The sequence below is a fragment of the Engystomops pustulosus genome, chromosome 4 (assembly GCF_040894005.1).
Source record: "Engystomops pustulosus chromosome 4, aEngPut4.maternal, whole genome shotgun sequence".
Lineage (NCBI taxonomy): Eukaryota > Metazoa > Chordata > Amphibia > Anura > Leptodactylidae > Engystomops > Engystomops pustulosus.
The window spans coordinates 141,404,496-141,526,391 of record NC_092414.1 but is presented as its reverse complement, the minus strand read 5'-3'; the positions used below and the strand labels follow the sequence as shown (position 1 = coordinate 141,526,391).

Here is a 121,896-nt window from a genome sequence, read left to right as displayed (position 1 = left end):
TCAGCTTACTGGACTCACAGTGGGTAATGGGCAGCACACAGATCAGGGCCGGCAATCCAGCTGCAACGCTACATGCTTCAGAGGAGAGGGGACAAGGCGGGTCACTTCCTTACACCACTCCCATGCTCCCCGTATCATACAGAGAGATTATTCAATGACTCCCTGTCTGCCAGACAAACTGTATAGGCAACATTGTAACAGTTCTTACAGTAATAGGATTTACTACATTAATTAATATTTAATATAGTAAATCCGGAGAACTGCTCTGTTACCTGAATGAAATATGTGCCAGGTATAGCGAAATGGTGAGGGGAGGGAAGGAGCATTGATATAAAGTTGCTCCTATTGTATGGCAAAGTATAAGATAAATGTATACGTTACCATTTAAAACTAAGTGGCTGCTCAATTAGCATGCAAGGTGGTTCCTACAGTAGCCAGCAGCCTATTCCTTTACACTACCAAGCCTACAATCATTGTGTAGCTTATTTCTCATAGAGTACTGGCCACAATGATAAGAAAACCAGGAGGAACCCAAAGTTCAAGGAGATGCTGTGACTGGAAGTGTTCTCCTCACCTAGCAAGATACGTATAAACACTTCACACTTGCATGGGGAGTTCTGGTACAGTCCTTTAAGGAAAGCATAACAGAAAGGTACCACAGATGGTCTTCTACTGCCCACAGATTTCAATATACAGAAAGTTACCTTCCATAACAGTTCTGTTATTTGCAGTGGAGAAAAAATAGATGCTGCTAGTACGCTATTTTAATGGCCATTAAAGAAAATCAACCAATTAAAAAACAACAAATAAAAAACCTCTTCATCTTGATCCTGGCTCTAGTCTTGACACACTGAATAACCTAGAAAAAAAACTTATAATTAGCAGCGTGGAGCGCAGGGACAAGATCTCCTAATGTGCCCGTAATGTGATAACTATGCAACCTCACACTTCCCTCACCTATGCTGGGAGCATGGGAGAGGGAGGTGAAGTCACACGAGAGGCATGAGTTAAGGGGGTTTATAATTAGCAACCAGGGGGGGCCAACATCTTGTCTGCACGATCCGTGCTGCTAATTCTAACTTTCTTTTCTAAGTGATTCCGGCGTGTCAAGAGTAGCAACGGACAGTGCCGGGATCAAGATGAAGAGGAGCTGAGGTGAGTTTTTTGTTTTTGAGTGGTTGATTTCCTTTAATAAAAGGAGCATGTACAAGAACCCTGGCTAGTTAAATAGAAGTCTATGAAGGTTGGCTGTGTCGAGGAACATACAAGACCAAGAAAATCAATTTGATTGAATAAAAAAGTGTATTGAAATCCAATACCAAATAATAATCATGATGTTATAAAAAAAAGTCACAATAAAAAGATACATTCTAACCACTACAGAGAAAGCAATAAAAAAAAATAACGAATTTTCTGTACAGAAAAGACTGGGTGTAGTGGAGGATAGGACAATATACAGAAGGATGTGTGGGGATGGTAAATTTCATTTACAACACAAGGAAGTCACACAAGATGAAAAATAGTTTGATATGTGAAAGTGCTGAAAACAGCTTTGTAAAAAGAAGGCTTCTTCTTCCCTCTTCTTGTAGCCACTAATATGTATGACACAGGGCTTCTCCATGCTATCACATGAGGAAACTGTTCCGTCTTTTCAGCTCACAATTGCTGCACAAATCCGGATCTCCCACGTAGCTGCAGCAGTCCAATACAGTTATCTCATTAGGTAACAAGCCTTAGAAATGGAAAGAGATGTGGAAAACATCTAGCCAAAATTTAGGAATGGTGGGGGGAGTAACACTGTTTTAAGTCTCACAGAGGCTGGAGGGGGAGTTGCTGCCAACTGATGTGCTTTGCAGCCTAGAAACACTGCACAAAAAACAACCGTCCTTTTGCATTCCTGCTGGCCACAACGTGGGGCGTAACACTGAGCCACAGCAACAGGGTGATGACCCATCAGCGGTAAAAAGAACAAAAGCAATGGCAATACATAATATTCCTCCATGGACTACATAAAATTTCTCTTTTGTTTCATATAAACCCCCCAAAAATCTTATAAATCAGAGGAAATAAGGTACAGAACACGTGGCCTCAGCCCTTGGTGGTTGCCACATCAGAAACAGTCTGGGCTACCCACTTGCTTCTTGTCTGTACATTTGGGTGTGGCACAAAAGCCCCAGAAGGGCTGAACTGCCTTTGTCCATACAGTGTAAAGGTTGCCTCTGTGGTGGGGATGTGTTCTTTCATGCTGTGGTTATGGCATTCAGATCCTTCATCAGGCCTTCAAGGTGTGCCATCTCTTTGCTTAACTCGTCTGGTTCATAGCTCTAAAATAAAATAAAGCCTTGAGTTAAAAATTTGTTTTTGCTTCACTGTAAACCATCTGGATCTACAAGGATCAAACTTTTGTAATTTACACCCATCCCATAATTGATGGTATATTTCACAGTGAGGAAAAAAAGTATTTAGTTATCCACCAATTGTGTCCTTTTTGTTTTTGCATTTTTCACTCCCCATCTATACCTTTTTTATTTTTCTATGTAAAGAGCTGTGTTAGGGCTTGTTTTCTGCGTAAAAAATTACACTTCATAGTGACTGTATTTTATATTCCATGTCATGTACTGGTAAGCGGGAAAAAATCCAAATGCCGTGAAATCAGTGAAAAACCGCATTTGCACCATTTTCTTGTTGGCTTGGATTTTAAGGCTTCCAGTGTGCGCCCCAAATAACATGTTTTCTTTATTCTTTGGGTCGGAGTGATCATGGGGATACCAAATCTATATAGGTTTTATAATGTTTTCATACATTTACAAAAATTAAAAACTGTACAAAAAAAATGCATTCATTTTGCCATCTTCTGGCACTTATAACCATTTCATACTTCAGTGTACTGAGCTGTATGTGGTGTCATTTTTTCCGACTTTTGATGATGTTTGCAATGCTACCATTTTAAAGGGCTGTACAGCCCTTTTAATCACTTTATATAGAATTTTTAATATTTTTCAAAATGGCGAAAAAGTGGCATTTTTTTACTTTGGGCGCTATTTACTGCTATTTAATAAAACGTTATAATATTGTGATAGATCAGAAATTTTGAGATGCAGCAATACCTATATCAGTTCTAGGGAAAGGGGGAATTTGAATTTTTAGGGGTTTTTTTTCAAATTTTTTTATTTACTATTTTTCAAACCAGGTAGGGTATTTTAACCCTAGGTTGTCTGATTGATCCTACCATATAATGCCATACTAGAGTATGGCAAGTATATGGGGATTTTATACATCATACATTAAAATGTGCAAATCGCACATTGTAAAACATTATGCAAAAAGACACAGCCTCGGGGTCTTTGTGTGACCCAAGGCTGTCATAGCAACGGATTACCACTCCCCGATTGCAGGTGTTACCAGTAAGTGGCTATGGAGGGGGCTCAGCCCGTTAGCCCTCTCCAAGCACCCGCAGCAGGCGCGTGTTCTACAGATACATCATGCAGCGGTAAGGGGTTTAAGAATTTATTTGCAAGTTGGTGGTAAATAAGTATTTGGTCAATAACAGTTAACCTCAATAGTCTGTGATATACCCTTTGTCAGTCAAACGTTTTCTGTAAGTCTTCACAAGGTTGGCACACACTGTTGCTGGTATGTTGGCCCATTCCTCCATCCAGATCTCCTCCAGACCAGTGATGTTTTGGGGCTGTCGCTGAGTAACACAGACTTTCAACTCCCTCTAAAGGTTTTCTATGGGGTTAAGATCTGGAGACTGGCTAGGCCACTCCAGGACCTTGAAATGATTCTAACACAGACTCTCCTTTATTGACCTGGTGGTCGGTGGGATTTTGTAATGCTGAAAGACCCAGTCACGTTCTTCAATGTCTTTGCTGATGGAAGGAAGTTTGCTCTCAAATTCTCACGATGCATCTCACAAATTATTCTTTCATGTACACAAATCAGTTGGCCCCTTTGCAGAGAAACAGCCCTAAAAGCATCATGCTGCCCCCCCCCCCCCCCCACCATGGTTCACAGTAGGTCTGGTGTTCTCTGGATGAAACTCAGCGTTTTATCTCCTGCAGAAATGACGATTTGTGTTTCTACCAAACAGTTCTACTTTGGTTTCAACTGAACATATAACATTCTCCCAATACTCTTCTGGAACATCCAAACACTCTCTAGCAAAATTCAGATGGGCCCGGATATGTACTGGCATATGCAGAGGGGCAAGTCTGGCACTGCCAGAAGTCCCTGGCAGTGTAGTGTGTTACTGGCTTTTGTTACTTTGGTCCTAGCTTTCTGCAGGTCATTCACTAGGTCCTGTGTGGTCCTTGTGATCATTTTGACCCCAGGGGGGTAAGATCTTGCACGGAGCCCCTGAACAAGGGAGATTATTTGTGGTCTTGTAGGTCTTCAATTTTCTAATTATTGCTCCCACAGGTGATTTCTTTACACCAAGCTGCTGCCTATTGCAGATTTAGTCTTCCCATCCTGAACCTTTTGTTTCTGTTGTCCTTTGACAGCTCCTTTGTCTTCACCATAGAGGAGTTTGGAGTGTGACTGTTTGAGGTTGTGGAAAGGTGCCTCTTATACAGGAGCCATTACTACAGGTAATGGTGGAGGACACATGAGACTCTTAAAGAAAGAACTTACAGGTCAGTGAGAGCCAAAAGTCTTGCTTGTTTCTGAGTGACCAAATACTTATTTTCCACCATGATTTGCAAATAAATGCTTTAAAAATCAGACATTTTATGGATTTGTTTTCACATTTTGTCTCTCATTATGTCAATTACAGGCCCCTCATCTTTCATAACTTTATTGGTGGCTGATTAAATGCTTTTTTTCCCCACTGTATGTCTAACCCCTCTTTATGGCTTTTTAGTGGCTGTCAATTTTCTCTGTATGGTTGTCCACTGTAAGTACATTTAACACATAATCACAGCTTATTTTTATTATTTATCTATTTACAAAAGAAAAAAACATGTGCATATCCCCTTATGAGGTTAAGAATGCATGTATGATGTGTGAAAGTGCAGTTGTGTGCCTGTGCCCTAAACCCACATATAGAAATGCGCTAGTAAAAGCAGTAACCAACCAAACCATTTGTACCATCTGGTACAAAATTGAGTCTATTTAACTAGAAGATTGTGTAGAGGGAATACACGTACACATTCTGAGCCCTCAAGCATCCTGCTGGTCTCTAGTGGTTCAGGGGCACTGGGCACCGTAACTGGAAGTGGAGGACGAACTCTTCCCAGGGTCCCAAGAGATGCAGTTTTAACGGAGAGTGCAGAGGGAGCTGAGAAAACAAATATATTAAACCAATCACACAAAACTTAAGAATTATTAGATTTCCATTTATTCATATTATTATTAACCAGTATAATTTACCTTGCTGTGCCAAAAGAGGTGAGCTTGGCAAAGGTTCATAGGCAGAGCCAGGGGCTGGTGCTGGAACAGCCGGCACCGCAAAGCTCTTCAAGGGATGAGATGGTCTTATATGTGCGGTAGGAATCCCAGGACCAGAATCCTCATCCATGGAACCAGGGAGAAAACTTGCTCCTGGGGGATCTGGGTCTTCAGGTCCAGTCTGTGATGATGATGATGCAGCTACTACTGTATCACAGCTAGGAGTATGACGAACAGATTCTATACAGACATAAGAGATGCATTACTCAACCAATATAAAAATTTTTATCATAACAACTAAAATGTTAAGACATTTATATTTAAATATTTTTATAATTGTTAAGTATTAATAACAGAAAGTTTTAAAAGAACACTTTAACCATTAGTATCCTCAGGAAGGATATGATATATCCATGCTATTAGTGCCTCTTATGTTAAATCATGCCCACTTGCTTATAAAAAATACCCTCCACATCATGTGCACATGAATAAAAAGTCATTTTTGCCACAGATTTCAAAATTGCATCAAAACATGTGGTTCTTGGAGATCCAAAGGTAGGTTCCTACTAAAACCCTAACCCCTAAACTATATTTCCCTAAAACTATAACACTTCCTGATCTAAACTTTAACTAATACGCTAAATTTTGCCACAGGTTACTGGGGCATGGAGTAGCCTATCTGGGCTGTGGGAACAAAGGTTACTCAACCCCCCACCAGCCTCTGCTGTCCACACATCCTTCCATGTCCTCGGGTGTGCTCTTTCTCCCAACTGGCTTCTTCGTGCTCTGCGCATGCACAATAGCCCCTTCAGTGCTCTGACCGCCGGCACTGAGCAGGAGCTATCACTCAAGAGTAGAGCTTGAAAATGCCAACGTGTGAAGGACCAATATCAGTCCCCATAGAAGCCTATGGCACCCTGCCGCAGTACGGTGAGCACGTGTGACACGTACCGTACCACCACACGAAAAAAAATAAAGCATGCTTTATTTTTTTTTCCCCTGTTTACGGCTTGGAGTTAGCACACATTCTTGTGAAAGTAGTAAGAAAAAAAAAAGGGAAATATGGTTAAAATCTTTAAAAAAAAAATTAAAAATTAAAGGGAATGTGTAATAAGAGTATTTGCTATTTATTTGTTTTCTGTCATTTCTTACAGGTCTGGTTTTGTTATCTGTTGCACATCCTGATGTGCTTTACAAATGCGTTTACAAACTTTTGTTATCGGTTAATAAAGATTATACTGTGATTTGGACCAATTCCCACATCTCTGCTGTGTAAAGACTAAGTTTTATCAATCTACTTAACCTTAAGAAATGTGTCACAATGCAATTTAGGTGTTTTTTTTTTAAACTTTTTATAATACCACTACTATGGGGGTGTGGTCTGTAAAACGCCAATGGGGAAGATTTATCAATCTGTCTATGCCAGAATACTGGATAAATTTCTGACTGAAATGCCGTTTGCCACATTTATTGAGGGTTTTAGACCATTTTCAGTTTTCAGACTCGTATGAAAAGGGGGTGTGGCCTAGCCCGAGAGCCAGAAAATTCAGTCTGCAAGCAAATTTCTGACATAAACTAAACCAACTAATTAATAGCTGTTCTAAATTCCAACTCCACAGTTCTGAACAGCATGATTAATCTGGTGCAGAATAAGACTGTGGGTCAGACTCTGCACTGGTGACTGCACCAACACTTTATCAAATCTCCCCCAAAAAATTAAGTCGCTGTGTCACAATTTTCTACAGTAACTAGGCTAACAGATGGTGCAAAGTACAACTCGACATTCTCAAACTATGCCACATTTATCCTCAAGTATCGGACACAATGAAAAGAGATCATACTCTTCACTAGTCTAATATGCCACACTTTGATAAATCTCCCCAATTGTTATGTGGTCACATTGAATTTATTCTTCCCCCGTTTTCATTCTATTTTATCTTCTCACCTGCAGCCTGAGGAGCACCACCCAGCACGTGCAGCATGAACCCAGGTACAGAACGGAAATGAGAATTATCGATGGAATGGATGGGATGGGCACTGACAACCGCTGAAACAAAGACAGAATGGTAAATGCTTGCAAAACGCAGTGAAAGAGCGAGATGGACAAGTTAAAGTGATGCATAGAAACTAGTGATAAAAAATTAACAGGGCTAAGTGGATAAATGAGAAACAAATAAGAGTTATAAGAAATAATGAAACCAAATAGTGAATGGAAGGGTTTGCAAATGGCTGAATTTAAGAGATGATTATGATGGAACTCATTCAGCACCAGATACACATTAAAATAACACAACTTTGGCCCAGGTTCAGATCTCTTAAAAGTTTCAGAAGCCAAACACTTGGTGAATGGAAGGCTTGCAGTTGGTAAAGGTTCCCAGCACAGCAACGCATCATAATAATTGAAGCATGAAGGAAGTGGATATGGGAACTGATTGAAAATGGTAGGTTTTGGTAAGCCATCAGTATTTACCTACCATTATGCTCCCCAATAGCAGAAGATGCACAATAGAAGCTTAACATAGAAAGTTTTACCAAATTAAACCATGAATTCAATGTCCTTGAGAAACAGTTCCTAGTAGCTCTAGATCTGTATAAACTGAACATCTACAGATGTTGATGCGGTGTTAGCATCGCGTACTGAACTGCTAAAACATTTTCAAGTACTCACGTTGTGGGGGTTGAGAGTCAAACGGCATCATTATTTTAGGTCTCATTCCTCGACGTCCAGCAAGTGAAGACACAGAATCCTCAGATTCTAGGCCTATAAAGAGATGCCATTAATTAGAAAAAAAGCATTTAAAGAACATTCTAGTTTTTACTTAAAAAGGAATCTGTCAGTAGTCTACACTATATAAAGCTGCAGATAGTGTTAGGTAAAAGCCCTGGAGATCTCTAGATCTATACCTTTTGTGTGTATTGTCAGGAGCAATAGGACTGTGAAAATTCCCTTTATTTACCAGGATTGTAGGTGGATTGGACCTCTTCATTGTATAGCTGCATAGCCCCTCCACCCTTTTGTAGCACCTTCTGATTGGAAACTATAAGCCTTTTTGCACATGTTTGGCTGGAGAGGTGGAGGGGCAAGTGTTTCGGAAAGCAGAAGGTGCAAGTTTGATGCAAGTTAGTTGCATCACTCTCTTTTGGGTTTCAGGCCTAAAGGGGCCTTAGCATAACTGGAACATGTCCCAAATTGAACTAAAAGGGCAACATATTCTGGCATATTTTTTATTGTAAACAAAGCCAATTAATAGGAGGCACAACTTACAACAAAACGGTCTTTTAAACTAAGCCAGATTTATCTTCAGCTTAAGACCCTTTGTTAAATCTGTTGTAGTATATGACTTTCTAACTTTAAAACATTTTTGATACAACTGCCCCAGCATCACTCTTTTGTAGCTAAATTGTTATCACCTCGGTATGAATTGCTGTGCTGGTGAATGCTTCCTTCTGTGGTGCTGTCTCCAGGAGTGAGATCTTGTGGTGAGCGAGGCAGGGTGCTGTCTGTTAGCATTGGGTTAGTCTCTGGAGATTTATCAACTGGTTTCAACTCCAGTCTCTCATGATGGATCCAGAGATCAGGAGGCTTTACATCCTTGGAGTTACCCTTGTACTTATGGGACCCATTAACGGATTTACATGCAGCTCTTTTCCTTAAAATTAAAGGTAATAGGAATAGATAAAAGATTTAAGAAACTATATTTTCAACAAATGTGAGAAATAAGCATCTCTGAGAAGATAAAAAATGATTCAATGACTGAAAATGGAGATATTTAGAAACCAGTGTAGGAAACGACATAAGATAACTCACTTTTTATGATGGGAGCTGGAGCGACGAGAGCAGATTGCTGCAATGACTACAGCCACCAAGACTGTAATAACTCCAAGAGATACAATAATTGTGAGCAGCGTGTTCTGATCCAGGGAGGTGGGACTGCCATGAGGACTATTACTGCCTGCAAAAGTTCCAGATTAGAAGTAAACAATGACTTATTTGTACAGATTGGTATTTAATTTCAGGTTGGTAAAACAGAAAACAACAGACTCATACCTCCAGGTGGGGGGCCATTTACTCCCATATCTGGTGTGCGGCTTCCTTTTCCAGTTACACCTGATGCTGAAAGAAAGACCTCTATAAGATAAATCTGAACGGTGATGCATCAAGGAAGACATTGATATATTGCCGCGTTATGACATTAGTAGGTGGTCTGTGGAAATGTGTATGTGGGCGGGGGGAGGGAGGGAGGATGAGTTACACTGTAATGATCTTAAGAATTCACGGGACAAAGCAACAGGGGTCTTCAAATAAGGGTTTATATTTATGACAATAATATTATACAACAAAGATAAGAAACGATGTTCTAGTTCCTAAGTCACAAGTTATTACCTTGATTGTTAGGCATGTAGGGTGTGGATTCTGCCATAGGAAGGCATTAATAGAAACAAGTTGGAATTGTAAGAATAGGTTAACAAGACATTTCTGGATAGTATACAAAAATAATCTTCAAATATCTAATGTATGGTAAGCATGGTAAGATTTTTTTATATAGAATTTCAACAATGATATTCAGTTAAAGTGTGTCTGATGTAACATGACCTTGTTAAACACTACCTCACTGGCCGCAAGCCTTGTAACATTTATTAGCATTATTTACTTACCCCAATTAATAGTGGTGTGAACTTGACCTTGTTTTAAACTTAGCCCGAAATCAATTCTCTATAGGAAAACTTAAAATACTTTGCAAAAAGCTTTGCTCACCTTTTGGAGTGCGAAATGCAACAGCCTCAGACATGGGGCCCATTCCTTTTGAGTTTCGAGCCTGGATCTTAAAGTAGTAAGGGGTGTCCAGCGTCAGTTCTTGTATTTGGTGTGTCAATCGATTTCCAACAACTGGCTCTATCACCCAGTCATGAAGCTCTGCTTGAACATCCGTGCTGTAATATATAATGTAACCTGCAGGGAGCATAACAGAAATCAGGTGGTGGTCCGCATGATTTCTGAATGTTTTAGATAAACTTACAATACTTTGCTAAAAAATTGCTCTTCCCAAATAAAAGCAGAAATGTTTAGCCTGAAAAAGACAACGACACCTCACCTGTAATTTTACCATTGGCTTCAGATGGTGGCTGCCAGTTGACAATTATGGTACGTGGTTTCCCTTCTTTGCTTACCACAGTCACATCCTTAGGAGGAGAAGATGGCACTGGAAGAAAATTGGAAGATAAAGATGATCTTGTGCTCAAGGCTCAAAATAAGAAAAAGAACCCTAAGGACTGATGACGTACCCGACTCAAAAGTAGTGCCATGAGCGGTCATGCTCCATGTACTTGACCGTCGGCCTTTAGTTACCATAACAGAAAATTCATAAAGTGTATTTGGCTTTAAACCAGTGACCAGGTAACCTAGTGTGGTACTGTTAGCCATCTAAGAGAAAGTTGGAAAAAAAAGAACATTTCAAGTAAACTTTACAATTTACAACGTGTATTTGTAGCATAGAATAATTCACAGTGACCAAATACTCACCTTGTATTTTGTATTTGCAGGAATATTAGTTTTCCACCTTGCTGTGTAGTATCTGGCATCTGTGATTTTCTGGTTCTTAGGCAGGGAGTTGTCAGCCCAGGTAAGGCGCACTGTGTCGCTGCTGAGGATAGCAGCTTGGACCCCCACAGGGGGCAACATAGGGGTAGGCTCTGGAACTGGGGTGTATGGGGCATGAACAACATAAACATCAACTTCAGAAGTGTCTAGGTCGCAAAAATGTAGCAAAAAAATTTTTGCCAAGCACAGCGTAGTAAAATAAAGATGAATAAAGCAATATAATAAATAAATGCAAGCAAATGTAGGAAAAACAAGCAAATGAAAAAAAATGGTATGAACAAATTAAGATTCAGCGAAAACACAAAGTAAGATATATAAAAACAGATGTAAAAGGAGGAAATATCAAGGAAGGAGAAAAATAGAGAAGATATTGTTAGTATAAGAAATACAATCTTCATCAACATTAGACAAAAAAGGCAACATGGATCAAATCTGCTAATGTTAATATTATAGACAGAGCGACCAACAATGACAATTTATGAAATGGTGTTACCTGTGTGCTGGCGGGTGACAGCGCTTTCATATAAAGGTATTCCTTCTCCCACATTGTTAAAGGCCTTTAGAGAGATTACATAATGTGAGCTGGGCTCTGCACAAATAAAAAAGGGCAGGAGTAAGTCAGATTATAAACATTTAAAGGTAAAAATGATCCATAATTACAACTGCTGTGGAATTCCACGTACTGTGGGAAGTAATTGTGCAGATTTAGCAGGCCATGTATAACAAATATTAGAATATTAACATAGACACAGTGCCTGGATCTATGAGAAAGTGTCACTGGCTTATCATGCTTCATTTTGATGGTAGATGAATTCCAATAAATTCTAACCACAAAGCTGTCCACAACCTGTCTACACCATTTATCTATATCTACCTAATATCAGCCAATACCATCACACACTTAATCTCTGATCTTCACAAGGCCTTTTACTTCACTCTATTACCAAGCGCTCTTCTCACAAACATCTCCAGGACTTCTCCTGTGCATCCCCCCATACTCTAAATGCTGTACCAAAATGTGTCAGACTGTCCCCCAACTTCCAAACGTAACCTTAAAAAACCCTATCTGTTTAACAGTGCCTAAAAAGCACAATAAACTGCACTGCTATGCTCCCTTATCTTGTGTCCATCTACCTTCCCATAAAAACCACTTCCAGGTCACTGTGGTTTTGGGTATTTTGTACTTGCATTTGTTCTCATCTTAATGTAATGTACATGACCATAATATAATATAAATATTAATACTTTTACAAATTGGTGGCATGATCCTTTAAAATAACAGTCATAGGCAGTGATCCATTAAAGCTGATTGCATTTAGAGAGGACTGGAGAATCTACCAACACTTTAAGATTCTATTAATTACATAGTCTGTTTGTATAGAAATAAGTAAATGTTATATTTAACATTAAACATATTTAAAGCGTAACTGTAAAGTATATTAAGTTTTTTCTATAGCTTCAATAGCTGAAAACTAACATTTTTGCAATAAACATTCATTACTTTATTGCAGGTGTTGCTCTGCTAATCCTCTTTCCCTCACTCTCAACCTTCTGCTAAGCATTTTGGTTGCCAAGGACAGTACGTGGAGAGAGGAGGTGGGGCTTTGGAGTGAGCTCCTCCTCTGCTCAATGATTACAGGAAGCAGCTCCCTCATGTCTGTTCTTTGTACATTCTGCTCTTATGCCCACCTCCTCCCCTGCTCAGTTTAATCATCTAGTGTGCACAAAATATCATCCATAAATCTGCTTTTCAAACTGCTTCCATCCAGAGGCTAAACTAGGAATGAGTGGGCCCTATAGCAAAGTTTTGATGGGGGCTCCCTCACCCCACAGGTCCTAAGCAGTAGTAGTAGTAGATGAAAGCTACTGCTGTGCTGGAATGCTAGCAATAATGAGAGAAGAGCTCAGCATTATGGGAAGGGAGGGAGGCTGCTCAGGCCTCAGTGCCCTTAGCTGATGTCACAACCAGGAAGTGCCTGCCCACTTCATCAGAAAATAATCTTACAAAAAGCCATGATAAATATACTTGGATGGATCTTGGACTAGGAAGAAGGTATCGTTGGATATGTTGTCAAAGGCCCTCTCCAGCTGTGCTAAAACTATTTTTGACCAGGTAACTTTGGAGTTACACTTTAAAAGGGGTTTTCCCACTAAAGAAAATTCTATTATTTCTATCCCCTAGCGATGTTAACACAATTAAGATGATTTTAACCCCTTACTTTACATTGTTACTCCGTTTTATTGCCGTTTTAGCTCCTAAGTCTCCCTCGGCTGCTCAGTGCAAAATCCCAGGGTGTAGGCGGGGCCTCTCTAAGCAGACTCCTTATGACTTATCTAGTTTTGTGGTGTGACAATGTGGTTAGCTTATCAGGGTACATGTGTATATGCACTTTCATATGGCTTCTGACATTGTACTGACACATAGAAAGAGAGATGAGACAGATCAGAGATGCATGAGATGATTACACAGAGGCTGATAGACCATAACACTGTCACACTGTGAGCTCTGCTACGTCTCACAGACATGTGCTGGCCTCTCCCTTCAACCGGATCACCTATCTCCTTGTAGCTTGTAGTTTGCAGTCTCTCTCTCTGCTCGCCATGTGTAGGATGTGAATCAGTGAGTTTCTCTGAGCTCAGGGCAGGGGGCGTGGCTGCAGCCACACAGCATAGACAGACAGAAATCTCATCTGCATGGTCTAATCCAAGAAGGCGGTCTGACCCCAAGTCAAAAGTTACTGGGTCGTGTCTAGGGGCAACTGAAATTGTGTACACCAGGACTGATAGAGACAGGTTGGAATTATAGCTGTGAAATTCTTTATTTTTGTTAATAACAGTAAATTAGAGAATGTGTTATTTTGTTATTCTGCAAATAAGTGAAATGTAGACGCTTAGGGTGCTGTGCACACTGAGGCCATTAGAGGGCAGTGTTGTGATATTAAATGATATGTACAGAAACTACAATAGAGTTAATTACAAAAAAAATTCCTGTTAATATATATATATATATTATAAAACACACATAATAATGAGAGCGACAGGAAACCACCAAATGTATATGGAGCCTTGGTGGAAGCTTTTGGGAACAGAGGCATCAATTGTCTTACCATTTTGTTCCTGGTATATAAGCCAAATATGAGGGTATCCCAATTACCTCAACTGTTGAACCGGATATGTATGGGAACCATAAAATGTACGTTAAATGTTAATGTAGGACAAGTAAAAAAGTACTTACCCAAGTTTTCAATGGTGTAGTAACGCTGCTTATGGTCAACACGAACTGTCTGTGCATGTGGGCTCCCAAGACCATAACCAATGGCATATCCGCGGACAACTACTTGGTGCTGATTTTCTGGGGGTGTCCAGCTTACAACAATACTTGTCACTAATGGACGCACGTGAAGAGAACTTGGCACATCAGGAACACGGGATTCTGTATAAACAATTTTAAAATATGAGAACAAGCTCAAAACAATAGGAATAGCCACACACATATCGAAAGTAGCACAAAGGAAATAAAGTGAAAAAGCACAGCAAGATCCTAGCTGGAAAACACTATGAAACTGGTGACTGTTCGTGAAAGGGGTAAAAGTTGGCTGTATGTCAATAACCTGTCTCTATATTATATGACTGTATATATGTATTATCTGCACATACCCAGTGCAGAAAGGACATTTATAAACCTTTTGACAGTGAGCAACTTGAAAGGCATAGAGCTCCTGAACCCTGTTCCGCTACAGATGCAGAGGATGCATGTACTTCTGCAATTCTGCAAACTGTAAACTAATTCTTTCCTGCAGCTCCTTCTACATTCTGCCTTCACCTGACGGGCTGGAGGGGGGCACATTTCAAATGCCTATATTTCCTGCACCACTAGCAACTAGAAACAAGATCTAGTTGTCATATTAAACAGTAAAATCTCCCCTTTAATATGATATAAGAAATTGTGTATGTATGCTTATATGGAGATATCCACTCCAAAAATTTAGATCTTTATATACTGTTTTCTATACTCGACTGTAATTAAGGGTGGATATCACCGGTTCTGTAAAGCATCCATATACAATATTTATATCATATTAAAAGGGTTCTTTTAATAAAAAAAGTCTTTCTGTTTAATATGATACCAGAATTATGTTTTTAGGTGCCATAGTGCAGGAGATATAGGCGTTCGAAATTTCCCCCCCTCCAGCCGGTCAGCTAAAGGCAGAATATAGAAACAGCTGCAGGAAAGACTTAGTATACAGTTTGCTGAATGCAAAAAGTACATGCAGCCTCTGCATTTGTAGCTGAACTTGGGGAAAAGGTGATGGAATGATGCTGTACATATTTAGAGCATATTTTGGTAAACATTTATTCAGTTTTACTACTTGTGAAAAGAAAAATTTTAATTTTTCCAATTTGTAGTCATTTATCGGCTTTAACTGTATAAAGAAAAAATAACAGAAGTAATAAAACTATTCTATCAAGTCTCACAAGTCATGGGAAAAAAAAAGTAAAAATTGTTTTCGTATGTAAAGCTTTTCCAAAGATATAGTGATAGAAAAAAGTTCATAACAGAACAGCAAATATTGACCATTCAGGAATCAATAACCCTCAGTCACGAAGAGGTTAAGGTTATTTTAGGATGAGGGCGAGACAACAGCTTCCCAAACGTCCATTACAAAAGTGAAGAAATATAAAACATTTTTATTTTAGAAGCATCAAGACCTTACCATCAAGATCATTTTCAAAAGTCTCTGCAGATAACCAGTCAGTAGCTGGTCCACTCCCATTCACAGTCATGGCCACAACTCGGAAGCTATATTCAGTGTCGCGGTCAAGCCCTAGAGAGAAATGTGTCATTAAAGACCAGAAATAAAACAAAAAATGCTCATATATGCTAATAGATGTGCCACTTACCACTGACAAGCTGTGACAGCTGGGTATCAATTAGGATCTCATTTGTTTCAATCTTTCTTGCAGTCTTGCGGTACCGCAGTTTATACCCTACAATCTGACCGTTCTGGCTTCCTGCAGGAGGAGGTTGCCACTGTATCAAAATACTCTGTAAAGGTAAAGTGACACACATATGTATAAATAAATAAATATAAATATATTATTTATATATATAAAATATCAATTTATCTCTCTTTATAGGGCAGAACAAACACTTATTAATATATAAAATATATACTATATTTAAGTAAAGTGATCAGTTCTCATCAACTTTACTCTAGTGGCTATGCTGTTCTAAAGCAATAGGCATAATAGTACAGCAGGTGACAAATGGCTTCCCTTCAACAGGCAATATCACTTATAGTACCTACTTGTACTGGGTACGCTTCTAAATATTAGCCCTCGCAATCCTATACCAGGTGTTTGAATATATAATCATAAATCTGGAGTCTTTACCACAAGGGGACACTGACTGAACTAGTATAATTCAACTATTATTTCTGATACAAGCTAAAACATGGGCAAGACCTTAAAGCATACAGTAGAGAAGCAGCATTTTTACAGGAAAAATACAAAAACACAGCAGGAAAAGTGAGGATTATTCAGACAGGAATAGCAAGACACTGCATGACACAGTATCTAAGGAATTAGAGAGTCAAAGCTCATGACAAAGCTTATTAAATATACTGTACCTGTGAACTGCGCACCTCCAGGGTTAGGTTTTGTGGTGCAGCACTAGGCACTGTAATGAGAAAAAAAAACATTCATTAAAAATGAAGGTGCTGTAATGTCAATTCTAAGAATCTGTTGTCCAAATCACAAACTGGAAACATACCATCTGAAAGGGTCCTGGCTATAACGTCCTGTGTTGATACTCCGGGCCCATGTTTATTAATTGCTACTACTCGGAACGTATACTCTGTGTATTTCTTCAGCCCATTGACTGTATAAGAAAGCCCTGCCACATCCAAATCCTGCAAATAGAATACAGAATGATAAAGAGGGTACAACTAATAAAACATTTAAAAATAAAGCATACAAATGGAGGCATAAAAGGCAACGAAACCTATAAATATTTAGATTTTTTGAGTTTTATGATTTCTATTTCCAAATCTTTTTTCAAAGATAAACAAACACTCTAGAGTATGGCACAAGAGAGTAACAGGAAACAGGAATTTAAGGATATACCGTATATACTCGAGTATAAGCCGACCCGAGTATAAGCCGAGACCCCTAATTTTACCACCAAAAACTGGGAAAACTACTGACTCGAGTATTAAGCCGAGGGTGGGAAATGCATTGGTCAAACCCCCCAAGTAGTATACAGCCTGGCAGCCCCCAGTAGTATACAGCCTGGCAGCCCCCAGTAGTATACAGCCTGCCAGCCCCCAGTAGTATACAGCCTGCCAGCCCCCAGTAGTATACAGCCTGCCAGCCCCCATGTAGTATACAGCCTGCCAGCCCCCATGTAGTATACAGCCTGCCAGCCCCCATGTAGTATACAGCCTGCCAGCCCCCATGTAGTATACAGCCTGCCAGCCCCCATGTAGTATACAGCCTGCCAGCCCCCATGTAGTATACAGCAGCCCCCATGTAGTATACAGCAGCCCCTAGTAGTATACAGCAGCCCACAGTAGTATACAGCAGCCCACAGTAGTATACAGAAGCCCACAGTAGTATACAGAAGCCCCTAGTAGTATACAGCCAGTCTGCCCCCACGGCCCTTAACAAAATAAACTTATATACTCACCCTCCGATGTCAGCGCGGCTCCCCGATGTCGGCGCGACTTACCGATGTCCTCGATGTCAGCGCGTCCCGTCTTCTTTCTTCTCCGCGGCTCCTCTTCTCTCTTCCGGCATGGACGCGGCCATCTCTTCTTCTAGCAGGCGCATTCTATGACGCGGCCGCTGCTGACGTCATAGTATGCGCGGCCACTAAGAAGACATGGCCGCGTCCATGACGGAAGATAGAAGAAAGAAGAAGAGCCGCGGAGAAGAAAGAAGACGGGCCGCGCTGACATTGGGGACATCGGTAAGTCGCGCCGACATCGGGGAGCCGCGCTGACATCGGAGGGTGAGTATTTAAGTTTATTTTTTTTTAAGTGGGTAATTTTTTTTTTGTTATAGACTCGTGTATAAGCCGAGGGGACGTTTTTCAGCACATTTTTTGTGATGAAAAACTCGGCTTATACACGAGTATATACGGTACTTAAAGAGATTTAAGGCCTCTAGGGCAGTGATGGTGAACCTTTTAGAGGAGGCATATATCTTTATATTGTACAAAACAATATTGTGAATATTTATAAATATACTTAGAGTTGAGTTAGAGTTGGTTAATTTGTAGTTTTGCTTACCTGCTCATTGCCTGCTCCTTTCTCCATATAGTAAAGTTTATAGTTTTGAATTTCTCCATTTCCAGAAAGTGGCGTTTCCCAGCTGACACCAACAGAAGTAGGGGACATAGCAATAGCTCTAAGATTGGGGGCTGGACCAGGAACTTGAACTGAAAAACAATTATAAGAATAAGTATTTAGATGTTATTTGCTTCCCTTAGCAGAAAAATGCTGCTGACATAGACTATATTATTATTATAATAAACAATTAAAAATTAAGTCAGTTGATTTTCTCCAAGCGAAGAAGACACAGGACAGAAGATGACTGCTGGTCACATGTCCACATCACATGTCCTCCAGCTGCCAGGGCAGGTCATGTGATCATCACTAGGTTTGGCTGTGGTTGGCTGGTTGCAGTGCATCCAGTATGGCCAGTGTCTTGGTGAAACATCATCTCAGTGAGGTAATGTGCAGTGAAGGCAAAAGAGCAGGGCAGTCTGTTAGATCATTCTGTGATCTTTTTGTGACTTATGACATTGAGTTTTGTTATATTCATGTATTTATAGTATTATGTTTTTTTGTATCAGACAGTCATATACCGGGAACACTCCTTTAACCTTAAAACGACTACAAAACTTTCTTACCCTCAGGTTGCGTCTCCACCTTGAGAGGGGGTGAACTTTCACCTGCTCCATAATTATTATGAGCTACAACACGGAAGTAATAAACCGTTTCTGGTAGCAGGTTCTGGATGGTGACCTGTAATTCTCCTCGTCGGCTGGTGTTCTCTACGCGCTCCCTTAATAACAAAATATAGAAAAGGAAAACATCATAAACCTAGTAATACAATAAAATAATCGGCTGTAATAATAATTTAAAACAATTAACCAAGCTTTCTTAGTGTCTTCCTACAGCACTGCCATACTATGCACTTCTGTGAGTGTTGGAGTGTATTTACAGTACACAGTTAAAACATAAGGAAACCTGTAGATGGTTTCAATATATTGTATTACATTACATCTATATTACACGTGAATGTCTATATGCTGTAAATTCAATCAAAATCAAACAATCCATATTTATAAAGACAACTTATATTTTAAGATGGAATTGAATAAGGCATCATCTACAGAATATGTTAGTTTTAAAACTAAAAGACTCACCTGTTTAGTCCTTCTTTGCTGTAATATACTTGGTAGGTAAGATTTTCTCCATGAGCATCGGCAGGCACACGCCACGTCAGCTTGATGAAGCGCGTCGACACCAAAGAGGCCACAACATCCCGCGGGGATGAAGGAAGGGGACCTCCTGGTGTGGCAGCTACATGGTGAGCAGTGGCACGGGTCAGTGAGGGGGCAGGAGAGGTTGGGATGGTAACACCTTGACATGGTTGAATTGGGAACGGGAGGGGAAGAGGACAAGCACGGGCACACAGACACAGCGAAAAACAAGAACAGAAAATAAACAAAACAAACCAAGCACAGCCTCCATGCAGACATGGGCTACATGCCAATCAGAAGGACAAGGTAACCTAGAAGGAGTCAAACTGCCTTTCTTTTAGGCTGTAATAATAACTTTGACCCCCCCCCCCTCAGACTTTATACAATGTCACTTCTGGCAGGCACTGGAGCCCACAAACATGCAAAATGCAAATGTATCCCACTAACTATCCAAGAGGCCAGCAATGCGCAGCCACACTGCAGGGTTCTTGATGTCAATGGGTTAACTTGCTTTACAGTACACTTTAAAATGATACAGCCCTGAAAATTCCAAAAAATACTTCAATAAGGCCAATAATCATGTTCATTATAGCAGAAATTCCCGGCTGCAAAAAGTGTGTAACGAACTCTACATTTTTCCTTTAGTTCCAATACACATAAGTTAAAATTTTTATTTGTTAAAAGCAGGTAGGGCTGTATCATTGGCATTCACATAACAATACATGCAAAATATAAGAACTTTAATATGTAGAATAAAAAATCTGAAGGTGGTGTACAGCAAGGCATACTTGTTGATATTTATGATGAGCAACCTTCCTAAACAACCTATATATTTTCTTTGGATTAATAAATTGTTGTGACACAGTATCATAACCTCAATGTCAGAAAGCCATAGGGTTCTTTCCATGACACACAAAGCTGCAGGCTACATGACGCATGAAGTAGAGGATGCTATGCAGGGGGCATTGGAAAAAACAGTCAGGAAGAGACTAGGTGGGCGACATCATAAATAAGGGTCAATAAAACAATATCCTGCAGGTGGGACTACAAGGGAAGGGCCGTTCTCAAACTAAAGAACAAAAGGTCAAATCGTTTATAAAAGCTAAACTGTTCATTCCGTTTATAAAGTATGCCAACAGCACACCCTCCATTATTAACCATGGAAATACTGTGATAAAAGGAACCACCAATAATATGTGACTAGGAAGGATGCAGGACAATGAAAAGGGACACTTATTGCACATCTTACCGGGTTCTACGATAATAAGCTGAGCTGCTGCCTGCACATTGCCAACCTCATTCTCTGCTATGCACTGATAAAATCCTTCATCTGAGCGCACAAGACCAAGAACCTGAAGATTATGATCGTCCTGAACAAGGGAGAAGAGTAGTGCACCTTTACCCAAGAGCATGATACATTTTTAGTTCTATTAAAACATTCCACATTTCTCCACCAGTCACTTTTAGTTCTCCAAAATCAGGCTGAAACCCTTCAATACATTACAAAGCAGATGAGCTTTAAAAAGTGGGGGATTTATCAAATCTGACAGAAGATTATTGACAATCTAGCCCACTAAGATACAGGAGTACATTGAGTATCAGGGAGAACTAAACGTTACATAAAATTTGTATTGAAATAATACCCAGACTACAATTGCACTTGTCTGATCACCTTTCCCCTTACCACTATTTTGAAGTAGTCACTTGGGATGACCACATCTCCATTCTTCACCCATTTGACCGTTGGAGTGGGTCTTCCTTTCACTTCACACTCAAATACAATATCCATGGATTCATGAGCATGTGTGTTAGATGGCTTGACATAAAACACAGGAGGCACTGCAAGAAGAAAATTGGTACATTACAGTAGTACAAAAGTCTTGTAAATAAGAGGATTGAGCTCTATACAGGCTTAAAATTTAAAGCACTTATCCTTTAAAGAATTTTTTAAATAGAGGCAATAGTAAACTTTGTAATATATTTTATTGAGTAAAGCAGCGTCTCTCTGCCTTTTTCCTGCTTTTTTTCTCCTGTAGTGTCTGTGTATCTGAAAGCCTTCAGTTCACCTCAAACTGAGTTAAATGAACATGTGCTTTATTAATGTAAATCAGGAACACTTCCTCATTTATATGTTATTAACGGCCCCCTCCTACTAAAATAAAACTTTTAAATTATGCCAATGAGCCTGAGGGGCTCTGGTGAGATATTCCAGAGCCCCCAAGTGACGTCTTTTCACTAATTGTTACAATAAGCAAAACCTGTCTCCCCTCCCCTTAACTTACTGCTTCTGCTAGATTACACAGGCAGAGGGAGGAGAGAGAGCGCAGGGGGAGGGTGAAAAATGTTCTGCTCATTGTAACAGCCTGTGACGCTGCAGCGCCGATGCTAGATTTTCATTAAAGTAAACCTCTCAGGCACATCTAGACCCCCAAACCATAAGTCCTACCTCATTTACTCTAGTGACCTGCTCTACGTGATTATTTTGAAATGAGTCAATGACTCCTGTGAAATATAAAATTAAGCCCCCACTATGCATTGTAATTCTGTGAACTGAGTCTGATGGGTGTTTCTGAGCTGAGTCAGGATGCAACACCCCCTTCCCCTCTGTTCTCTGATAAACACTCCCCCTGTCCGCCCCCTGCACACACCCACTGCGAAGTTGCTGCACAGAAAGGGGTATGAATGATGTGCGCAGGGGACGTGTTTAGGAGACGTGCAGAGTGTATGTTTACAAGCGGAAAGAGGAGGAAGGGTTGTTGCAGCCAGACTCTTCTCAGGAACACCCAGCTGACTTAATTAACAAGATTACAATGCAGAGTTGGGGTAGGGGGTCATTTGATAACTCACAGGAGCCACTGACTCATTATTGATTTATAAAATTTTGTTGAAATTTTAGTTATGCTAGTAAGGAACAGATAAAAATGGAACTATATAACTGCAGAAGCCAGGAGTCCAAATTTTCAGCAAATTCCACAGGAAGCATAATTTCAGTAAATACAGCCAATGAATGAAGCCATTATCATTATTCAATAGTATCATATATGCCAAACAGTGGAAGGTGTGGAGACTTAATATCCATACTAGATAATAAAACTACAGGGGCAATACTGGATAAGGTGGAGCTGACTTTTAAATGTAGCTCAAAGTAAAAAGGTTAAATGATTCAGAACATTGATTTCAATAAAACACAGGATGAACACTATTCAAATACACACCACCCAGTTAGATGTGATAAAGGTTTCAGAGAATGGTTGTACAGTAGTACACCATAGGGGACATCCTCACGATATACTATTTAACAAAAATCTCTGTTGGAAATGGAAGGGAGTGACCCAATTTATTTCTAACTGCCCCTCTAATCACCTGGAAGGAAGTGGGACATGCCCTTTGGGAGCACAGAATCACATCCCTCTCCAGAAAGTTGACAACAATAAATGAGCATCCGTATAGAAAGCAGGAAAAGCAACGGAATGATTTAATTGGTATAACAAAGAATACATGGACATAACAGAAGAGATCCCCAAAATCGCCTACAAAAAACAACTTTTTGTTGCCCATGGCAACCTATCACAGCACAGCTTTTATTTGTTCATGTGCTCATTAAAATGAAAAATACACTATGACACTTCCCAGTTAGCTCAGTTATTGTGAGCCAAAACCAGGCGAGGTAACACACAGAACACAGACAACTCTACCGAGATAATGCATAATGGGAAGACTGGATGGCTGGTTATGTGTAAATTTAATAAAGTTAATAAACTTGTGTTCCCTCCATTGAAAAAAGGTTTCTTACATTTTAACATTAACACCCACCATCAAAAAAAAAAAAAGTTGAATTAGTAGTTTTCTTAGTAGTAGCCTATAAGTAAGGAAAAATAAAAAGCCAAGATTATAGGTAGCATACCAAAGAAAACAATCAAAAATTGAATTCCAAATCGTGTTTGCTCAACTGGTGGTAACAGGTCACCACTACAACCAGTGACTATCCTTTGGTCTGCATTCTTTCCTCATACCATTATATGAATGCTGATTCCAGAGACTGTCAGGAGCCTGGAAAGCGACTGAGCAGCATTACTTTTTCACCAGTTTGAACAAATATTCCAGACTTTAGTGATAAAATGCAAAAAATTTCCCAGTACAGCCATTTGTATACCTTGCACAAAGAGTTCAGCCTGGGCATGGATTGTTTGGTTCCCATTGTCTGCAGTACATGTATAGATCCCAGCATTTTCCTCTGTGACACCGCTGATCTGCAGGCTGCCTCCCGCCAACAATGCCAATCTGTCTGAACTGTAAATGGTAAGCACAGTCAATGGACACGTAAAGTCAAGCCATCTAAGTACGCATTGTATTTAACAATGACAGCTACATGATAGAGGTGATCTTAGTGATATTGATCTTCCTATATTACCAAAGCTAAAAACAGAATGAGGCTTTGTGTAAAAGAATCTATCACCCTACAGGGTAGGAATCTTCCTTTCATAGTGGCAATTCCATTCAGCATATACTAAAAAAATAATATAGAAACGTTACACTGAAAAAAGGAATCAAAGAAGTCCGGACTTTTTTTTAATGCAAAGAGCATAACATAAAACGTCTTTTCTTTGAACAAAATACACGCCTTTTAGTCATCCACTTACCATTAAACATGAAGAGGGATTCTAAATACAGCAATGATGATAAACGCAGATATAGAAAACACTCACCAATTAGAATATTCACATAAAGAATCTACTGATCAGCTTTGAAAGGCAGCGTTATCAAAGTTAGAGATTTTTATGTAGCTACTGATTTTAACTACTGCAGTCTGAGTCTTGTAACTCAATAGTCATAATGGTTTTCAAGTTGACTGCAAATTATTAAAATAGAATAACGAACATACATCTCCACAAGGTCCACATGTTCCAAAAATCCATCTTAATGATGCATGTATTAGCTAGATCATTGCTGTGGCCATTGAGTGTTATGTTAAAAAAAGAATATAGGTCTGATCCCAAGGCTAGCTTACATTTTGCTATAAGGTTGTTTAAATGAACAAATCATATAAAATACTAATAAATAGTGACCAGTATTTTATATATATTTATAACTAAACTAAAACCTTATATACACACAAAGAATGTAGAAATGTATTCCAAAGATTACCTCCCAAAAATGATTTCTTCTTGGTTTTGGCTCCAAGTCACACTGGGGCTGGGGTATCCAGACACAACACAGGGAAAAACTGCCGTTTGCCCCACGATGCTTGTCAAAGTGAAAGGTGGACGTAGAAATATTAAAGGGCGATTCTCTCCAGACTCTGAGGGAAATATGAGTTTATAGATCGTTATAGAAAAATACACAAGAGACAAAAGTGGGAGAGTAAAATTTATCATTTATGTGAGGTCTTAAAGTATCATCACATCAACATTTTTCAGTATTTTAAATTATTAGAGACCACATTTGTTTAGACTGAGCTCTGCTAAGCCCATTGCCAAGGTTTGTGTCATATATCAATATCACACAGGAGACTATATTAAAATGGAGTAGAATTGCCACTTTGGCAACAAAAGTTGGCAATACAATGCACATCCTTTGGAATGATACAATCAGATTGAGTAAAAGTACCTCTACATATAAAGCAAAACCAGTATATCTATTCCAGAAGGAACAGACTCCTTCTGGAATAGATATATTGGTTTGGCTTAATCCTACATCATGTTTTTAGACTTCTTGTAGGTCATACTTGGTGTTAAGGGTGCTGCCTTTCAAGGTAGCAAAAGGAGGTATTATTGTCCATTAACCTCCCTGGAAAACGTATTTGCATACTTCCCAGAGATACATTCAGACAGCAATATACCTCTTAGCGACTAGACTGAGTTTGGGTCAATATGTCCAAGCAAAATCCATTACTTCAGACATAGCAGAACGAGGGTTTTTATTTTTTTGCGGGTCTTTTTTTGGAATACGCAGAAGTTATTGAATAAATTTTACTTTAGAACCTCTTGGGTAAAAGTCCCAACCCTACTTTATTCTTCAAATGTTGGGTTGTTATGTTGAAGTTGTATGATGTGATAGCCAAAAAATTTTCTTGTGAGAGTTCCGGGTATTGGCAAAGACTAGCGTTGTAACCAGTCATTTCTAATATTTAGTGGTCCTTGCAGAATTGCCAAATCTATCCTTTTTTACCTGCTATTATTTTGACCTCCACCTCTTCACTGTACTTTAATGCTGCTCCACTGCCCACACCACAGCGATACAGGCCGGCATCACTCTCGTTAGCATTACTTATAACAAAGCTTCCATTTGATAGTATAGAGATTCTGTCGTCCAACTCTCTCAATGAACGGTTTTGCTCCCAGTGAACAAATTGAACAAGTTCGGGACTGACATCACAGCTTAATACAAAACTATCTCCCACATATACTAAAGAGGCTTCTGGCTGGCTGGCAAATCTGGGAAGACCTGGAAAAAAAAAAGAAAGAAAATAGTAATGATCAAGCAATGAATAAAATAAATTCGCCACACTGGAAAAGATTGGGAACAGTATACATTTATTCATAAAATAGGAAGAATTCTCCAAAGCCATTAAATAGACATTTCCATTAGTCTGTTAATATTTTGCCTAATGTAAATCAAAACAACCATTGCTACAGAGATGAGAGGCATGGATCAGGAAAGCATTCAGAGATGTAGGAGACAAAGAAATATTGTGCAAGCGTAATGGAAAATATAAGATCTTATGGGCTATGAGCAGAATGCATATTTAGAGCCATATCAGGGCCCACCAGCCTGTCAGTGCAATAGAAACATCAATGGTATGACTGCTAATTCCCAGCATAGTACAGTGCTCTGGTTGTCTCCTGCCCTACAGCTAGAAAAACAGTCACGCAGGTAGCGAAATGGAAACTCTGTCAGACAACCACTCATAACCGATTTCCACGGTAGGCTATGATTTCTCAATATTAGGTGTAACATACAGCACATAAAATAAGTATTGAATATGTCACCAATTTTCTAAGTAAATATATTTCTAAAGGTCTATTGACCATACATTCTCACCAGAAATCACACTCGCAAAGAAATCAAGCCATAATTAAATAGTGTGAAGAAATGACATAAGGAAAAGAGTACTAAACATGTAGTTGAGCAAACTCTTTCACTCCTGTCCAAAATCCTGCAAGGAGCACCTGGCCATAGCTGGTTTATGTTAAAAATTATGTTCAGACCATTTCTGTATTATGGCCCTATCAGTTGTCACTGGAGCCTTCGGTAGTAACCAAAGCCCTTTGTAGGTTTAAAAACAATAAAGGTGCCCCTATTTTGATCACGGAAAGATATCCCATCTAAGGTCATGTACAGACATCATGTGATGCAATAATAAAATGGAGTTCAAAATAACCTCATGTATGATAGAAAGCCATATAACAAGGCCAAATTAGGATCAGTTTTTGCAGACAAACAATTAATTTCATTGCTCATTCACAGAATTCTTGTTCCCATATAAAAATATTTTCATAGGATATATTAAAGGAGTTGTTCACTTTAACCCTCTAAGGACGCAGGGTTTTTTCGCTCATTTCTCGCTCTCCACCTTCAAAAATCCATAACGTTTTCAGTTTTCTGTGTACAGAGCTGTGTGAGGGCTAATTTTCTGCGTAACAAATTTTACTTCTCGGCGACAATTATTATTCCATGTAGTGTACTGAAAAGCTGGAGATAAATTCTAAATAAGATGAAATTGGCAAAAAAAAAAAAAAAAGCATTTTGCGTCACTTTCTCGTGGGCACAGTTATTAGGACTTTCACTGTGCCCTCCAAAGAGCACCTCTGCTTTATTCTATGGTTCGGTATGATTAGGATGATACCAAATATACAGGCAGTCCCCGGGTTACGTACCGGGGTTCTGCAGGTTTGTTCTTAAGTTGAGTTTGTATGCAAGTCGGAACTGTATACTTTATAATTGTAACCCAAGCCAATTTTTTTTTGCTCTCTGTGACAATTGGATTTTAAAAATGTTGGCTTGTCATAAGAACCAGGATTAACAATAAAGCTTCATTACAGATAACTGTGATAACTGTTAGGGCTGTTTATTGTATCCTAGGGCTAAAGTACAGTAAATTACTAACATCCAGAGTCCATTTGTAACTAGGGGTCGTCTGTAAGTCAGGTGCTCTTAAGTAGGGGCCTGTCTGTATATAGGTTTTATTGTGTTTTAACACATTTTAAAAAAATTAAACAAATGTGTACGGGAAAAAAAAATGTTGCCATCTTCTGACTGGCTCATTGTAACGAAACTGAAGAATCCATGTAGCCTCCGGTCAGATGAAGACCCAAGGCTGTCATGACATCATGTGGAGCGACAATCAGAACAAAGATGTTGAGCAGTGGCATCGGCAGGGTTAATACCCACTTTGGGTCCTAGCACCGACCGCAGGCATCAGTGGTGGGTGTTTGCCGCATTATGCAGCAAACTCCACTTCTGTATTATTATGCAGCAAGCCTCTAAGCCCTCTTCATACAGTCAAGAGTTAAACACATTACAACAAATAATTAAAATTGAACGTGTGAAGAAAGGCATTTCATTTTACAATATACTTTCTGTATCAATGCCTCACGGTTTTCTAGTTGCCTGCTTGCTGTATTTCTATAGAAAGCTTCATTGTTTACTTCCTGTAGATAAACACCAGTCAAAGGTCATGTGATATCACACAGGAGTATGGCTCGTTACCATCACACAGCTCTGATTACACCGTGTTATAATGAGCTGTGCACCTGTGTGACATCGAATGACCATGGACCAATGTTTATCTACAGGAAGTAAACGATGAAGCTTGCTGAATGACAGCAAGAAGCAGAGATCTTGGACCTGTGAAGAATTGATACAGGAAGTAAATTTTTCATAAATTAAAAAATATCAATTATTTTCTTGAATGTGCTCAATGTGGACAACCCTTTTAAGAGCATTTTAAGCAAGTACCTTAGAGCACCAAAACATGTGGAATAACACTGAAGGAAAATAGAATATGATGCATAAATCATGGTTATGTTGTAGAAAGCCAGAGAAAGGATGATAAAGCTGAAAGAAGTCTGTGACAGATTTAGACAGAGAGGCCGTACTGGGTGTGAATGTGTAGTCTCTTCACTGACTTGCAGCCATAACCCTTCACCTTGCACAGCCCATACAATACAATTAGTGACACCAACACATCTTGTCAAAGATCAATGTTCTGTTCATTAAGAGCCTGTAGGCAATGCACCCCCAGCCTCCCCCGCCTGCCTCTCAGCTCCCAATGAATCACTCAGCGGCAGTGCCACATTCTTCTATCGATCGCACCGCAGTGTGGATAATCCTGCGCCACGCGATAAAGGAACACGAATAAGCCTTAACTACAACTTCATTTAATGTATAAAAACTAGCTCTTGATAAAATGAATAGTGTCTTTCATGTAAAACAACCAGGGGCCACAAAGTACTTGGAGGTCTGAAGTGATTCTAGGCTTAAAAAGAAAAAAAAATGTATTTGCATAGATCTTACTATTCTGACATTTTACCTTATTTTAGGATTTAGAATGTGCAATTATGGGACATACCAGTATGTGTACATCATAGATGCAAGCGCACAATGATATACATAAATATAAACACATTTCACCAGAAATACCCACAGAGATTGCATGCTAAATGCACAATTCTCCCTCAATATTTTTTTTCTTAAAGAACATCTACCACCAGGATTAAGGTTTGTAAACCAAGCACACTTACATGCGGGTGTGTGCCCCCTCTGTCAGGATTTGCTCTTCTTTAAGCTTCTTAAGCCCTTTTTTTTTAATGAATAAAAGGTTTTCAAAATTATGCAAATGAGACCGAGGGGCTCCAGGCTCAATAGATGATGGAAAGGACCATGGAAAGGTCCTATGAAGTTAAAGGACATCTATCACCAGATCAATGATTGTAGACCAAGCACACCGACATACCGATTTGTGGATCTGCTCTTCTTTTAGCTTCTTATTCTTCGTATTTTTTTTGAAGGCTTTTAAAATTATGCAAATGACCCTGAGGGGCTCCAGGCTGCATAGGAGCCCCACTGGTTCATTAGCATGAACATTTAAAGAAATTTTTTCGTAAAAACATGGGCATAAAAAGCTAAAAGAAGAGCAGATCCTTCCGAGAGGGGGTGCACACCAATATGTCTGTATGGTTGGTTTACAATCCTTAATCTGGTGATAGATGTCCTTTAAAGGGAATGTGCCATGTATTTACAGTTCGTTTCATATATATAGAAAATAAATATTTTTTTTGTTTTAAAATGCCGTGGATCCAAGAACTCCCAAAGCGGTAGCCATATTGGAGACACAAACTTCTTTGTATTTCCTGTATAGTGAAGCAGGCTGTGATTGCTTTATGTCAGCTGCAATAAATGGGAGGCAATTGAAAGATAAATGTAATAGATTATTACAGTCTCCAGGAAGTGATGGAGTACAGCCAACTTTCCCCTGGAGACTAGCGAGATGCATACAGTGCCTTATCTAGCAGTCAACAGAGTGGTCATTATATACCACTTCCTCCTGCTGATTCTCTACCAGTCTACACAGTAAAGCTGATAGCATCTCCTGTTTTCTGCAGCTCTATTGTGCAAGTTTCATTAGCCACGGTATAAGGAAAAGGAATTGAAAAATTATTTTTTAATTATACATTCCATTAGACAAGCGTGACACACTTTGTTAAATTACCCATTCAATAACCATCTTTTTTAGTTTTCTGTTAAATATTAATCGAGTGTGGATACTGTACTTTTTGACATTGAAAAGACAAAAAGTACCCTTAGGACTTGTAGGAAAACTATGGTCAGGAATCCACTTAGTAGATTCTGATTGGTAGACACCCATATCTAACTCATCCCTAATTAACCTTTTATTATTTTCTAAAACTCAACCTGTTTTAATACTTTATTTTATATTATATGCTAAGTAACTGCAGATACTATTGGGGCATGGAGTAGCCTCTAAGCTTAGGGCAAAAACTACCCCACACCCAAAGGAGCCTCTACAGAGCCACCCCCCTTGCATGTGCATACCGTGGAAGCTCCTAGAACAGTGATGGCTAACCTATGGCACTGGTGCCAGAGGTGGCACTCAGAGCCCTTTCTGTGGGCACTCAGGCCATCACCAGAGATGACCCCAGGTATCTTCCTGCAGTCCCATACAGCCCAGGACTTGCTGTGCACAGAGCTATTTTAAAGTGACAGCTCGACCTAGGACTATTTTCTGCTTTATTGGTGTCCTCAGGGTGCTGGTATCAATGAAAACTGTGACAGAGAAGCGAGTATAAATCAATAATTAAATTTCTGTGTTGGCACTTTGCGATAAATAAGTGGGTCTTTGTTGTAGTTTGGGCACTCGGTCTCTAAAAGGTTTGCCATCACTGTCCTAGAACATCCCCGGTAAGTGGAGAGCTCTGCACATGTGCAGAAGCTCCTGGTCCCCTGCCTGGAGCCGCTACATCTGTGGGCTGTGCTGCCACGTTCACAGGAAGCATGTTTGCGCATGCCCTAGTAACCTCTGAAACTAAATAGGAAGTTTAAAATAAAAGCATTAAAACACAAAGATTAGGTTTTAGAAATTAATAAAAGGTGATTAGGGAAGAGATAGTAGATTTATGGATTCTACCATCAGGATCTAAGTAGATTTTTGGCAGTAGATTTTCTTTAACTATTGTAATGATTTAATGTATATCAATGACCAAATAGTTTTTTTGTGGTGTACTTTTCTCCCTCCTCAACACCATGAGATATACTAAAATTGTCATGTGATTGTAATAGGTGGTAACTTTCTGGTAATGCCATTTGTCTATTTAACCCCGCTAGCCATTAGAGCAAGTTATACTACGATTAAGAATCACTCTTATTCTAAATGCTTCAGTTTCCTGTTCAGGGCGTCATGATATATTTTTAACAATGTTTAGAATTCAAGTGTGTTTTTAACCATCGTTTTTCTATGGACTTGGACACTTGCAGTATTTCACTTATACTTTTATATCCAAAAATTTTTTGGTGCACCTTTAAACAGAGCGTGCAACACAATTCTGTTGAGTTCCAGTAATAAATGCGGGGCACAGTGCGACTTTGCACCGGAATACCCAGTTAGGTGGAGAATTTTATGGCTAGTCAAGCACAGTGCAGCCATCACAAAAAAATGGTGCAGACACTTTATAAATACACATAAAAGCCATTTGCACATTCTTTTAATTTTTAGTGCAAAGTCAGTCAAAAAACTGGTGCAAACGTGGCCCATTATTTCAACATCAGTGTAAAATGTGTAGATGGCGAACTCTTCACATGTACATATCATATTATATAACATACAGCACTTACCTGCAACAGAAAGCCGAGCAGTACGGCTGACAATACTGCCTAAACTATCCACTGTTGCCACACATTGATAGAAACCCTCGTCTGGCTTGTTGTGCTTTGAATGTACCACACTGGTGATAAACAAAGATCCATCTGGAAGTAGTCTCCGTCGATCATCAGACACTAAATTAAGAAAAGTCCCATCTTTTTTCCATTCAATTTTTGCTGCTGGCTCTGAATAAGCGGAACAGTTTAAAACAGCGGGAGTTCCACGTAGTGTTACAGTGTCTGCTGGTTCTGTCAGGAAGTAGAAGGGGGTAAATGTCCTGAAAGCTGAGCCTGCAAATGATAAAAAAAAAAAAAATTATGAATTACCAATTGCATATTAAAAAGAAAACCACCCTGTAAACAAAAATAGTGCAGTGCTGGTTTCCTGCAACGCCATATGTGGCCACCATTGGCTGTCCAGAGTCAACAAGCATGATATCTAAAAGTATAGTAATATACTACACAACTATATAGTAGTACTATATAGTTCTATACTTCAAGCAAACCGTTTTTGTGGTACTCTCCAGCAGTGCTCCACCATGCTCTTCCCAATGGGCATAAACAAGAAGAAAAAATTTGAAACCCCAGGTACTTTTATTGTTGCATTAAATTAAAAAGCATAATTCATGTATGAGATTATCATTTGTGTGGGGCCTCTCCGAAGCCAGGAAAATCATAAATTCTTCAAGCAAGCATCACATATTCCCAATACCACCTTTTATCCTAGAAAAATTCCCAATCCATCTTAAAAATGTTTAATGACGTTTATATTGATGGCCTATGCATCTCAAGAATAAGCCACCAATATTAAGTGGTGATCCTTGTTGTGAATGATCAGTTCACAGAAGGAATTGAGGTGGGATTGTATAAGGCACAGCTTTGTGAACTTTGCAGGAGAGTATGGCAGCTCTCTACAATTCAGCTACATGGGAGAGGGCTGTGATGAACAAGTGTCTACAAAACACAAAAAATTTCTAATACCAATAATTTTAAATGGTCACTTAAATTTTCAACAAACTATGCACAAGTCAATAGTAGAAGTAAAGAATACCAAAATTTGTTCATATTTTAGCTAATTCAGCAGTTTCTTGCACTGGGAATTATTAGTCAAAACTAGGAGTGGTTGACCATGCAGAATAAGTGAATGTCTTTTCATCAAAACCATCTCTTGGCTCATTATCAGTTTGGAAAAAAAAAATGATAGATACAACTGAGGTGTGAATTACCTTCTCTGATATGCCCCTTCCTTCATAATAAAATTACATTCACTCAGAAGCTTATTCAGGTTTCAGAATACAGGCGGTCCATGGGTTATATACAAGATAGATTCTTTAGGTTTGTTCTTAAGTTGAATTTGTATGCAAGTCGGAACAGTATATATTTACTCAAATTCAAGGATATATTTTTATTTAGCTTTACTGCAAAGAGCTCCATGTGTAGTTGAATGGACCTTGCATGAGCAGAATGTGAGAAAGGCTGATGTTGCTTTTGGTATTCTGAACATCTGTTCAGTAGAGGAGGGGGAAGAGATAACACTTAACAAACAGTGCAATCAATGGCAAAGACAGAGGATGGTACAGCGGCACAGTGCCAACTCACCTCTCCCCACCGTGAAAATCAGCTAACTCAGCAGTTCTTCCATAACAAGTCTCTGTAAGGGCAGGCAGACCGTGTCCTTCCTCACCCTCTTTCCCTCAACATTTCCTTTAACCAGCATGACAGTGGTTAGATAGATCTGGGAGAAGAGCAGTCTCACTACAACATGTCACATAATCAATTCTTATTAAATAAGACAAGCGACAGCAACTTCTCAGAAACTGCTTATTTAGACAGAACAATAATCATTCAATCATATCACACAGTTATAGCGAAGGCATCACAAAATCCATAACTTACAATCATGAAGTTTTATCTCTTTAACAGAAACACTATTAAATTACTGAAGCTATTTCAGGGGGCCAAGAATAAGGCAAAATTCAGCTAAAGACTCTTAAGTCATGTGAAAATTCATACTGCAAAATTCACACATGATCACACTTGTGTTTTAATTTCCCAACAAAACCACGTAGAGCAGAAATCTACACAACGCAAGTAATAACCGTACACAGAAAAGCGCACGCAGCGCACATGCAAGAACAATAACAATCACCTTTAATGTGCACTTTTATTCATCAGAATCCTAGGCAGAACAGTAAGTCTTTACACTATTCAGCCAAAATTTTTCAGAGAGAACATTCTACTATAAAAGGGACTAAATCTGAAAAACTCAAATGGTAGTTTTGGAGGAAACCCAATTTCTCACCTATCCATCTAGATGGTTGATGAATCTCTGAGCAATAGAAAGGGTGTCCAGAACACCCGGACCTCCTTATCTCTTAACGCATGAATAAGCAATAATCAGTCAGGCAATGCAATATTAAAAGTGGTTTGAAGTGCTGTACTCCGCACTCAGTCCCATATACCCTGAACGGAGTGGCAGATGCTTTAAGCTCCTTTTCACTACAATTGTAAAGTGCTGGTTATCGGTGGAGAACCCACTGAAATTTAATAAATTATTTTGATAGGTGATACGTTTCTTACCCCATTCATTGTCCTACAGTTTATAGATATTTGTCTCTTTGCCCAAATCTTCCACCATTAATAATAATTATTCCTTTATTTATATAGCGCACACAGATAACACAGCGCTGCACAGATCTTGCCAAATCAGTCCCTGTCCCCATGGGGCTCACAATCTATCCAACCTACCAGTATGTTTTGGAGTGTGGTAGGAAACCAGAGGACCCAGAGGAAACCCATGCAAACTCTATGCAGATGTTGATCCTGGGACTTGAACCGAGGTCCCTAGCTCTGCAAGGCTGTAATGCTAACCAATACGCCACCCTGCTGCCCTCGTTTCTAAAAATATGGAAGAAAGCACCACTGGCAATACAAGATAAAGAAGCACTGAAGACAATACAAGGTGAAAGTCTTAAATCCAATTACTGTATCATAGCTTGAATAACTGCAATAGTGTAACCTATAAACAAATCACTTCCTGTACTGTATTCCTAGCACATAACCATCCAGTAGAGAGGTCACCTTCAAACAGCATTCAAGCAAAAGGTTTCCCATAATAACATGCTTACATATTTACAGAAGATATCATCACACCTTTTAGAAAGAAATACTTCAAGCATTTCATTGCAGTGCATAATAGCCAGGTTTTCATAGCTCTGTGACTGCGTGATAATGACTAAATGAAGGAGGAGGGCCACTGGGAATCCAAGAGGAAACCATGTCTTTGTGTAAGCGTGGGGAAAACAGAGAAAAAGTATACAGCTATATTATATCTATATCTATCCAAACTCCAAGGAAGGAAGCAGCACTCCAAGATAAATAGTGAATGTTTATTCCAGCAGTGGTAAGAGCTACGTTTCGGCTGACTCTATGCAGCCATTCTCAAGAATTCTTGAGAATGGCTGCATAGAGTCAGCCGAAACGTAGCTCTTACCACTGCTGGAATAAACATTCACTATTTATCTTGGAGTGCTGCTTCCTTCCTTGGAGTTTGTATGCATATGGAATCCTGAGTCAGTTCCTTGAAGCCTGCACCCACAATGGATTGAATCCGGTTATCCACAGTGCTGCTCCTTCTACCTATTTATATATCTATCTATCGATATACACAGCAATAAAGATGATGCAGAATCATAAAATATTAAACACAGGAGGGTAACATGCATTACCCATTCAATGGAGTGTTATGTATGTACCATACAACAGTGTATGTCAAGGGAGCAATTAAGCACAACCATGCTCCCCTCCCCCCCTCCAACAAAAAATATATATGTACATTTTTTCATCTATAATCCTAAAAGAACCTATAAATAGTAAAGGTTGATAGCTGCAGAGTATAACTACAGCACAAAACAAATCTGGGTATTGAATAGAAGGCTGTTAAAGCTAACAGTGTCCAAATTCTGTCATTGGAGAAAGCAGACTATCACAGAGTGCTGAAGGCTATTCCGACTATTCTGCTGATCAGACTGGAAAGAACAACTGCAGGGAATTGGAATTCCCAGGGCCTCTTCCTTATTAGCAGGATTTCTCCATCTAGTAAAAGTAGTGAATAAGATACTTGGTACATAAAATAGAGTTGATATAAATTCAATCACCTGATATAATATTACAGCATATTTAGCAGCTCCCAAAACTAGAAAGGGTCATATCACAAATGTAAAATAACAAACCGTGCAAAAAGCACACAACGACCTAGGAAGTGTAAGAAGTATAATTGATAGGTAAATTTGATCAAGCTTTACAAAAGCCATATATTCACTGGAGCCAACTGGTTTCTGGATTGAATATGTAGTGTATGCAGAGGCAGAATACACCTTATTTCAAGATCAAAAGTAAAAACCAAGCATACAGTCAATAAGAAAATGAAACCTCAGCATATTAAAAGGGACGAGCAAATAAATGTATTGCTAAGGCCCAGCAGGACTGCTTGATTCCCAGTGATGAATGGTGCTTCTTCACCCTGTAGAATGTGTCAGCTTCCCCCCATCCATCAGAGAGCTGTTGCATACCCCCAAAGCATAATAACAGCCCCCCTGTTACCAGCTACACGCCACAAATCACACCCCCCTCTTCAGACATGTGTATAATAGAAGGGGGAGGGAAGGAGTCCCATGCCACATGTTTCCATGGATACCCAAGGCTCAGCAAGTTGCATTTCTAAGGATCTGCCTGCGAATTGTGGGTATGTAGAGAGCAGCACGGAGGGGGAGGGCAGCCTGCACATGGAATCAAGAGGGTCTCCACTCACACAAATAGTCCCATCAGAAGTTATATGTGGGATAATAGTAGCGGGACACTTTCCATCATGGTGATCATTTTTCATATTCTTGTGAAGAACCTATAATGCTTTACACATACCTAGCTTTCCAAACCAATAACTAGCAATACCAAAGTGTCCACATTGAAACTATCCTTCAAATTGGTGCTTTTTATGGTACATACAAAAGAATACTAAAAACAGACACGTCATGTTTTGTCATTTCTGCTGTGGCAGGGGGCGATAAATGCGGCCGACAGATGAAAGTTGTTTTCCAGTCTTAAAAGGCTTGTCCAGGTTTTTAAAAATTAAATAAATAAAAATGTTTTAAAAATTAAAAATGTGTTTACAGAGGCCGGCAGTGCTGTCCTAGCCACAGCTGTGCGACTGCTACAGCATTGGTTTCAGTCTGCAGCAGGCTCGTGGTTTTGTTTGGGAGGATATTATGCATTTAAATGAAACTTACAAACTAAGGCTACATTCACACGATGTATGCCAGCCGTACTGTAGTATGGTGGGCATACATCGGCGCTGGGGAGAGGAGCAGAGGATGAGCGCCGCACGTGTGCTGCAGCGTACCGCTCCCGTGCAGCGCTGTGAGGCCATTGAAATGTATGGGAGACGTATATACGCCGTATATACGTCACTCAAATGTTCGTGTGAATGTAGCCTAAAATGGTCTAGGAATGAAATCCTATAGGGCCAGCAGACTTCTAAGTGCTATACTTTTTAATTGACCAGCACCCTCAGCCATTATTCACTGTTGACTATAGTTTTTGAGGATCCATGAAAACTAGATTTCAAACTGATGCAAATTACCTGGGAAAAAACTGAAAAAAAAAACCATACATTTTTCACAACTAAGATTCGGCACCTTCATTGTCAGGTAGCATAAGGCCGTATTCATGCATCAGCACATGATTATGTAGATATTCAGGTACATCTAAAATTCACGGACGAGACAGTAAACAGTCTGACCGACTGTGTCGGTCTAATAAACCAAAATAGGGCATGCTTTTTTTACAAACCCACAGTCTGACCATGAGTATGCATCCATGATATGTGGATTTGTGAATATGGTTTCAGGAGTGTTGGCCTTTAATTCCCTATTTAACAGAGTTTCCCAGAAAAAGCAGAGGCGTGGACAATTTGTAAATTTGTCTCTATTACACATTACGACATTTATTCCGAAACTGTACTATGGGACATGAGATGGGACATTCATCTTGTAACTACACATTTTCTATGGGCACTGGATTTCCAAAAACACACTGCAAGAGCGGCTGATCCAGACGCATCAAAAGTTTACCAGAAAAATATAGTAGCGAAGCAGCACTCCTTAAAAAGGTATTTCTTTATTCCACCATAATAAAAAAGCAACTTAGCGCACTCTCTATGAAGAGGGCAAAACGTTGCTTTTTTATTATGGTGGAATAAAGAAATACCTTTTTAAGGAGTGCTGCTTCACTACTATATTTTTCTGTGATAAGAAGAGAGATATTCTAAGACAGACTGTAGGAAGAAGACTAAAGACATTTTCTGTAAAGGGGTAGAGACCTATAAAACTAAACTCCACATGAACTATTTTGCTAGCATTGGGCAGACACATGACACATACAGCTCATCCATGACCTCTCTCAATATACTAGGGTATTTTACAAGTCTCTAGAATCTGGCAGTCCCATTTCCATAAGACTCGAGTGCCACATCCTACCCCCCCCCCCCCCACATACATTTAGCTGATTTATAGCAAGCAAAATACAAGTCCTTCAGGCATTACTAAGAAGTATACAGAGAAAAGGATATGTTGCGTAGCTTAAGGACTAAAATGGTGACTTTGCACTTAATGAACCAACAGTTCACCAAGAGAAAAGGACAATAAATTTTTACAACACTGGCTGATCATTGAGGATAAATGTCATGACCTACAGAGTCTTTTGGCTTCTTTTTTTTTCCCAAAACAATGTGTGAAGATACCCCCAGCCCCACAACCCCTGCGGTGTAGACGTATATATATCTGTCCATCAACCCTTTAACTCGCTATTAAGAAAAGAGTCTCATCCTGTCTCACACGGAGGAGACTATCCATGGAAATTCATTGGAGAATTGGCGCCAGGAGTTACTCCCAAGTCCTCTATAATACAAGGAGAGAACAAAAGGAAATTGGAATCCCTTAAGGCAACTGTCCCCAGTGACAGGATAGCAACATTCAATAACCATATTCACTGCAGACAAACCATAGGGAGGCAAGAGAAAAATTTAAGACTTGATGGACCTTCCTATAGGATCTGTTGTAAGCAAAGTCAAGTAAAACTACCGTATATACTCGAGTATAAGCCGAGGCCCCTAATTTTACCACAAAAACCTGGTAAAACCTATATTCTTTTTACTCGAGTATAAGCCGAGTTTGGGGTTTCAGCACATTTTTTTGTGCTAAAAAAACTAGGCTTATACTCGAGTATATAATCTCATTGACCATATGTTATAAAAGGTGAATAAAACCTAGGGACACAATTTAATACTTGCTAATCAAAATGTTTACACTTGGCAATATTAAAATATATTTTGTGGAGTTACACTGTAGTTTAAAGATATTGCAAAGTCTTTATCAATAAAGGAACTGGAGTTATTACATTTAAAATGGCTAAGAAAGGAAAAGTTAATAGGGTTAAAAATTTATTTTTTTGTTGACAAACTTGTTTTAAACACACTTGTGTTTGTGTGGAGAATTCCATATAGATTGCACATACTCAATCCACAATGGCAGGCGCTGAGTTTTCTATGGGTATTTTCTTATACATTAGGTGGATGAATGTAGATAAAAGCAATACACAGATGCACTCACTTGCCTTATTATTCCTGTACATCACTGATGTATCACTGAATACAGGGAATACCTTAGGTATGTCCACATGCAGTGAGTGTACAGTTACTCCATAGTGGCTCCAGAAAGAATGTGCTACTTAAGGACACTCAACTTACAGACAACCCCTAGTTAAAGACAGACCCCTCTGCCCACTGTGACCTCTGGTGAAGGTCTCTGGATGCTTTACTATAGTCCCAGACTGCAATGATCACCTGTAAGGTGTCTTTAATGAAGCTTTAGTGATAATTCTTGGTCCAATTACAGCAAAAAAAAAATTTGAAACTACAATTGCCACTACAATTTTTTGTCTGGATCTATAATAAAATATACAGTTTCAACTTACATACAAATTCGACTTATGAACAAACCTATGGAACCTATCTTGTATGTAACCTGGGGACTTCATGTAGTTATTGAAGATAAGAGGCAGTAATAAAAAAAAAATTCTACTGATCTTCTTACACCATTAGTTTGCAGATTACTGATGTAACAGTTTATTCATAAAGTGACATCTCTCCAGTGACCCACCTCTTTGTTCTTTAAAGGGGGGGGTCCTCTGATTTTCCGGTTTCACCATTTTATCTTCATCACATATATGTCTAGCGTTTCCATTTAGACTGTAGGAGGACAAGACAATGGAGCTTTCTAACAGCTCATTGATTGTTATATATTGTTTGAGGAGAAATGGAGCTGCAGCCATTGGAGTTCTTGAAAAAAGGACCACAAACATTTTTTGACTGTAAACATTTCTTTCTACTAAATTTATGGATTTTTTGGGAATTATTTCCTTTTTTTTTCCTGCGATAGTATTACATACAAAGAAGCAAATGTTCTATGTAATCCTACAATAAGACTTTGATCATCAGCATTGCATGACCCAGGTTAAACAGGGTAAACGTATGAATCTGAACTTATTACGAAAATAGTAAAAATAACAGACTCACAAATTTTCAAGAGCGACGCAAGACTGAAACTAAGTGTATGTGCATTTGGAGGAGGAGGGGGGGGGGGGAGATCAAGATGCTGTTTGTTTAGCTAAATCTTTCCTTTCTGCCTTTTCCATGGCAACCTAAGCTATTACAGAAAGAGGACATTACTCAAACTGATGAACAAGGCTCCATCCAGCGACAATAAAAACAGTGCATGTATGTGTAGAAGGCTTTTACCAACCAAAGGCCTTAAAATATCATTTTCATTTGCTGATTTTATCAGCACCATAAAAAGAACAATGCACCATTAAGAGGGTGCAGAAAAGCCAAGTGGAACATCTGACTTCAAAAAATATTTTTAATAAATGTGTCATTACAGAAACAAACAAAAAAAATGTAAAGCACAAAAATTAAAAAACAAACAAGGATACTTTCCTTCATTTTTTCCCCAAAGGGTAAAACTATAGGATAAGGCAAATATAGCACTAGCACCTCAGCTGAACCCAATAAACCTCCCTATATAGTCAATGGAGTTCTTCAGGTACCCCACAGTTGTGTGAGCATCTGGCACTGCACAGTTGTCTATCTACCATAATCGCAAACAATGGAGACCAAACCAATACAGTACTAAGAAAATCAGCAGACATGACATGATGAGGGTACGCAAAGTGCATAAGAAACTTGCCTTAGTTTTTTGTTCTATAGTGCAGCACTTTTGAAACTGCAAAACCTTATAGGCTAAAACTTGTAAGCGCCACAACTGCTCTCCCAGGTCTACTAGATGGCATATGACAAACATTTCCATACAAACCCCTTAAAATTAGAATTTTGAATGGCCACAAATAGCAAAAAATACAAGTGACCATTTTTGCTTCTTGTGAAAGAAACAAGTCGTTCTGGTCTAGAGATTACTGTCAGACGTCCTGCGGTTAGAGAACATTTTAGGCCAAGCTCCACACTATTCTGCTTAGCATCTTTCTTCTCCCATATGCCACCAGATTAGAGAAGATCTCTGCAGTTCTCCAAGTGATAATTAAAGATGTACTAATTAAGTATGTATTAATTAGAGAATTCAAACAAGTCTGACCTGTTACCAAATGTGGCTGTGTGAAGACCATATGGCTTCTGAACTAGTTTCTGGCTGTGTTACTGCATTAATAAGATGGGTGAAAGTTGGGGCTAATCATGTAAAAATATTATGACAGTACAATACTTAGCCCTTTATTGTATCTTAAAGACTAAAGGAGTGTTTGGTATTGCAGCTTTATTGTCACTAGTGACTCGTCAGTGATTAAATACACATAGACTTATCTCTATTTTTAAAAATGTACAGAAAGAACATGAATGAATCCTTTTAACTTCAAATTTGTGGTTCTATTCATTTTATATTGGCCAAAACGCTAGCCATTTAAAAATGGGTAATCTGGCACTAAAATATCCATGACCTAAAGTGGGGATAAGCCACCACCATCAGGTCTGTAGGGCAAGGCCCAATCTAAATGGGGTTGTGCTGCCAAGAAGTCATTTAACAATAAAATGTATCATATTCGGGCTTTGCTGTACTCCTTACTTCATAAAATCCCATATCCACGTGTAAGCAACATTGGGAATAGTAGAAACCTGGACAGGTCAATCATCAGCAGAACATTTTACTTCAGACAGAAAGCACATTAGGATCTTCCACACACTGTGTAAAGAACACTGGCAGCACCTCTCTTAATCTCTAAACAGGTTAAGGCAAGTACATGGTGTAGGTAACCAAAGTAGCCTTCAATAAATATATTCGCAAATGGAGCTTAAAACCACATGGCTGAAAAATAAAAACCAGGAGTCCAAAATCCAAAGGCTAAACTTGTGACATTACTTCATTCCTTTTCATTTTTGGAGATTCGAGTCTCTCCCTTCCACCTCCTTCTATTATTTTCCAATTTGTAATATTTGTTATTTTAAATGTTGTTGTTTTTTTTTGTTCAAAATGAGGCGGAGACTTGTGTTTTTCAGGACTTCTGGTTTATGCTTGTTTTACTTTGCTTATGCCCCTGCGTGGGGACTCTAGGTGTCAATTGTGACTCTATTGTGCCAATCTACTTTATTTCCTCAATTAAAACCTATGGAAACCAAAATCTTAAACCTGTTTTAAGGATTTACAAGTTCCGTTTACCAAATGAAGACCTGATCTCATTGTTCATCATAGAAAGATACATGTGAATAGACTAAAATATTATAATGTTAAAATATAGCAAAAAGCCATGTAGGAAAACTCTCAAGAGCAAGGAGACCAAAACTTCAAGAAATTGGCTAAATAGGGTCAAACTTTTTTTTTTCTCATGAAAACTAATAGAGAGAAAAAAAAAAAAAAATCAAAGTGGGCCCTGGCGTCTACAGTAATTTGTTCACCCTGGGATACAATTTATGAAGCCCACATTCCTTCTGACAAATGTTTATTAAATTGCTCCTGAAAGGCCAGATGCAGTGTGTGCAAATATTGAAAGAATAATAATAATCAATGAAACAAAGTACAAGTGCACAGAAAAACAGTGCATGGCGTCCATTACAAAACCCTTAATACAGATGGGATTCATTTTTTGTAAAATGTGGAGATCAAAAGAACAGTGGTAGGTGAAAAGCGACAAGACACTCACTGAGGAGGTTCTCACCCTTCCCCCATAGACATTCAGCTGTCACTCTGCCACTACAGAATTACGCCGGTAATTACACTACTGAACTCTTGTCTCCATTAAGGCGGCAAACAGACCATAGCTAATTAATAAAATCAACAAAAACACTTGTTACAGGATGCATTATTATTTCCCTATTTGGCTCCTTCCTGACAGTAGAAGAGTTAATTATCTTCTTCTCTGACTCTTCCATATACACAACCTCAGCAGCCCTAGGGAAAAAAAACACCTCTATACTCCACTATGATGGCCATTTCTATGTGTTATAGCCATTTGTGAACCAGATACATCCATTTATTATTAAACATACAGGAAAAAAGTTTAAAAAAAACTTAAATCCAGCTCAACCACCTAGATGTTTCATGAGTGTCACAGTGCGATAACATATGTCCACAGGATTTGCAGTTTGCTTGTCACAAGCCATAGTTACTGGAAATCTGTGCTGGGACAGATGCCTCCGCCAGGCAGGGTATGTGCTGCCTGGCAGTAATGCGGTATACATTACAGAGCAGTGACCTCTTCTGACATCTACAGTTCAAATAACACACGATTCAGAAATAGGAATTCTATCCCAGGAAGGGCGGCCCTACAGGTCACACACCCATCTGTCCTATTTAACATTACTGGAAGGGGAGTCAATCTTTACAAAAAGTAAGGACTAAATGATCATAAAATAGGAGATCATTTACTGAGCAGAATCTAGCAAAGCTAGATGGTCATGGTCATATTAGAACCATCACAACTTCACAGATCTTTGATAAACGCACACATATACAGGCAGTCCCCGGGTTACATACAAGATAGGGACTGTAGGTTTGTTCTTAAGTTGAATTTGTATGTAAGTCGAAACTGTATATTTTATCATTGTAGTTCCCGACAATTTTTTTTTTTGCCCCAGTGACAATTGGAGTTTCAAATTTTTTTGCTGTAATAGGACCAAGAATTATCAATAAAGCTTCATTGCAGACAATTTTAAGCTGATTATTGCAGTCTGGGACTATTTTAAAGCATCCAGAGAGCTTCACCAGAGGTCACAGTGGGCAGAGGGGTCTGTCTGTAACTATGGGTTGTCTGTAAGTCGGGTGTCCTTAAGTAGGGGACCGTCTGTATATGTATTTGAGTGACTATGGTTATTGTACACAAACTGCATGTATTTTACTGAACTGTCCTGATTCTAAAATAGATAAATTAAAATTTTCCAAACATGATAAAACAGAGAATTGCTGTGCAGCACTCAGTGTGAATACAGCAGATTTCTGCGGATACACAGATAGAAATCATCACAATCTACTGTTGCAGAACCGTAGATGGCATTTAAACTAATCTCATCCACATGCTGCTGGCTAAATCTCACAGCGCAAAGTGACCTGTGGCATGTCATTTATAGATTTCGCAGTGCAGAAGGTTAAAAGCAGATTTTTTAAAAAACAGCCTTCGTTGTCACCCTGGCCAGCATACCATGTGCCACATGTACTAAGAGTCTCTAGCCTAGTAAATATGACATGGCGCTTCCCGCTCTCTACTGATTTCTGCCAGGTTTGACTTTTTTAGACTATATGCTTTCTGCCAGGCCAAACTTGCTCATCTGTGGCGGTCTCAGTGATGGGATCCGCAGAAATCACGAGAACATGGGTCTAAATGGGGTCCAATGAACCCCAGTCGGTCCCCCACAGCGCTCGTCAATCCCAGACGGCTCCATATGAATGGGGAAGTCCGACCATCCTGTGGATAGGGGTCTAACTTGTTTAATGGGAAAAGCCCTTTAAAAAGCAATTTTAAAGTCTGTATTTTTCAGGCAGACACTTTAGTAACTTAGGCAGACTGGGGCATTCACGCCCCTGCACGTTATCCTCCATACTACATCACACCTAGCAGCGCCTTCCGCCAAGAACAAAAGAAAAAGATCACACTGTTTTTAAAGACTTTAATGTTTTTAGTGGACAGGGCTTAGAACAGTGGTGGTGAACCTATGGCACGGGTGCCGGAGGTGGCACTCAGAGCTCTCTTTCTGGGCACCCAGGCCACCGCCAAAGAAGACTGAAGGTATCTACTTGTACTCCCTGGCAGCCCAGGACTTGTCACGCTCAATGCTTTTATTAAGGTGTTGACAGATCAGAATTATCATTGTAGATCCTCCTGGATAAAAAATTATTCCTGTTTTTGGGACCTTGAATTAGTCCTCCTTCTATCTACTGTATTGGTGTCCTCAGAACACTGATACGATTAAAAGTTACAACAGAGCAGGGAACAATAAGTTAGGTAATAAGTTACCATATTGGCACTTTGTGATAAATAGGTCGTTTTGGGTTGTAGTTTGGGCACTTGGTCTCTAAAAGGTTTGCCATCACTGGCTTAGAACATCTCTCCCATGGTGTTTGAATTGCATTTAAAAACAAACAATTCAGAGCACAGCAGGGAGGAGGTACCCATGAACACAGATGTGTTTAGTCCTAGACACTTGTATTTGGGAATTAGCAACACATGTTTCGGAGGGTAAAGGGGTTGGCAACTTATATTTACCCTTTTAAAGTTTTATATAAGAAGCTATTAGGATCACCCATGTTATAATTGCCCTGTTAAAATTTTCTGGGAACTATGGCTTATTACGATCTCCCAAATCCTGCTGGCTTTCAGCAGAAAGAGGGTGCTTTTCAGTGTTGACTGTAAAGTACAATATATGTGGACACATCCACATCAAGTCCAGAGTCTTGCTGTCCATGGGGTCACATGACCCACAATACCTAGTGGTGAAAAAGAAACTTTAATGTATAAGTGATATATATATATATAGATATAATATGGGTGACCTTATAAGGTTGTATACTTACCCTGTTGAAGTTTTGTATAAATGGCCATCTCCTTAACAATGCAAAAGAAGTGTTGCTAGTTCCCGAATGCAAGCGTTTAGGCCTAAACACATTTGGATTCGGGGGCTACTCTTCCCCAATGCATTTGAATTGCATTTTAAAAATGCAAACTGAATGGTTGCTGTGTAGGATGAAGAAAGAAAAGTTACATGGCTGGTTACAAATAAAATAGGAGGCGCAAAATACTTCAGCCTTTTAGACATGGTGGTTATGATGGTGGTGTATACAGTATACATACAAAAAAAAAACATGTCCCCTTATTTTAGGAACATGGTTAGGTCACATTTTACAAAACATTATTGGCTTGATTTCACTTGGATTTACACTGGAACCGCAATGCAATATCAGATCAAATTGTCAGATATTACAACAAACCTATAAAGTACTAAGCCCTTTAATACCCACCAAAGGGATTAGCTAATCGACTCAAGACATAGCACTGAGATTAGCAGATTGGGAAATTACTAATGTGCTTATGTAAAGCTTCTACATTGAAAAAAAAACACATATAAAGGATATTTATATGTATTAATTAAAACACTTTCACATAATTACAAAGTTATTTTGCATTTTTTGCTCAGCTTCTTTTGGTTCGCATATGGGGACCCATGCCGGAATCAACCTAACCAGCCATTATTTCTCTCATTTTTTGCTTGCTCCACTTCAAATTTCCTCAGTTAAATCTTTGCAAAGGGATGATTACACTGTGGGAGACCTCATAAAAGACATGCAAGGCTGTACTGGAACAGCAAGCTCAGAATCCCTCTCTTTGCTATGAGCAGAGGGGATTGATTTGCATAAGAGGGCATGATATCAACTGTTTGTCCTGTAATTAGACTCTAACGGCGAGAGACGCAGCCAGCAGACAAGACAAGTCCTAGGAGACTTCGATGTCCTAGAGGCTCACAAATGTATGAAAGGTTCCTGAGCCCTTCATAAGCTGCACATGAGATCTTTTAATTAGGAAACATCGTCCTTCACAGCTCCGATACACAATGCTTACGACGGATTGCAGATGATCCCCCATCAACTAGCATGCTATCTTCTCACCTGCTTTAGACTATCAGAACCTGTCCGACCATCATCCCTTTACAGTTTCCACTTAGCCCGGTTGCTATGGCATTTCATAACATTGCCAAAACAAATTATGTATGATCAATTTCTCGCAAAGGTCACAGTCATTATTTACATTGGAAGTGTTCTATAATAGACAGGAAAAGTAAAAAAATATTTGAAACATCTTAAACCCCACATTTTTCAAAATTAAAAAGGAACAAACACAAGGAAAAATGCCCAACTGCAGTATATTATTATTTCTTATGCTCAGACCTTTACTTTTATATAGCAAAAAGTCCCTTTCACTGCTACTGCCGTAATGGGGACCAATATCCGGCAGCAGAAATCAGTCCCCATTGACGCCTATAAGGAACAAGAGTTCTATGTAGTACTGAATTGTCAGGTTTGCACTGGAGCTCAGGCAGTCAGACCACACATGGGACAGTGTAAACCACAACCATGTGAATAAACCCACAGATATACACTGGAGATCAAAATTAGGGAACAATGTTTGATCACCATTTTATCTTATTGACACTTGATTTTTTAGTAAGTGGGTACTCCATTCCAATAGAACAGTGTTTTACAAAATTACCAAAGTATATCATAACAAAAAAACCCGTAATTTTGCAAACAAGTTGATGATTATAATTAGAGAACAGCAATGACTGTTGTAACCTTCAGAAAATGTACGCGCCTTTACTTTGAATGACTTCAGCATATCTGTAGCCAGAGGATATCACTAGTCTCTCACACTACTCTGGTGGGATTTTGGTCAACTGCTCTTCCAGTCTCTTCCACAGTTCTGTGACGGTTGTGGGTGTCTTGGCCATAACTTTTTCACCATTGGGTTTAGGGCAGGACTCTGGGCTGGCCATTTCATTGTTAAAATGTTTTCCGAATCAAGGAACTGCTTTACCCATTTACACACGTTTTTGAAGAAGGTTCTGATACACACTTGGATTCACTTTGCCATGTAGCTGTAAAGGAGGTCCAACTCCTGCTGCTGAAAACATTGCCCAAAGTATGACACTTCCGCAATCTCCTTTCAATGACTTCTTTAAACATTTTGGGTTCAGCCTTTCCCTGAAATAAGGTTACCCATGAGACCCAAATAATTTAACCCCTTCCCGACGCGCGCCGTACTAGTACGGCGCGCGCCGGGTCCCGGTGCATGGAGAGGGCTCGCGGGCCGAGCCCTCTCCATAGCCGGTAAGTCTTTGCTGCATATTGCAGCAAAGGCTTACCGGTAACACCCGCGATCGGTGCTAGCACCGATCGCGGGTGCTTTCACCGCGATCGCCTCCGGCAATGCTGCCGGAGGCTTCAAAAAGATGGCGCCGCATGGGCGCCGCCATCTTGGCGCGGATCTCCGCTCCCCGATGACGTCACGGGGAGCGGTGATCCGTTGCCATGACAGCATCGGGCCTCACGAAGGCCCGAAGCTGTCTCGTTTTAACCTATTCATTACAATGTGCTATCAGCACATTGTAATGAATGAGGAGTAAAATCCCCATATACTGCCATATTGCAGTATGGCAGTATATGGTAGGATCGATCAGACAACCTAGGGTTAAAGTACCCTAGGGAGTCTGAAAAATAGTTAAAGTAAAAGTAAAAAAAAGTTAAAAAAAGAAAAATTATATTAAAAAAACCTAAAAATTCAAATCACCCCCCTTTCCCTAGAACTGATATTAATATTAATAAACAGTAAAAATCCTAAACACATTAGGTATCACCGCGTCCGAAAATGTCCGATCTATCAAAATATTATAACGGTTTTTCACTGCGTTTAACCCCGTAACGGAAAATAGCGTCCAAAGTCAAAAATGACATTTTTTTGCCATTTTGGAAAATATAAAAAAATTAATAAAAAGTGATCAAAAGGTCGTACAGTCCTAACAATGATAGCAATGAAAACGCCATCAAAAGTCGCAAAAAATGACACCACCCACAGCTTCGTACACCAAAGTATGAAAAAGTTATTAGCGCCAGAAGATGGCAAAATCAAAAAAAAAATTTTGTACAGGAGGTTTTAATTTTTTTAAATGTATGAAAACATTATAAAACCTGTACAAATGTGGTATCCCTGTGATCGTAGCACCCCAAAGAATAAAGTAGACATGTCATTTGGGACGCAGAGTGAAAGCTGTGAAATCCAAGCCCACAAGAATACGTCGCAAATGTGTTTTTTCACCATTTTCACAGCATTTGGAATTTTTTTCCCGCTTCCCAGTACGCGCCATGGAATATTAAATACCGTCACTACGAAGTGCAATTTGTTACGCAGAAAATAAGCCATAACAGAGCTCTTTATGTGGAAAAATAAAAAAGTTATAGATTTTTGAAGGTGGGGTGTGAAAAATGGAAGTGAAAAAACTAAAAAAGGCCAAGTCGTTAAGGGGTTAAACATGCTTCTATCACCAAAATACTGTGGACCACTTCTTCTGTCCACATAACATGCTCCTGAGTAAAGGGAAGTCTATTTTTTTTAGCAATTCTGCTTGATCGTGACACTGTATGACAAGACAGATCCTTGTTCAGCGCCAAAATGAAACACAATTCCAGCTGCATAGTGGAAATGATAGCACATGGAGATTCTCTGCATTATCCTGTACTCTCTTGCATTTTGTCTTTCGATGAAAACCAGCCTTCCTGGGGGACTTTTGACCTCCTATGTTCATTGGACTGGATACTATCCATTGACACACTGGTTGTGTGCATGAGCACTATGCTTTTCATAAAAAAGCTCCAGGAATTGTTCATATCATTGCGCACCTTTGGGGTGAGCATTGGTTATTACTGTATGTAAACTGCATACATAGTACCAAAAGCAAGCAATACTTGCAAAAGCAAGCAATCAAATACTTGCTTTGATTTATAACAGATACTGTACTAGTTTCAGCAGTTTATATCTGTACATGAACACAACAATCCTTTGTAACAGTTTTTTTAACCTCAAGTAGGATAATCTACTGTCATCAACAATAACCTAATGTGTTTTTTTTATGGGCTCCATACAACAGACCCATGTTCCCCATGATCCTAGGTTGTCCACTAAAAACGCCAATGACAATAGAAAAGACTGCAGCAAACTCGGGCAGGAATAGGACCTGCTCTGGAAACCACAGCCATGTGTATGATCCCACAGAAATACAACTCTAATAACCTAAACATCTCCTTGATGACAAACACCACAATGGAAAACAGGTGGGTTTCATTATAGTCAACAGGGGCCCGTGACAGATCTAACACTGGCATCATTTTAGTAGTTCTGATCCTATGATGGAACGCAGATGTGAATATAACCTAAACACTTTTTCGCTCGGAATCTGCATAAACTGCATCCGCTGCTACCTGCCCATAAATAAATTGCGACGCATTTGTATCACACGTACCACTCAAATGTCCAGATTGCTATGGTTACATTTACTAGACCCATCAGATGTAGACTATTTACGATTGTCTGCCTATTTTATGGTGGGATGTGGTTCCTGACATCACTGTACTAAACAAATAACCTTCAGCTGGAGAAGGGGAGGCAAAGACATTTAGCATGACAACTGGTAGAGGGAAAGAGGCCTAGCGAAGAGAGATGGAGAGTGAAGGAGGGGGAAGGGAAGAGCAGAAGTGATGAATAATTCACAGCAGGAATCTGCTCCATGTCTGCGTCCATGCTTGTGGAAGTGATATTTATGAAGTCCCCATGGATGCTTCTGGAGAAGTTAAAGATGGGAGTATAAGAAGGACAGGCAGTAGAAAGATGCAGATACTATGAATCTTCATAGCAGCCAGCAGTGAGCTGCAGAGTACAGTGTGCAACTTTCTGAGCTTCAGAAAAGCAGAATGATAATGATCACACAACCCAGAGCACAATTATGTGATTCTATAATTATACGTGTTCCTTGTATGTGAGTAATTACTGCTTCTAATCAATAGAATTAATTTACCGTGTGTTTCTTGGTCTCTGCTTGAAGCTGTAAACAGTGAATACAATGGATATATACATTTAGATACTGAAAGATAGAAAGACTGTTTTGTATACTGCTACATGGCACTAGACTATATTCTAAATAAAACACAATTTGTGTCCTCTTTAGTCACTTAAGAAACAAGTAAATCTTTTCAATATGTTGCTATGTAATATAAGATATTAAGATGTAATGTAATATTTTGCATACATAGATGCCACAGGCGTCAGTATATTCTTCTGTATGGCCATCCAAAAAAAAAAAAATGTAGGCCAGAAAGTCGCCTTTTTTTAAATGTACTGCAGTGTATAGACATCTCTCTTTTCTTAATCATATATGCCAATCCTAGACACCAATAAAAGAGTGGTAACATATTAAAATCAAAAGAAAGGGAGCTTTTTACTAGTAAAATACTATTATCTTTACATATACAAAAGCAATTTTTTCTAAATGTAAGATACATTGATAAATGCGGGATTCATTAGAAATCAAGCCTAGTACAGTATATACTATGTAAAACCTTGTATGAAATCAGAGGCACATGGATGGTACAATAAAAATCTCATTCAGAGTCCTTCGAGTCTATTCACATAGTGTGGTTGTGCCTTTGCATAAATCGGCAGCAGTAACTCAAACACTAAATATGCCAAAACAGATTGTTAATACATGGTCTGATATTAAAGTAGGAATTCAGGAGATCTAGGTGCTAACTCCTTGTGTTAAACCAGATTTGTGCACCTAAGTCCATAAGAACGCATAGTATAGTATACAACTTTACAAATCTGGACATGTAGAAATATACAGTGTGAAGAGGTTTTAGGCACAATTTGATAAATAACTGCAGTTTTCCTGCTGTTGTTCTCCAAAGTAAACAAATAAATCCAATAAATGTCAGAGCAAAAAAAAAAAAAAAAAGGACAAAACCAAAATTACATCATTTACTGGTAGAACATTTTACAAGAGAAACATAAGGAGAGGGGCAGAATGAGAAGTCATCTATCCCAAGATGCAAAACCGTTAAAAACATAAGTCATAAAAAGCTCATAAAAGATGGAAAGATCGGATTTATAAGAGCAAACCAGCACATGGTACAGGTTAGGTGTCTCTCCGGATACTGGACCCTGCAGCAACCCTATAGCCATTACACCACATCCCCTATGACCTTCTGTGCATTACAAACCACAGCACACTTCATTTTCTGAGATATGACGACAGCGCTCTGACAACCATGTCTACTAAATGGGAAAAGGTCAGAGCCCTACTAACAAGTAATTAAACACAATTTATAACCATTTCATGAGCAGTTAATTAAGAGCAAGTAATTCCTCCAAATTTGACATAGTTTCAATAAGTAGCCCATCATTTACATGGATTAGGGTGGAACCAGTTAGCTTAATTTCTAGGAGGAGCAACACAGTGTATTCCTGTGTGGTCTGCAGATCACCTTATTGCTATACAATTATATCAAAAAGACTTGCTTAACCACACAATGACAACAACAACAAACTCATTGCTAAAAATGCCTTTGTGTCTCAACAACTAATCGTAGAGTCATCCGGTCTGATTTCTAAATGGAAATGCGAAGGAAAGAGGCACTTGAGCACATGCAGCGAGATCCTCCTGTGAAGGAGAAAGACATCTTTATTTTACACTGTATTTTCTATGCCAGTTACACTAAATCAAGCCATCAACTGTCCTGGCTGTAAGCAGAGCATGTACCGCTCCCAGCTGTTCTGAGTAGAGGGTGCTCACACAAACGTGACAAAAATACTCACACCAGTTTCATATGTAACCTGTAATGGTAACAATTTTTTATTATATAAGCTGAGCGATAAATCAACCACCAGCTATTTCAGTCATCTGTTCTGTAAAAGTATAAAATATATTTTTCCACATTCGTTCAGTTATATGTAGTTATTAATCCAAGAGTTTAGGCCCCAGGAGCACAACCGTAATTGTTGCCCCGATCTAGCCACCGTGACCTGGCCGTGCCCGCTCAGCTTTTATGGAGAGGGCGGGGATGATGGAGTGCTGACCACCCCCTTCTGCACCAAGAAAGGTCCTACATCTGGGTTCTGTCCCGGATAAACACACAGTCATGTGCATAAGGCCAGGGAGATAGTATAAATTATAGCATAGCTGCCGATGATAATCACATTTTCTTTTTCTCCAAGGATAGATCATCTTAAAAAATGTTTGGGATTGCAAAGTTTCTTTTAAGGGCCCGCAGAGGTGATCACCTATCCTGCAGATGGAGGATAGGGTCTGACTACTAGGATCCCTAAAGATAATGGAAATTGAACCGACAAAATTAGTACCTTAGTCCTCACACTACCATAATTGTGGCCGTGATCTGGGAGCACAAATTGAGGCCAGATCAGGGCCACAGTAGAGGTCAATGGACTTCCAGGATGGTTATGATTTACATCTCCTAGAAATTAATATGCCTGGTCGTTTGTTTCCTTTCAGCAACTGGAAGATGTAAGTATGCATGCTCAGTTAGCTGCCAACTCTCTAATGTTTGTTCACCCAAAGCATAAAACTGATAACACAAGCCAAATATAATGAAGGCAATGCCAGTTGTCAACTTCAATAAATTTGGCCCCCTATGTTTCCAGTATTGTCTTCATAATTGGAATCTTTCTATATTAAATTTAATTAAAAGAACATAAATACTGCTCTTTCAACAGTATAAGAACTATTATTATTACATATAAACTGTGCTATGGGCAGAAACCACATGACAGAAGGAAGATGCCAGCAGCCAACAATAGTATTCTTTATAAAGACGTTGCAGCAAGGTGCATTCTGTTCATTCCCCTACCCTATGGCATATCCTTTGACTGTTCTAAAGCAGTGTTCCAATCACAAGAAAATTAATACAATTTCCCCCTACAGACATTTTCTTGCAGATTTCTGTCTTGCCAAGTGTGGACGAGGTATGGTCGGTAGCCAAAGATTAGTCTCCACCCAGCACTTTATTCATTAGAGTAATGTCAATAATTGGGATATACTGTATATCGCAAACTATGCAGTACATAGACAAATAGATAAGATCATGGGAAAAATCCCAGTAAACATTTAAGTTAACAAACTACATTTATATATTTCTGGGTAGAAACGCCTCTGAGCAAAAATGTTGGCTTCTAACTTATTGGTTTTTGTGACAAACACACTGAGACAAGTAATACAAGTCCGTTGGCGACTAAGCTGTTAAATCATCTCCAAATATTGGCAAGTGAATCTCCCAAAAATTTCCTGCTGGTTAAAATAATTAGTTGATGTCTTGTGGGACCTGCGGATTAGGAAACCTATTGGAAATCAGTTCAGTGCGAGCATCAAAATCATTCACATAAACATTTTAGTAGTATTTTCATTGTGTCTCTGGGAAATGATTGCACAGACGTTCTTTATAGATAAAGGGAATGGTAAAGCCCAGTTGTCAATGTATTTATACAAATCAGACATTAAATTAAAAAGAAGTAAATGCATTAGATAAGAAAGGTAGCTGTGGTAAATATTTCCCATGAAATAACAGTTCTGGAGGTAAGACCTCATACACACACACCTGTGCAGGACCAATAGCAGTCCCCATTGATGCCTACGATACCCGGTCTCTGCATGGTGAACACACATTGTCTCACCGTGCTGTGACCATGCAGTGCTCACTACCCCTCTCTCCTGCATGATGTCGGGCTGTAGCCTATGTTTGTGCGCAAGGAGCCTAATTCTCAACAATCCTGGGGCTTCAATTAGAGGTGCAGAACGATGAAAAAAAACCCCACAAAAGTAAATGAAAGTCCCTACTGTGTGCAATAACAGACAAGAACTTAGCTTGAGGATCCCACTGACTATTTTACAGTAGGAAAAACCCTGCATGCAGAACTTTATCATCAGAGTTATTATTTAGGAGATCCCGCAATGGGTAACCTAAAAAGGTCAGTATGGTCCTTAACATCCAACTAAGGTAAGCTGCCAGGTATTGCCTTTTGTAAGTACTACCAAACTATGCATAACAGTTCCTACCCTACAAATTTCACTACATATCCAGAATATTTTGATAATGTCCATGTTCCTACAGAACTGACATTCAACAGAATATATTTGCATATTTTCACTGAAGAATATTAAAGCAGTAGCAAAATGGATTGGATTTTCAGAAATCTGATCCAGATACGAAAGAATATAAACAAAACTAAAAAGCAGAAACTGATCCGAGGTGATGCATTTACAATCTAAAAATCTAAAATCACAACTATTTGGTGCTTTTTTGCTTCCACACAACATTAACTGAAGGTCTTCACATCATTATGTTATTTGCAGTACTATTAAAGTGCTGTATAGTCCGAGCTTCCTAAAATAAATGCCTATTTTAGACATAAGGTTCAGTTACGGATAAGACAACAAGACGCTCTCAGAGGATGAAGATGCTGACAGCTGATACATGCTAATTCTAAAGCTCTTGGGTGCCTTTCACCTCTTCATGATTTCGAGCACCAGAACAGACAACGCTGTTGCGCTGTTGATAATCATACATATCTCGTGCAATAATCTAATTGCATGAAAACAGTAGGAGAGGAAAATCATTCCTACTTCGAACACAAGGCCATTAATGCCTGGGCCCGAAAAAAATGGCTTCTGGCTCCTCAAAAATGATATGTGCGTGAAATCCTGGCCACAGCTCCCAACAAGCAGGATCCCCAAGCAGACGCTCAGCCGTGACTTTCACTGACCCTTCAATGCTCCCTGCTATGCACGTGCTGCAAAACTCATTTCGCACAGATTGGAGAAGCACACGATAAAGCTTATATTTTATTTATTGCATTATATGTTCCGTGCAGCTAAGCCGATTTAAACGCTGACCTGAAATGAGATGAACTAATCCTGAAGCCAACAAAGGCGGCTACAAACGCAGCTTGTTTCACATCTTTTTAGGAAATGATGCTAATTCTGCAAGATACAGTCACTGCTTCCACAGCTCATTTTGCTGGTTAATCATATAACGCTCTCATACTGGCAAAAAAACAAAACAAAAACAATAAATGAAGTAAAATAAGTATTGTATTTACTGCTACATTTACAATCATCTCAGAGCTGCACTGAAATCCTATCAACATCCAGAGGGATAAAATAAAATCTCGTCTATCCGGTAGTATCAAAATAAACATCAATATTTACTTCCAAAATTTAACAGTTTTGACCGATATTTTCCCTATAGCAGTGATGGCAAACCTTTTAGAGGCCGAGTGCCCAAACTACAACCAGGACCCGCTTATTTATCGCAAAGTGCCAACACAGAAATTTAATTTGTGATTTATACTCCCTTCTCTGTCACAGTTTTCATTGATACCAGCACCTGAGGAAACCAATAAAGCAGAAAATAGTCAGGTAGTGCTGTCACTTTAAAATAGCTCTGTGCACAGCAAGTCCTGGGATGTCTGGGACTGCAGGAAGATACCTGGAGTCATCTCTGGTGATGGCCTGAGTGCCCACAGAAAGGGCTCCGAGTGCCACCTCTGGCACCAGTGCCATAGGTTAGCCATCACTGCCCTATAGTATGAAATTCAGGGGTTGTTCATAACACTAAAAAGACACTGAAACCTCTACAGAAGACCACCCGTTTTCAGAAGACCGCTTTCACTACTGGGGAAACACTGGGGTGTATACAATTTTTTTTGTTACCGCTTTCATCTCTAGTCTTCCCACCGTCAAAACACGCACATGTGCAGATCTGAGCCTAGGGAAGACCTGAGCATGTCCCGGCCCGCTGCTCCACCAAGTCTCCTGTGAGCCGATGTCACAGGAGACTGTTTGGAAACACATGCACTGAAAGGAACACGCCCAAGATGAATGGAAACAGGAAGCCGCGCTTGCGCACTGGGATTTAATCATCACTTGCATCAAGCACGCAAGTGTGAGAATTAGGGGTGGGGGAGTGGTGGAGCTGGGAGCAAAGAAGTGAGGGGAGTGGATGGACGGTACTCTCATGAATACACTGGACCACTCAGGCAAACTTGACTTCCATTGGACCCCTTAGTGTACTGTGGGTCACAGGATTAAAGTACAATGCATGAAGCTAGGGATATTAAATTCATAGGCTAGGGAGAGGATTTACAAGTGATGTTTAGTTAGGTCTCTTAAAGAGCCTAACACTGTACATGTAAAATATTCCAGTTTGATTTTGTAAAAGTAAAAAAGCCATATCCTCCAAAATTTGCAAAGGCAGGAAAATTCTTTCAGGAACAAAAGTGTACCTTTCACCTGATAGGATTTAGACTTGTGTTTGACAAAGAATATGGAAAGAAATTGAAACCTTGGAAAGAACCTTGCAAAATGACAGCTATGACACGTGCACAGAAATGTACTATACTCTGTATGGTGCCACAGTAGGGAAGAATACCGGCACAATAGGGCTTCTTACATTGTACTACTCCACTTGTTCCTTCATAGATTGACATTGAATTAGCAAATAAATAAATAATTCTAAAAAAAAGTGGCACACAAAAACAGTATACAAATTTTCAAAATTGCCCAGGCAAAAACCCAATACAGATATTGAAGATGAAGACGATGCTTTTGCACCATGTCGTCTTGTATCTGAATAAGGACTAAACTGTATTTCAATAATTGTTCATAAATGTGTTTTGTGGGTGGTGGGAAAAAAACCTTTATAGACTTGGCGCTTAATTCTAGAGAGGAGTGTATTCATTTTGAAATATGTGTACATTTACGATGGATTACATTACCCCATCCCTGGCTCAACCTTTAAAGCAGATTACAGCAATTCTAATCTGTCTTTGAATACAGTTTAATGGCTTATCCAGTAAATGGGCTAAGAATTCTCAGGATTTAATGTCCACATGATATTTAATTGCCGGTTAATTAGAGCACACGGGTAGATGAGAAAACACATAAATCTGTTATGAAATCGCCCCTCTTTGGCGCAACAAGCAGTGAATGTCTAGATTAAATCTGTCTAGGAAAGTTAGCACTAATAAAAGAGTATTCATTACCAATTACAACCTTCTAAAGCAGCAAATCAAACATGCAAGCAGTAGATTTTGTTGCAGAAATTTCTGTGAAATGTAAGGAATAATCAGTTTGGCTCACCTGGATGGGGATGTTTTCAATAGATTACCATAATCCGATTCAGATTAATGGAACTGTATACAACTGCAGAAATTTCCGTGACAAAATCTGCAGTGTTGGAGGGTATCCTTAAAATTGATTAGAAAATTTGCATTTGGGTGACTTGGACAAACAGTGTTTGGTCATCCACTTGGCAAAAGAGGTTCAAGGTGGATAAATGTAAAGTTATACAAGTATGGCTATTAAACCACAACATAAGTCCTTGGGGGAGTAAATCTTGGTTTGGCCTCGCCTGGAATATGCTGTGCAGTTCTGGACACGGGTCCATAAAAAAGGATGCCGTGGAGCAGGAAAAATTATAATGAGTATGGAGGGTCTCCGTTATGAGGAAAGATCAAAACAACATTGACAACATTTAGTTAGTCTCAAAAAGCCTCAAAAAGAGATGAATAAGGGGGGACATGATTAATTTATATAAATATATGAATGGTCTATACAAAAAAATATGGTGGAAAGTTGTTCCAGATTAAATCAAATCAAAAGACGAGGGGGCACTGTCTCCGTCTGGAGAAAACAAAGTGTAATGGGAACTGTCAATCTGTGGAATAGCCTGCCTCAGGCGCTGGTCACAGCAGTAACATCAGAGCTTCAAGAAGGGCTAGATGGCTTTTTACATCTAAATAACATTGATGGTTATGTTATATAGAATTGCTTCCTCTAAAACCCTTCCCTTCCTTGGTTGAACTTGATGGCCATGTGTCTTTTTTTCAACCGTAGAAACTATGATATATGAAATATGTTGTGGTGTAATCACATCTGAGGTTCAACAAAGTGACCAAGGAACCCTATGTAAAGGTGTTAAATTTATGTATATTCATAGTCGTAAAGCAATTACAAGAATGCTAACCATAATGGAAGGTTATAATAACCTCAAGTTCTTGCTTTGTAACATAGCACTTCATAGGGAGTTTTCTCTCCCTCTTCAGACCAAGATAAACTGTAAAATCTGTCTGGCATGAACTAGAGATTTCCCAATATCAGATTTCACAGTGGTCATCAGAAAAAGTAAAAGAAAACAGGTAAGAGTCACATGAAAGGAGGTAAAGAGTGGGGGAAGCAACTTTTGCATTGGACATGTTGAATTCCATACTTCAAAAAGCAGAAAGATGGTGGAATCTGAACTAATCCCATCACTATAACTCACCGATTCTGATGCCTTTAACCTACAATGTTTACACTACCCGTGTCCTCTGAATTAAGCAGTCAACTCCATAAAAATAAAATGTAATCCCCAAATGCAATAATCTATGAAGTAAAAATCCACCGCAAAATAACCAAAACTGCTTAACATGAGCTACCTGGTCTTAAAAGTGTACGATATGTTCATTCTTGTTTTCTCACATGCAATAGATTGATCATATACTGTATATGTGCTGAAAAAACTCACCTTGGCTTATACACGAGTCAAGTAAAAAACTTAATACTCACCCTCTGGTGTCCAGAAGATCGGGACCCGCGCCAACGATCCGGACACCGGAGGGTGAGTATTACGTTTTTTATTTTTTTTGGCAGGGGGCTGGCTGTATACTACATGGGGGCTGGCTGGCTGTATACTACATGGGGGCTGGCTGGCTGTATACTACATGGGGGCTGGCTGTATACTACATGGGGGCTGGCTGGCTGTATACTACATGGGGGCTGGCTGGCTGTATACTACATGGGGGCTGGCTGGCTGTATACTACACTCTCAGCTTATAATCGAGTCAATAGGTTTACCCAGTTTTTGTTGGTAAAATTAGGGGTCTCGGCTTATACTCAGGTCGACTTATACTCGAGTATATACGGCAGTTCAGGGAATAAAAACTTGATATGCCTGGACAACCTCTATCAAAATAACTTGGTGGTATTCCAGTGGCAGGGCACCGAATGTACCCCCAAATAAACGGAGTAGCTGGTTGCACATGTGCCTGCTATACTATTCATCTGCTACTTCAAACAGTGCCATAGACCGTTAATGCAGTGCAGTGCACATGTCTCACCTGGCATACCATTAATCTAGGGCAATATGGAACACTTTTCTATGATTAGTTGGAGTCCCACCACTAGTACTCCCATTGGTTAGAAAAGGAGAATTCCCCTTAAATGTGCGCAGTTGAACGTTGAGGAATCCTAAGTGTAAATCAGCAATTCAGGTATTTTGTTTATGAACCATTTAGTAAATGAGACTAGTAAAACATATTAAAAAAAAGAAAGAAAAAAAGTTTATACATATTTTATTTTAATTTTTTTTTTCAAAAACCCGAAAACATGTTGTACTTTAATTAAAAAATAAAACGCGACTAACCTTCAACAATGACAGGAAGGTTCCCTGTGAAACCACTTCACTCTTATCTGCATATACCGAAAAAGCCACTGCTCACACACAGGAACCACATAATTTACAATGACTTCCTGTTCATCCAATATTGCTTCCTCTCAGGAAAACCACAATGTGATGGCTAGAAAACTACATACCACGATAACTAGAGACAAGACAAACTAAAATAGCTACAAAGGGAAAGAAAATTTACATTTCATATTTCTCCCAATGTTCAAGTTAAAAATGTACAGATTAACCAAAAGGATTCAAGATTCAATTCTAGCTTTTGCATACTATACTAAGGATATGTGTGGTTGGGAATAGAATGCTAAAAAAAAAAAAAAAAAAATAGGGAAATATGAATAATATTCATATAGTCAATATTCTCCGTTAGGAACTTCATGGGGTAACGTTAAGGCACATGGAAAACTATATATATTTTGCAGACCCAAACTGCTGTTTTTTTTTACATGTGTCTATAAGGCCTTATACAACCGTTATTGTAAAATATACAGAGGCCTTGTTCTAGGTGGAGCCTGTCACGGAGTCTATTGATAAAACAAGCAACATGTTTGATATTTTGGGGGTAATAGCTTTTGTTTATGTAGTGAGAACTTAAAATCAATTGTTATTTGCGGTTATATATTTTACTAATTTTTCTGCACTACATAAAATTTAAGATAAACATACCAGCAAATTAGACTTTCCATAGCCAGGACCAGAACAACAACAAGAATAAAACTGAGAACACCACAAACTGTGGGATTAAGTTACAATGATTGATGCCATCTTCCTTCAGAAAAAGCATTAGCAATTTACTGACTTGAAAAGAGAAGAGAAAAATATGATTTATTTAGTCATCCCCAAATGTGCTTGTAGGTGTTATCTTCCTAAGGTCAAAAGTGAATGACTACAATACCATGATGCTGAAACCAGATACAATTGCCAAGATATATGAATGTCTCCTGCTAGCACAGGTCAAACACTAGACTTTCATGTCCCTCAAGATTATGTTACAAACATAGGGCCAGGGCAGAGGGCTGCACTAATCCTCCACCACAATTAAAATATAATCATTCGCTAAAGAGTAGATTTAAAATGGACGCATGGAAAGAGGATCCACAACCAAACCGAAAAAAAAAAGAAGAAAAAGCAGATAACATGCGTTTCAAACTGACTGATAAAATAGCCACACCCAACGATATTTTGGTCAGCATTTTCAAGTGAAAACAACAAACTTGTTCAAAACACAAAATGGCTTATTACCAGTTGGGGCATGTTCCTACAAAGTCTGGCGCTGCCATCTTTTACTCAGGCTAACCCTAAATGACTGATCATTTCTAGGCGTGCTCATTCCTAATAACTGGCTCTGCAACTCACAGATCATCTGGAAGCTGATCACATCTTTAATGCATGTTAACCAAGAGAACACTGTGCCAACTATGATGAAAATTGCATTTATAAAATTGTACACACAATTTTTCACATAAGGCCCTTTAACCCAACCCTGATATACTTGTTTGATGACTATTACTGTCAATTTATTCATGAGATTATGTACAAATACAACCAAAAAATTATGAAAATTATAGACGCAAGGGTACAAGTGTAAACAAAATAAAGTAAACATTAGCAGTCATTTAAGAAATACTGTACTTTGTAGTTACTAGAGGAAAAATACCTAAAACAGATGTAAGAAAAAAAAAAACCACTAAAAAAAAGTGACATTTTAGTTGCAATGGTGACTTGGCTACTAGAAACTGTCCACTCTTGGCCACAAAAGAAAAACATTAAATATCTGGAGATATGTTATTATTCTGTAATTAGGACCCAAAATAAAAGAGAAAATGTGCAATAATGTATAGTGACGACTCCAATACATGAAGCATAACTGGCATTTCCTCTTTTAAAGAAATTACTAACATTCCATTTCTTATGAAGCCATTGTGAATAAAAGGAAAGTGCAATGATGGTATGCACTGTTTAAATCGGATGTAATTTCACACCCACCTTCTAGCATTCTCTTTGTCAACCTGTACGCGGGCAAAAATAACAATTATATTGCTCTCTAATTGTTTAGCACTTTCAAGGATAGAGACTTCTAAGCAGTCAATGTGTAAAGCTTTCAGTACTGTACATGGTTCAATATGTTTTCCAAATCCATATTTTTTACTACTGGAATTCTGGTTGTTAAATTGGTATTCCTTAAACACCCAGCTATACATCTCTGTAGGGTAAAGCTGAACATAAAAATTACAATGAAAAACTTACACCTTGTTATATGTAATGACTGCCTGCTACGCCGTGTAAATACTTCTAGTATTTGTGGTGCTGTAGATTGGTATGTCCCAATGCATAATGGCTTGGCAGGCAGCAGCTGCACAGTTGGGCTGTGGGTAAATCACTCTGTGGGTGCAGTGTTATGGTGAAGAAGAACTAGATTAAATACAATAGAGTAGGCAGTGGCTTATGCAAATATCCATTTTATTTTTTTTAATTCATTTTAGCTATTGACCAATATATAATCTTTCTATGAACACTCTATATTTATCTGTAACGTTGGCATACTCCTTGTCATATGGATGAGTTATGATTGTGTGAAAATGTATTAGTTAACTTGAGCCACACAATATGAATAGTCATATGATACCCAAGCTCCTAAGAAACCATCTAGGTTGCACATGACAAATGATCAGCCATGGATTGTGGGGTGATAAGTCAGGAAAATCACACAACCTTGTCAGAAAGTAGAGTAGTTTTATTTACAGTGCTACCAAGAGGGCTAATAACACAACATTTCCAAGTATGTATTTCCAAGTACATTACTCTGTACAGCACACGCAGAGAGGGACTGCATCTTATTCTCTGCAATGTGAAGTCTCATGCGACCTTGGACAAACCAATATAGTTGCAGTATTAGATTTATCTTCAAAGATACTATGAAGCCAGCATTTTAGCCTTCCAGCACAGTCTCATGGAACATTTCTGCAGAGGTTTTTCTTATTATTCAATAGTGTGAATAAGTAATTTTTAAGATTTACATTAGCAATATAATAAACAGACATTAAATACACACGTCTCCCGATTCATAGCTGGTATTCTAGACAGTACAAACAATTAAGGCACGCTGCAAATACCCAACTGCAGAATAATCAGCATGGTAACAGTTGCAGCAAAGTTTGAGTAGACTAGTCATAAGCAGATCTAGCTGGGAGAATGTTTAGTTCCTTCTATATAATTCAGTTTCTTTGAGACTATATTGGAATGACCAGAGTGTAGAGGAAGAGACTCTTCATGATTTGGTGTTGCTGTATCATTATGATGCACGGTTTCCCTTCTTTTTCACAAATCGGCAAAGCTAAATTGTGGGGAGTTCCATCCTCTGCACTGTAGTCGGTCTTCGATATTTAGCTAGCATACAGTCAATTTTTCATGGACTGACCAGTGGCTGTAATCTCTTAAACCCGCAAAGGGCAACCCCCTACAGTGATGGGTTCTCTGGCAGCTGATCTGGTTTCTACAAAGAAACTTCAGCTCTGCCATCTGAAAGGAGTGATGGGTCCAATATAGGCTGCACAGGCAGTTTTCCACTGGGCTCTGTGTTGTATGGATTGCCAAAGATAACAGTAGATCTAGGAGCTTCAAACCAACATCTTGTGTGTAGATGAACACTGCAAAAGTTGCTGCTCATTATCAAGTTAATGCAGTGACTGGCCACACCAAGCCGTACAAAGACCAGGGACAGCGAGACCGACATGTAATACGCCAATCTTAATCCATAGCATCAGAACGATATGAAAAAAAAAACAAAAAACAACATAACATTACCTGTGTATTTTAGTTCCCCTTAGGATCTATACAGCTAATAACATCCAAGTAAGTAGTAATTATGGCATGTTCATATTAAGTATTTATGTATAGCAACTTCAGGTATGAGCTTCTATGCATTTCAGAGACATCAAGAAGTTTTATGTTCTGATATTACTCAATGTATTCCTCAGACCTGAAGTAAATTGAACAGGACTGGCACGGTGGCAATGAAAAAGTTAAGCTTGTCTGAGCAGAGTCCTGACTTTACACACCTCTAAAGCCTATCCATGCAGCACAATAGCTAGGCCTCTGCTTTGTGTGGCCACCTAAATGATACCATATGGGGCCTCCAGTCTCTAGGAGAGTTTTCTTTGGAAGCCTAAATGAAGACATTTGTGTTCCCTTCCCCACCCCCTCTCCTCTCGTCTCCCTGGACTAAAGTACACACAGCTCACACAAGCTACCTTGTGCTTTCCCCCTTTCTGTTTACGCCTTTCCAGAGCTTTGAAACGGGTCCTTTATGTCCCCACAGTGGAAAAACACTCAGAGCCACAGCTTCTCTCACAATGTACGCAGCCAATTAAACAGGAAAGCAATACCTGCTTCAAAGTTTGGCTCCCTAAGTGGCACATTCCAGCAGACGGGACGGGGGCCAGAGAAATATCAGCTTACGTTGAGGTAGCAAGAAACCAGGTTTTATTTTATTTCGCTCCTCTCTTTTTGTGGCCATATTTAATTACATAAAAGCAAAAGGTCAAATGAATAAAACCATATTTCTGAACAGGAACATGAACAGGAAACGCCAAACCTACACACAAGGAAACTTGAGGGAAAAAAAAAAAAAAAAAAAAAAAAAAAAAAAAAAGAAGAAGGTATCCACAATTATATTAAGGAAGCAGTCTCAGAAAAAATATTACAGCTTCCTCCATTTCTATTTATTTAACAGAGCAATTTAAATCAGCAATTCTCATTGGCAGTACTCAACTGTAGTGCATAGGATTGCACTCTTGAAAAGAAGTTAACTTTCGTTCAGTAGCCATCACTCCTAACTTCCTCATGCAACTGCATGCTCTGCTGAGCCAATCATGCATGTGTTATAAATGGAGAGCGTCGTGCTCAGACAAATCTGGTAGCAGCTTATCTGCAAGTAACAAATATGATTGGGCAGGTTATTTCCAATAAGTTCAATGCTTATCTCCTGCTGTAAGGACCTGAGGCTCCACAGGCAAAAGGGGATTGTCGAGCCAACCAAATCTATTGCGAATGAGGCGCCTTAAAATATACCGTCAAAATCAAGCATGATAAACCAGGGGCACTTACTCATAGATCTTGGCACTGTGACTGTGGCAATCTTCTTATATTTGTTATCCATGGTCGTCCTTCTAAAATCAACTTTTATAATGATTGTAATAAGCCCAAAGATTCATTTGCATATTTTTAAAAGCTTTTTCTTCTACAAAATGCAGATGTTCTACAACATAGTAAAAGAAGATCACAGCAGATGGGGGCGGGACGGGGTGGTGAATAGCAAGTATTTACCATAAGGTAATCTGCTTTAATACATGTAAGGCATGATAAAACGACACTATTGATTTGGACCAAGCGCTATCCATTGTTTCCAGCAACAGTACATGGTTTCAATGGAATCACACACAGCCATGATTGTCAAAGCCCTGTGAGTGAACCAACTTCCCAAAACACAAAACTGTGAACATGTCCTAGTACTTTCGGCGTTTTGTGAGCTCGAGTAATCTTTTCTACTGTGATCAGTGCATGAGCAGACCTCACACACCAATTTCTGTAGCATATTGATCCCATGTCCCTTAGTGTTTCTTGTATGTTCATAGAAAACCATTAGGCTGTATGCCGGCCATATTTCCTGATCCAAAACACAGTGCATGGAGAATGGCTACAGGGTAGCAGTCCTGGAGGGAGGCAGTGACCCACATCATCAAACAGCACCAAGATGTTGTAAATTCTGCTGCTTTTGTTTGCATAAATTGTTGTACTGATACATGAATACTACCCAAATGTATGGAAATGCCAAGCTGCTGCAAGTGGACTTTAATAAATTGAGATACTGAATGTAACTTTTTGTGAGCATCTTCAGTAAGAAATTTGGATTCCTGCTTATTCATGAGATTTACAGCTTTATTAAATATCAAAGTTAAATGTAAGTAAATGTGTCAGACTGTCCCCAAAATTCCAAACGTGACCTAAAAACCCCACCTGTTCAGGATTGCCTACAACACACAATAACTGCAGTGTTCTACAGTAGTTTGAGGTCTGGAACAAGGGATTGGATAGCCCAGAGGGGCCACTGGCCAGGCACACTCCCACAATAGCCAAAAAGTCAGTGCTCTACTCCGTATTGCATCCTTAACAAAATGCCGATGAACAGTGTCATCACCTCCTTTTGGGTCAGAAATGGAAGATCTCTCAGATTTTTGCTCCTCTCTCCGCGACAACCAATAATGGATCATTTCCGTCTCAAAATCAAATTAAAATAATGTCACATTTAAAAATCCTTTACTCAATGGTTGGATATTAAAGTATTTACACTATAAACCTTTTGGGCACAAACGTGCATTCTTGGGTCACTAGAAGTCCGGTTGTACACTGATAATTAAAAAGACTGCCTGAGCTGCAAACTCTAGCAAGAATGAAACCAGATCCAAAACTTGTGGCTCAAGGAATTGGCTCACAAGCAGGGGTGTGGAAACCATGGCTGTGTGCAAGAGCCCACAGAAATACATTTGTCCCTGTGCTATCCATTGAATCAACAGATAACAAAAGAACAAATTTGCATAAGGCCTAAGGTTCCATAATCTTTCTAGGAGACTAAACCTTACCAATGGCTACATTCACACAACTGTATGAAAATGGTATGAAATACCCTTGCCATTGCTCTTTTTTTTTTTTTTTACGGGTTACATACGCAACTTTCATTTCAATGGACAATACGTCAAATCATTTGCCGTTGTTTACACCGCATTGTACCCTATACGAGACGTTTAAAAATATAGAGCATGTCCTATTTTCTCCCGTCTTTCAGTTCCGTATGCCCTTTGAAGTTTATGGGGACCTATAAGTATGGGTTAAATACATGCTGCATATGGATGAAAAACGTCACGTATATATATGGTCTTGTACACCACGGAATTACGGGACTTGAGAAACCACACGTTTGTGTGAATGCAGCCTGAGTATGATGAAAGCAGATTCCCGACCATTGTGTTTGAAAATCTTCGAAGACTTGCAAAATGCAGGAATACAACAATAACATTTTACAGCAATGTCAGCAAACTGCTATATTAACAGGGCAATACTGTTGCACTCAGATATTCTGTGATGTGTTTAGCGCAAGTCTACTGTTATTGGTTTTGAACATAAATAATATTATATTAATAACAATTATTAAGAGATTATAAAATAGTAAATATATGGGACTTGGGCGAAGTAAAGAAAACCTACTATGATGATTCTTCGATCAGAAGTAATAATAATAATTTCTTTATTTATATAGCGCACACAGATTACGAAGCACTACACAGAGCTTGAAGTAGATGTGATGGTAGATTCCTCCTGCCTGGGCCCTAAATCGGTAATGTAATAATCCTGGAACCTAACCTAACTTGTTAAAAATTTTGTTTTAGTAATACGTAAATTAGCTGCAGAGGCTACTGGGGCGTGGAGTAGCCTGGTCAGGCACTGGGAGATAATGCTAGTACACGCCCCAGTAGCCTCTGCGGTTAATTTACATATTGTCAAAAATAAAGGGTTTTTTTTTAATAATGTAGGTTCCAGGATTATTAACTGAAAGACTATGGCAGAGGCAAGCAGAAGGAATCTTCCATCAGTTCCTCTTCTTCTCAGCCGAATATTGTATTTAGGTCACAAAACAGTTTTCTTCTCACACTAAAATTATATAAAGGCATGTATTCCAACATCCTCTGCAGGACGCCTATTAGATCTCCCAGTTCATTTATTAATTAAAAAAAAAAACATAATTTACAATACTTTTCTTCCTTACACTTTCCTGCACAGCGCTGAGTAGAAGAAGACTGTGAAAGTGCCTGTACCTGATCCAGGGATATCTAATGTGTCCTGTAGTGTCGCAGCTCAAACCAATCACAATTACGGGAGCCTCGTAGATCCGTTTATTGGCATAAGAAGTGCTCATCTGATGCCACTAATTGTGTACAGTACATGACTGGCTTAAAGGGGTATTCTCGTCTGGGCACTCACATTCAGTTTCACTAATCTTCCATATATAAACATTTAAATTGGATGTTATTAAAAAAAATGTTCCTGTGTGAAGATAATTTCTCATAAATGTAGTCATGTTGTCCCGTAGAAACCAGATAGCTTCCTCGGATACAACCACGTCAAACTCTGGCAGCAGTGGCCAGACATGCGCTATTGAGTCCTGCCTGACCTCACGGATTCAATGATCATTACCACAGGACGACTGTATGACCTGCAGTAACTCCCAGACGTTTCATATACAAAACCTTTTTGTTTATTTGTGCAATCTCTCAGGCAGAGGTGGCCGTATCCGTGGAAGCTATCTCGTTTCTAAGGGACAAAATGACTACATTTATGAGAAATTATCTTCACACAGGAACATTTTTTTTAATAACATCTAATTGAAGAAATGTTTATATATGGCATATTTATCAAACTGAATGTGAATGCCCAGACGAGAATACCCCTTTAAGCAGTTTTAAGTTGCTTAAGTTGGGCATAGAACCTGACTGCTGCAGCCCATAACTGGTACACAAGTTCTGCTCAACTTATATGTTATTTCAGTATTATGTAACACATCAGAGTGTAACTTAGTCCTAGGAGCAGCAATGTCACCATCCATAATCAACAGAACACTGAAGCAATGGGGAGGATAAAATTAACAGAAGGCTCCAGACCTGGAAGCACTACTTCAGGACAAAGGCTTTTTATTTTAAATACATATGCAGATACATCACAACATGTTTTGTCTTGGGACAGAAGCCTTCATCCAGATGGGGAGGAAAAGATCACCCCCCTGAGGAGTGCCTGCCTATTATACTCATACATATTTCCATATTATATCTATCATATTTGCACAATGTATAACTAGCAGTATATTTTGGTACCTATTCACATCTATATATTTGCTTATCCGGATTTGTACTACGTAGCTACAAAAGAAATACTTATTTCCATTATCTTATTTTATCTACTTTATTTATAGCCACATCCAGTTTTATGGGGAGAAATTTGTACGTACCCCATATAGTTTGGGACATTTAAATAGAGCAATTGTTAATAACCCATTTCTGCATAACGTATACTTCCCATCGGTACATCTTCTGTCTTGGAACTTTGTTTACTAGTAGATGTGGGGTCTTGTTAACACTTCAAAAAAACTTCTGCCCCATTTTATGTGTTGATATATTTTATAGCTATGATTTACTAGCAGGGAAAACGTACACAGATGGCTTTTTTACGCTTTAAGTTAGTTGACTGTGGAATGTTACACCTTCATTGTACCTTAGTTCGGGGCATTTTTAAATGTTTTAACAATTGCTCTATTTTTGAATAAAGTATAAAGCCTATATGCACATCTTCTGTCTTAGAACATTGGTTGCTATAAAATATAGCATTTTTGTGAATTTGAATGCAGCTTAAAAAAAAACCTCATCAGTGCAGATACATACTATACGTCTTTCAGTTGTTCTGCTGATGCACAAGATGCTGGAGCTTCATGCTGAATTTCTGATTAGTTGCGACAAAAAAGCCGCTTGAAAATTTTGTTTACACGAGTAGCAATTACCCAGCTTTAAAGAGATGCTGATACCCTAGTGAGATCAATAGCAGAGCCTCTATGGCTTTTTGCCATTATTGATCAGTCACGCCTGTTACTTAGAAAAACCTATGTGTAACAGCTGCTTCTCCATAGGAATTTCTGATAGTTATGCAGACCAAAGCAACACTACTGCACATAAAATAAATAAAACTGCTTTAATAGAAAATCATGGATGCAATTTGATGTAGTAGAAATGGAATTTGCATTTTTCCCTTTGTTCAATCAATCCCTTGCAATATCAAATTATGGCGTGCCTATGAGAGAATGCAGAGGAAAATGACTACAGTATCCAGCATCTTATGTATATGACCAACATCATACTGAAGGATTAAATAAGGGACAAAATATATAACAAGAACATGTGTTCCTGAACTTAAAAGAAAAATAATGAAAATAAAGCCCCGATAAACCATTAAGATAAATTAATCTAAATGGATCTCTCACCCACACTAGGAAAAGTATTATCATTCTTGCCATTGGATTAAGAGCTCAAGTTCTAAATCTATCAAGCTAGTGTAGTAAGATCATTATAGCTCAATGTTCACATAGGAATACATATCAGAAATATGACTCATTAAGATACAGATATTAAAATCATGTCATTGTATCCCTATTGATAGGAAAGGCCATCTCAAAGATTGCCTCAGCATCATACAGATCTGTAAGTGACAAACAAGTCATTTACTAAACTTGCTGACTCTGGGTAACCCAGAAGAATACCTTGGGTCTCCATAATGCATGACAGGGAAAGCAACGTCAGCATAAAAATATGTTTAAAAAATAGCTAGAAAACTAAATGACTACTAAAGTCAAATACTGTTTTCTGGAATTACTAGTAAATACAGTGTTTTTTTGGTTTTCCTGCCAACTGTTTAAAAGAATCCTATGGTTACATTACAGTAAGTCTGTAAACGTTTATCATTGCTTCTAGTTAGTTTCTGGAGCAGAGACACTGAAATAATCGGAATTCCTTACACACAACAAGAAATTGTGATTATTTTGCGGCTATGCCACCTCAGCGCCATGTTCTTGCCCTGTGCTTTCAATCACCTGCAACAGTAACAGGGGTGTGTGGACTTTATCATACATATGATTAACCACCCCCATAGGTTTCTATTCACTGGAGGTAGGCGAAAAAAATGTTATGTAAACATCAAGCCCCTTTCAGGTTAATTCTGCAAATCTAAGTCCCAGAAGTGTATTCAACTAAATCTACTGGATGTCAGAGCAGACCAATTTTTATCATTTCTGTTCTCTCTTTTCTTAGGATGACAATATTCTCAATAATAACTAATAATTAAAATGTAAGAAAAAAAAATGTGAAAATATGGGCTTTTTCGCCATTAAATTTTTTTAACAACGACTTATGACAATTGTATAAATCTTAACCAAAATGTTATAAATCTTAATTTAGATTAAAAAAAACCTTATTTAGATTGGTTTCTGTTGTAGTGTCTTGCTGGTAAACATGCAGGAGAATTCCTCCAGCCTGTTCACACAAGGGAAAGGTTATATCAATCTTTCACAGATATATTCCAACAAGAATACAGCTGAAACCTTTATGTGATCTTTTTTTAGTAAAGATCCACCTCATTTTAAAAAGAAATAGACAGCTTAGCAAAAGGGGAGGTGAAAAGCCGAGACAGGAATCTTATTAGCAGCAGAACTTGTGTTTATATACCATGGCCTCAGGGAGAGGAAGTTCCAGAATTCCTATGGAGAGCTGACTCCACTTTGTTTACATACACAAGAAACAAGCTCTGGTTCGAGTGCAAAGGCCAACCTATGCTATCCCAGGGCATTTCATCTGCACTGACAAATAACAAATGCAGGCAGTCCCCAGGTTACGTACAAGATCGGTTCCTTGGGTTTGTTCTTAAGTTGAATTTGTATGCAAGTCGGAACTGTATATTTTATAATTGTAGCTCCAGAAAAAAAAAATTTTAGTCATAGTGACAGTCGAATTTTTTAAAACTTTTTTGCTGTAATGGGAACAAGTATTATCAATAAAACTTTATTACAGACACATTACAGCTGATCACTGCATCCTGGGACTAAAGTAACATTCAGAGAGCTTCACCAGAGGTCACAGTGGGCAGAGAGGTCCGTCTGTAACTAGGGGTCGTCTGTAAGTTGGGTTTTCTTAAGTTGGGGCCCACCTGTAATAGTGAGACACATCAATGATGTCATATATTACACAGTCTTAAAACTAACTGCATTATACATATAAAATGCATAGCCATGTCCTTGTGATTACCGATTACGGATACGGATTCATCATTGGTACAGATTCACCGGATCAAGGTTTGGTAGGACCGCTTATGCACAATAATAGCTGCAGGTAAATAGCCTGCCGATCAATCAAAAAGTAAGCAAATGCATCTCACCGCTTTAAAAACAAGAAGAAGGATCACTGATGGTGCTTCGTGGCTGCAGCAGAATTGTCTGCAGATAACCCACAGTGATTTACATTATCAGTACTGGATAGGATTTAAGCAAATCCCAACATGCTGCAATAAAACCCACACCAGAAAATTAAAAGTTTTCTTACCAAATTCCTGCCATTGTACCAAATGATATCACAGCCTCACTTCCCTCTAAATTTTAGCTTTACTTATGCACGCTATGAAAACATCTTCAAGGACACTTATCAAATTACCCAAGTGCAGACATTGGCAATATAGTCCTTGGATCATCAGAATCTAACCACAAGCCCTGTCTTTTAAACCAGGGACACAGTATACTTCTGTCCATTTTCTGCCTCCATCTTTGCTCTCTGTGCAGATTATTTCAGGGTTTGTGCTGACGAAATGAGATATTTTCCACTTTAGACCATCACTTACTTGCTCTTTACTTTTTGTCCTACTATTCTTCGTTTGGCAACCAGGACAGAGAGTTTTTAATCTAATGCAGTAAACTTTTTTGGATGTGCTTGTAAACGTACAGAATTTAATAGAGGACTCTCCTTATGTTTAAAGGTCAAGGCAGAGTTTTGAAGACTTGAAGATTTTAACTTGCAACGTAAAAAAAATAACCAAAACAATATCTACCATAGTCTACATTCCTTTTTTTTACTCGATGAGCTGGTGCAGACGAAAGTTGGGTTGAGCCCTTGACTCCGTGCCAACATTGGCCTCTTCATACTTCGTTATTTTGCTTGTGTTGGAACCACAAAACGGAAAGAAAAAAAAATATGAGCACACTGGGCATATTGCCTAAATGTAACTCAACACAAGGTGGAATTGAAAGCAAAAGTGTGTTAAACTCTACAAGGATATTATCAGAAATACACGCAGGTAGAAAACAGGCAACTTCTGTATTTGACTAGAGCTATAGTATGGCTGCTCTCTCTCCATGTGCATCTCTATCCAAGAAAAGCAAAGGCGGCCTGATGGCGACAGATTTCCTATGTTATGCATGGCGGTTGCTTTCCGCTAGTACTGTAGAGGTTAATGATTTCAGCTTTTTATACTCAGGAATTAAGAGGCTGGGGGTGGGGAGCTGCTTATTTTGGATTGGTGAGTCTACAGTACGCAATTATCAGGTTCCAGGCTGTTACTAGAACATTATCGGCTTGCAGAAGACATGATAGAATGAAGATTGCAACTGAATTCTCTTATAATTAAAAAGGTGTGCCAGACATTCACATGCCGAAGATAATGAACAGCTGCTTTTTTTGTTCTTTATTTCACTTTAGGGTTTTCTTCCCCTTTATGAAAATCTATGTAATCTAATTAGGCTTCTTCCCAGGTTTGGGTTAAATGCATTTTATCTGTAATTTAGACACAGCCGCTGGTGGGAAAAATATCATATTCAAGAGATGCTGGATTGATGAAAGGTCAACATCTCTCCATTTCTGGAGAATTTAATTCGTGTAATGGAACCTGTGGAGCAATGAAGGGTAAATGAATTATATACTATAATTACTCTTTTTGCTGCTATGGATTTGTATCCAATCAATCACACAATACGACAATTGAAACCTTATTTTATAGTTTGCTGAATTCCTCTCATCTAAGACAGAGGCATCAAGTGCATAGGATGGTTACTGGCACTACAATTTCCTGCAGATTTGTTATAAGCCTTAACCAACTTAGAAAGGGAGACTCCTGTAGGTTTTTTTGTGCAGATTATTAACGTGATACAGTGGCATAGGCATATGCATGCAAATTCTTTATCGAAATTCTTTCAGATCACAAGTGGGGAATAAAAAAGGGGTAAAGAGGACACAACCTTTTGGCATATGCTATACTATTAAGGTTTGAAATACCCTCTTCTCCCAGTATAGTACAGAAGAGCATAGTTTGACCTGCTATCCTTTCACCTGGACTATATAAAGACATACAAGGCGGTGTTGAAGGCTTGTGAGATTATTCCCAATGCGCTGCACCTTCAGAGCATACAAATGAGATGTGAACAGAGCCTAATTCACACAATACTTCAATGACACATTTATACCTAGTAAGCAAATAATATAAATTTCTTACCAATTTCCACAGCTATAATCAGGGCCGGCTCCAGGTTTTAGTGGGCCCCTGGGCGACAGAGCCTTAGTGGGCCCCACCGTGGGCCGCCTTCCAGTGGCCACACTGCCCCCCTTCCACCTGCGGACACACTGACCCCCTTCACCCCCCTGCGGACACACTGAACCCCTTCACCCCCCTGCGGACACACTGAACCCCCCCCCCCTCCCTCCGGACACACTGAACCCCACCCCCCTCCCTCCGGACACACTGAACCCCACCCCCCTCCGGACACACTGAAGCCCCCCACCCCCCTCCGGACACACTGAAGCCCCCCACCCCCCTCCGGACACACTGAAGCCCCCCACCCCCCTCCGGACACACTGAAGCCCCCCACCCCCCTCCGGACACACTGAAGCCCCCCACCCCCCTCCGGACACACTGAAGCCCCCCACCCCCCTCCGGACACACTGAAACCCCCCACCCCCCTCCGGACACACTGAAACCCCCCACCCCCCTCTGGACACACTGAAACCCCCCCCCCCTCTGGACACACTGAACCCCCTCCCCCTCTGGACACACTGAGCCCCCTCCGGACACACTGAGCCCCCCCCTGCTGACACACTGACGCACTCCATCCTCTCCCTCCCTCCTCTCCCTGATGACACACTGAACCGCCCCCCTCCGGGAAAGAAAAAAGGAATTTACCTTTCCTGGTTCTCCCGGAGCAGCTCCTGCAGCTATCTTCGGCCTGGGCCTCCCGTACGCGTAGGCTATGAAGCCGGCACACGTGATCCGATGACGTCATCATGTGCGCCGGCTTCAGAGCCGTCGCATACCCTGCGGAGCGCCGCATCGTGGGAACCGGGACAGGTGAGTTTTAGATTCTGCCTCTATGCTGCGCTCCCGACCAGCGCAGCATAGAGGCAGAAACGCGATCGATCCGGATGGTGATCAATTGCACCAGTGTCTTATAGCGATACTGGTACAATTGATCCAGGGGCCCGAGTGGGCCCCTCCAGTACCCCGGCACTTACCAAGTTGGCCGGGTGCTGGCGCCAGGCCTGGCTATAATTATTCCTACTAAACACTAAGCAAAATGGTCAGTTTCCAAGGAACGGTCTAAAATAAAGCAAACAAAGTCTGCAAAAGTAACGATACATGGTTTAATGTTAAGGAAAAAAAGTGTTTCTATGCTCAGGTATCACAGATCACCTGCAGATCTTTTAGCCGGCACATAAACTCCTTGTCACCAGCACATCCATGTAAAGATTGGGCCGAGCTTCTCCTTGTTTCGTCTGGTTTGCATTTTGACAGAACGTGCAGCTGTATGGTCGAGATCTGCTTTGGCCTGTATAATAGGACCTCATGATGGATACTTTCTCCAATAAAATCTTGATAACTGACCCTTTCTATTTATAATCACAATCTACCGGAGCCTCACATGGAGACCTCTTGCTTACCAGGCAGGCACATAATATTTAATTTGTAGACTTACGAAAATATTCCTTTCCTGCTGCTAGAAAGGAATGTATTTTGTTTCTGAAGCCTTTATGGCAGACTATAAATCAGCTTTACTGCATCGCTGCTTAGTGGCAGAAACTTCTAAGGATCATTTAATGCTGTACATGTGAGATGTGGAAATTTATTGTGGAATGAGGTTTCTGTGAAGGCACTAAGGACTTTATCAGCTTCCCTCCCTGTAGCCTTTATGTATCAGTTACATTCTTGGAATACAATGATTGGAATATTGTGCTGTCAATGGACAAATAAGTAAAGGACTGATTTCAGTGGAGATGCATTTGTGCAATAACCTGAAACAAGAAATGGGTCCCATTTGCATGAAGGCAGAACATTCTACCCATCACTATCGGTATTATATGTCACCTAATAATTCTTAACTATAGTAGGCAGGAATTCAAACTGGTGAGCTGTGATCCATCTATGATCCTTACTCAGTCTCCAAGGAGTTACAAGGTTGTGTCTTTATCGACAACTAATATGGGATTGTGTAGGACACTTCATAAAATTTCCAGACACAACTTCCCCATTTCCAAATCGTGAAAAAAAATGTTGCCATCCAAATGTACTTCTGGTGTCTTCAGAGGTGTATCCATGTCTGCTGATGCACAAATATAAACTTTTTATATCTCGCTTCTATACAAGATGTCAATCACTGAGTGTAGGGGCAGAGCTGGGTACTGATGAGCATCATAGTGCACAAGCAGACATGTATGAAAAGTGCAGACAGTAGACCAGTGCAGAGTCAGACTCCATGGTCTTATGTCTAGCGTATAATATTTTCTATTGCAAAGGGAGGCTGCCGTGTCTCACCGCACTATGAATCAGCCGTTAAATTTGAATGGACATTGGCCACAAACAAACCCACATATTGTATGCTACAGTGTTTTCAACAAATTATCCCCCCTTTGATTTCTGTGCAATATCAAATCGCAAACACATGGAGGTACAAAACAGCTCACAATACATATATTCACCCATATAGTTGAATTCAGAGCACTACATAGTTTCATTATAAATACATAGTCATACTTGTAATTGTAACCATGTTGGGTCCTTCCTCTTTGCTCTACAGGTAAAATGTAGTAACCTCACCTTTTTTGTGCAAAAAAACAATAGAATTCAGTGCACTGAATGGGATTGCTAGTTTTCATACCTTTTTTGGTCATTTAAATATGAGTCTTTGGATAATTTCCATACAGTGTTTGTTACCAAATTGCCTTAAAGGACAACGCACAACACTGTAATGTTTCCTAGGTCTGTTCTAGACACAGATGTGTTATTTTGTGTTTACATACATTACAATGCCAGCTCCAGCTGTACAGTATTAATGGTCAACGTTACTACATCCTCAGTACGAGGATGCCTAGGAAACTAGGCAATGTCTGAATGAAGATGCCCAAAGCTACCCAACTACATGACTCACAAAAAAAAAAAATCTTAACAGAAATGCAACAGTTAACAAAATTAATTAACTAAAGCACAATGGTAGTAAAGCCATTTGAGCAGACAATGTAATTAAACAAAATGTCAAGCCATCTATGGGGAAGTTATAAACACAGCTGTCAGCGACGAAAAATGTTCAGCAGCAAAGCACAATCACTCAAAACTTAGAAAACATACTGGGTCTTAAAGTTTAGGAACCGTTATAGAAAGGTTAACGTTCACAAAAGACATTTAAAACATAATAATGCTGCGTGTTATAACTCAATAAAACCTCTATGATTTTTGATGTTTGCAGCGTAATAATGTCCAAGCAGAAAGATGTACAGTTAAGCTAAGTGCACACTATACTAAATGAGGATCGTGAGCTAAATGCAAAAACTGCAGCTACTGGTAGTAGGGCGGTCACGCCGAAAATTATAGAGCAGCTTATTCCTGCTCTGATTTGCAGTGCAGCCGCTCCATTCCTTTGGAGATGGGTGGGATGAGCTGCAATGAAAGCGCCCGCAAACTTTCCCGGTCTGTGGTCTGTTTGTGCACGCGGATGTGTGCTTGTAGCCTTATGCCGTGGCACAACCTTGTAATTTCCACATGTGCAGTGTAGCAATAACACAGTAATGAAACCGTAATACACTGCACATACCCAGGGAGCAGAAGAAAACTGCTCATGGCCAAGCTGGTAAGGATGCAGATGGCAATCAAGCTTGGTAAAGGAAATTGTGCTGCATAACCCTAACCAGAATACTATTTATTGATAATTAGCATCAAACACAGAACATGACAAAAGTTGAATTTTGCTACTTGACTTCTGCAGGCATTTTTATAAACACTTACAACTGGGTTCTTAGGCACTGAAACTTTGGAACCTGGAATTGTGAAAACACTAAAATAGACCCACGTCCAGATGAATTGGTAATATCTCAAATCGCCTTGTGTAAGTACCACTAAGACTAGAGAAAAAATATATATATATTTAGCTCTCCTGCACACAGACATTGTTTATCTATGTCAGCAATCTGTGGCTGTTATGGCCGTATTTGTTGGCTGCGTGTAATCCGTATTTAACGCGTGGAATCGGCCATAAAGCCTAGTTGAGCTCATTAGTCTAGTACAACCACTTTAATAAAGATATAACCAATAACAAATGTATGTTATTGGTTAATTTATTTGTAATACAGTCATACAACTCTGGAGCTTTTCCCAGCATCACCATGGTGTGAACAAAGCACAACAAAGGATTTCTTCTCAGGTATCACGTGAGTTGCAACATCTTAAGGCTCCTTGCAAACAAACATTGCTTTTGTTGTTAATTCAATGCCAAGTACGTGAACAAATTCATTTATATGGGTCTTGGTTTTTATAGACTGCTAAACTGCAAAGCTCAGAATAAATCCTACTCCTGTCCATGTGTGTGGCTTGGACAGTCTTTATTGTGGTCATCAGGGTCTGTGTGGATTTCACATGTTGAGGACACAAGGCCTGCAAACAACAGACCAAATCTCCATTGTTTGCAGCCGGAGAAATGCATTTGTGTGCAGGTAGACTAGGGCTCGCAAAAATCCACACATATGCTGCAGAAAACCGCATCCATAGGAATGGAACTGACTTAAAGTTGTAGAAATTAACTCCAAGGTTAGTTCACCCCAAGGATTTTTGGAAAAAATTCTTATAAGGTTTATAATTTTATTATGCAAATACCGTAATTCTGCAGTCTGAAAATACAACAGACAAGTTAACCGTTAATCTTTTGTGTGTAAGTACGTATAAGTTATGCGTGCAGTATCATACTTAATCAGCAGTGTTGGCACTGTCTGACACCCTCACAAAGCAGGAGGAATGAAGGTGAGAAATACAGGCAAAGGAACATTACAGAGTTGACAAGTCATTTACAGACACAAAAAAAACCCACACATATATATATATTTATTAAATTAATATAAATAATACACACAATAATAATACACACAATTCTGCTTTGCTGTTGTGCTGGTTACAAGTCAAGAGAGTCAGCATCAAGCGAGGGGAAAAATAAAGCAAAGTGAAAGATGGAAAAGTTTGTAGATAGAAAAAAAATGACTTCCCACAAAAATGTCACCCTTCCAAATTGGAGCAAATATGTGCCAAAGAAATATTAAATAAGTATTATGCATAATAGATATTTTGACAAAGTATTTGATTCCTCGGGCTGCCTGCATAATTGTATATTAAATATAATTTAGAAAGATATGTAAATATGGTCACTGGGGGGTACATTATTGATTTGCCTGCCAGCCTAGTCAGCATCCAACGTAAGCAAGATCATTGAATTACATGCAAACGGAGAGAATTGCAGCAGCGGGGGAAGGGAGGAGCACAAACTGTAGTACACAAGGAAGCTTTGGCTACATTGAAGACTTTGCTGATGTAATACAGGCATAGATGAAATTGCACAAAAATATTTCATATTTTTTTTATGAACAACAAATTTCAGATGCACAACACAAATGAGGCCTTATTCACACAAGTGTCTGCGTTCTCCACAGACAGGATCCTCCTCATATACTATGTACTTAACATGCCTCTACTATTAACTGATAGATTGTCAGCTTTACTGCTTGCATCAGGGTTACTCAGTCAGTAGTAATAATGGTGCAATAAACAGCTGCTTACATATCCAGAAATCGTAAACATGCAAAAACGCATGCGTTTTCAGTGCATTTAAAAACGCACCAAGATTGCACCAAGTGAAAGCGCCCAAAAGGGCACTAACTGAATAAACCATGTAAAACTTGAATTCAAGATGCACATTAGTTTCTTTGACAAACTAAGGAAAAATTAGGAAGCGCTTACCAATACCTTTCATGCATACACATGGAATCCAGCCAGGTTCGAAGAGGACTTTAGACCGTTATGTTAGGAAGTATGCAAATAAGTTTTCCTGGATGAGAGAATACCTTACCCCCTTGGCATCATGCACAACTTTCAGGAATCCTAATGACATGATACGAAATTAAACCCAAACCAGCATATCTATTCCAGAAGGAAGAGATTCCCAAATAGTGCCATTTTGATACCTTACACATATACACATGGAGTCCAGCCACGTTTAAGGGTGACTATATACAAAAATTTTGAGAACTATGCAGATAAGTTTTGCAGGATGGGATAAGGATAGTACACACTATACTGAGGAGAAGCAACCACGTCAAAAGAGCACCGTCTATAGTTGGGAATTTGTTCCTTCTGAGATAGATATACTGGTTTGGCTTTAATCCAGCATCATGTCATTAGGTGCCCTGAAAGTCATACTTACTGTTAAGGGGGCTGCCTTACAACTTACCAAAAGAGGCACTGATTACCTTGTTCTGTCCTGGAAAATGTATTCCCCAAACGGCGACCTTAATTGGCAAAGACCCAATAAGTAGAACTCTTACTTCCTGACCATACAGTAATTTTAGGTATAGTCAATAGTAGGTTGATGGCTCCATGACATATCGCTAATAAAAAATAAATAAATAAACCAAGAAGCAATGGTCAACACACTGAAGCACACTCAGGCCATTTTTATGCTGTATATATTCTGGAACTACCATTTGAACCGTTGAAAGCCTTAAGTTAGGCGCTGGACTTTCCTCCCATTTTACTTACAATTGTTTCTTGGTTTTGTTTTCTGTAATGTCATTTCATGGTTAAAACAAGCCACCAACCTATAATTTCTGACTATACTTAAAATTACTGTACAAAGTAATAGCAACACCTGATCAAATAGTAACTTAACATTCAAACCTTTATATTTATGGAAATGACTGCTCAAGTTTCAAGGACTTTTGGACACAAGTTTCATAACTTAAAGTCTCCCTAATTCCGCTATGGAGGTAAAGAAGCCAGACACTGTGTCTATTTAAACATGGATTACAAGCTCATGGTGATTGGAGCGACAATGAAGAAGACATTCCTAAGAAGCACCGATGAAGGACGAACTGTCACGCACATTTTGGGAACAGTCGAAGCAACAGACATTTTACATAAAGCCAGAAAAAAAAAAAATGCTTGACTGACATCGCTTTGAAGACAAAATTGTAAACTTGAGTGAAACACCCATTGTAATTAAGACCTTCAAAGCGAAGTCTGTAAATGGATCACTTACAGTACAGAAAGCCGCTCTGGTGGGACTGGATTCTATACCTAGACAAGGTATGACTGTGGGCTGATACATAGCACACACACAGGTCCATGAGCCTGTTAAATGGTTAGAGTTGTGTTGAATTGTTTAGCTGTTCACATCCATTGACCGTTCTACATGCAATTAAAAGAAGTTCAATCTAGGCATATAGGCCACAGTACTCGTGAATAGTCAATATACAAATGACTGCAGCCAGGTGTTTACTCAGTTGTAAAAATAGTCCAATTTTGTAGATCTGCAGAATTGTCAAATGACATCACTAGCTTGTCACAACCCCTTTAAGGGTCAAATGATTGTATTATTATTGTACTGATGGACAATTACGGACATCACACATCTGAAGGTTTGGCCAACAAACTAATTTTAAGTTTCCATTCAGATCTGCATTGTGCAGCATAGCATACAGTGCAGCATCATTGCACAAAGTATACAGACCCATTTTAGGTTCCGGCAAGTTCAGCAAAAGTGTGAACTTTATTTCAGATAACAAAACTAAAATCAGTGACAGAGACTCCTAACAGAGGCTTTGACAAGTTAGCAATTCCATAACAAGTCAACTCTGCTGAATGTACACATAGCCTTACTCTATTGGCATTCACATACAAGTGGAGTAGATTCATTGGGCATTAATTGGAGGCGAAACATTTATTTTAGATTAAAGAAGACTACAATCAAAATGAAACATGATAAACCATGGACACTTACTGATAGATCGAGGCACTGTGGTAACCTTCTTATATTTGTTACCCGTGGCTTCCTTCTAAAATCAGCTTCTATACTTATGCTGAGGAGTCTGAAGGACTCTGGGGGCGTTACCAGAGCACCTTCACACTGTAGCTACACAGGCTGTTACAATGAGCAGCTCATTGTAACAGCCTGTCTGCCAACACCCCTCCAGAGCCCTTCAGTGTCATTAGCATAACTTTAAACATTTATTTTAGCAGGAAGGCGGCTATGGATAACAAATATAAGATTACCACAGTCAGGATGCCTGGATCTATGATGGATTTTGATGGTAGATTTGCTTTAACCCCCTTACCGACGAGTGGTGTATAAGTATATCACACATCGGCTGCAGGTTGCAGCAAACACCCAATGGTAACACCCCCAATCAGTGCAAGCTGTTAACACTCTAGTAAAAAGCTTCCTGCGGCAGTAAGAAGACACCATATTGGTTTAGGTCGCCCAATAATCTGTCTCCATGACAGCCCCTGGTCTGTAAGACCAGAGACTGTTTTATGAAAATAAATTTTCAGTCGAATCTCTATATACTGCCATAGTGTAGTATGGCAGTATATGGTAGTATCAGGCAGTATATGTTTAGGGGGTCTGAAAAATAGTAAAAAGAAAAAAAACAGTAATAATCATAAAAATGTTAGGCATTACCATGTCCTAAAATATTGACAGATCCGAAATCAAAATATCATAACAGTTATTGGTGGTTTTTAATCCTGTAACAGAAAATAGTGCCCAAATGTTTGAAACACCACTTTTTCACCATTTTTGCAGCATGTAAAAACTCTTTGAAGTACAGAACTGGATTTACATCCTACAGTCTGCTCTTAGTAACTTTGGGCAAATCTATCTTTATCAGTGTACTTCCAAGCAATAAAAATATGCAAAGCTTCTGGAATTCTAAAGGATATAGCAAAATAATATTACATTTTTATTAAGACAAAATCTGAAAAAAATTACAGAACCTGCAAAACCTCTGCTACAATAGCAAAGTACATTGGTTGTACCTCTGTTCACATGGACACCCATTTGTCTGCCATTTAGGCTAATATGCTAACCACAGAATGCCATTTTGAGAAACACATACTTCAGCAAATTACTGATATTGTTATCACCTGCATTGTCCCAATAATTAATCTCATGAGAAGTGACTAATTAATAAGATCTGGCAACTTTATTGTAAATTAAAGCTCTATTTATTAGTTTAGAATAGCTGTTCAAGCAGTTCCTATGTTATGTACAAGATTCTTAGAGGAAAAATAGTTAATGGATAAACCAGGGACACTTAATTATCGATGGTAATCTTCTTGTATGCGTTATCCATGGCCTCCTTCCTTCTAAAATCTTCTCTTAAATTTATGCTAATGAGCCTGGGGGGGGGGGGGTTTAAAGTGATCATTGTACCCTGGTTCAGTAAGTTAGCAGCATCTAGATAACGTTACCTCTGTGTCACAATGGGCACAGAGGTTGGCACTACCGGTATTCAAATGGAGGTCTTCATGTGCTTAACATATAGAGTTTGCAGAGAGATCAAGGGTAACAGAGATTCACGCATAATAAAGGTTTCTATTTTTTTAATAAATGTCCAAGGACTACATTATGGATTTACTGCTCCGAACAGCTACATTGGTCCTGAATGTCCTAACATTGTGCGCAGATCATCCATCATAGCTCATTTTTGTGGCTATTAGTACGGACACAAGCCAAAAGTTAGAACAAGATTGACATATGCCACATAAAACACTACATATCTTTTGTAGACACATACAAAACTTTCACCTGGAAATCTATAACCACGGATCTACCTGGGGCGTGGAGTAGCCGAAGTTAAGGCTACACGACGCGGCTACTCCACACCCCAGTAGCCTCTTTGATCTTCCTACCTGCATATGTTCGGTGCGCAGCTTCTCATAGCTGCAAAGCCAGAGTTCTGCGCATGCGCAGTAGCTCCGTCTTCAGAGCAGTGACCACACAGCCGCGGGCCTGCATTTTGCGCATGTGCGGCATGTCAGCTTCGCAGACGAGGGTGCACAGCTCCTCGTAGCTTTGTGCCAAAGATATGCCGGTAGGAAGATGAAAGAAGCTACTGTGGCGTGGAGTAGCCGTGCCATGTAGCCTCAGCTCCGGCTACTCCACGCCCCAGTAGCATCTTTAGAAAGTTAGCATATTAGGGCAATAAAAGTTAGAAAAAGATACAGTTGGATGTGAGGATTAGCCCTTAGAAGGGCTATCCTCACGTACAATAGAGGCACCTCCAACCAGATCTACCTTAATAGGTAGATCCGTGGTGGTAGGTTTCCTTTAAGTTCATTGTCCCATTCCCACACGCAGTTTTCTCATCCCTTGGGCCAGGCAATTTAAATGTAGTAACAACGACATATGTGAGCTATTCAAACAATAGGAAATAATTCAGACAGGAAATTTGTGCGGCAGGTATCATTCAGATGTACATGACAGCTATAGAGACTTCTGCAAATCAATACATACCCTTAGAGTTTATAATAAGCAGACCACAATCGTGATACAGCCGAAATGAAAGAGAAAAAAAAGTTTTATTTTATCTGAGTTATATGAAAATGCAATAAACATGGAATATGTTCTATTCTAAGTAAGGAAAATTGTATGCTTGGAATTTTATGTTCTCATTTAAAATTTAAACAAAGTATCATTTAATGAGGTCTTTAAGCAAATAGTTGGAAGCCCGTATCATTACCAGACCACACTTAGAATTGTGTCCATCCAAACAAAAATAGAACAAGTTCTAAAAAAAAGTAGTGTGAAAAAGCCCATTGAAAGGAATTGGTCAGTAAGGCATTTGCGAAAAACAATCAATCACTGAAGCCAGGAAGAGAAAACCAGTCTGTAAGTGTCCATAAGCCAAATCATTTATGTGAAAAAATAACGCCAGTGTGAAACCATCCTAACAATGCAGAAACAAACCGGTCAAGATAGCAATAAGCTAAAGCTTTAGTCAACTACATATAACTGAATACTTAAAAATTGAATCACAATAACTCTGCTACACCGGATGGAAGAGCTTACTGCCGCCAAACAAAATACCAGTACCGATAACACGACCCTCTGGGGCCCTTGGCTCACCTTTAGGCAATCGTCAGAGTTCAATACCTTTTCGTAATAGTGCACACTCACCCTTTCCTTTACATCTAATCAGCTCTAGATGACGACTAATTTTACCCTGTATCCCCCCCTCCTGTCTTTCTGAGTTTGTATTACCTTCCCCCTCAATGTTAGTAATATTGTTATCTACAAAACTTTTTATATGAGACGTTGATAACTATCACTCCTACAAATATATGACCTATCATTGACTTCATTAAGATGATGATGTCCAAGTAAACTGATTGTTAATGAGGTTTATGCTTTAATACATGCTTTATCGTTTAAAGTGTATTTAAGTATGGCTTTATACTGTGCGGACCTGCGTGTCCTATAATTCCAAAAATACCATTTCGTGCAATGTCAATGCCACAATTGTTTAATAAAGAATGATACAAAAATTGAATCACACTGACCAGTAAATGGTCAACCGAACTGCACACACCGAATGATCACTTTATTAGAGACACCTACCCTTTCATACCTGGAATTTAACTATGAGGCCTAGTTTTGCACCATAACATAAAACGCGCATGTAAATTGATCAATATAAGGGCAAATTAAATTAAATGAAAATTGGCAAAGTCAATCAATCTAAGCAACTGCACAAGCAGCATGATCAATAGTACCAGCAGAGACAACAGGATTTTAATAATTGCCAACCTCATGGCAGAGATCTGCAGTACATGCGTAAAATTATACGATTTAAGGAAACTATTAGACAAGAAGTTCAATAATTATTCTAATGTCACATGCAGAGAGCTGTTTTTGGACGTGTGCTTGCCATTTTTGCAACTAGCTCACGTCCCCATTTATTTCTATGGGCTCAAACACACAGCCATTGTTACCATAGCTCTGTGTGGGAGTCCACACCACAAAACTCATATTCCTGCATGAGTTTATGGCTCTGAAGTCTCTTCTCATTTCATTGGTGCAAGATCAGACCTCACATGCCCTACGAACAACAGATCGCACATCGCAATACACAGTTAAGTCCAGTCAATCGAAGACAAAGATGGTGCATTAGCTCACCATTTCAACAAAGATTGGCCATTACAGCAGGGACCAATTTTCAAAGGTATTTGAAAATCCATGGTTTTTAAGGGGAAAAAAATTAAAACAAGACATCATTGTGCAGAAATAGCCGAATAAGGATCACTGAGCCATTGAAAAACATCTCCTGGACAGTCAAAGAGGGTTGAACGCACCTCTAAATGTGGCCATTTAGTTTATTTCCCCGTTATTGGATATTGCAAATTTTTCAAATTAGACAATGTAACAAAACCAGGAACATATCAAGTTAGATCATAGCTTATCCTTCCTTTAGATTCCTATATAAGAAGCTTATATAGTCATCCCTTCATTGAAAAAACAAATACTTGGTTGGAATCTGCTACACAACCAAGGTTTACAGTCCAGAAGACGGTCACAAGCTAGTATATCTGACATTTCCAGGATTGATCATTAAATATCCACATCTATTTGGCCAACATCAGCGCCTATAAAATGTGTCATTGCAAGCTGGTAAGGACAGGGTTCAGCTCCTTCACATTAAATTAATTACGGTACCCACTTCAATTGAGATTATACCACTCAGAGCAGTTTACCGTTCTTAAGCGCTTGACTATTTATTTATTAAGGCTCCTTCATTCTTCCTGCAATTCCATCACTAACTCAATGAGCTAGAGAACAAAGCTTTAGTTAAATGGCAGCCTCTAGGGAACTGTGTGTGTGTGCCTGAGAGGGTGAATGCTTATTTCCTATACATTTATAAAATACACAACACAACAATCAATCACATTAAATGCACATAGGACACCTTCACACTAAGAACCATATGCAGTATCCGGGGTTCACCACTTTTCCAAACAACATCGATTTTACTAGAAAATAAGTGTGTTTGGTTAAAATGCTAAAAAAAAAAATTGTTGTAAAACAAAATATAATTTATACACAGTATTTGTAAAGCTTGCAGAAAAACTGCAAACATATGATCACACATTGATAAACAGGAAAATCTGCATATATTAACATTCAGATGTTCATGTGCAGTTAAAGGGGTTTTCCAAACATAATTTATCATTCAAAAATCATTTCTCATAATCATCCCACAAGAACGCCCACAAGAATGGGGTCCCATGTTTCATTGTAATCTCAAAGTAAAACGGGTTTACTGTAGCAGTTTTTCAGCATTGGGACAGGTACTAATGGAAATACATGGTTTCAGACATTGTATAAGAAATAGATTAAGGCACATAGTTAAAGGGCATGTGCTGCATTTATACATAACCTACGAATCAAAAGATCAATTGGGCAGCAAGATTATGAAGAACTGCAAGAAATGCATCAAGAGCATTAACATTGTTTCAGAGAAGTGTCCCAAGACTCAATTTAGTTCTATCCACAACTAGACAACCATGTGTTAAACTTTCCTACCTAATCAACCAATTACTACATGTAAATGGCTTAAAGAAAGGATTCACTAAAGAATGGTTTAATTACCATTCATGGGCTGGTTTTATTAGGAATGTTACTTAAAGGGCTCAATTTACATGTGATCCTTCTATCTGCTAGAAGCTTAGCAGAGATTAATGATAACACAAGCCGGAGTGTCCAATCATGGTATAAAAAGGTCACATCAGAATTCATTAGCCTTCCTCAACATTTACCAATTATACTGTTAATACCATCCAGTGTATGGCTATCATTCACATGGCAATGTCAGAGAGACACAATATCAAAATGTATCATTACACTGGTGATACCTTATATTAGCCAATGATGATGAGGTATCTTATATATGCACAAAAAGATTCTGAAGCGAATCACTGCAAGAGTCCAGATAAGCAGCTGCTAGATTACTCTCTCTTTCTATCCTGAAGGGAAACCAAAAACCACATGGATCCAAGGTAGAAATCAGTATCCTTGGTATGGTAATAGAATGGCACCAATCAATTTTGGCACAAAATTACTACAAAAAAAACTACATTTATTATGTAGCAATAACAAGAATTCTAGCCCCTATACCAGTGACGGCGAACCATTTAAATCCCAAGTGCCCATCCACAACCAAAAACCAACTTATTTATTACAGAGTACCAAAACTGCAACTTAAAAAGTAACTACAGTCATGGCCATAAGTTTTGAGAATGATACAAATGGTAAGTTTTACAAAGTCTACCGCATCAGGTTTTAGAATGGCAATTTACATATACTCCAAATGTTATAAACAGTGAACAGCTTAACAGCAATTAATTGCAAAGTCAATATTTGCTTAGAAAATGAACTTATTCCCCCAAAACACATTTCAACTTCATTGCAGGCCTACCTTAAAGGGAGCAGCTAACATCGTTTCAGTGATTGCTCCAGTAACACAGGTGTGGGTGTTGATGAGGACAGGGCTGGAGATCAATCTGTCATGATTAAGTAAGAATCACACCACTAGACACTTTAAAAGGAGGCTGGTGCTTGGCATCATTGTTTCTCTTCTGTTAACCATGGTCATCTCTAAAGAAACATGTGCAGCCATCATTGCACTGCACAAAACTGGCCCAACAGGGAAGAGTATCGAAGCTGGAAACATTTCACCTCAGTCAACATCATTAAGGAATTCAAGGAGAGAAGTTCCATTGTTGCCAAAAAGGCTCCAGGGCGCCCAAGAAGGACCAGCAAGCGCCAGGACTGTCTCTTAAAAGTGTTTCAACTTCGGGATTGGGCTACCAGCAGCACAGAGCTTGCTCAGGAATGGCAACAGGCAGGTGTGAGTGCATCTGCACGCATTGTGAGGCAGAGACTCTTGGAGCAAGGCCTGGTGTCAAGGAGGGCAGCAAAGAAGCCACTTCTCTCCTGAAAAAAACATCAGAGACAGACTGATATTCTGCAAAAGGTACAGGGAGTGGACTGCTGAGGACTGGGGTAAAGTCATTTTCTCTGATGAATCCCCTTTCTGATTGTTTGGAACATCTGGAAAACAGCTTGTTCGGAGAAGACAAGGTGAGTGATACCACCAGTCTTATCTCATGCCAACTGTAAAGCATCCTGCAACCATTCATGTGTGGGGTTGCTTCTCAGTCAAGGGAATCGGCTCTCTCACCGTTTTGCCTAAAAACACATCCATGAATAAAGAATGGTACCAGAATGTCCTCAATGAGCAACTTCTCCCAACTGTCCAAGAGCAGTTTGGTGATCAATGATGCCTTTTCCAGCATAATGGAGCACATTGTCATAAAGCAAAGGTGATAACTAAATGGCTCAGGGAACAAAACAGAGATTTTGGGTCCATGGCCTGGAAACTCCCTGAATCTTAATCCCATTGAGAACTTGTGGTCAATCATCAAGAGAGGGGTGGACAAACAAAAACCAACAAATTGTGACAAAAATTGTGCAAGCATTGATTGTGCAAGAATGGACTGCTATCAGTCAGGATTTGGTCCAGAAGTTCATTGAGAGCTGCCAGGGAGAATTGCAGAGGTCCTGAAGAAGAAGGGTCAACACTGCATTTTGTTACTCATAATATGATTGCACTTGTATTTCTGTATGTGATAAAAACACACATAAAAACCAGAGGGCAACAGATCATGTGAAAATATAATATTTGTGTCATTCGCAAAACTTATGGCCATGACTGTCATTTCTCCCAGACCTGTCACAGCTCTCAATAATATTGGTGTCCTGAGGATACCAATACATTAGAAAGAAGGAGGGGAAATTTGGAATACTATTCTGTCTTCTCTCCAGGGTCCCCTGAAGAGGAAGAATTACAGGGTCCACAACATTAACTCCAATGATAACCCAACTCTGTCCACACCTTCTCCCTCTTCCTGTAGTCCCAGCCATCTGGTCTATGGCCTCCACATTATAAAGTAAGGCAATATTTTGTTATAAAGTCAAAAGTTAAAAACAATTGTTAGAAAGATGAATAAGTGTGAATTTGTATACATACAGGCAGACCAGGGAAGACCACATTTAACATAAGTATCCTAAAAATGTGGATCACAGGACTAATGCCATGTCTAGAAAGGCCATGGCCCCATAGAAATAGTATCTAGATTTTTAGCCTTCTGTTTGGGAGTGTGTAAGGTAAGGCACAGTTTGATGTATTTATTTCTTCACTGTCAGCTTTCTGATGTGGAATTTGACAAATTCTGTGTAGAATACAGGGTATCAACATAGATTTTCTGTTTGAGAAGATACACTTATAAGGCGCAAGACATACACAAGACCTTCTTGCCACAAAAAAAAAAAAAATGACATCACTGATAAGACACTGTGGTAAAATGAATGTAAAATAGATGCATAGTTTCCATAGAAACCCTTCATTTCCAATATCACTCACTGGTCACTAGTACTACAAGTAGAGATAAGGACTAAACAGGATTCTTACAGATCACCTGTAATATACACTGTGCTATTGCAATAAAATGCATTTCTATAGTGTAGAACATGTACCATAATGTCACATTAATGGCAAAAAAGGCACATAAAATGATGTATCACCATACAATAACCGGAAGTCCAGGCTGTCCTTACAAAAGGGGTAAAGGGAGCAGGGACAAGATCCAGAGCTCAAACACACAGAGGCAAGTACTCCTGACAGATCTATTCACATTGAGGGTTACATTCCAATCTTAATTGTTAACAGAGAAGCAAAAAGATGGAAGTCATCAGAAATATAGATCTGACTGTTAGCAGGATGGGCACAGCACTGAGTTGGTCTTTTCTTGAAAACCGAATTGTGGGTCGATATATGGAATTTTACTATTTGTATTTTTTGCAGTGATGGTTTGGCCTTCTCCACTTGGAAAACAGAAATCTTTGTTTACTTGTATCAGATCCAATTCCAATGGAACCATTTTGGTTTGTACCAAATTTGCAGTCAGGAGCAACATGACTGTAAGAGAAGGCTACGTTCACATTCCCATACTAGGGCTTCATCGGAAGTTCACTCATATGTGACGGAAAAATAATAGCGCAGAATGCTTCGCTGTACTTCTTGTCAAAATGACAAGATCGAAACGCATTAGCCTGCATTTAACTCAATGTTCCGTTAAAGATGCTTGTATCCGCTTATAAAACCTAAATCTCATTTTGATCCCCTCTTTTGACTCTCTGACAGTGCAAATATATGCATCAAGTTGTAATCTTGTGGACTGCAACCAATGGAAAAAATTGATTTCTAGCCCTTGCCTAATAGAAATGTCTTCAATGATACAATGGGACTTTTTTAGGACTAAACTGCAAATAAGTACATCAGCGTAAAATAAGCTCATTCATTGTTGAGGGCAATAAGACTACTTTTTATTCTTCACATGTATGATATATGAGAGATAATCGAGAGACTTAGCACATTTGTAACATGACAGTCATTTGATGGATTCTAAGTGAAACTTGTGCCTAGCTAAAGCATAGTTCCAGGGGAAAAAAAACAACAAAAACACAACAATAGTGGTCCATGACCTATGTTTTTGGCTGACCAGATCCTAAGTTCTGCAAGACACCCACTATATTTGGTGTCCATGAGCTTGTAAGGACATACGATTAGTTCTCACTATCACACAACATTTAATTCAATTTCTGGACAAGTCCCTCTTTGGCAGTCATAAATATTTACATTATAATCGTTTCAATAACAGAAAAAGGGCAAACATCAGCAACACGACATATGGTTTTTATTAGAGTAAAACCTATTGCTGGGTTTTGTTTCTCTCCTTTGTTACCACAACAATTCTGTGGGTGCACATAACCAAAGCCTGGCATTACGTGCCGACAACCTCATCAGCATTCTGAGCAGCTCGCCAGAAAATATGAGGAATTACCAGACAAATATGTGAATTTTCCATGAATTATTAAATGTGTACTTTAGTAAAATATTTACACATCAGCGCCCTAAGAAAATCAGTTGCGTCTGTAATGAAACAGTAATTACACATAAAAGGACAAATATTCAGCACCTATTAGATATGCAGAACTGAATATATTACATGTAGTTCTGTGTTTCATGTACAGTTTTTATTTCAAGATGGAAATCTGGAAAATGGCAACATCACGTAACGTAAATGACATGTTTTATTGTACACAAGATATAAAGATTTACATGAATCTCTTTCATAGTTAACCCTATAGTCGACACATCTATAAACATGGCAGAGCTTGTATATCTTATATAAATATAACAAAGAACATCTGAGTGTTTTAATCCCACATGTCCTGGAAGACAAATAAATATGAAATTGCTGGTGTAAACAATTTGTGACAGCCAGGGACTGGGGATAATTACATACATGTGTATATACTATGGGTAGACACTGGAGATGGGGGATGCACAGACAAGGAAGAAATAGGATAGGAATTAAGGAAGATCTAATCTTTTCCTAATGCATAAAATATGATGCCAGCTATGGATATGATAGTATATACGAGGCCTGTGCAGGCAGAATATAGGCACCCAGTCAGATATGTGTCAGTAGGACGGGGGTATCTCAGATCACTACTACCAGAGCCTGGAATGAAATCTGTGCAACAGCTTGTCAGTCCTACACACCAGGGCAGTAAATAGGGAGGCTACACCATGGCAGGCTGCTGTACAGCTGGGCAACAAGCTGCCACCCACATCCTAACTGTGCCCAGAGCATGTGAATGATATCAGAGTGCTGGAGGAAACCACCATCAAGTCCATGCGATGCCCCATCAGCACCATCACATCAAGCAACAAAGCCAAATCTCTGCAACACCAGCCAGGGCACTACATGGGGCACACATGGAGGGCAGGGTGCCCCTACATGTGCGGTCACTGAGCTCAGCCTGTGCCCGGCTCTGCTGCCCCGTCCAGCACTCCGATCCCCCTCCCCCCGCCGCCGGCCCGGGCCCTCCGTTCTCACCTGCAGTCTTTGCGGCTCCAGCCGGCTCCTGCTGCCCGACAACGAGATAGATGGAGACCGCCAGCAGCCCCCGGGTGATCCGGACACCCAATCCCGGGGGGCCCCAAGCCGCCATCCCTCACCTTCTCACCGAGTCCTGCTTTGACGCATCCCTAGAGGAGACTCGTCCCGTAGCCCAGTCTTTCTCTCCCCAAATGAAACTGCAACCTAAAACGACCGCAGCGCAAAGCAGACAACCGAGCGCCGAGCACACTCCGCGCTCCCGAGCCCTGCGCGTCCCCGCAGCCGCATCACTTGGGGCGGCGCGCTGACGACTCCGCACACCCCGTACCTACAGGCGCGCCCCGCCCCCCACCGCCAGGACGCGCAATACTACAGACACGCCCTTCAGCGTCGTGTGCACCGAGGCTCTTCAAAGAAGCAGGAGCCGCCCCGTCAGCTTCGTGTGACGTCATCAATGCTCTCCTGCAGTGGACACGGGAGGAGAGGGCGCCCGCTGCTTCACCTGGAGGCGGGGCTGGACGTGCCTGTTGTGCTAACCAACTACTCCCCGCCGTGTGCTCCTCGCCGTGTACTCCCAATCTGGGGGGACTGAGGCGGAAAACGCAGGATACGAGCGGAGTATTTCTTATTCCTCCGCCCGCCTCCTTCCTCTCTTCCCCATAATTATCTATTCTTATAGTCACTAGGATACGGTACTCTAGAGGCAATTTACTATCGTGTCTACTAAAGCTAGGTGAGGCAGTGTTCACACTTGTGGAAGAGATTTTCCTTGTTTTACGCTGCGTGCACTAAGGCCCTGTACACATGTGCTCCTGTAGTTCACCTTTGTCTATCAACATGGTTGTAATGTTCAAAATTTACAACTCGGACAGTCGGTTCACACACCGAACTATAGAAACCACAGCCGTGTGTGAGACCATTGAAATACATGGGACCATGTACTGTGAAAATGGCTAGTACATGGCCCAAATGTACTTCTAAGGTTACCTGCACACAATGGGGCTTATTTACTAAGGGTCCCACGGCTGCGTTTCTGTTGGGTTTTCCGGCTTTTGAGGGATTGCGCCGCTGGGACAGGCATTTAGAAGGGGATTGTGTCGCACGTGAATTTTGGCACATAGGTGGCGGTTTTCATGCGACAGAAATCACATGGACGATCCGACGGATTCAGACTGCGCCCAGGATTTTAACATTTAAATTGTGTCGCAAGACATACACTTACATGCACCAGGGAGAAGACGGTGACCTCCGTCGGACCTAAGCGGGGAAGTGACACTTGCAAGTGAATCGCATCAGAGTCCATGATCATCGGACAACGCACAGAGGGGATCGTGACAGGCCCAGGTAAGTAAATGTGCCCCAATGTGTTACGTTATATAGGAAGCAAACGTGGGTCCCATGGATCTTTGTTTTCATCCACTGATGACGATTGAAAATAACTGCCAGGAATGCAAAAAACGAGAAGGCATAGGACCTGCTCTACTTTTGCGTCTTGGGCAGTCAGCTCAAGCACGGAGTGTGAAATTGATGGTTGTAAGCATGTGTCTATAGAAGCAAATGAGGACATGCACTAGCCAAGCCTATGGAACCAGAGTTGTGATAAAATATTTCCACAAACATTCTAGTTTTAATAACTTTTAAACACTTTGGTATACAGGCCTATGCGTGTAACTTTTTGCGGTACGAGCTGGCGTAGTAATTTATATTAATTTGGGACCTATATGACTGACTAATCACTTTTTGTTCAAATATTCATGGATGGGAAAAATGGTGAAAAAGTAGAGATTTGAATATTCGGGTCGCTATTTTCCGTTATGGTGTTTATGGCCGGGAATATTCTTCTTTATATTTATATATTGGACATTTTGGGACGTGGTGATAACCAACATGTTTATGATTTTTACTGTTTATTTTTGTATATGTTCTAGTGAAAGAGTGGGTGACGTCAAAGGGGGATGATCATCTATCCAAGATGGCAGAGCCCATAGGTAGCAATGTTAGGTGCTGTCCTTAGGTTTGACCGTGCCAGCACCAACTGCGGCAGTAACAGGCGGGTGAGCTCTCTCCATACAACCCCTCCTCCCCCGCAGCAATAGCACATCCTGGTGCGTGAAGGGGTTAACTTTGTGTTGAAGGAAACCTACCAGTTAGAATGGCAGGGGTAAGTAGTAAGTACCGAGCACCAGCTCAGGGTGAGCTGGTGCCGGTGTTTAGTTTCGTTAGTGTTAATAACCGCTGTATCGCGGTTTTAACACTGTTTAAATTTAGAGCAGAAGAGGCTTTGACCGTGCGCGCGCAACGTCTCCGGCTCTTCTGCTCTAAAGTTTAAACAGTGTTAAAACCGCGATACAGCGGTTATTAACACTAACGAAACTAAGCACCAGCTCACCCTGAACTGGTGCACGGTACTTGCTGCTTACCCCTGCCATTCTAACTGGTAGGTTTCCTTTAAAGGAATGTGTTTTAATGGATGCGTTTTGTAAATGCAAATTTTAACAGAAATTTAATTGGGCTGATCTCTCTTAAGCTGTTGCGTTATGTCTTAAAATGCATGCGTTAAACACCACGTGTGAGCACACCTTCAGGAATCTGTACACATCAACAGAAGAGAAACACTACCTGGCCTTCTGCACTGCTGCCATCAGTTAGAGTGCAGACTGCAACTCATGGTTTGAGACGCTGCATGTGGCTTGTTGGCGTGGTTTGTGCACCCCTGATCCCCCCTTTTAGTTGAGTTGAATGCGGCTGCACTTTATGTACATGCTCAGGAGTGAAGCTCCTCTGCTATAGATTACAGGAATAAGACACTGGGAAGGAATGTCCACATTTATCTCAACACTGCAAGAGTGACGAGGAAAACGGGGCTGTGGAGGAAGTGACCATTTTGGTGGATCTGGAGTCAAAGTTGGAGTCAGAGATTTGGTTTTAAGACTCCACAGCCCTGGTGCTAGCTGTAGCAAATATGACAACCAAGCATTCTCATTTGCCACATGGGAATCCACCCAAGGCTGCATTCACACTTGCATTGCATTTTGAAACATGTGGGGTGAAATGAATCATAAAGCATATATGGGTTTTGACCTAATCTCATGCATTTGCTGAGATTAGCTGCAAGTTATTTTGTATTGTTAACCCCTTAACGACCTGGCCTTTTTTTTGTTTTTTCATTTCTATTCATCACTCCCCACCTTCAAAAATATATACCTTTTTTTATTTTTAAATGCCACATTTGAGGATTTTAGACCATTTTTATTCATTTTTCTGACTTCACCAAAAATGATGCACGGCCTCATGAAAAGGGGGTGTGGTCTACTTCAGGTGCCAGAAAATTCAGTCCTAGACTAGACCAAATGGCTGGTTTAAAGATCTATATGGTGCAGAATACGACTGCAGATTCTAACTCTGCACTGGTCATGATGTTATTTACCAAACGCATGCAATTAGGACAAAACACAAGCATTTGGTGGTGTGTTTTTCCCAATGCATTTTCCGTATGTTTAAAAACAAAATTCATGCACATCATGGGACTGCTGCCTTAGAGCCCTTTGACACAAGTGTTGCAGAAATGATCAGATAATGGTCAAACAACGATTTTCCATCAGATTTCAACATGTGTTAACCAAATACGTATAATAGGTCAGTGTCTAATGTGAATTGACCCTTCGGATAGATGGCAGTGAATAGGTTTGCATTGCATATGGTAACGGACATGGCTGCCTTGGAGTTGCAATAGAATCCCATTAGTTTACATTGCATCAGGTGTTGCAACCATTCGGCAGTCTTTGGTTTAACAATTGATGTTGAGAATCTCACAACCTTATGTAGCCCTTGAGTGCCAAACTCATGCGTTGCGTTTAAGTCAAGATGTGAAAATGTCTTGTGATTGGTCTGAGTGATGCATTCCAGAGAGCGGGGGCTGCATGGCAGAAGATTCTAGCTTCAAAGGTTTTATTCTGCACATGTACAGTTTATTCATGTCTGCTGATCCCAGATGACAGCAAGGGGTGTGGGAGTTTAGTAGTTTTTATTTTAAGGAAATGGGGCCTAAGTTCATCAGGTACCTTTTAAAGGTTTATTTTCTATGTTTTACAAGCATCCAATGTGAAGTGCAAGTGTTATGGGAGCATGGTAGGGTTGCATGGATATTAAACTAGCCGCAGCATTATAGACTTTGAGCCTATTAACCCCTTAACGCTCTGCGCCGTAGAGCTACGGCGCAGAGCGTTAAGGGGTTAATAGGCTCAAAGTCTATAATGCTGCGAGTACAGGGAATTTATGAAGAGGGCTCACGGGCAAAGTCCTCTTCATACAAGGGTGGGGGTTGTTGCATATTGCAGCAAACCCCCACCGCTAATAACCGCAGTCCGTGCTTGCACCGACCGTGGCTATTAACCCTTTCATTGCCACCGGCATTTAAAAGACGGTGGTGATCGGTTGCCATGGTAGCCTCGGGTCTTCTTTTGACCCGAAGCTATCTGGCATCTGTAGATTCATTACAATGAGCCAGTGGCTCATTGTAATGAATGAGCTGCAAAAATGCCATATACAGGCAGTCCCCGGGTTACATACAAGATAGGGTCTGTAGGTTTGTTCTTAAGTTGAATTTGTATGTAAGTCGGAACTGTATATTTTATCATTGTAATCCCAGCCAGAACTTTTTTTGGTCTCTTTGACAATTGGATTTTAAAAATGTTGGGTTGTCATAAGAATCAATATGAACACTAAAGCTTCATTATAGACACATTTGATAACTGTTACAGCTGATCATTGTAGCCTAGGACTAAAGTACAATAAATTACCAATATCCAGCGGTCCGTTTGTAACTAGGGGTCGTATGTAAGTCAAGTGTTCTTAAGTAGGGGACCGCCTGTACTGCAATACAGTAGTATTGCAGTATATGGTAGGAGCCATATGACCATCTAGGGTTAATGTACCCTAGATGGTCTAAGAAATAGTGTGAAAAAAAAAAAAAAGTTTAAAAAAATTTATAAAATATTAAAAATTCAAATCGCCCCCCTTTCCCTAGAACTCATATAAAACATAATAAACAGTAAAATTCACAGACACATTGGGTATCGCCGCGTCCCAAAATGCCCGATCTATCAAAATATAGAAACTGTTACGGCCGGCGGTGACCTCCAAGACGGCAAATGGCGCCCAAATGTCCGAAATGCAACTGTTACACCTTTTTACATCACATAAAAAATGATCAAAATGTCGCACAGACCTCAAAATGGTAGCAATGAAAACGTCGGCTCATTTCGCAAAAAATGACACCTCACACAGCTCCGTGCGCCAAAGTATGAAAAAGTACACATTCGTTTAATTTTTGAAAATGTATTAAAACACAATAAAACCTATATAAATTTGGTATCACTGCGATTGTACCGAACCAAAGAATAAAGCTGAGGTGTTATTTGGAGCACAGAGTGAAAGTCGTAAAAACTGAGCCCACAAGAACGTGACAAACGCACATGCGTTTGTTTTTTTTTTAAATTTTTCCAAATTTGGAATTTTTTTTCAGCTTCGCAGTACACGGCATGTTAAAATAAATAACATTACGGGAAAGTTAAATTTGTTACGCACAAAATAAGCCCTCACACAGCTCTGTACATGGAAAAATTAAAAAGTTATGGATTTTTGAAGGTGGAGAGCAAGAAATGAGCAAAAAAACCCTGCGTCCTTAAGGGGTTAAATGGAAGTGATCCCTGGCTCATGTGCTGTCAGAGTTCATAACAGATCTTACACCGTTTAAATAATGTGTAATACCTTTTGTGCAAAGTGCTTATGTTTTCATAAATACAATTTTGGGAACCGTACAATCATTTTTATTTAAGTTTTTATGGGTGGCAAAGTATCTTAAAGGGAACCTGTCAGCAGCACACAACCAATATATTGTCAAGCAGCACACACACCTTCTAGTTATTGTTTCTTTCAGGGTCCAGTGTGGTGGCATCATCCAGATCATCACTTTGAAGTGAGCTGTAAATTGGTTTCAAGTCAAGGAGGAGAGTTTAACATTGAAGTCAGGGAGGGGAGCTGGGAAAGCCTCCTCCTCTCTGATTGAAATCATTCAGGAGATCTGGTTAGTGAAGTCTCTTGCTGCAGGGCCATCAATTACAGTGAAGGGGGCTTTCTGTGGAAGAGAGAGCTTTACCTCAGTGTCAAAATCTTTGCCTCCTTGACTTTATACAACCAATTTACATCTCACTTCAAAGTAGATGTTGTCAATGATTCTACCACACTAGGCCATAAAAGAAACATGATCTGGAAGGTGTTATTAGGTCAATTTCTGCTGACAGGTTTCTTTTACTGTATTTTCTGAATCAGAAGCTCAAAATAACATAGAATCAGGTGAACTCCATGCACTGCAAATTTTTTATTTTTTTTTTATTTGCTCCCTAGTGTAATAATATTTAATTATATAGTGCCACAATATTCTATAGCACTTTACAGATTGTGGGGAACATGTATAAATAAAATGAGGCATTTAAGAGTAGAAACACAATCATATGGAACATTAGGAATGAGGTCCCTGCTCGCAAGAGCTTACAGTATATGAGGATGAAGGAGTGACAAAAGAGCTTGTATAAGGGACTAGCCTTTTTTGGTGTGGGGGGGGGGGGGCAGAATAGAAATAATTCAATAAATAAAAATTCTGCTGTTTGTACCAGTCCCCACCAAATATCTTATATACAAAGTCCAAGTGACTGCAGAGAAGCCTGGAGCTTGGGGGGGAGGGGGGGTTGGGACTGCCTGACATAACAATGTACTACAGTCATGGCCAAAAGTTTTGAGAATGATACAAATGTTAATTTTTACAAAGTCTACTGCATCAGGTTTCATAATGGCAAGTTGCATATACTCCAGAATGTTATATAGAGTGATCAGCTTAAAAGCAATTATTTGCAAAGTCAATATTTGCCTAGAAAATGAACTTATTCATTTCAACCTTATTGCAGGCCTACCTTAAAGGGAGCAGCTAACATCGTTTCAGTGATTGCTCCAGTAACACAGGTTTGGGTGTTGATGAGGACAGGGCTGGAGATCAATCTGTCATGGTTAAGTAAGAATCACACTACTGGACACTTTAAAAGGAGGCTGGTGCTTGGCATCATTGTTTCTCTTCTGTTAACTATGGTTATTTCTAAAGAAATGTGCAGTCATCATTGCACTGAACAAAACTGGCCTAACAGGGAAGAATATTGCAGCTAGAAAGATTGCACCTCAGTCACCAATCTATTGAATCTTCAAGGAGGGAGGTTCCATTGTTGCCAAAAAAGCAAGCGCCAGTACCGTCTCTTAAAAGTGTTTCAGCTTCGGGATTGGGCTACCAGCAGTACAGAGCTTGCTCAGGAATGGCAGCAGGCAGGTGTGAGTGCATCTGCACACACATGAGGTGGAGACTCTTGGAGCAAGGCATGGTCTCAAGAAGGGCAGCAAAGAAGCCACTTCTCTTCAGAAAAAAACATCAGGGACAGACTGATATTCTGCAAAAGGTACAGGGAGTGGACTGCTGAGGACTGGGGTAAAGTCATTTTCTCTGATGAATCCCCTTACCTTGTTTGGAAAATCTGGAAAACAGCTTGTTCGGAGAAGACAAGGTGAGCGATATCACCAGTCTTGTCTCATGCCAACTGTAAAGCATCCTGCAACCATTCATGTGTGGGGCTGCTTCTCAGTCAAGGGAATTGGCTCTCTCACCGTTTTGCCTAAAAACACATCCATGAATAAAGAATGGTACCAAGAGCAACTTCTCCCAACCGTCCAAGAGCAGTTTGGTGATCAATGATGCCTTTTCCAGCATAATGGAGCACGTTGCCATAAAGCAAAGGTGATAACTAAATGGCTCAGGGAACAAAACATAGAGATTTTGGGTCCATGGCCTGGAAAATCCCCTGATCTTAATCCCATTGAGAACTTGTGGTCAATCATCAAGAGACAAAAACCAACAAATTGTGACAAAATGCAAGCATTGATTGTACAAGAATGGACTGCTATCAGTCAGGATTTGGTCCAGAAGTTGATTGAGAGCTGCCAGGGAGAATTGCAGAGGTCCTGAAGAAGAAGGATCAACACTGCAAATATTGACTTGCTGCAGTAACTCATTCTAACTGTCAATAAAAGCTTTTGTTACTCATAATATGATTGCACTTGTATTTCTGCATGTGATAAAAACATCTGACAAACACACATAAAAATTAGAGGGCAAACAGATCATGTGAAAATACAATAGTTGTGTCATTCTCAAAACTTTTGGCCATGACTGTACTATGCTACTCACTTACAACATATAGTATCCTGGACTTTATTGGCAGCTTTAAATAAATGGACAGAAATAGAGAAGCTTTGGTTGGCTCCTATTCACCCCGCGGTATTGATCTGGGGACCTCTGGTTGAGATTCCTACGCATTCTCTCCTAGGCCCCATGGCTACCAGGGGCTGTATGGAGGAGGTGTCGTATTAGATATTCATTGGCTACTCTGAAATCGCGTCTTTCCCCGTTTCTCTATATCCCGGGATTGCCCTAAAGCCGCGACTCACTTTGTGAGCTCCTGGAGGCCGATGCAAATCTTTCAAATTAAGGACTTTGCACTCCCAACTACCAAGAATCTCCTAAAGTTATCGGATCTCAATGACGCATCAGATCGTTAGCCCCAGCTGTGAGTACATATCAACAGATCTATCATTATTGTATATCCATATTAGACTCCCAACAATTCCAGACCTCATAGAGTTTGAATGTATCTGTCTAATAGGTTCGGCTTCCAAAGGGCTTATTTCAGACTTATATACTCTACTAATGGTGCGAACTTATCCGGACTCAAGTAACCATGGATACATGACCAAATGGGAAGACTGGTTAGGCAGAACTCTCTCAGCTTCAGACTGAAAGAAAAGACGGTATAAGGCTCCGAAAGGTTCATTATCTACTATAAGGAGAACCAGTACAAAATTTTGATGCACTGGTACCATACTCCTGCGCTTTTACATAAAATGGACCCTACTATTCCAGATGTTTGCTGGAGATGTGACGCTCCAGGGGCCACTTTATACCATATTTTCTGGGAGTGCACAGCTATGAAAGAGGTCATGGTGACCTCTTTCTTACCGGAATTCATTATGCCTGAGCAGCAAGGTGGCCCGTGCCTATCCAACCACATGTGTGCCTGCAACTAAGGGAAAGGTGAGCTGGTTAATCATTTCTCAGTGTACGGCTATACAACCTTTTTGGGGGGAAGGTCTGAGAAGTGATAGAGAAAGTACTTGGGCCATTGATCCAACTGTATTGTTGCTGGGACTCCCGCCCCCCAAGTTGGGAAAATTCCAAAAAAAAATGTATTCTTTCATATTTTGTGTGCTCAAAAGACCCTGACCTCACTGAATTGGAGACAGCTTACACTACTCCCTATGCTAGACCTATATTCTCGCATTAAACACATCCAAACACTAGAGCACAAGACTGCGTCTATACATGAAACAACAGACCAGTTCCTTAAAATCTTGTCCCCTTGGGATTTAAACGGAGACAACCTCTTAACTGCTTGGTATCTAGCACTTGATATTAGCTTCCCGTTGGGAAAGGATCCGTGGATATGTTTTTTTTTTTTTACTGTGTTGATATATCTTCTATATACTCTAGGTCACATAAGGTATTGCGGATTGTAGGAGAATGTAAGAGAGACTTTCACTACATTAGACTTTGTTCTTTTTCTTTGTACCTGCAATTGGTTGGTCTGATTGGTCTCTTTTTTTTTGTCTGATTTTATATGCTACCATCAGAGGTCCTGCGGGACTTAATCATCTCTACATGTATTTATAGGCTGTATATGCTTATGCCATCTCAGCAATAATGTGATCTCTTGTTTGTATATAACTTTGTTTTTTCAAAAATAAAAAAGTTGAAAAAACAAATAATAGATTGGAAAAGAGAGAGTTTAGTAAATGGAAGACCAATTAGGGAGTTATAGTAGTCTAGAAGAGAGTGAATCAGAGCAACAATTAGTGTTTTAGAGGTTTTTAGTTGTAGAATTGTTTTTTGAGATGCATGTGGTAAGAGCATGCAAATGATTTAATATAAAGTGCAAAGGAGAGTTCTTGGTCTAGCACAACATGGTCCTTCAGCCTTGAGTTATGGTGATAGATGGTGGAAAGACCAGAAGTTCTGTTTTGGAAAGGTTAAAGAAAATCCACCATTTGATCTCATTATGAACCAAACATACTTTGAACATGCAATCCAGCTTTCCCAAGGTTGAAGGTTATAACCACTCAGCTCAGGGATTAAACAACATATCTTTTTGCATCAGTGTAGCTACAGCATTCTCAAGATGTTTTTGCTTCATAATGCATGAAATCAAATGGTAAATTTCCTTTAAGTTTCCAGAATAGAGACGATGTGATGATTGACACCGGGTGCTGGTTACTGATCTTCTATGTTTCAATGGAAACGCATATGCGTTTGAGGCTGAGCCTCGCCTCCGGACGTTAGCATTGCATTTGTAAACGCAACAAAAGTGCCATGTGTTACTGCACCCCAATAGTTGTCCTGTACATAGATTCTTTCATAGAAGCGGTGGATCTCCAGTGGGATTTTGAGCTTTGGCTGCTTATCTAATTAATGCTCTCCTAGTCTGGGCTGTCCGTTTAGGTGGAAGGCCAAGTCTTGGTAGGTTAACAGTTTTACCATACTCCTTCCAATACACAGTGCACCATGAGCATATTCTTTTTTTAAACCTAACTCTGCAATACACTTAATCTCAGCTTTATCCCTTAACTGTCAGGCTTGTTCCTTGTTTTTTCAGATCTTGTTTGTTCACTAAAGTTTTTTAACAAACCTCTGAAGCCTTCACAGAACAGCTGTAGTTATACTGAAAATAAATTCTAATCAGATGTTCTCCTTTTACTAATAAGGTGATTTTAAAGGCAATTGGGCTGGACTATATTCTGGATTACTGGAGCACAGGGGGCTGAATACATTGCATGCCACACTACGGCTATTAAAATTTAAAGTTATGGCTTTAGTGATGTTTTTTTCATCCTTGTTGCCCATTGCCAACGCAACGCTAGCTTGACCCAATCACATATGTGTTTCCAGTGAAGCGCATGGTATCAGTAACCACCACCCAGTGTCCTGTATTGTTTAACCCCTTATCACCGACACTAGTTTTCAACTCAATGACCAGACTCGATTTTTCAAATCTGACATGTCTCTCGATAATTGGTTAAAACTCTGGAACGCTTTAACATATCCAGGTGATTTTGGGACTGTTTTCTCGTGACACATTGTACTTCATGTTAGTTGAAAAATGTAAGTGATAAGTGTCACGGGTGCATCCGTGCCTCCCCGGGGTCCGGTGGCCGGCTTCTCTCACCTTTCCCTATTCTTCGATTTGCCTGCGATTCCTGCGTTCCTGTGTCTTCTGTGTTCCTGTGTCTCCTGTGTACCTGACCTCCTCCGTGTTCCATTGTTACCTGACCTCCTTTGTGTTCCAGTGTTACCCGACCTCCTCCGTGTTACCTGAGCTCCTCCGTGTTCCCGTGTACCAGTGTTCCTCCGTGCTGCTGTCCTGTGTGCTGTGTTCCCGTACCCTTCTGCTTGGACCTCCTGTTACTGACTCTGGACCGGACTCTGACGTTGCACCTCTGCCGCCTGCCCTGACCTTGTGCCTGGACTTCGACCACGAGATTGTCTGCCGTCTCTGTACTTCTACCTTGGCTGCCACTGCAGACAAGTCACGCCTGAGGAACGACCTGGTGGTACCATGCCACAGCTTGTCTAACCCGCCTTGCGGCGGGCTCTGGTGAAAACCAGGTACCACTTAGACTTCGGTCCCAGGTAGTGGCTTACGTCATCGTCTGCAGTGGTCCAGAGGATCCACAACCCGCAAGCCTGACAATATGTTTTGCGTTTCGTTCTGAAAAAAGGGAAAATTTGGCAAAAGTTTGTAAAAATTCTTCATTTTCCAAGTTTGAAATGTTCTGCTTTCCAGACAGGAAGTAAAACTACCCAAAAAGTTTGATAATTAACATTTCCGGAACATCTGCTTTATGTTGGGATGATATTTTATGCGTCCTGCTATTTTTCTAGGATGTTATGAGGCGCAGAACTTTAGGTGCGATTTTTAAAATTTTCATGAAAATCCCCAAAACTCATCAATTTTGAGGGACAACTCAGCTTCCAAGTGACTTTGAAAGGCCTAAATAATAATAAAACCCCATAAATTACCCCACTATAGAAACTTCACCCCTCAATGTATGTAAAACAACTTCTATTAAGTCTATTAACCCTTTAAGTGTTACACATGGGTTAAAACAATATGGACCTGCGATTTATAAATTATGGAATTTTTTTTGAAAATACATTCATTCAGGCCAAAACTGACAGTTTCAGAATAAATAAATTTAATTAAATTAAATGATGAAACACCCTGCAATGTTTGATGCCCAATTCCTCCCGAGTGTACTGATACCCCATATGTGGTGGTAAATTGCTGTACGGGCGGGCGCACGGCCCAGAATGAATGGAGGCGGCATTCACAGCAGATTTGTATTGTCACATTGTACAACCTATACATTTTTATTTTTTTTGGTAATGCAAACAAATGAGGGCTTATTTTTTACGGAATGAGATACAATGTATAGATAATTCATTTTGGGGGTCTAAAGCTTATTCATGAGATTTTATTAACTATTTCAAGGGGGACACAAACAAAATCATCAATTTTTATTTTGGATTTTTAGCATTTTTTTTCCCCCCGCTCACCATAACATGAAAAACAATATTTTATCTTTATTCTCTGGTTCACTACGATTACAGTGATACCTCATTTATTCTTTTTTTTATAGTTTTTCTTATCTTTGCTCAATTTTCCTGAGCAAAACCAATATTGGAGAATATCGCATTGTTTTTACTATTGACAACTTTTCAAGGCCATAACTTCTGTATTTTTATGTTGTTAGATCTGGTTGAGGGCTTATTTTTTGCGAAAAGAGTTGTTCTTTTCAGTCGTATCATATTAGGGAACCTAACTTTTTTGATCACTTTTTAGAACATTTTTTGTGATGGTGTTTGATGAAAAATTGTATATTACGGGAAGTTTTTCGAGTTTTTTTTACGTCGTTCACTGAGCGGGTTCAATATTGATTTACATTTATTATACAGATTGATACGGACGCGGTGATACCAAATATGTACGTGTTTTTGTGTTTTATATACTTTATTTGCATTTCATGTGTAACTGGGGAGATTATGGGACTTTTATTTTATTTATTTTATTATGCAAATGTTAATAGCTTTTTAATTAGGCAAATCTCTCTCCAACTGGTGGAATCTGTTTAGAAACGCATGCGTTACCTGATACAAGTGACTACACTCTTAGGGTGCTAGTGTTAATCTTACCAACACAATGCTAAGGCTGGGGGGGGCTCACATGAAAGGTATGAGATCGGTAAACAGGACCCGGTGTTTAACCCCCTAATGACCGCCGTATCAGCTTTTTACGACGGTCATTAAAGGTACTTCTTCTGACGCGTACGCCTTTCAGAAGAAGATTTTGGGACACCGGGTCCTGCAAGTGCCGGTGTCAGGCTGTGATCTTACAGCGCAGACCCGGCGCTAACACCCGGGATCGGAAAAACTCCGATCTCGGGTGTTAAACCCCTTACATGCCGCGGTCAAGCATGACCGCAGCCCGATCGCATCGGCCTTTCTATGGAAACGCCTGCGATCGGGAATGAGTGGGCGGTGTTTTGCGTTAATTTAATGCAAAACACCGGTGGCTTGTACCTGATCGCAGGCGTTTCCCGGTGTTTTAGGTTTTTTTCTTTTTCAAACGCAGACAAAGCGGTGCCTTTGGCACCAGCCTTACAGGTCAGGCTTAATTGCCTAAACCATAATTAAAGGGGTATTCCGGGAATGTGAACGTCTGACACCAAAATCCTTGATGATATAAATAAATGAATACAACAATACTCAATGTCATTAGTCACAAAACAGAGCTAAAATAATAATAATAAAATAATAAAATAAAGTAGGTGGAGTTATCACTAAGATGGCCGCCACTGGAAACTACAAGTTCCATGATCCTTTAGTTCTCAGTAACTCCTCCTACCACTTATGCTCTGCTAACAGTGATGATGTAACAGGTTTTCTTGCTCTGTTACCATAGTGATGATGTGTAACTGCCATCACCACAACACTGACCATACTGGATGCTCTGCAACCAACCGACTACAGCCAAACATAGTGGTGATCACATGACCTGCCCAGACAGGTAAAGGACATGTGATGTGGACATGTGACCAGCGGCCATCTTCTTTTCTGCGACGGACCGCGCGGAGGAAATGACTGATTAAAGGGCCAGTAGCATTTTAATTCTCCATCACAGTCTATGTCACCAGCATTTTCTGCTAAGGGGAGCTAAATTTTAAATAACAACTAATTACACATTAGCTTCTATTTTGAGTGCCCACTTGTATATGAATTATGCTGATTCCTGGAATACCCCTTTAACCGCTCTCCACCCCCCCCCCCCCAGCTTGTTATTAGAGGAGGAGCTCACATTGTAATGTCTCTGCCAGCTCCTACACTTCGTTATAATGTGTGATCGCTGTGTTTACCAATCAAGGCCATCAGCTATCTACTCTAAAAAAACTGTTTTGTTTTGTTTTTTGGTGTAAACCTGATTTGTAGAGCAGGAGGAGGCACTAGCACTTAAAATACTAAAATACTACTCCACTGAAGCAATGTTGCTGCAGGCTTAGAACCTGATCTATCCACCATTGAGTTAAAATAGCAAATAAAGGTGTAGCCCAGCAATTAGTGGTAAATTGCATGAGCTAAATTGTGGACTTCATCTATACTTGCTATTAAAAGAGTAGCAAGCACAGGTGTGGCCTGTCAGTTGGCATATTTGGCCAGACTGCTCACCTTGAAGGTACAGTCACAACTGCAGCACTGTTACATCATAAAGTACTTCATTCAGTTTTACTGAAGAAACATGTTAAATGTGTTTACTGTTAAAGTAACAACTTCCAGGCTCCTTTTTCACTATATAAGGGCTCATTCACACTCCCGTCTGCGGGGCCGTACATGCGGCTGCATGTACGTACCCATAGACGGCAATAGCGTGTAGGTCCCCATAGACGGCAATAGCGGCCGGGCCGGATCTGGGCCGCAAATCGCAAAAAGATAGAGCATGCTCTATCTTTCAGCGGATGTGCGGCCATGCGCTGCTATTTCCTATGGAGGGAGAAGGGGTCACCTCCTCCTCACCTCCAGCACATGGACGTGTGAATGTACCCTAAGTTTCAGAATTATAATGGATAACAGCATTACCTGGAGACCTGACAGTGTGGTCTTCAAATATAAACATACACATTTCCTGGCGTATAAGCAGTAAAATAACCCCATTTTTTTTGCATGTTGCAGTAATTTGCAATTACAATAGCGCCTACACCACCTCCATACCATGTGGGCACGGAGGGGGTGTAGTGGGTGGGCATGGGGGTTCCTGCCGTATGTCTGCATTCGATTGAAATAGCAGCAAAACAGCCGGAGCTGGTGTAGGTGTACCTGACAGCCGCGGCACCCACCGGAAACATCAAGTCCCAAGCCTCTTGGATCTATCTGGCGCATCAAGGGGGGCGTGGTCACAATCATTCGCCGGCACTCAATAAATGTAACCCATTAACTATCTTTGTGTCCAAAAATGCCTCATCTATCGAAATACAGAAATAGTTATGCCATATGATGAATAGAGTAACAGAAATCAATTCCTTTTTTTTCAAAGTTCCACCATCTATGATAATTTAATATAAATTGCTCAAAAGGTCTTTCATTTATTGAAATAGTATTAAAACTACAGCTAGTCTAGTAAAAATATGACATCTTACAGTTTCAATACATAGAAGTACAGTTAATATGTAAATACCGTATTTACTTGGGTATAAGCCGAGACCCCTAATTTTGACACAAAAAACCTGGAAAAACCTATTGACTCGAGTATAAGCCTAGGGTGGGAAATGCACAGCCTCCCCAGTATATAGCCTGCCAGCCCCCTGGACTATATAGCCAGTCAACCCCCTCGCGTATATAGCCTGCCTGCACCCTTGAGTATATAGCCTGCCAGACCTGCCTGTAGGAAAAGCAAAAGAAAAACGCTTCCGACGCTCCCCGGCATCCTTCGCGGCTCCGACATCGGCTCCCGGGCCGTCACGACACCATGACGTCAGCCGCAAGCTGACATCATTGTATGTGTCGATGCGGCTGATGTCACGAAGATTGCGACGGACCGGGACCTGATGTCGGAGCCGCGATGGATGCCGGGGGAACATCAGAAGGTGAGTTCACTTTTTGTTTTTTTCTTTGACTCGAGTATCAGCCGAGTTAGGGTTTTTCAGCACATTTTTTTTTTTGCTTTTATCAAACATTTGAGTTTTTTTTTAAATGTATTAAAAGATAAAAAGCTATGTAAATATGTTATAATGAGCATGACAATTTTCTTTGCTGGACACATGTAAGGTCTGGAAGTGTGGAGGTAGGTTTATAAAAAGCGGATGATGCCGCTTGTGAGCGCTAACATTTTTTAAGCATGGAGTCACTAAGTTATGAGGTCTTTTTAACCCCTTCACGCTCCGCGGCGGATATATCCGCCACGGAGCGCAGTGACTTAGCGCTCAGTGGCGGATATATCCGCCACGGCGCTTATGCCGGCTCGGCTCTGGATCAGAGCCGAACCGGCATCGGGAAACACGGGGTGCCGGCTGTAACTAATAGCCGGCACCCCAGTGTAACACCCGCGATCGGAGTTGTCTCCGATCGCGGGTGCTTAACCCGTTAGATGCCGCGGTCAGAGCGACCGCGGCATCTAACAAGTATCTGGGGGGTCTTTCCCCCACGATCGCCCCCCCCGAACCGTTCTCGGGGGGCGCCGATCGTTGCTATAGTAACTCTGGGGTCCGATCTGGACCCCAGAGTTACTAGCAAGAATTGCCAGTAAGATGGCGTCTGTGACGTCATCTTACTGGCAAAGTGCCAGCCTATGCAAGTGCATAGGCTGACACTGATAATACTCTGCAATACATCAGTATTGCAGAATATTATCATGAAGAAGCAATCAGAAGATTGCTTCTTCATGTCCCATGGTATAAAAGTGAAAAAGTAAAAAAAAAAAGTTATTCAATAAAAAAATAGTCATAAATCACTAAAAATGCCCCAAACCCCCAAAACATATAAAGAGACATATAACTCAAAAAAAAAGTCTAAATCATAACACAAACCCCACATATATAGTATCACCGCGTCTGAACAACCCGTAGAATAAAAGTAAATCATTATTGAACCCCCACGATAAACGCCGTAAAAAAAAACTGTTATAAACCCTCCAAAAATTATGATTTTTACCTTTTCAATCCCACAAAAAATGATATAAAATGCGACCAAAAAACCATATGTACTCAGACATGATACTGGTGCAAAGTACAACATGTCCCGCAAAATACAAGCCGTCAACCAGCTCCGTAGCCAAAAACGTAACAAAGTTATGCCACTTGGAAGATGGCAATAAAAAAATTATAGATTTTTCCCCACATTAGGGTTTTGTTTGACAAATTTAGTAAAACGTAAGAAAATATATTCATGTCTGGTATCCCCGTAATCGTATCAACCCATAGAATAAAGATAACATGACTATTAGTCTATACGGTGAACACCAAAAAAAAAAAGTCAAAAATCCAGTACAGAATTGATGCTTTTCTACTCCTGCCCTCAAAAAAAGTTCCTAAATTTTCAACAATAGGTGATACCAACCCCAAAATGGTAACAATGGAAAAAGCATCTCATCCCGCAAAAAAAATGCCATCACATGGCCCCAATAACGAAAAAGCGAAAATTTTATAGCCTTCAAAAGGGGCCAATGAGGAAACTAAAATCCTGGCAGCTGCAGCGCCCTCCTTCCCTTCTGCACCTCGCTGTGCGCCCATAAAACAAGTCACAGCCACATGTGGGGGGTCTTTGTACTCAGGAGAAATTGCAGAACAAATTGTATGGTGGGTTTTCTCTTTTTATATTTTGGAAATGTGTAAATTTTAGGGCTAAATGAACGTATAAGGGAACAATATGACCATTCTAAATTTCACCTCCATTTTGATTCAATTACTATGAAGATCTCAAGGGGTTAACAATCTTCGTAAAAGCTGTTTCTGATAGCTTGAGGGGTGCAGATTTGAAAATGGGTAGATTATATAGGGGGTTTTGATGCTAAATATGTAAAATTTCATTCAAAACTGTATTTATCCCCAAAATAGTCAATTCTGAAAATCCGGAAAAGCGATATTCTATTTGTAAGCCGCGTGACGTCAAAATAAATTATCCAGATATTTCAGAAATTATGAAAATGTAAAGTAGACAAATGGGAAATGTTATTCAGCAACTTATTTAGCTGGTAAATCTATCTGCCTGAAAACGCAATGATTTAGAATTTCGAAAATGGCAAATTTTTCAAAAAATGTATCATATTTTCTTTTTTTTGTAAATAAACGCAAAACTTATCTGCCAAAATTTACCACTAAAATGAAGTACAACATGTGGGGAAAAAACAATCTCAGAATCGTTTTGATAAGTAACAGTGTTCAAAAGTTATAACCATATAAAGCGAAGCAAGTCAGAATCCAAAAAATCGGGCTGAGCCTTAAGCTGTAAAATGGCTGCGTCCTTAAGGGGTTAATTCACTTGTGACTCCCTCTAGTTCTGCTACCTGCAACTATGGCTGCCGATGCAGAATGCCTCCAACAGGTCCTGGTCATGGATAATATATGGTCTCTCCTTCTACCTTAGGAAAGTGATTCAAAGGAAAAAGAAAAAGGTAGCAACCCGACTAACAAATTTGCAAAAGGTTTGAGTGGGGATTTATTATACTTATCTTGATAAAGCACTGCAAGGAATTGTGACTATTTCTCCCTTACACCATCTCCATACTAGCACACTAGCTATTCCGCAATTATACACCAAGTAAGGCATGGCGTAGAAGCGTTACGAGACCATTAAGTATAGGCAGAAAACACCCACTGGTAACATCCATTATCGGTGGTGACTCTTCTACATCTTAGGTTGCTGTCACACATATCGCTTTGACTCCGTTTAAGAAACGCATGTGATCATTTATCAGCACCAGGTGTCTTGCATTCAGACAATACAAGGCACCGGGTGCTGGTTACCAATCACATGCAGGTCCATGACGTGATGGATGGTTCTGGCTGTGCCTCGAAAGTCTGGTAAGTGATGAAAGATCATGGTATCCATTCATGTGCTAGAATATGTATGGCGCTGACTGTGAGTGAAGGGTCAAGCGACAAACTTTGAATTTCTGGATGCAGGTAAAGACCCGAAGGGTAGAAGCCACTAAGCGGCCGGGGATATTTATTATAATTATATTTTGATACATGGGGATAACAAACATGTTTATGATTTTGCTTTTCATGTGTTCTAGGGAAGGGGGGATTGACTAGAATTTTTATATTTTTTTTACAGGTCATATATTTTTGTAGAGCAAAGAGGACCCTTCACCTTACTTATTTGGAGATTAGCATACCAGGTGAACTTTGAATTTTCTTTCTAGCAGCCACGGTTACCAAGATAATCAGTCCCAGTATCCGACCATTGTAATCTGTGTTTTGTCAGAGAGGAGGAGCTGGCGGTATGTTATGCTAATCTCTTATACTGTCCAATTATCAGCAGGCAATGTCAGAGAAGCTACTATGGATAGTAGTAAGCTCTGATTTTTCTACATGCATCTAGAGCAGGGCTGTACGGCCCACGGGCCGCATAAGTCCTACTGAGCCTCAGGTTTGCACCCGCCGCAGCGGTGGGCTATCACCTACAGGCTCAATAGTGCTAAGCAGTGTGTGTCTTCAGACACATACATCACTGGACACAGGCAGCGATACTGCCGCTGCCTGCGTCCAATGTCCGAATCGGCCACCAACGTCCTTACTTAGGCGACACTTGGGTCATATTCAGTTTTTTTGTCTTATTTGGTTGTGCTGCATGTATTCTGCTGGGGTAGAGACTATACCACTGGGGCATGTGTAGAGGCTACTATATACCGCTGAGGCACCTGTGGAGTCTACTACATACCGCCGGGGCATGTGTGGGGTCTACTTTATACCGCTGGGGCATATGTGAGGGCTACTATATACTACAGGGGTACGTGTGGGGGCTTCTATATACTGCTGGGGTAAGTGTGTGGGCTACCTATATACTGTGGGAGGATGAAGGACTTGACCCAGGGGACTTGCTTTGGTGAGACCAGGGGGAGTTTGCTGTGTGAGGAGGTTAGCAGACATGTAGAGGGGCTACCGCCATGTCTGTCGTTCAGACAACGGGTTTGTTTTCAGGGAAAACACGCGAGTGCTGCAAATAATACTGACAATGGTCCTTTAATACTACTGTATGATGTTGTAATTGCATATAGTACTAAGACTGGTGTTGTAATGGAACACTGTATGATGCAAATAGTACTAAGAATGGTCATACAGTTTTCCTATTACGTACCAGTCTTATTACTTAGTACTACTTGCATTTACAGCATCATAGGTAATACGACTGGTGCTGTATGACCAATCTTGGTACTATTTGCATCATACAGTGTTCCGTTACAGCGCTAGTCTTAGTACTACTTGCATTTACAGCATCAAAAGTAATATCTAAAAGGACTAGTCCTGGTGTTATTTGAATTTACAGCATCATACAGTTATATCTTAACCCCTTAATGACCGCCCTATCGGGTTTTTACGGCGGTCATTAAGGGTACTTCTTCTGATGCGACGCCTTTCTACGGCGGCGCATCAGAAGAAGTTTTCGGGACACCGGGTCTCGCTGGTGCGGCACTAACACCCGGGATCGGAAAAACTCCGATCCCGGGTGTTTAACCCCTTGCACGCCGCGGTCAAGCATGACCGCGGCGTGCAAGTGTGTCCCCCGTGGATCGGACCCCCCCGGTGTGCTTACCGGGGGATCCGATCCCTCCTGCCGCTGCCCCGGGTTCCGACGAGTGACCCGGGGCTGTCGGCTCCTTTTTTCACCGGGTCCTGCCTTCCTGGCAGGACCCGGCTGTAAGTAACTGAGCATGCGCAGCATGCTCAGTTACTTTCACTATACACTGCAATACAAGTGTATTGCAGTGTAAAGGCTTGAATAAGCGATCGGATGATCGCTTATTCAAGCCAAGAAGTAGAAAATGTAAAAAAGTTAAAAAAAAAAAATTAAATCTTTTTATAATATAATTAAATAAATAAATAAAATAAAAGTCCCATAATCTCCCCAGTAACACATAAAATGCAAATAAAGTATATAAAACACAAAACACGTACATATTTGGTATCACCGCGTCCGTATTAATCTGTACAATAAATCTAAATCAATATTGAACCCGCTCGGTGAACTACGTAAAAAAAAAACTCGAAAAACTTCCCATAATATACAATTTTTCATCAAACACCATCACAAAAAATGTTCTAAAAAGTGATCAAAAAAAGTTACGGTACCTAATATGATACGACTGAAAAGAACAACTGTTTTCGCAAAAAATAAGCCCTCAACCAGATCTGACAACAGAAAAATACAGAAGTTATGGCCCTGAAAAGTTGTCAATAGTAAAAACAATGCGATTTTCTCCAATATTGGTTTTGCTCAGGAAAATTGAGCAAAATAAGAAAAACTATATAAATGAGGTATCACCGCGTCCGTATTAATCTGTACAATAAATCTAAATCAATATTGAACCCGCTCGGTGAACTACGTAAAAAAAAACTCGAAAAACTTCCCATAATATACAATTTTTCATCAAACACCATCACAAAAAATGTTCTAAAAAGTGATCAAAAAAAGTTACGGTACCTAATATGATACGACTGAAAAGAACAACTGTTTTCGCAAAAAATAAGCCCTCAACCAGATCTGACAACAGAAAAATACAGAAGTTATGGCCCTGAAAAGTTGTCAATAGTAAAAACAATGCGATTTTCTCCAATATTGGTTTTGCTCAGGAAAATTGAGCAAAATAAGAAAAACTATATAAATGAGGTATCACCGCGTCCGTATTAATCTGTACAATAAATCTAAATTAATATTGAACCCGCTCGGTGAACTACGTAAAAAAAAAACTCGAAAAACTTCCCATAATATACAATTTTTCATCAAACACCATCACAAAAAATGTTCTAAAAAGTGATCAAAAAAAGTTACGGTACCTAATATGATACGACTGAAAAGAACAACTGTTTTCGCAAAAAATAAGCCCTCAACCAGATCTGACAACAGAAAAATACAGAAGTTATGGCCCTGAAAAGTTGTCAATAGTAAAAACAATGCGATTTTCTCCAATATTGGTTTTGCTCAGGAAAATTGAGCAAAATAAGAAAAACTATATAAATGAGGTATCACCGCGTCCGTATTAATCTGTACAATAAATCTAAATCAATATTGAACCCGCTCGGTGAACTACGTAAAAAAAAAACTCGAAAAACTTCCCATAATATACAATTTTTCATCAAACACCATCACAAAAAATGTTCTAAAAAGTGATCAAAAAAAGTTACGGTACCTAATATGATACGACTGAAAAGAACAACTGTTTTCGCAAAAAATAAGCCCTCAACCAGATCTGACAACAGAAAAATACAGAAGTTATGGCCCTGAAAAGTTGTCAATAGTAAAAACAATGCGATTTTCTCCAATATTGGTTTTGCTCAGGAAAATTTAGCAAAATAAGAAAAACTATATAAATGAGGTATCACCGCAATCGTAGTGAACCAGAGAATAAAGATAAAATATTATTTTTACGTTACGGTGAGCGGGGGGGGGGGGGGAATGCTCACAATCCAAAATAAAAATTGATGATTTTGTTTGTGTCCCCCTTGAAATAGTTAATAAAATCTCATGAATAAGCTTTAGACTCCCAAAATAAATTATTTATACATTGTATCTCATCCCATAAAAAATAAGCCCTCATATGATCGCATTACCAAAAAAAATAAAAATTTATAGGTCGTACAATGTGACAATACAAATCTGCTGTGGACGGCGCCTCCATTCATTCTATACTCGGCCGTGCGCCCGTACAGCAGTCACCACCACATATGTGGTATCAGTACACTCGGGAGGAATTGGGCATCAAGCGTTGCAGTGCGTTTCATCATTTAATTTATTCTGAAAATGTCAGTTTTGGCCTAAATGAATGTATTTCCAAAAAAATTCCATAGTTTCTAAATCGCAGGTCCATATTTTTTAACCCATGTGAAACACTTAAAGGGTTAATGGACTTAATAGAAGTTGTTTTACATACGTTGAGGGGTGAAGTTTCAATAGTGGGGTAATTTATGAGGTTTTACTATTATTTAGGCCTCTCAAAGTCACTTGAAAGCCGAGTTGTCCCTCAAAATGTGAGTTATGGCAATTTTCATGAAAATAAGAAAAATCGCACCTAAAGTTCTGCGCCTCATAACATCCTAGAAAAATGACCGGAAGCATAAAATATCATCCCAACATAAAGCAGATATTCTGTAAATGTTAATTATCAAACTTTTTGGGTAGTTTTACTTCCTGTCTGGAAACCAGAACATTTCAAACTTGGAAAATGAAGAATTTTTACAAACTTTTGCCAAATTTTCACTTTTTTTCAGAACGAAACGCAAAACTTATCACTTAAATTTTATAACTAACATGAAGTACAATGTGTCACGAGAAAACATTCTCAAAATCACCAGGATATGTTAAAGCGTTCCGAAGTTATAACCAATTATCGTGAGACAGGGCAGATTTGAAAAATCGAGTCTGGTCATTGAGCTGAAAACTAGTGTCGGTGATAAGGGGTTAAAGGAAATTAACCACTTAAAAAAAAAAGGCTACAAATACCTACGGTCCTCTTCATCTTGATTCTGGTGCTCCATGCTGTTGCTTATAATCTTTTTTTATATAGGTGATCCCGGCGTTTCAAGACTTGATTTCGGCACTGTCCGTCGCTATATGAGGGGAGCGGAGGTGAGTATTTTTAGCCTTTTTTGTTATTTTCAGTTGATTTCCTTTAAGGACCTGTCTTAAAATGTTTTGCATTTACAGCATCTGAAAGTAAAACCTTAAAGGTTACAGTATTGCAAAAGACTGTATTCCGCGTATTTCTTATTTGCAGTGTCCATGTTCACTGCATCCGCTTAAAGTGCAATGCCAGTGACAGTACTATTTACATCTTTATCATATGGTCAGGACATAGCTAAGAGGGGGAGATTGGGCCAGTCCGGAATAATTAATAAATGTCCTTTTCAAAGCAGTCTGAGCAACTGCATGTATATACTGATATGCTGCTATGATTAAGGACAGTGGCAGTATTAATTTAATCTATATCCTCATATGGTATTATAGTGCAGTGATTTTACCTGCATCTCTATACTCATACCATCCAATAAAGCAATGACAGTAGCTGCATTTATTTAGTTTTTCTTAATTAAATATACTTTAACCCCTTACCAACGTCACACTTCGGTTGCAGGTGAATGGAGAGGGCTCACGGGCTGAGCCCTCTCAATAGCTGGTAAGTCTTTGCTGCATATTGCAGCAAACACTTGCAGGTGTAAAACCGTCCATCACCTCTGGCAAAGCTGCCAGCAGCTTCAAAAAAATGGTGGCGCATGGGCGTGGGGGGCGCAGTGGGGGGCGCCGATCAGTTGCCATGACAGCCTCGGGTCTTCCGAAGACCCAAGGCTGTCTAGTTTTAACCCATTCATTACAATGTGCAATTTGCACATTGTAATAAATGAGGAGGAAAATCCCCATATACTGCCATACTGTAGTATGGCAGTATATAGTAGGATCGATCAGACAACCTAGGGTTAAAGTACCCTAGTGGATGTGAAAAATAGTTAAAATTAAAAAAACTAAAAAAAAAATATTAAAAAAACTAAAAATTAAAATCACCCCCCTTTCCCTAGAACTGATATATAAATAAATAGTAAAAATCATAAACACATTGGGGCTCATTTACTAAGGGTCCATGGGCCGCATTTTCGTCGGTTTCCCCGGCAATTTCCGTGTTGCACCACATTTAATGGGTTTTTGGCGCATGCGATCGGATTTCGTCGCAATCGCTCCGACTTTCATGCGACTCAAATCGGGGGGGTGGCCATTGGACAATCCAACGGATTCAGACTACGCACTGGATTCAAAATTCTAATTGTGTCGCAAGACATGCACTAAATACACCAGGAAAAAGAAGGTCGCACGTCATCGGGGAACCTACACATGTAGGATATTGGGCGCATGAGCTATGTGAAGTTCTAAATCCTCGTCAGACAATGCACCTCGGGGATCGCGACGGGACAGGTAAGTGTGCTCCAGAAGGTATCGCTACGTCTGAAAATGCCCGATCTATCAAAATAGATTCTGATGTCTTCCTTTACTGATTGTGCTTCATGGGTTCTCCTGGTGCCCCTGCTGCGCTGGTGACTTCCTACTCCTCGGCCTGGTGCTGCAACTGAGGTCTCAGGGTGTAATCACACGTAGAAGTTAAATGGATATTTCCCCTTTCATCAAATTAATGTTATTGTTTGTTTTCTAAAAAGTTTTACAGTTTTCCGATATACTTTCTGTATCAATTCCTCAGTTTTCTAGATCTCTGCTTGCTCTTCTTCTATAGAAAGCTTCTATGTTTACTTCCAGTAGACAGGAATCTGACCATGGTCACACAGGTGCATGGCTCGTTATATATCACACACCTCTGATTACCTGATACACCTCTCCATAGCAATATATTCCGGCAAAAAAATAGGACATGTTCTATCTTTCTCCCGTCTACGGAACGGTATGGTGCTGCACGTATATACGTCCCCCATACATTCGTGTGAATATAGCCTAAGATGGGAACTCTGCCTCTAGTGCAGATTTTCATCAGGGGCTCCATTGGTGGAATCAAGCATATTGGGGCAGATTTACTTGCCAGAACCTGCACGATGCCCGAGGTGCGTTCCCCAAGGAGAATGCACAGCTGCCGCGATTCACTAAGAACGTGTGCCGGATATCCTGCATATGTTGCTTCCCCGCTCAGGTCCGCCGGAGTTCACCTTCTTCTTCCCGGTGCATGTAAGTGCATTGTCTTGACACAAGTAAAATGTTAAATCCCACGGTTTGTCCGAATCCATCGGATCGTCAGATGTCCTGCCCCCTGATTTCTGTAACATGAAAGCCAGCGCGATTGCGACACAATCCGATTGCGTGCGACACAATCCCCTTTTAAATCCCTGTCCCGGTGGCGCGATCCCCGAAACCTTACTAAATAAGTAAATAAGCCCCATTATTTTATCTTTATAGCGCGGGCCCTTCTTCTCACTGCCGTTAAAGATGCAATGGAAATTTACATGCAATTTTGTCTGCTCATTTGCCTTGCAAAAATAGGCTGGGTAAAACAATGATAAAAAATTAAACAAAACAAATAAATACAAATTTCACAGGTCCAGGGAAGGAGTTGGAGATGGTTGTGACAGTTGGCGGTGTAAGTAGAAGAGGAGTAAGTAGCCAACACTTTAACCAGGCACTGGCATAGACAAGTCCCGAGGGAACCACGCCGAATGCATCTTAATGAATAAAACAACATCCACACTTGCTTAATACGGTGCTGAACGCACACTCTGACAGGACACTTGATGCTGGGTTGCCAGCACTCTTTGCAATGTAGTTTATTAATGCCTCAACTTTGTCTGGGAATACACATGTAGTACTTTGCACTGCCTTGAATACGCGAGGGGCATGCTGGCTATATACTGGGGGGGAAGCTGGCTTTATACTGGGGGGCTATGTACTCGGTGCGCTGGCTGGCTATATACTGGGGAGGGGCATGCTGGATATATACTGGGAGGGCTGGCTATATACTGGGGAGGGGCATGCTGGCTATATACTGGGGGCTGGCTGTATACTGGGGGGACTGGCTGGCTGTATCGTGGGGCAGACTGTATAAAGGGGGGCTGGCTATATACTTTGGGGGGCTAGCTGGCAATATACTGGAAGGTTGGCTGACTATATACTGTATAAACATATTGTATGGCTCTCGCAGAATTATATTTTAAAATATGTGGCGCTTATGGCTCTATCAGTCAAAAAGGTTCCTGACTCCTGGGATAAACGCTTGCTGAAACCCAAGTTAGGAAAAATTAAAAAATGCAAAAAAATACCTGTAAAAATAATTTTATTATAATAATTAAATAAATATAAGTCCCCAAATCACCACAATTACATATAAAACACAAATATAGTATATAAAACATAAAAAAGTACATATTGGCACAGTCACCATATTAATCTGTACAATAAATCTAAATCAATATTGAACCTGAACGGTAATATACCATTTATCATCAAATACCCTCACAAAAAAAACTTCTGAAAAGCAATCAAAAAAGTTATGCACCCTAATATGATACAACTGAAAATATCAACACTTTTTGCAAAAAAGCAGCCCTTAGCCAGATTTGTCAACAGAAAAAAAAGTTGTCAATAGTAAAAAAGAAAATTGCAATTTTTCCCAATATTGGTTTTGCTCAGTGAAATTCAGCAAAGATAAGAAAAACTATTTAACCCCTTAACGCTGAAGCCACTTTTCACCTTCCTGACACGGACCATTTTTTAAAATCTGACATGTGTCTATTTAAGTGGTTATAACTTTGGAGCGCTTTAACATATCCAGTTGATTTTGAGATTGTTTTTTCGTGACACATTGTACTTCATGCTGGTTGAGAAATTTAATAAATATATTTAGTATTTATTTATGAAATAAATGGAAATTTGGCAAAAATTTTGAAAAAAACAATGTTTTCCAAATTCAAAATTTTCTACTTTTTGGAAAGTTGGTCATAGCACTAAAATAACTTGATAACTAACATTTTCCATATGTCTGCTTTAACTTGGCATCATTTTTCAAACATCTTTTCCTTTATTTTGGATGTTAGGAGGCTTATAACTTTAGGTGCAATTTTTCAGATTTTTACAAAAATCATCAAAACCTACTTTTGGAGGGTCAATTTAGTTAGAAGTGACTTTATAAGGCCCACATGACAGAAACCCCCCACAAATGACACCATTTTAGAAACTACACCCCTCAAAATATTCAAAACAACCTTTGGGAATTTTGTTAACCCTTTGAGCGTTTCATGAGCGTGAAAGATAAATGAAAGTGAAATTAGAGAAATGTAATTTTATCTTACTATAGATTCATTTAACACTAAAATTTGCACCTTCACAATGGGTTAAAAAGGAAAATGCATTTTACAATGTTGAGGGCAATTCCTCTTGAGTATGCCAATACCCATTTTGTCACTATACCCTGCTGTACGGGCACAGGGGGGCACTTGGAATGGAAAGAGCGTTGTTTCGTTTTTGCAGGGCA

At 39.7% G+C, this 121,896-nt stretch overlaps 1 protein-coding gene across 12 annotated transcripts; it reads right to left on the bottom strand.

The window, feature by feature from the left end:
- Positions 1 to 1,283: 1,283 nt before the first annotated feature.
- NEO1 (neogenin 1) lies at positions 1,284 to 93,858 on the bottom strand. 12 transcript variants are annotated; one of them, XM_072147813.1, is made up of 29 exons: positions 93,470 to 93,858; positions 31,833 to 32,150; positions 25,650 to 25,925; positions 24,627 to 24,780; positions 23,635 to 23,771; positions 21,166 to 21,320; positions 20,731 to 20,851; positions 19,425 to 19,641; positions 18,906 to 19,060; positions 18,283 to 18,431; positions 16,764 to 16,902; positions 16,621 to 16,670; positions 15,893 to 16,037; positions 15,706 to 15,816; positions 14,226 to 14,423; positions 11,484 to 11,579; positions 10,913 to 11,136; positions 10,675 to 10,813; positions 10,485 to 10,592; positions 10,148 to 10,342; positions 9,776 to 9,805; positions 9,440 to 9,505; positions 9,200 to 9,344; positions 8,803 to 9,041; positions 8,060 to 8,152; positions 7,337 to 7,438; positions 5,374 to 5,631; positions 5,151 to 5,281; positions 1,284 to 2,324 (listed from the first exon to the last, which is right to left on the bottom strand). In XM_072147813.1, the coding sequence occupies exons 1-29, from the start codon at positions 93,582 to 93,584 to the stop codon at positions 2,241 to 2,243; spliced, it is 4,350 nt and encodes a 1,449-aa protein (XP_072003914.1). In that variant the 5' UTR covers positions 93,585 to 93,858; the 3' UTR covers positions 1,284 to 2,240. The 12 variants fall into 12 exon arrangements, with proteins under 12 accessions (XP_072003914.1, XP_072003915.1, XP_072003918.1 ...); XM_072147814.1 differs by having other exon boundaries at positions 9,440 to 9,499; XM_072147817.1 differs by having other exon boundaries at positions 10,913 to 11,088; positions 93,470 to 93,857.
- Positions 93,859 to 121,896: the final 28,038 nt, after the last annotated feature.

What these genes read in the sequence shown, in the direction of transcription:
- NEO1 (XM_072147813.1), bottom strand. Translation starts at nt 93,584, where the DNA reads ATGGCGGCTTGGGGCCCCCCGGGATTGGGTGTCCGGATCACCCGGGGG. An exon ending in AGCCAGGACCCTTTCAGATG is followed by an intron (nt 16,671 to 16,763) that starts GTATGTTTCCAG and finishes TTCTCATTACAG; the next exon opens with TGCCTAGTGCTGCACCACAA. An exon ending in TGGCACTACTTTTGAGTCGG is followed by an intron (nt 10,593 to 10,674) that starts GTACGTCATCAG and finishes ATTTTCTTCCAG; the next exon opens with TGCCATCTTCTCCTCCTAAG.